This window comes from Hyperolius riggenbachi, chromosome 3 (assembly GCF_040937935.1).
Source record: "Hyperolius riggenbachi isolate aHypRig1 chromosome 3, aHypRig1.pri, whole genome shotgun sequence".
In the NCBI taxonomy this organism is placed as follows: Eukaryota; Metazoa; Chordata; class Amphibia; order Anura; family Hyperoliidae; genus Hyperolius; species Hyperolius riggenbachi.
In genome coordinates, this window is record NC_090648.1 from 318379931 (window position 1) to 318494287 (window position 114357).

The 114357-nt window shown below is 44.6% G+C and overlaps 3 protein-coding genes across 6 annotated transcripts; 1 reads left to right on the forward strand and 2 right to left on the reverse strand.

Annotated features, from left to right (window-relative positions):
* Positions 1 to 2496: 2496 nt before the first annotated feature.
* Positions 2497 to 37966, reverse strand: AMDHD1 (amidohydrolase domain containing 1). Of its 2 annotated transcripts, none has more exons than XM_068276780.1 (9): positions 37948 to 37966; positions 29728 to 29834; positions 22548 to 22612; positions 19623 to 19900; positions 17398 to 17623; positions 11524 to 11648; positions 6636 to 6729; positions 4221 to 4381; positions 2497 to 3164 (listed from the first exon to the last, which is right to left on the reverse strand). In XM_068276780.1, exons 2-9 carry the CDS (start codon positions 29762 to 29764, stop codon positions 3059 to 3061), a joined length of 1092 nt encoding a protein of 363 aa, XP_068132881.1. In that variant the 5' UTR covers positions 29765 to 29834; positions 37948 to 37966; the 3' UTR covers positions 2497 to 3058. The 2 variants fall into 2 exon arrangements, with proteins under 2 accessions (XP_068132881.1, XP_068132880.1); XM_068276779.1 differs by lacking the exon at positions 37948 to 37966 and adding an exon at positions 33726 to 34075.
* Positions 37967 to 38032: 66 nt separating this feature from the next.
* CCDC38 (coiled-coil domain containing 38) lies at positions 38033 to 94282 on the forward strand. Of its 3 annotated transcripts, none has more exons than XM_068276781.1 (15): positions 38033 to 38116; positions 39721 to 39785; positions 45374 to 45468; positions 52184 to 52331; positions 53289 to 53356; positions 55572 to 55735; positions 55821 to 55901; positions 57624 to 57796; positions 61430 to 61538; positions 61789 to 61840; positions 62989 to 63140; positions 85320 to 85455; positions 89402 to 89604; positions 92038 to 92131; positions 94128 to 94282. In XM_068276781.1, exons 2-15 carry the CDS (start codon positions 39728 to 39730, stop codon positions 94239 to 94241), a joined length of 1647 nt encoding a protein of 548 aa, XP_068132882.1. In that variant the 5' UTR covers positions 38033 to 38116; positions 39721 to 39727; the 3' UTR covers positions 94242 to 94282. The 3 variants fall into 3 exon arrangements, with proteins under 3 accessions (XP_068132882.1, XP_068132883.1, XP_068132885.1); XM_068276782.1 differs by having other exon boundaries at positions 39721 to 39776; XM_068276784.1 differs by lacking the exon at positions 38033 to 38116 and having other exon boundaries at positions 39721 to 39799.
* Positions 94283 to 95667: 1385 nt separating this feature from the next.
* Positions 95668 to 113434, reverse strand: SNRPF (small nuclear ribonucleoprotein polypeptide F). The gene is made up of 4 exons (XM_068272761.1): positions 113317 to 113434; positions 107177 to 107302; positions 104740 to 104804; positions 95668 to 95830 (listed from the first exon to the last, which is right to left on the reverse strand). The coding sequence occupies exons 1-4, from the start codon at positions 113317 to 113319 to the stop codon at positions 95764 to 95766; spliced, it is 261 nt and encodes an 86-aa protein (XP_068128862.1). The 5' UTR covers positions 113320 to 113434; the 3' UTR covers positions 95668 to 95763.
* Between the last annotated feature and the right edge of the window lie 923 nt (positions 113435 to 114357).

Genomic DNA, 114357 nt, shown 5'->3' on the forward strand with positions numbered 1-114357 from the left:
GACTTGTAGTCACTGCCATGTATCCCCTTTCCTTATTTCTGTTTCAAATACAATAGGGGAATCATAGCTGAGTGAGTCGTGCGCCCCCTCCTACACTGAGGACACAACATCAAGCTGAAGTACTAAGTCTTGAAAATAGATGTATAAAAGTGAAAGCCAAAGTAGTGCCAGTAGTGGTAGAATCACTTGGAGCTATCTATAAACAATGTAGAGAATATCTGGCACTGTTCCTTCATATCAAAATAACCGCTTTATTATACATTATGCTGTGTATTTTCAACATCACACATAAAAGTAATCATCTTAAGCAGGAGACATACCAGATGATGTGACCAGCTGTGGGGGCAATGTGGCAGTGAAGGTCCACCTAACAATTGTTTCACTGTAGCGCGTCTTCAGAGGCTATGTGGTCTTGTAATAAACATGGAGGAAGCAGCTGCGGGCAGTCTGGCGTCCTCCGCAGCTGCCTCCATTCCCCTGCCCAGCGTGTCACCCGTGCCTCTGGCGTCTAGCACGCCGAGAACGGGTTTGTCAGCCGTACATAGAGTTGCATTGTCGCGCGTGCACAGACAGGACCTTTATGCAGGGGGGAGGTGCGTCAGCTGACCAGCCAGTCGGCTGACGTCAGAGGAGACGTTCGCCGCTCCTCATTGGCTTTGAGGAGTGGGCGTGACTATTGGGTCTCCTCTGCTTCTTAAGCCTCTCGGCTTCACTCGCAACTTGTCTGCTGTTGCGAATACTTCGTGTTAGCGTTCAGACCTTAGATAGTTCCGGTGTGCTTTCATCTGGGAGGAAACCGGGGATTTCACACTAGATAGGAATTATTGTTATTATTGTATTACTTTCTTATTGATATTCTGTGCATGACTCTAGCTCGCCTCTGACCTATCTCTCGCTCACTGTTTCTGTACCTTTGCCCATCTGATACTGCTGCCGACTCTGCCTGATTAACCTTTATCCTCTTGCCTTCTGATTTTGTACTGTTATCGCCTGTCTGTTGCCAACCTTGCCTGTCTGACCTTGCCTCCCCACCAGAGAGTCCTGATCTCTGGTGAGGGCCTCAGTACTGATAGTACCCACCAGCTCCTCTGGTGAGGTGTTGCTAAATCTATTTAGTACTACTGTTGCACCAAGCAACCCACGGTATTTTGCTACCATTCCTGTTCTTGCTATACTTGCATTATTGGTGATTCTGCAGATCACCATATAATCAGCAAACAGGAGTCTGGTTATTACGTGATCTGCAGTATCACCAATAATCCAGACACTATACCTAACACTGATCATTACAGGTCTCTTTTGAAGCAACACTTGGAGCTATTCTCACAGCTTAGAAGCCCCCAACAAATCCTAGGAATCCAGAGTACCCTGTTCAAAAGACTGCAGTGCTAGAACCAGATAATATACTGCATAAATACCCATAGGAATTCTTCACAGTGCTCAGCTCAGTCCAGTCTCCATTGTAGTTCACTGTGAACCTACCCAAGTTATGTGTGTGGTCAGCTGCATAGCATACGCATTATTCAACTGACCCACCACTGCCCATAAGGTCCCAGGCCTCTCTAAGAGGATGATATACCACTAAATTCAGCATCCAATCTACTTAAAGGAGGAGGGATCAATAGAACAGTGTAGTTTCCATTTACATCTTGATTACTGTGATATGTTAGTGGTAGTAGAGTATTGTACTATGACTAATATTGAAATCAGTGATCAAACTTAAAGCGGACCCAAACCAAACATTTTTTAAATTAAAAATATTTAGTTGCACCACTCTAACACATACAAAGATAAACACTCATTCAAACCTATGAGCATTTCAGTGCCTGCTTTTCAGCCTTTTCTTTTAATAACTAGGGTTATACTGGGGGCAGCCATTAGCAATTCCTCCATTGCTGGACACCACCTACTCCACCAGTTTGCCAGATTTTGTCCGGCAATTTGAAAGGAAGGGAGGGGTTCCTCCAATAAATGTAAAATATTTTATATTTGTCATCATGCAACTGAAAAAAGGCTGCTATTTATTATTATAATTTATAAAAACTTGTATTTTTAATTTGGGTCCACTTTAACACTTAAATTCGGTCCTAGCTCTGCTCACTCATTTCCTGACATTCTAATATTGGATAGGGATGGTAAAAAAAAAAAAAAATAGTTCCAAGTTCTGTATGCTTAATTATGCTACTTGAAAATAGACCAAATTCCACCTTAGCGTGAATTAACTGATCAATTTTCAAACCGCATAAAATTTCACACAAAAGTTTGCAAAATCCTGCATCAATTGACCATGCCTAATATTGGTATATGCTTAGATGAAGTGCGATATTGCCAGCTCTTAGGTAGCTGTATGAAACTGGAGCTTTGGTTCACCACGATACTAATTACACAAGGTGTGAGCCTATACAGATCCTGGGTCTTAAGTATAATAATAAATAATAATAATTGCCCAGTTAATAGTTACAATACACAACCAGAAAAAAAAAAGCCAAGGACAACTTATTTGCATCTAGTGCATTTTTTTTTATTGAGACCATCTTAATTCATCATACTGATAGCAATGCAATTGGAATGTCTCTAACACCTGTGCTGTAATGTGCAGTCAGCTATTAACCTTTAGAGTACCAGACCAGAAGTGTTGAGTGGAACAGCAGTCTTCATTTTCTGCACAGACAGACCATTCAGAAGCATAGGAAAAAAAAAAAAAGTTTACCACACAAGTTTAACAGTAATACAGGCTTTGTTCCAACGGTGACAAGCTTCCTCTACAGAAGCATCAACAGATCTGCTGCTGAGAGACCCGATGGGTGGGCATATGAAGCAGCAAATGTTACTTAGAAGGTGGGCTGACAATCTCTATGCTCAGTGCTTGTTTTGTTTTATAATCCTCAAATAGGAGTCTGAATGATAGATCCATTCACCCATACATTTCAGTGTCCCTAGGATTGGAATAAGTCTCTCTGCAAGAACTTCTCCAGCAGTTACACAGTGATTTCCATTGACAGACGGCTATTTCCTGAACATTTTCTCCAAATGGGAACAGGGTTTCCAAACAGAGGTTCTATAGACAGAGGACTCCCTCATTCTTGTAGACAACTTTGCCTTTGATGATCACAGATTCAATTACTTCCTGATGGCCCCCAAACCGATAGATCAAATGTTCCCATCTGGGAGGAGGAAAAAACAAAACAAAAAACAAAACAAAAAAAAAAAAAAAGTTACACACACACATACAGTACATACTAAACTAGCTGACAAAATTTTTTTTTTAAAAAAAGTTACCCACCCCCCCCCCCCAACCTCATTACTCCCTTTATGATTGTAACTTGTCAAGTAAGGAATCGCTGAATCATGCCCTAATAGCTATCAAACAAACAAAGCTGTTCTAGCCCATGATATCAAGCAAAGTGCTTCTTCCTTGTGTGCTGCTTGTGCACTAGAGCTTAGAATTGGCAAATCAAAAATGGCAGAAAGTGCATTTGATAGACTGTATGCAGCTTAGCATTAAGCCAAATTTCTTGCATAATTGTAGCCAAATGTTATCAGTCTGTCTCTCAACATAATCAGAAAACCCACTTTTGAAAAATACCATATCCAATCTTTACTGATACAAAAGTTTTTCTAAAATAATGTGATATACTGTAACTAGTTGCAGGCCTACAGTATCTCACTATTTTTGACTGTACTTTGTGGATTTTTTCATTGTGGCTCCTATTTAATATTGGTCAACTTTTTACCGGAAGGAATTTTTGTATTGAAATAAAAACAATTTGCATCAAAGATTAGATATAGTTCAAATGTTGGTTTTCTGATTATGGTGCAAGACTGATATCCTTTGGTTCCAATGATGAGTTCAGAAGGTGTAGAGGGACACCATTAATTGATATTCCCAATTTTTGCAATTCTTGTAATTCCTTGCATGTCACTGACCATTTCAGTGGTCCAGTTACCACTTATGCAATGTGATGGCCGAATGTTGTGGGCAACAAAAACCAGTTCCCACTATGGGATTCCAAATATAGATTTTTTTTTATTTTTTTTTTTACAGAGAACACTTTTATATTATTCATGTGTCCACAAGGCACCCATAAAGCTTGATGTTGGTGCAGTGGCTGTAGTTATGCAAATAGTTAAAATTTCCCTTTTTTCCTGTCCCAGGAAGATCCGGTGAGAAAATATTTAGGAGGGTGTTTAATGGTAGTTGAATTCAGTTCAATACTCACCGTGGTGCATGAAGGATTATGACATCCCCTTGTTTCCCAACCTCTAGTGAGCCATGGGTGTGCGATTTTCCCAGCGAGTATGCAGCATTAATTGTAGCAGCAGCAAGGGCTTCATTTAGAGACATTTTCATATTGACACAGGCCAGGTGCATAACAATAGGCTGAAAGAAATGTGCTCATCACTTTTATACTACAGCAATGCTAGTTAGTAATAACAGCAGAATAATACACATTCTATTGAAGGCTTCTTGTCACTGACCCAGGAGACTAGACAGGAGCAGCCTCTGTGATCACAGCGGAGCCCAGAGCTGTAGGGGGTGGAGGGGGCGGCACTGACCCTTGATGTTTGTCTTCCTCCAGTTTGCCCTCAGCTGACAGCTAAACCATAAATCAGTAGTGATCTGCTGCTTATGTGGACAACGGGTTTAGCTTTTCCTCATCCTAGCAGGGCAGTTGCACCTGCAGGAAATGTGATAAGACAGCTTGATTTGCACAAGTCACATAGTACATCATGCAGCCATGTACTGTACCTGGACTTTTGCTAAACTGAGTCCTCATCAACAATTTAAATATTGGTAATCCATTTCTTTATTGGATAATGCAAGAAACCATTCCAAATTAGTTTTAGTTTTGGTAATTTTTCTCTGGAAATAGCTTCTTAAAATTGACTTATGCTTTGTAAAGTTTCCTGCAATTGTAAGTATTTTTCACAGTAAAAAAAGACATTCAATAAGACATTACTTAAGAGGAACGGTCGCGAAAATCTTAAAATTTAAAAAAAAAAAAAAAAACACATACAAATAAGAAGTACATTTCTCCCTGAGCAAAAATGAGCCACAAATTACTTTTCTCCTATGTTACTGTCACTTACAGTAGGTAGTAATCTGACATTACCGACAGGTTTTGGGCTAGTCCATCTATTCATGGGGAATTCTCAGCATGGCCTTTATTCTTTATAAAGACAATCTCTTACATTTTTAATAAAAAGATGCTGACCAGCCCCCCTGCACACTATTTTGGCAGTTGGACGGAGCAACTGCCATTCACCAAGTGCTTTTAAAAATAAGGAAAACCCTGAGAACTCCTTATGAGAAGACGGGCTAGTCCAAAATCTGTTGGTAATATCAGATTTCTACTACCTACTGTAAGTGACAGCAACATGGGAGACGTGTCATTTTTGGCTCATTTTACTCTGGGAGAAATGTGCTTTTTATTTTTAAGTGTCTCTTCAAATTTTACGATTTTTGCGACAGTTCCTCTTTAGTATGGGAGCTGAATAAAATGTAAAGAGCAGAAGCCTGCATGAATGTTCAATCGTCAAACCTAATTAAGATAATATTTTAGGAAAACGTTTAGGATTATGTCTATAAATTGTACATCCCGAAATGACGTAGTAATCAGATGTGATCATAAGGGAAACAGTTTTGGTACCCAACACTGTATAAATGCAACCCTGTGCTGTTGCTTATTGATGCATCTGTACAGCACTAGGTTACCCAAACTATGCGCGCTAGCAATCACATCCAATCACTACAGATGCACAGGCTGGCAATATTGGTCAACTACATGCACAAATAGTAAAGTTGAAATATGGTATATAGGGAATCGCTAATTTGGACAAGCCAAAAATATATTTTAGAGGCGTTTTATAACTGTGGCAATTGTAATTTGAAAAATAGGGATATACATGCGTTCTGCATAAATGCCAATTTTTTTCCTGTGAAGAATGACTATAAAATCAAATAATTATTGGAAAAATAAAGATTTCCCACAGAAATCCTTTATTATACCTCCCGATTCCCCGATTCCGCCCCCCCAAAAAACAAAAAAAACAAACCCCCACTATTCCGTATATCTCTCTCACTTCGATGGCATAAGCAATATAAAAAGTTATTGCTGTATGACTAGCGACACAGCTGAAATGCCAAATTGTCAGGAACCTTAAGAGGTAAAAACCTCGGAACCTGAAGTGGTTAAAGGTTAACCAATAAACTTAATCAGCAAACTGCAGTAAAGGGTCCCATACACTGGTCAATTTCAGCCATCAATCGATCGTATGGAATCGATAAGAAATTGATCGATTTGCGGCCGATTTGAATTGATTTGATCTAGCTGACAGGATGGAAAATCTAGGTCGGTCTGCTGCTGACTGCAGATCGATGGCCCATCGAGTTGCATTGGATCTAATGGTCCAATAATGCATTTAGATCGATTTCCAATAGATTTCATTCTGAAATCTATTGGAAATTCTGTTCCTAGTATGTGGCACACATCAGATAGATTCCTGTCAGATTAGACTTGAAAGGCATCTGACAGAAATCTGATGGTCGAATCTGCTGCAAATCTATAGGTGTATGGCCACCTTACAAAGAAAAATAGTTACTCTACACGCTGGCAGTTTTACAAATCACTTACCATGGAAACGCAGTGTGCATTGGGATTGAAATCACTACCTAATGATACAATGACTCCAGCTTTCAGCAGGTCTCTGGCTCGCGGCTGTTTCAGCCTTTCGGAGGAAAGAAAAAAAATATTGGTCTTCATGAATAAAGCAAGAATGATATGGATTGTCATCATTCATTATACTGTCAATTTAAATATTTCTAATACAGCCAACCTGTTATATTTTACTACACAAAAAGGTATGGGGGGGGGGAGGAAAACAAAAAGAAAACAGCATTAGTGGTAATAGTCTCCTCCTGCCTATCAGCCATCTCCTCCTGGATGTCCGCTAGGTTCCTGAAACTAAATCTAGACAAAACGGAATTTATGATCTTCCCACCCCGGCCATCCATGAACCTCCCAGATGTGCAGGTCACTGTTAACCACACTACCATTCGCCCTACCTCTCAAGCCCGCTGTCTGGGTGTCACCCTGGACTCCGCACTCTCCTTCACTTCCCACATCCAAAACCTCACAAAGTCCTGCAACTTTCACCTTCGTAACATCTGTAAGATTCGCCCTTTCCTGATCTCTGCCACCACCAAACTCCTCATCCATGCCCTCATAATTTCCCACCTCGACTACTGCAATGCCCTTCTGTCTGGTCTCCCTATGACCCGAATAGCCCCACTGCAGTCCATCATGAATGCGGCAGCCATAATTATCCACTGCTCCCATCGCTCCACCAGGGCAGATCCCCTCCTTGAATCCCTCCACTGGCTTCCTATCCAGTCCAGAATCAGAGTCAAGATACTGTGTCTGACCTACAAATCTGTCCACAAAACCTGTAAAGCCTACATTTCTGATCTTACTCAGAGGTACACACCTAGCACCTCACTCCGCTCTTCCAATTAACTTCGCCTAACCGCCCCCCATATTACTCAGTCCCATGCACGCCTCCAGGACTTCTCAAGAGCTGCTCCAACACTTTGGAACTCCCTACCTCCACCCATTAGGGCAGCCCCAGTGTTGCCAACCGCCCGTAAATTTACGGGCAGCCCGTATTTTTTTATACAAATTAAGCTGCCCGTGAATTCCGTAAGGAATTCAGCAGCGTCCGTAAAAGGGCGGTCAATGTTTCAGGAGGACAGCGGCGCAGTGGAGGAAGAGCTGTTGGCAGCGGTGGAGAAGGGGGGCAATCTCCCCCCCCCCCTTCTCTCACCTTAGTGCTCTCCCTCCCTCGCTGACTGTCCCCCTCCAAGTGCGGACTCCGGAGTGGCGCTTGGCAGCGGGCGGGACTTACCTTCCGTCTCGCTCCTGCGCCGGAAGTTCTGCTGCTCTGGTCTGGACCAGACCAGAGTAGCGGCAGATCATCCCGTGCCAGCGACGAGAGAAGACGCAGGTAAGTTCCGCTCACTGCCGCCTGCCACTGCGCACATATAACCCTGGCTACATCTACTGGGCACATATAACCCTGGCTACATATAACCCTGGCTACATCTACTGGGCACATATAACCCTGGCTACATCTACTGGGCACATATCCAGTAGACCCTGGCTACATATACTGGGCACATATACCCCTGTCTACATATACTGGGGACATATACCTCTGGCTACATATACTGGGCACATATATCTGCTGGCTACATATACTGAGGACACTGGCTGTTTGCCATTATGTGCATTTACTGGTGAAATGCTGTCTCTCATGTGCATTTACTGGTGCAAAGCTGTCTCTCATTACGTGCATTTACTAGTGAAAAGCTGTTTCTCATTACGTGCATTTACTGGTGAAAGGCGGTCTCTCATTACGTGCATTTACTGGTGAAAGGCGGTCTCTTATGTGCATTTACTGGTGAAACGCTGTCTCTCATTATGTGTATTTACTTGCCATGCCCACTTTAGTCGCCGCAAATTTCCTCGAACATGTTGCCCCCTACCCATTTGACTGCCCCCTCATATGTGCCAGTCTAGAACCGGCCCTGTACCCCTGCCTACATATACTGGGCACATATACCCCTGGCTACCTGTTCTGGGGACATCTCTCCCCCTGGCTACCTGTTCTGGGGACATCTATACCCTTGGCCACCTATTCTGGGGACACCTATAGACCTGGGGCTACCTATTTTTGGGGAACCACTGCTGTCAGATTAAATGTATTTTGGGGAACTGCTGTCAGATTATGTGTATGTTGGGGGAATCACTGCTGCCAGATTACATCTATTTTTTGGGAACCACTGCCATATTATCTGTATTTTGGAAGAACCTTTGCCAGATTACGTGGATTTTTGGTAAAATGCTATAAGATTACATGTATTTTGGGGGAAGGGGGGGGAAACACTATGGCAGAGCTCAAACTTCCCTGGCAGACCTATCAAAGCAATATTAAAATCATGTATATTTGGCTCCACCCATGACCACGCCCACATTCTGTTGCGTGGCCACGCCCATTTTTTCGGCGCAGCGCAGGGGGTTTTGTCAGTAAAAAAAATATCTTTTGTCAGTAAATTTTTAGGTATTTGTCAGTAAAAACGTGAAAGGTTGGCAACACTGGGCAACCCCCTCCTTCAATATCTTCAAGAAAGCCCTCAAAACTCACCTTTCACTCTGGCCTACTACCCCTCACAAGTGCTCTAAACCCACAGCTGAACTCTGGTCCCCTACCTTTCGTGTCCTTACCTCTCCCTCTAGATTGTAAGCCTTTGGGCAGGGTCCTCCTTTTGTGTCCTACCTGATCATGCACCTCCATTACTGTGAACCCATGCTATGCATCTGAGTGAACCTAACTTGCCTAATCTCCATGCTCCCATCCAGTGACTGACTAAGCATTACCTTGTACTCCTACTGTGCTGCATGATCTGGTCTTTCTTGTATTCATGTATTGTCATTTTGCTGTTTGTCACCCCTAAATATTGTCTGTAACCTAAACTAATGTCCAGCACTGCGTAATTTGTTGGCGCTTTATAAATACAATAAATAATAATAATAATAATAATAATAGACCCTACAATGGCACAGCACATCCTTTACACACACACTTCATTACACAAGAGCGTGGTGGTAGCGCTGCAGTATAATGAGTTGTGTAACTGTGCGTTACCGCTAAACCTATGTGTTAACAGGTACAGCAAAGCATACTTCTCATACCTGCATGCTTCACTGTATGGGATGCAACTCGTCCGTAATGTGTGGTACTACTTTTAGGGCTCGTTTCCACTATTGCGGTGCGGAATCGCCTGGATGCGGATGCGATTCCCCATGCGTTTTTTGCCGCGAATTCGCATAGGTGAGGGTATATGCGATTTTAACCATGTCACTGCCTGTGTGAATTTACATTGGTACCTATGCGAATTCGATTGCGAATTCGCAGCAAAAACGCATGGGGAAACCGCATGCGATTTCCCTATTAAATACATTGCATGCGATTCACATGCATTCCACTCGCAGGCGAATTCTGCGGCTCTTTTGTGCATTTTTTCAGAGCTGAAAAAAACCACACCTCAACAACGCTACAGTGGAAACAGGCCCATCCACTTGCATTACATGTGCGAATCCGCATGCGTTGGACGCAGATGAATGTCAGTTAAATCATGTGTGTATGATGATCTGCAGATATCATAGACTATCATTGCAATTTGCAGGAACGGATCTTTGGCAGGAACAGATCTTTTGCAGATACTGATCTTTTGTGTCTGTACAGCATCTGTGTGTGCAGCATCTTGCAAAGGTTTTTTTTCTGATGGGGAGTTCAGCTCCATAGAATAGACTGTGTAGAGTATGGCTCTCATACTACATGGAAGGGGGTAAAATTGGTCTGTGATCTTTCAGTTTCCAAAGACTATAGTCTGATGTGTGTATGCACCTTAAAGGTGGCCATACACTGGTCGATTTGCCATCAGATTCGACCAACAGACAGATCCCTATCTGATCGAATCTGATCAGAGAGGGATCGTATGGCTACCTTTACTGCAAACAGATTGTGAACCGATTTCAGCCTGAAACCGTTCACAATCTGTTGTGGTGGTGGTGCTGCTGCCGCAGCTCCCCCCCCCCCGCCGCATACATTACCTGCTCCGCCGGCGCGACTCCCGGGTCTCTCTCCGCTCTTCTTCTCCGTCTCCGCTCTGGTCTCCGGCTCCAGCATGCTTCACTTCTTCCTACCCGGCAGGAAGTTTAAACAGTAGAGCGCCCTCTACTGTTTAAACTTCCTGCCGGGCAGGAATAAGTGAAGGCATGCCGGAGACCAGAGCGGAGAAGAAGACCGGAGAAGAAGACCGGAGAAGAAGACCGGAGAAGAAGAGCGGAGATGAGCGGGGGCAGTCGCGCCAGCGGAGCAGGTAATGTATGCGGCTCTATTGCATCGGTCGTCGGGCACTCGAACGCCGCTAGCGATGCGCTCTTTACCCGCGGGCGATCGACGGTTATTTTCCACACGGCGCGATCGGACGAAATGGATCGAAATTCGGCGTGTAGCGCGAACGATTGGCAGCAGATTCGATCCCAGTGATCGAATCTGCTGTCGAAACGGCTGTAAATCGGGCCAGTGTATGGCCAGCTTAAGTCTTAGTCGTGGAGAGGGCTGTTATCTGACTTATTATCTCAACTGTAAGTGAACGGTTTACTTTTTATCTGCCAGAGGAGAGGTCATTACTTCACAGACTGCTCTGAAAGAATAATTTTGAATGCTGAGTGTTGTGTAATCTGCACATATTATAGAATGATGCAATGTTAGAAAAAACACTATATACCTGAAAATAAAAATATGAGAATATTTTCTTTGCTGCTAATCTTCTAGTAATTATGCATAGTACACAACCAATTCACTATATCATATTTTTTTTTCGCTTCAGTGTCTCTTTAATAACACAGATATAAAATGCAGGTTAAATAGGACAAAGCAACTTGGAATCAACTTTACCTCAGAATATAAGCAGTAGTTGGCAACAAAACGGCAGAACACTTGGCTGAAGCTATTGCAGAGATGCCTTCATCACTAATTTCTTCCAGGTGACTGATAGCTTGTGCTCCCATTTCTGCAGCCAGCTTAAATATACAAAAAACAAAACAAAACAAAAAACAAACAAAAAAAAAAACCACACACTATAAAAAGGAGAAAGATCATCATCATTTTCAGCCTTCTACAAAGTTGGAGCACAGAGACAATTCTGTATTAACTCACACTTTGCTACAAAATGTGCAGGATGCACCTGAATATTACAAGTCGACTATGGCGAGAATTAAAATATGCATCATCTAAAACAAGTCATGAACATTAGCAATAGAAAAGATCCACAGGATAAAGAGGTTTGTATAGGGTTACTTACAGTGAAAAACCTGCTTGTTAGAATAAATACATTTAGAGGAACAGTCTCTGTTAAGTGCAAAACCACGGAACAGCACATAAAAAAGGAAGGATACAACTGAAAAATATATATAAAGCCATCTCCAATTAGGCCATTATGGGTCTGGTCTAGAGATGGGCCGAACGGTTCGCCGGCGACCGGTTCCAGGCGAACTTTGGTGGTTCGTGTTCGCCTGGACCAGGCGAACTTTTGCGGAAGTTCGATTCGCCCCATAATGCACTATGAGGGTCAACTTTGACCCTCTGCATCACAGTCAGCAGGCACATTGTAGCCATTCAGGCTACACTAAGCCCTGGAGCCCCCCCCACCCCCTTATATAAGGCAGGCTCCGGCGGCCATTAGCCTCGCTCGTGTGCCTGCTAGAGACAGACTAGGGACAGCTGCTGCAGACTTGTTCTTCTAGGGACAAATTAGTTAGGTTCTTGGCTGCTTAGCTTGCTCCTGGCTGATTATTATTACTTTTATAGCACCCCTCAACAGCTCTTTTCAGAGCTCATCCTGTACTTTTTTTTGTGTGTGTGTCAAACTGACACTTTTGTTGCATGCACAGCCTTGCTAATTCATAGTGAGTGTGCCACTGCCAGCAGCCCAGCACATTCAGTGACTGTGTGTGTGACAGGGAGCTGCACATTGTACTACCCAGTACTGCATATACCCATTACCTGTTGTGTTTACTTAACCCACCTCATCACTGCATATACCTAGCTTTGTGTTGAGTGAACCCAGCTCACTGCATCTAACTACCTGTACTGTTCAGTGAACCCACCTCACAGCATCTAACTACCTGTTGTGTTGAGTGAACCCACCTAACTGCATCTAAGTACCTTTACTGTTCAGTGAACCCAGCTCACTGCATATACCTAGCATCTCCCTGAGATGGACAAAATGGACAAACCAGGTAGAGGAAGAGGTAGAGGCAGACCCAGAGGAAGGCCACCAGGCACCGGCAGGTCTGTGCGAGGTGGTGTTGCTGTGATTTCGTGCGGACCTGGCCCAAAATACAGTGCTCAGAAGAAGGCATGTGCCATCACTTCCCAAGATCAGGACGTGCTTGACTATTCAACACAGAACTCATCTCCCGCAGCCACCAGCGCTACAACAAGCACCACATCCGCTGCATTTGACACTTCGCAGGAGTTATTTGGTGGTGGTGGTGAAATCACTGATTCCCAGCCACTACTGCAACAACAAGAAGAAGGTGCAGGTACACCACCTCATACGTCTGAGTTAGGTGGCGATAGTATGGACGTTACGTGAGGAGGGGGGGGGGGGAATGATGAACCACCTGAAGTTGGTGCAGTTGAGGAGGTGTCTGAGGAAAGCGAAGCTGGGCAGGAGGATTATGACGACGATTATACGGATGCCACGTATGTTCCCAGTAGACGACGACGACCAGGGGGACAGTTCAGAGGGGAAGTCAGAGAGGAGTAGGAGTAGGAGGAGACGACTCCATGATAGAAGCAGAGGGAGCTCGTCCTCAGAAACAGCTGGGGGAAGTGTCCGGCGCCATGTATCACCAGCTATGGACAGCCAGCCAACATGCCCTTCAACGTCAGCTGCTGACGCCACCGTAGCGCCATCACCCCAGGGGGGCTCAGCGGTTTGGCAATTTTTTAACAGGTGTGTCTCAGATCGGAGCAAAGCCATATGTTCTCTCGGCCAGCAAAAATTGAGCCATGGAAAGGCCAACTCTCACGTAGGGACAATTGCCTTATGAAGGCACCTGGAGAGAAGGCACAAACAGCTATGGCAAGAACACCTGAGAAAAAGCAGCACCCAAAAGACAAGCCACCCTCCTTCTCCTCTTCTTCCTTCAGGTGCATCGTCTTCATCCGCTTTTTCCCTTGCACCTTCACAGCCACCCAGCTGTCCGTAAAGGAAGTATTTGAGCGTAAGAAGCAAATGTCTGCCAATCACCCTCTTGCACGGCGTCTGACAGCTGGCGTGGCGGAACTATTAGCTCTCCAGCTATTACCATACAAGCTGGTGAAGTCAGAGGCTTTCCGTAAATTTGTGGCCATTGGGACACCGCAGTGGAAGATACCAGGCCGCACTTATTTTTCACGAAAGGCCATACCCAAACTGTACCGTGCAGTTGAGAGGCAAGTGGTGTCATCTATTGCGAAGAGCATTGGGTCAAGGGTCCACCTGACCACGGATGCCTGGTCTGCCAAGCACGGGCAGGGCTGCTACATTACGTACACAGCTCATTGGGTCAACCTGGTGACCGATGGCAGCAAGCAGGGAGTACGTGGCTGCGCAGCGGACCGACTTGTCACACCTCCATGGCTTGCAGGCAGGCCTCCAGCTACCTCCTCTCCGCCTGCTACCACCTCTTCGCTGTCGTCGTCCTCCAACTTGGCTGGTGCCGTGATCTCCTCTCCAGCTACACAGCCCCCGCACCCCAGGGCCTATGCTGCATGCCAGGTACGACGGTGTCACACAGTGTTAGACATGTCTTGCCTGAAAGCGGAGAGTCACACTGGACCAGCTCTCCTGGCTGCTCTTAAGGTGGAGCAATGGCTGACCCCGCACAAGCTTGAGATCGGCAACGTGGTGTGTGAAAGCTGACACACGTACCCTGTATGGTACATGTGCTGAATCTGGTCGTGCAAAGATGTGTGTCCAAGTACCCAGGCTTAGAGGACGTCCTGAAGCAGGCCAGGAAGTTGTGTGGGCATTTCAGGCGCTCTTACAAGGCCATGGCACGCTTTGCGGACATTCAGCGTAGAAACAACTTGCCGGTGAGACGCCTGATTTGCAATAGCCCGACTCACTGGAATTCCACCCTGCTGATGTTCTCTCGCCTGCTAGACCAGGAGAAAGCTGTCACCCAGTACCTGTATCATTACAGTACAAGGACACAATCTGGGAGGATGGGGATGTTGTGGCCCAATAACTGGACACTGATGCGAAATGCATGCAGGGTCAAGGAGCCCTTTGAGGAGGTGACCAAACTGGTGAGTCGCGCTGAGGGCACCATCAGCGACTTGATCCCCTACGCCTACTTCCTGGAGTGTGCCGTGCGTAGAGTGGTGCGTAGAGTGGTGGATACAGCTGTAGAGGAGCGTGAACGATAACAGTTACGGCAGCAGGAGTCGTGGGAGCGATTTACATCCGAACCCGATGTTTCCACAACACCTGCGGCAGCACAGAGGGGGGAGGAGGAGGAGGAGGAGTCGTGTGGTGAAGGAGAGGAGTCAGACTGATGATGGTGATGATGAGGAAGGTGTTTCTGTGGAGGAGGAAGAGGCGGCAGAAGAAGAACAAATGCGGCAGCCGTCACAGGGGGCTTCTGCTGCTCCACGTTCCCGTGGTATTGTTCGTGGCTGGGGGGAGGAAGAGGAGTTGCGTCCCTTCACTGAGGAAGAGCAAGAGGAGATGGAAAGTACGTCTGCATCCAGCTTTGTGCAGATGGCCTCTTTCATGTTGTCCAGCCTGTTGAGGGACCCCCGTATCAAAAAACTCAAGGCGAATGACCTGTACTGGGTGGCCACGCTACTAGACCCTCGGTACAGGCACAAAGTGGCGGACCTGTTACCAACTCAACAGAAGGCGGAAAGGATGCAGCACTTGCAGAACAAGCTGTCGATGATGCTTTACAATGCGTTTAAGAGTTATGTGGCTGCACAACGCAATCAAGGTACCACTGGCAGTAACCCTCCTCCTCCCAAGTCCACGCAGGTAAGGACAGGACACTCAGGGTGATGTCGGACATGCGGACATTCTTTAGTCCAACTCCTCGCCATAGTCCTTCCGGATCCACCCTCCACCAACGCCTGGACCGGCAGGTAGCCGACTACCTGGCCTTGAGTGTGGATGTAGACACTGCGAGCAGTGACGATGAACCCTTGGACTACTGGTTGCGCAGGCTTGACCTGTGGCCAGAGCTGTCCCAATTTGCCATACAACTTCTCTCTTGCCCTGCCGCAAGCGTCCTGTCAGAAAGGACCTTCAGTGCAGCTGGAGGCATTGTCACTGAGAAGAGAAGTCGCCTAAGTCACGACAGTGTTCAGTACCTGACCTTTATTAAAATGAATGAGGAATGGATCACGGAGGGCTACTGCACGACCGAAGACTAAGTCAGTCCCCACACACAGCATCTCTGCCTGCAGGCCACTTGCCTTCTCCGCCACCACCAACAGGGTCCAGGACTCTAGGCGGATTCCTGAATTTTTAAGGCGGCTGCTACACTAATTTTTTTGGTGCGTGTACATGCCTGCCTAATTTTTCTGGCTGCACTGCGGGCGGCTGCAACAAAAAAACAAAAAGGCATGTACATGTGCCCATCCCCCTTCGTGATCATTACCTTGCCGTGGTGAAGGGGCTTGCGTATCACAATGAAGCAATGACCGCCGGCTATTTGAGTGTCTCGGGTGGGGGTGGCACACAAAAGATAATAAAGTCCTTGCTTCATTGTGATCAGACCAAATTTGATCAGCTGAACAGTCACTGTTGTTCTATCATTGAGCTACCACAGCCCGGCGACCATATGGGCTTGAAAACCGCCATGGCCTACACTCTGCTTGCTTAATTTAATTAAATATAGCCGGCGGCAATGTAATAGATGAAGCCACCGGCTTTCGCACTGCCTCTCTCCTCTCCCCGATACCCCCCCCCCCCCCCCAGCCTCCCATACAATAAGTAGCAGCCGGCGGGGACACGCGTGTCCCGAGAGTCGTTCGTCGCGGCAGGGGAATCCTGCCGTTCCTGCAGAGCGGATGCTGGCAGAAGCAATGTCTGCAGCCTCCCCGCTCTGCTGCGACGAAAGACTCTCCGGCTGCTATGTATATTGTATGGGAGGCGGGGAGGAGAGGAGAGGAGAGGAGAGGAGAGGAGAGAGAGAGAGAGAGAGAGGGGGGGGGAAGAGAGGCAGTGCGAAAGCCGGCGGCTTCATCTATTACATTGCCGCCGGCTATATTTAATTAAATTAAGCAAGTTGTAATAAATTTGGCCGCAGCGAGACGGCGCAAACATTTCTAACATTGACCACTGCGCTGCGGCCACTTCGCACATTGGCCGGCCAGAACCCGAAGTGGCCACACTTCGGTTTCTGGCCGTAACATATGCACAAAACAGATGTTTCAAGCAACATACAAGAGCACATGTAGCTGTAGTGTGTGTAGTTTTTTTTTGTTTTGTTTTTGTTTTACATACATACATTGTTTTACATACATAGTTTTTGTTTTACATACATTGAAGCCAAATATGCAAAGTATCCATTGCAAGCTGCCGATTACGGACAGCCGCTGAGATGCAAATAAATTCTGGGTTGATGCAGGATTATGCAAACTGTATAAGCAAATGTGTGCAGCTTGAAAATGGACCAATCTCATTCCGCCAAGGTGGAATTTAATTGATATATTTTTAAGCTGTAGCAGTAAAGAGTTCTTCTGACAAACATAAGGTTAAGAGTGGTAGACACAAACCTCTGCAGCATGCATGGGGTTGAGCTCATCCCCATGAAAATTCAGTTGTAGTCCTATAGCTTTCCCAGCCTGAAGAATCCTTTTGGTGCACTCAAGGTCAAAGACTCCTTTTTCACAGAAGACATCAATGTTATCCACATGAATTTCTTCATTTATAGCCATTTGCTTCAAAGCAGGAAGATGATTATCAATTATATCTGTGGCTGCTGTTTCTGCACTTTTGCCTCTACCAAGAGAGCAATATATGAAGTAAAAAAATAAAAATAAAATCATATTTTACAGTAGTCTCAGAACGAATCAGTAGCTAGAGGTACCTCACACACCCTGTATACAGTGGTTCTTCCATTCTTTTGCTGTTCCAGCTGTACCCACCATCACTCTGGCAGCGGACACTGATGGCTGTGTACAAGCCAGTGCCCAAACAAAAACATAGTATATTTTCGCAGCTGTGACAAGTTAGGTGCTGTGTACTAGGCAATTTGGCTCAGTTCATTCTACGGCACTAGGTTATGTGGTTCATGAGAGGCATTGTAAGTTGCAAGGAGGAAAAAAAGCCACCTATGTTAAATCAGCCCAAATAGACATAGAAGGCCAATTGTATGAATACTCTTTACCCCAAACTATAGCTCAAGAAGGCCAAGTTTTTATGCCGCTTCCCACAAACCCACACAAAAAATGAATGCTTTTCTCCTGGTGGACTCAAGGCGCATCAGAGCTGCATTTAGGGTGTGGTCCACAAGTGTTCAGGACCAGGGAGAGTTGCCCATAGACTCCTTACCGTTTTACACACTGGCTTGAGTCAGGATTCGAACCCTGGTAAAAGGTTCAAGTCCTACATCAATGGCAACAGCCTTCATATATGCTTAGTTTCTGTTACCAAGGTTTGCTTACTTGTGAAGAAAAAAAAAAATAAAATAAAAATAAAAAAGTACGTTGAAATGAATACACTATAACTAGGAGTAATAAAGAAGGATAAACGAGATGCACATATTACAGAGTTGACGTAGGATTCCGCAAGTCTTATATTAACATGGAATAATTTGCATTGTGTTTTCCATCAACAACCTACTTTATAACCATGTTCAGGCAGTCTAAGGCCCCATTCACACTTGAAAGGGCAAAACGCCGGCAATTTTTGCAGGAGTGATTTTTCTGCTATTTCACTCGAAAAAAATCACTGGTGCAGGCTATTTGTGCCGATTAGCGCAAATCGCCCAAGTAAGAATGGGCGCATAGGGTTTTATTACACTAGCGCTTTCAAAAGCGCTAGCGTTTGAGCGTTTTGCCGAAAACGCCAGGAAAAATGCTCTAGTGTGAATGGGGCCTTAGGGCCCTTTTACGCGAGTAGTTGATAGGCAGTGAAAAGCCTGTCGACCTCTCACAACTGCTTGCTGCTGGCTGGTAAATGCTCGCTGCTGGCTGGTAACTGCTCACTGAGCACGTAGTTCAACTGCCCATGTGAAAGGGCCCTTAAGGTGGCCACATACCATACAATTTTTTAAGTATCTGTTCAATTCAAGAATAGCAATCAATTTTTTTGATCGATTGTAACAATTCAGAAATCTGACCAATAAAATAATTGAAAGCTCAGAAAAAAAAATGATTGGAACTGTACAAGTAATTGACCATCCATCACATACCATACAATTCTTGATAAAGTTGGTCTGAAATTTCCAACATGTCCAATCTCCAAAAAAACAAACAAACAAACAAAAAAAAACACCCAGGATATTCGATTGGATTTATCAATTTAAAACAAAGAAAAGCTCTCGATTTTTCAGGACAAACGATCAAAATTATTGAATTAGTGAAAAATTGGATCTTTTAATTGTATGGTGTGTGGTCTCCTTTGGGTGACCACTAATGATACAATCTTTTTCATCCAATTTTACCAAATCCAGGATAAACAGAGAATATATTGAATGGATCATTTAGGCAGTTCCCTTATATTACATAGAAATTGTAAGATTAGATGAAAAAGATTGGATCATTAGTAGCCACCCTCATGTTATGCATGTGTGAATACACGCTTAGCACCATCATTTGCCTGTTATGTAATGTTCTCTGCCTACTTGACTCACATGACTGGCTACAGGAAAAGAATTACAAATTCTCTTGAAAATAAACATTACACCCTTCAGTAGAGAATAGCTTTAGCTATATTTTCATTCAGATGGAAAACATCTGATAAATGAAACATTTGTTGAGACAACTGAAACACTTACTTTGGCACTGAATGGGCACCACAGTATGTGGGAGAGATGCCAATATCTAGTTCCTTCTGAGCTCGCCTAATGACTTTCAGCATCTTCAGTTCAGTCTCCAGCTTTAAGCCATATCCAGTCTTGCACTCCACTAATGTCGTCCCCGTCCTTAGCATACTTTGCAGGCGCTGCTTAAAGCTACAGTACAGCTTTTCTTCAGAGGCAGCTTCCGTGTGGTCCACTGTAAAATGTATGCCTCCTCCAGCTGCATGAATGTCCATATACGTGGCACCTGCTAGCTAAAAGCATGTGGACAAGCAGTGGGGAAAATGTCATAATATAAGCTATTGGGAAGAACTGAGCAACATGGTATAATTGGTGGCTTATCAATAGGGGATGCGTAGGAAACCCCAGGGAATGGGGATGCTCATTCGGATTTCTCACAATTGAAATTTGCGAATTTCTGATCAGAACTCGGAAATCACATTTCTATGGAAATACTGCAATTTGGTAATTTTAGCCCAATCACAGAACTCAGAAGCACTGGACCAATCAGAGAATGCAGAGTCAACACAGAAGTATTTGGCCAATCAGAGAATGCAAAAGAATTACCCAACACTAGTCGGAAATCCGAACTTGGAAATCGGAAACAGATCAGAAATCTGCAGAATTGGTAATGGGAATTGGCGGAAATTGGAATTTCTGCGAAAACAAAAATCAGCATTTCCAACCCTCCCTAGCAGGGACCCAGAACCAGAGGGGTTCTCCTTCAATTATTGTATTAGACATTCATTAATGCTATGCTGGTGATCATTTCTATGTGCTTTGAACAGTGGTAACCAAACGGTTTCCCTCTCCCTGCAGCTGTCTAACAGCTTCTGGTGCTCTATATCAATTGTTGTTATGTATAGAGTGCTTGAGGCCACCCAATGTAAAACTAGTACTGGGTCCCACAAACTTAACTATGCTACTGGCTATGTGATAAATTCTTTTTGGGGTGAATGGAGCTCTATCAAAACCTTTTAGCCTGATGAAAGAGTTGAGCTCTGTGAAACACGTCACTGTTCATTTAGAATAAATACTTTTCATTACACTATATGGCAGCCACCGTTAATCCAGGGCCGGCACTACCATAGAGGCAATGGGGGCAATCGCCCCAGGGCCCCAGAGCCTGTAGGGGCCCCCAAGGTTTCTCCTCCCTTAACCACCTTAGCGGTATGGACGAGCTCAGCTCGTCCATTACCGCCGGTGGCTGCCGCTCAGGCCCTGCTGGGCCGATTTGCTCGCTGTAAAAAGCAGCACACGCAGCCGGCACTTTGCCAGCCGCGTGTGCTGCCTGATCGCCGCCGCAGCGCGGCGATCCGCCGCGTGCAGCGGCGAAAGAGGGTCCCCCCAGCCGCCCGAGCCCTGCGCAGCCGGAACAAACAGTTCCGGCCGGCGCTGAGGGCTGGATCGGAGGCGGCTGACGTCAGGACGTCGGACGACGTCCATGACGTCACTCCGCTCGTCGCCATGGCGACGAGCAAAACGAAACAAGGAAGGCCGCTCATTGCGGCCTTCCTTGTTACTGCGGATCGCCGGAGGCGATCAGAAATATGGGTTAGGAGCGCCCTCTAGTGGGCTTTCATGCAGCCAACTTTCAGTTGGCTGCATGAAATCTTTTTTTTTATTAAAAAAAACCCTCCCGCAGCTGCCCTGGCGATCTTAATAGAACGCCAGGGTGGTTAAAGAGAATCTGTCCTCAAATTCTTACAATAAAAAGCATAACATGCTATTCCTTATGTTCTCCTGGGCCCCTCTGTGCTGATTCTGCCACTCCCTGCTGTAATTCTGGCTTGTAATTGCCATTTTTATGCAGTGTTTACAAACAAAAAACATGGCTTCTACCCAGAGTGAGAACAGCTCACTGTGTGACTCATGCAGAGCTTGGAAAGGGTGTGTATAGCTTCTGCTAATGACAAGCAGTGCTGCACATTCCACACATTCCAGCCTGAGCCCAACAGAGGAAAGAAGATAAGATTTATTACAGAGACAGTGCAACTAGAAAATGATGCAGTAAGACAGGGCACATTAGAACAGGTATAGGAACTTAGAGGATAGAAGAAATAAGGCTCAAAATGTTTTTACAGAGTCTCTTTAACTGTTGCTCCCTGGGGTCTCTAAAGAGTCTGTGGCAGAGTAGGGTCTCACCTGTGCTGGTGGGCAGATGATGGGACGCAACACTGCCAAAGGGCCCAGGAGGGAACTTTGGCTGCTACAATGAGCCCCTAATACCACTTTTTGGTCGGGGGTGTCTGTTGGAGGGCCTCTGGGTTAATTTTGCCCTGGGGCCCCACTATTACTAGAACCGGCCCTGCGTTTATCCTTTCTATCATGCACCTGCTTGTCAGTTCACAAACCTCTCCAGCTGCCTGCTTGTGTAAGACACGTAGAGAAGAATGGAGTTTCTCCCAGCCATTACCCCTCACACAAACTGAGCCAGCTCCTGGCATTAAGTGCTCCAGCAGCCTGTGGCTTACAAGTGTAAAGCACATAGAGCAGCGTGGAGCCTTCTGTCTGCACATCCAAGACACCTCAGTGCAGACACTCCTACACATGAATGTGGCCACTTATACGGTAGGTACCATTTGTGAGGAGTGGAATACATCTGATCCAGGACTGAAGTTTATTGGGCCGAGGAGCATGTGTGCCAGTACATCTTGTAGAGGAAGATCACTGGAAATACCTGGTCCCCGGTTCTAAATGGAACAAAAGCTCTTCAGCCAACCAACCCATATGGGCTAATCGGTAAGAATCTCAGGTGAGATTATTCCACGGTTGGCTAACCAGTTTTCTCAAATTGTCTATTAAGTGCGCTCTCCCCCTCCCATTTCTCCTTGTCCTTTACAGATATCCAGCCTAAGTAGCAAACTCAGTTTTTTCCATATAGGCACATGACAAACTTACTTTCATAGCAAATTCATGAACTCTGTCACCAGCCCACACTGGATGAGTGTGGGCATCCACCAAGCCTAAAAAGCAAGTTAAAAAAAAATATTTATTTTTTTTACACCATAGCAATTCTGTTTTTCAGGATGCACAACACAAAGTGTCAACATATCCTGATAGAGTGATTGAACACGATTGTTAAACATAGCATAGACTTGTATTGTAGCCATCTACAAACTTGTTGGTGTGAGCTGGTGCTAAAGATGCCCACTAAAGACAGAATCTTTACTGCACAATTTTACCACTGCTTTGTAATAGGAGGGCCTCCCTAAAGCAAGGATGTTGAACTCCAGTCTTTGAGGGCCATATCCATGCTGGTGTTTAGGATGGACTGAGACATGGAGATATGTGTTTAGGTTCATACATCCATCCAATTTTTATCTGCAGATGACTGGTCAATTTTACCACTTCCATGTAGTATGAGAGCTTACCTACACTTTGGGCTCTATTCACAAAGCATTAGGTAATGCTCAAAACAGCTGATTTTACTGATCACCTTCCCAAGTCACAATTCACTAAACCTGTTACCGCACATAAAATCAGAGTTCCCAACTAGTGAGGTAACTTACCGTAGGAAACATCAAGAAATGTCAATTCACAAAGATTTCCACATCTTATTTACTGGCCAAAAGTGTTCAGTATTTTTCACCAGCTGCTCTCCCCATGTGGTCTCTATGCGGTAACTTGACAGACATCCTCTGGGAAGAGCCAGGCAGCCAATGGGGAGAGCCAGGCAGCCTGCTTCTCCCTGGGATTGGATGCAATAGGAATGCCAATGGGTCTTTCAGTGTATGAAAGCAGAGACAAGCAACAACTCCGCAGGCAACCCTGCATCCCTTTAGATGTGCATATTTGTATTCTAGCATACAGAAGAGCGCCCCCAGTGGCTGCAGCACATCTAAAGGGATGACAGTATGCACAGTCTAGAAAACTTCCGACATACACGCCTTCTAGCAAGGCAGCAGGCAGGGAAGTAAGTGAAACTTACCGACCAGGGCTTAGTGAATTGAGGCAGTTTGTTCGGTAAATTACCGAACTTCTGCCTCATGGGAGAAAACTTTAGTGAATTTGGAAAAAAGTGTGAAATACCGCATGAGGTATTTTACCTCCCCAAAAAAAAAAACCATTTACTGAACTGCTTATTGTGAATAGAGCCCAATCTGTTCATAGCATTCAAAATTGTTGGCCCTCATACTACATGGCGGTGGTAAAATTGGCCAGTCATCTGCAGATTAAAATTGGATGCATGTACTTTGACTTGCTGAACCACACCCTTCCTGATTCAGTCCCATCAATTTGAGTTGTACAAAAATATGTGAGGCTGCTGTAAGACCCTAAAGGCTCATACACACATCAGACTTTAGTCTTTGGAAAATGAAAGATCAAAGACCTTCACAGTCTTTTCTATGGAGCTGAACTCCCCATCAGAAAAAAAATCTTTGCAAGATGCTGCACACACAGATGCTGTACAGACACAAAAGATCAGTATCTGCAAAAGATCTGTTCCTGCAAATTGCATTAATAGTCTATGAGATCTGCAGATCATTGTACACACCTTATTTAACAGACATTCATCTGCAGATCAGACAATCATCTGCAGATCTGAAAATCCATCCTGGTGGATCTGATCTGCAGATGAATGTCTGTTAAACAAGGTGTGTATGAGGATCTGCAGATATAGACTATGAATGCATTTTGCAGGAACGGATCTTTTGCAGGAACAGATCTTTTGCAGATACTGATCTTTTGAATGTCTACAGCATCTTTGTGTGCAGCATCTTGCAAAGATTTGTCTGATGGGGAGTTCAGTTCCATAGAATAGACTGTGTAGGTTAGGGATGGTCGGAAAATTCCGCGGAATTATTAATTCCGTGATTCCGGCCGGAATTAGCCAATTCCGATTCCGGTGGTCGGAACGGAATTCCTATACCTCTTAAACGGAATTCCGCGGAAATTTTATAATTCTTACCCTCTAGACCATGAACCACACTACATGCTAAAGCTGGCCTAGCATAAACCATACTACCATTATGATCAATTCAATAGAAAAAGTAGCATGATTAAGGATTTGTACTTTTTGAAAAGCATGCTTATATACCATTACCATAGCATATCTATTGAATTGATCATAATGGTAGTATGGTACATGCTACGCCAGCTTTAGCATGTAGAGGTGGGACAAGGTCCTTCAGCACCCAAGGCTGAGACAGCAAAGTGCGCCCCCCCATCCTTTCCACCCCAGCCGTCACACACTGATTGCTATTACACAAAGAGGTGCCCCAGGGCCCCCAACACCCTAATCTCTACTTATCTGGCTTGCAGTCACTGCCATGTATCACCTTTTCTTATTTCTTTCTGCTTCAAACACAATTGGGAATGACAGCTGAATGAATTGTGCACCCCCTCCCAGAGGCGTAGCTAGGGCTTTCAGCGCCCGGGGAAGCAGTAAAGTGTTGTACCGTGTTAGCCATGAGTAAAAGCAAGAAGTTTTGAATCAGGATGATACCATTTATTGGCTAACTTAGAGATGGATAAACAGTGAGCTTTCGACTTATAAAAAGCCTTCGTCGGACTGGTTCCTGACCAGAACTGAAAAACACAGCTTATATACACTGACATACAGAGGAGAAACATTCTTTAGCAAACATAAATGTAATTAGATGCCTTAACTGTTACTGAGGAGGCTTTCCCAGGCATCCTATCTAAATTGATAAGATCAATAGAATCCTCAACATGACATAAAGCAGACTCTGGTGATGAAGAGTTTCAGTTCTGGTCAGGAACCAGTCCACCGAAGGCTTTTTATAAGTCGAAAGCTCACTGTTTATCCATCTCTAAGTTAGCCAATAAATGGTATCATCCTGATTCAAAACTTCTTGCTTTTAGCGCCCGGGGACAAAGACAGTTTATGCGCCCCCCCCCCCCCTCACCCATGGTGGCAAACAGCAAAAAGGGGTGTGGCCCCGCATCCGAATGTGAGCGTGGTCATCGGTGCTGCTTTGCAAATACAAAATAATATGGTAGAAAATTACACTATGACTATGGTAGGATTAGAGTGTGAGCTCCTCTGAGGACAGTCTGTGACATGACTATGTACTCTGTAAAGTGCTGCAGAAGACGTCAGTGCTATATAAATACATAATAATATGGTAGGACATTAGACTATGACTATGGTGGGATTAGATTGTGAGCTCCTCTGAGGACAGTCAGTGACATGACTATGTACTCTGTAAAGTGCTGCAGAAGACGTCAGTGCTATAGATACAGAGAGATGACAGAGAACATTTATATCACGCTTTTGTCCTGTCGGACTCAAAGCGTCAGAGCTGCAGCCACTGGGACGCGTTCTATAGGTCTCCTACTTAACAGGTGCAGGCTTACTGAACAGGAGGAGCGAAGATTTATTTGAACCCAGGTCTCCTATGTTAGAGGCAGAGTCCCAAGTACTGTATCCAGCCACTTGACAGGGCTTTTCCCCTTCCCTATCGCCCCCCCCCCCCCCCCCAAAAAAAAAAATACTGTGATAATGGCTTGCTGAATGTGCAATAAAATGCTAAAAGCTTTAAGCCTGAAGAGTCAGTCAAAGAAAGGGAATGTATGTACAGTATGTGTATATGATATACATACATTCTGTGATTCCTTCCCTGACCCCTGTCCCCGACCCTGCAGGCTTCTTCAAGCATTTAGCAATTTATCACACAAGTACAGTATTTTATGGACCATGAGACCCTCCCAGCTACAGTAATTCCCCCCCCCCCCTCAATAACAGAACAACAGTAACCCTCCCAGCTACAGTAATCCCCCCCATAACAGTAACCCCCCCAGCTACAGTAATTCCCCCCCCCCATAACAGTAACCCTCCCAGCTACAGTAATCCCCCCCCCCCATAACAGTAACCCTCCCAGCTACAGTAACCCCCCATAACAGTAACCCTCCCAGCTACAGTAACCCCCCATAACAGTAACCCTCCCAGCTACAGTAACCCCCCATAACAGTAACCCTCCCAGCTACAGTAACCCCCCCCCCCCATAACAGTAACCCTCCCAGCTACAGTAACCCCCCATAACAGTAACCCTCCCAGCTACAGTAACCCCCCATAACAGTAACCCTCCCAGCTACAGTACCCCCCCCCCATAACAGTAACCCTCCCAGCTACAGTACCCCCCCCCCCATAACAGTAACCCTCCCAGCTACAGTAACCCCCCCCCCCCCCACAACAGTAACCCTCCCAGCTACAGTAATCATCCCCCCCCCCATAACCCTCCCAATAACAGTAATTTGCCCCCCCCCCCCCCCCAATAACAGTAATCCCCTCCAATAACAGTAACCCTCCCAATAACAGTAATCCCCTGCCCCCACCACCAGTAACACACCTGCTCCACCATAAACACAGAGTAATATACAGTGCAAATATCCTAACTCCTTACCAGCAGTGAAGGAGTTAATGAAGAAAGCCTGGGCTGAAGTAAGAGGTGAATCTCTGCGGAGTCATGAGGAGGAAACAGAACACCAGAGCAGCACGGCTTCCACAAAGGAATGCCTGGCATGTGTACAGAGAGAGTCCCTGTCCTGTTCTGGCTGCAGTGGCATTCCTATTCAAGCCACCCGCGCTAGGCAGCATGTGACAGCAGCATCACCATGATTGCTACTGGGGAAGAGAGAAGAGGCAGCATAGAGGCGGAAGAGGAAAGAGAGAGACTCTTGGGGAGAGATGGGAGTCGGCTCTCCACCAATCAGGCACCTGTATGCTCGTGCTAGTCCGATCTTCAGCACTCCAGCCCCAGCGTGATCCATTCCAGCCAGACCTCCAGCACTGACTCAAACTTCCTGGGGCTCCAGTGACCTCATCCTGCATCCTGCGTGCACAGACAGCACTAATGACGTGCGCTGGCACCGCACGCAGACTCTCAGGCAGAGAGAAGATTTAAAAAAACAAAACAATGCGGCAGGGCGCCCTTAGGGAGGCAGCGCCCGGGGGCACATGTCGTACCCCGCCCCCACCAAGCTACGCCCCTGCCCCCTCCTACACTGCGCCCTGAGGCTGGAGCCTCTCCAGCCTCTGCCTCGGCCCGGCCCTGAGTGTGGTTCATGGTCTAGGGGGTAAGACAGATACCTACTACCATGTAGTGTGGTTCATGGTCTAGAGGGTAAGACAGATACCTACTACACACTGCATCCTGGGTTCAAATCCCAGCTATGGTATATAAGCATGCTTTTTAAAAAGTACAAATCCTTAATCATGCTACTTTTTCTATTGAATTGATCATAATGGTAGTATGGTTTATGCTAGGCCAGCTTTAGCATGTAGTGTGGTTCATGGTCTAGAGGGCAAGACAGATACCTACTACACACTGCGTCCTGGGTTCAAATCCCAGCTATGGTATATAAGCTGTTTTGAAAATCTGCAATTCCCTACATGATGATAGATGATGGTTGATGGTTGATGGTTGATGGTGAGAGGAGGAGGGAGAAGGAGTGCGGAATTGTCCCGGAAACGGAACATACTACATGGAAGGGGGTAAAACTGGTCTGTGATCTTTCATTTTCCAAAGACTATGGTCTGATGTGTGTATGAGCCTTTAGAGGGTCTTGCAAGGTATGGCCCTTATTTTAGCCAAACTGACCAGTGTTTCAGTCAAAGATTGTATGCAGAGTTCTCCCTCTATACAGATTCTAGAAGGCCAGAGTGGAATATAAGAGGGAACATTACAGGGAACAGTAAAGGTCGGAATGCAGCATTATCTATGTGATGTGCAGACTGGCTGTCTAAGCCTGGGATGGCCATGGCCAAACAAGGACTAGTGTTTCTAAACACGGGCTTCTAGGTATTTAGTGTACAGGGCATAGGTTTCGCGCTTGCGCATTAGACTGATGTCAATCATAGAGTTCTGGATGTCAATCACAGAGTTCTATGAGCTAATAGCAAGGGTTTAATAGGGGTGACACCAGGAACCCGCCCATATCCCACCTTCGGGGGCGTGTGGTTAGTTAACGTTTGTGGACCTGGAGGTTTTTCCATATATGAGGTTGATCCTTGTATGTCTGCTCTAGCGTGCTCATATTAATCTCAGCTTTGCTCAATATCCATATTATTACATGCTGATGTTTACTTTGCTTCATGTGTTTTGAGCTAATGTAATGCCATTTTCAATATAAGTTTGTAACCAAGATTGCACCGAGTATCCCGGCTGGATACAATTAAAACTCTTAATTTGCTCTGGCATTCGAAGTCTGTGGAAATCTGTTAACGGCTGTATACTTTCCGAAGGTGATAAGGACAAGCGCTGATGCTGACAGGTAGTCACACACAGACTAAATATTAGATTCTTACAGCTGCCATTTTTCTTTTTTAGGCCTCTTTTCCACAAACTGTTTACAGGCAGTGAAATGCCTCGCAAACTCACAACTGCTTGCTGCTGCCTGGTAACGGCTTGCTGCTGCCTGGCAAGTGGCAACTGCTTGCTGAGCATACAGCTCAACAGTTTGTTGAAAAGAGGTTTTAGGCAATGCATATTACCTTGCTGCCCTGCTGACCCTCTGCCTCTAGCACCCGCAGACAGTACAAATATGGAGATAAGAAGCTGACAAAGTTTGACCAACACGGCCAGCATACTTGTGAGGACAGCCAATCAACTGTCATTGTTTAAAATAAAATAGAGATGGCACCCTCAATATTCTGCTCCCTACAAGGGCACTCTGAAGCCTGGTGTACACTTTAAATTATGATTGGCCAATCACTGACCAATTTTACGATCTTCATGTGAAATGTCCCTGTTATACGGTGACTGGGCAGTAGTGATTGTCAAGTGCATGCAAATTTATGCAGCTTGAAAATGAACCAATCAAATTTTACCTCAGCAGGCTTTGATGGGTTCATTTTCAAGCTGCATAAAATTTGCATCAACTCGAAGTTATTTGCATCTTCTTGACCATCACTAGTGGGCAGTAATCCTCCTGCTAACCACAATTGCCGCTGCCCTTCTTTTGTCTGTAAATCAGGATCGGACAGACAACAGAAGACAGCAATACTCTTGATATAATCAACACTTCCAGTTGCATGTGGTATTTTAGCCTGGCGAAGTTGTACCTCATCTGTGACTGAGGTTAAATTTTACTAACACTTCCTATAAATACCTACCTGGAAGAACACATTTTCCAGTACAGTCAATTTTCATCTTAAACTCTGCTTTAGAAAACTGATTTTGTATTGCCTCTTTGGGTCCCACAGCTTTTATGAAGCCATCACTGGAAAAAAAAAAAACAGAATAAGCAGGGAAAGTAAGGGAATAGTCATCAGACATGCACACATGTAGTAGATTTGCCTCAATGGAAAGTATAGAAAAAAAAAAAACTGCAATCGCTCACAAAATCGCTCTAGTCAGCGATTGTGTTCGCGTTTTTAAGAATACATTGTATTTATTCTTTTCCGGGTCAAAGAGTTCAGTTACTGACTTGCGTCGGGGAGTGAATTTAAAAACCGTACTGGAAAAGCTCTTTTTCCAAAAACAACGCACAGTGGAGGGCTGGGAGGGAAAAAAAAGCAAAACAGCACAAAATTGCAAAACACTTGCGATTACCATTTTAGATGTGAACAAAGCCAAAGAAGAAGTTTGTTGTTTCTCAAGTAGAGATGGAATAGAAAACCTGACTTTAGGTAATTTCCTTACTCATATAGGCCCCATTCACAGTGGTGCACTACGGTGTAAGGCTCCTCTAACACCGCTTACCGCACTGCAATGCGTCACCTATGCAATGTTTACAGGGCAACGGGTGCGTAGTGGTATAACTGGTTGCAGTATGCAGTACATTGCCAGTAAACAAGTGTTTTAACAGTAGAAGTGAAGCATACTTTTCATTGATTGTATGCTTCACTGCAGTGGCATACCTAGGGAATTTGACACATTTGAGTGCAGATAATTTACAGACAACCCCCCTCCCGAGTACATTTGAAATCGGCGCCGGTAGACTTGGGCGCAGGATACAGCCGGTATATAGCTGATCCTGCTTCTGCACAAGTCCGGGCCGATTTAATTACTATTCCCCCTGCCGGCCTTGGATAGTGGGGGAATGAAATAATTCGGCTTCCAGCGATTGTTGGAGGCCAAATTATTATGTTTTTAAGCAACCTCGACTCCGTCTTCTGACGGAGCCGACGTTACTCACTGAGCGCTGCAATAGGAGTGATTCCTATTGAAGTCTATGGAGGCGCCGGCAGCGCCCAAATCTAGCAGCGCTGAAAAGCACTGCTCCGCCCCTCCCTCCCCATACATTTTTTGTGATGGGAGGGTTAACGAGTTGGGGCGCTGCGCATGTTGCTGCAAATTTTGCGGGAAAATTTTGGGCAAAAGGAGTCATCAGGATGTGGACAGAGCTAACCGTTATGAAACTCTGTACAGTGCTGCAGAAGATGTCATTCCTATATAAATACACAATAATAATATGGTAGGGCATTCGATTTTCTCTATGGTAGGATTAGATTTTGAGGACAGTTTGTGACATAATTATGTACTCTGTAGAGAGTTAGGCTACACATATTTGCTTTATAACTTCACTGGGGGGGGGGGGGGGGGGGCATTATTGATTAATTATTATGATCAGGATAAATAATCAATAGACCAGGGCACTCTGGTATCACAGCAGCCAGTGCATATAGTTAATGACCGCTAACTTCTGTGCAGAGTGAAACACTGATCTCATCCTTCCAGCTCTCCTTGCTAGTGTCCCAGCTGCAGCACAGCAATTCATCGTCTCTACTCACCCTGCTGCTCTGCACATTCACTCACTACAGGCTGTGTGTAGAGGACGAGACACATTGAGTGCGAGACAGGAAGGGGGTGCAATATCTAGTGCAGGAGGTAGTACAGTCCGGAGCAGTGCTTTTCAGCGCTGCTAGATTTGGGCGCAGCCGGCGCCTCCATAGACTTCAATAGGAATCACTCCTATTGCAGCGCTCAGTGAGTAACGTCGGCTCCGTCAGAAGACGGAGCCGAGGTTGCTTAAAAACATAATAATTTGGCCTCCAGCAATCGCTGGAAGCCGAATTATTTCATTTCCCCACTATCCATGGCGGCCTGGAGGGGGAATAGTAATTAAATCGGCCCGGACTTGTGCAGAAGCAGGATCAGCCATATACCGCTGTATCCTGCGCCCAAGTCTACCGGCGCCAATTTCAAATGTACTCGTACAGTCCTGTGCACTGCCTGCAACAATTTGCCCGAAATATGAAAAAAAAAAATAAATAAGTCCCAGACGGAGGAACACAGTGGCTAAGCAATGCAGCGGCACCCCTAGAAATGGCTACACCTGGGGCTGGGAGCGCCTGCAGCCTTACGGTAGGTACGCCACTGCTTCACTGCCTAAGGGCTGGAACCCACAAGAGCGGTTTTGTGAGCATTTCTGGAGCGATTCAAAACGCTAGCGTTTTGCCAAAACGCTCAGCTAATGTTAATGGATGGGGCAACTTCCACTGGAGCGATTTTGCTTCCTGAAATCGCAAACGCAGGACATGCAGCATTTTGGGAGCGTTAGCGCTTCAATGTAAAGTATATAATCACTGGCGTAATTGCTCATCAAAACCTGCACGGAGCGATTTTGCTAGCGTTTTAAAGTTACTGCACACTGTAAACAAAATTAAAATTAATTGAAAGGACCAATCAGACTTTAAAACGCTAATCGCTACACAACCGCTGGCAAATTGATACACTTTAAAAACGCTCTCTAAAATGCTCATGAAATCACTTACAAACTGCTCATACAAAACGCTAGCGATTGTGATTAGCGATTGCGTTTTGTAGTGGGTTCCAGGCCTAATGCAATGTGGCTCTAACATGCGGTACTATTTTGTTCTGTTGTGTTCCTGTATAATAAAGCATCTACTTAAAACAGTTTGCATCTCAAGCTACTACACCAACATATCATCTGATGATAGTTCACATTACCACTACAAGCACTGTAGGAATGTACTCATGCAAACAAGGATATAACTATAGCCACAGCAAATTAGAGTGCAATAGGGCTTTACAGCGAAAACCGTAATCCATCAAGAACCACAACTTGCAACTATGTTTAACTACAAGCCATGTGTTCTAATACATTTACTCCTGGTACACACACTTTCAATTATGATTGGCCAATTTTACCACCTGCATGTAGTACTTAAGCAATCTGCCCATAGTATTCAATATCTGTTGACCCTCAATGAATTGGTCATCAATTGGCCAACCACAATTAAAAGTGTGTACTTAGCTTTAGAATAGAACTTCTCTTAAGCCTCATCTACACGGGTAGATGAGGCTCCGATCCGGTGGCTCGATTAGCCGCCGGATCGCCTCTTCCGCGTCCCCGCTCGCGTGCCGGATTCGATTCCCTGCTCGTCCCCGCCGGCGCCGCTTACCTTCCGCTCGATTCCCTGCCATTGTCCCCTCACAGGGAGCGAGCAGGGAATCGGCGGTGGGGAGATTTGTCCTGTCGGATCTTATCAATCGAGCCACATCAGCGGCACAATTGATAAGCCACATCGCCGCCTCATCTACGCGTGTAGATGAGGCTTTACGCCTCCTCTCTGAAAATGGTGCACAATGAGAGGGAAGGGGGGTGTTGTCCAATTACCCTCAGTGCTAGACTAGTCTACTTTAGGGGACCCAGCAGTTCATCTCATGGAGAACAGTCCGCCAATAACAGCACAAAGTGTTACGATTGGCTGACCAGTGTGGGTGTAGTTTACTACAACCTATCTGAAAACTTGCAGTTCAAGAGGGTGCTGTTCACACAATCACAGTAGTAGAATGTCCCTATGAAGTTTTGATCTGGGTCCCCTAAACTAGACTAGCACCAAACCCTCACTACTTCTCAACCATCCCTTTTTATGGAACCAAAGGTCCAAAACCCTGCCCTTTTCCACCTTTCTTTTCCCCATTTTAGGTTTTTAATACAAGTGTATTTTTATAGGAAGCATTTTTCTTGTATCCTCTATTGCCAATAGCGATCATTAAACATATCAGGAAATAATTATTTACAACTTTCGTAACTGGATGTGTGATGGGATCATTAGAAGTCACCCCCTTTCTCTCCATGAATGTACGATAACGATACAACTTTTATCCTAGCCACATAGGAAAATAAAACACACAGACTTACTTTCCAATCACCAGGCTGGCTTTCTCCAGTATGGCCAAGTGCTGCATTCCCTCCTGGAGCAGGAATTGCTCCTCTTTCCTGCAGATAAGAACCATTTGCTCTGCATTTTCCAGTAAAAGTCTATACTTGCAAGGCATTGTACCAGTCACAGGACTAGACACTGTGTGCAGCTAGGACTGCAGACTAGATGTTCTGTCCACACTGAACTCAGCACAGACTGTGCTTGTATTGCACAAAGGCTACAGAGATCAGAGAAAAAGCAAGGGGCAGGTGTGATGTGTTACCTCCCATATACTAGTATGATTAGGCCTAGAAGATTTTAATTGCCTGTTCAAGACCCCATGGCCTCTGTATTTTGTGCTTACTTTAATATTGGGACATTATATTTTATGTTGCAGGTGTCTAAGTAGGTGATTTGCAGCACTATGTAAAGGTGTGCTTTATTTTTCTGGTACATTGCAAAAATTTGTATGGTGCGCCACCTACTGCAAGAATATTGTCCTCTGTTATTCACCATGCAAAGCCACACCAAAGTCATACTTGCTACAAGGAAGTAGTGATCCAAACCACTATTATAAACCATTAGGCCTGGAACCCACTACAAAATGCTATCGCTAATCGCAATCGTTTTGTATGAGCAGTTTGTAAGCGATTTCATGAGCGTTTTAAGGAGATTTTAGAAAGTGTAAACAATTTGCCCACGGTTGTGTAGCGATTAGCGTTTTAAAGTCTGATTGGTCCTTTCATTTATTTTTAATTTTGTTACAGTGTACATTAACTTTAAAACGCTAGCAAAATCGCTCCGTGCAAGTTTTGATGAGCGATTACGCCAGTGATTATATACTTTACATTGAAACGCTAACAAAATGCTGCATGTCCTGCACTTGCGATTTTGGGAACCGCAAACGCTCCAGTGGAAGTTGGCACATCCGTTAACATTAGCTGAGCGTTTTTGGAAATCGTTTTCAAACGCTCCCTAAATGCTCTGAAAAGCGCTCTTGTGGGTTCCAGCCCTTACAGTAGTTAGTGCAAATGGTGAATGCAATGCAAAAAATTCAGGCTTGCATGCAGATTTCATGCAAATTGTAGGCAGCCTGAAATCGGGCCAATCAGAATAGAAAATAAGTTAATCTGATTTGTCCAATTTTAAGCTGCCTAAAATCTGCACGTAAATGGAATTATTTGTATCCCATAGACAATTTTAAGTAATAATATTCTGGAAGTGGTAAATGAGGTGAGCTTAATTTCTTTGCTATACAGGATCATTAATGAGATGATATTGATACTGAATTTATGCAAATGTTATGCGAATTGTGCTCACATTTTAATGGTTTGCATTTTAAGATGCATAAATTAGCATAAAATGGACTTCGGGTAGAAACACACTAGGCAGAATCACATATGCATTTTCCACTATGTGCTATGGAAAATGTATATGCCATTCTGCCTAGTTTGATCTTCTGCGCTGGATTTGTACTCTTTACCGCCCAAGACCACTGTCAGCAGCTGCCCCCCTTCAGTATAGATATCCATATACTATCCCCCCTCCAGTATAGGTAGCCAATTTGACCCTACCTCCAGTATGGGTAGCCAGATGACCCTTTCCCTGAACCTCCAGATTGATGCCCCTCCCTTCCCTCCAGTATAGGTGTCCTGTTGACCCCTTCCCTCTAGTATAAGAAGCCAAATGACCCTCTTCCCCCGCCTCCATAAAGCTAGCCTGATGATGCCTCGCCCTCTAGTATAGGTAGCCAGGTGACCCTTCCTCCTAGTAAAGCCTGCTGCTCACCCGCCCCTGATCCTGTGGTGCCCTAGGCCATGGCCTCTGGGCCTTGGCTTAAATCCGGCCCTGGTGTTTCTACCCTTCATCTCAGAAGTATTTGTATCTCATTTACCATCCCTATTCACCAAACCACTGAGGTAGGGACCATAATTAGGGGAATTGCATGCTTCTTCCACATTAGCCTCTATTCACAATGAGTTGCCGCATGCGGTAACTAAGTGTCGAAAAATTACTGACCATGTCCACATTCACAATGTTTTCTGCCTGAAATTACCGTTTGTGGAAAAAGTGCGGTAAAAAATCGACAGGGCGGTAGAATTTATTATTTTAGATGTAAATTCTTGCAAAAATGTATAATGAAAAAAGCGAATTGTTTCATCCTTAATTACCGTTTTTTTTAATCACCTGTAAGAACCTGGCGCTATTTTTTTCACTTTACATCCAATTACATGTAGTCTAGAGCTTTTTGAACTATGTTTTCTGAATTTTTCCACAGAAAACAATATTTGGTACTTATCCGTTAGCCGGGCGCATCCTCTAGGTGGCGACAAAACTCCACCAGAGTTACAGCTTTCCCTACTATCCATGTCGGCCTGGAGGGGGAATAGTAATTAGCGCCACCTGCCGGATGCGCCCGGCTAACGGATAAGTACCCAATATTTTCTGCACTTATTCCGCACTTTTAACGACCGTTTACCAACTTCTTAAACTATTACCACCTTGTTACTGCACTTTTTTACCGGCCTTTACTCGCACTTGGGAAAAAAATGTGAATGTGGGGAAAAAACGGTAAATTACCATTGTCGATAATTTTACGTTAAAAAATGTATTTACCGCACATTTATTGTGAATGGAGGCCAATGTGAAATTGCATGCGTAATGTATCTCGATGCCCTGATATCTGAAAGCATCTGCGATTCCGCAATGCATGTTGTCTGCATTTGAAAAATTAAGTACATGCATTACTTTACCGCATTCCGCATATGATTTCCATTGTCAATCATTACCCAAATCACAGATCTTTGTGGAAATCCAGGCAGGCCCATACAATATGCATTTGCGTTTTTAAGTGTGATTTCACATTGCATGAAATTGCCCTGCGAGTCCACCAAGTGTGACTCCATGCCTCAAGGGTCCCTGCTGCCTCATGGTTTATTACAGTTGTGTACACTGTAGCGCAGGAGACACAATGTGAAAATTGTGCAGATTTTTCTGGCTCCTTGAATACCAAAATCAAACCACAGACTTGTGCATCAAACAGGAAATCACTTAGTTCAATTTATACTGCATGTTTCATGGTTTTAACAATCATTTTCCCACAGAGGATTTCTCGTTTTTAAATGGGTGTTTACACATAACTCCCAACTTTTTGAGATAAGAAAGAGGGACACTTAAGCCACACCCCTGCCACACCCCTAATTACGCCGCCAGCACACCCCTAGTCATGAATACTATAAAGATTTCATAAGAAAAATATATTGTTTTATAATTCAAACTACACTGGTCATTTTATCGTGGCTCATTTTCCTTCATATTACTGTCTGAAAATAAGAAATATATCAATTTAGGATGAGAATAAAGTTTAGAGTGAATCAAACACATTTTTCAGTAGATACATATTTTTACACAGATCGGTACAGGAGTCCTGAAAGAGAGACAAATAAGGAGGAAACAGGGACAGGGGAATTGGGTTCCCAAAGAGGGACTGTCCCTTCAAAAGAGGGACAGTTGGTAGCTATGATCTACAGCACGTGTTGCCCACAGTCAGCTGACAGCACATGACTATGGGCAATAGGCATCACATGCAAGGTACCTTATTATGATGCATGCAACATATTTTTTCCCACATGTGGTTAATATGGGCTGTCACATCTGATGGAATTCTGCATGTCGGAAAACCATATGTGCATCCTCTGTGTGTGGGGGTTTACCTACATAATCTGATCATAGTATTCAATATCTGCTTACGCTTATACTACATAGAGGTGATAAAACTAGTCAGTGATTGGCCAATCATACCTTAAAGTGTGTACCAGGCTTTAGGGTGCATACACACATCCAATTTGGACTCACCAATTGTTGGCCAATTTTTCCACTTGCGTGTAACATGAGGGCCAACAGATTCTAAATACTATGAATAATTTGTTTAGGTGAGCTGTCACACCACATCTAGATGGTAAAATTGGGCAATCATTGGCCAATCAAAATTGAATGTGTGTACCAGTCTTTAAGCTGAGGCTCTGTATTAACTGTGTGTACAGACCACTGTAATTTTTAACAAGAAAAGTGACTGTAAAAAAAATTTGATTGGCCAATCACCATCCCCAACCAATTTTACCACCTCCATGTAGTATGAAGGTCAACAGATATGAAATACTATGAGCAGATTGTGTAGGTAAATTGATCATTGATTAGTCAATCATAAATGAAAGTGAGTACCGAAATTAAGAACCTGCATTGGTTGCAATAGTGCAATGCAGATCTGTGTATTTTTTATTACTGTTATATAACAACCACAGATGACCGGTAAGCAGGTTGTCATAGCAATGGGCTGACAGTTGGGTTTAAGATGTTGAAGCTGCCATAAGGCTACCGAGATCTGAGAGTAGTAAGTATATGGGCACAACGCAATTTAGATGGGCCTATTTAGTAGCTTAGTCTTTAGAGCAGCCGTGTAGGAAGAGCAGCATGTTCATGCAAAGCAGTTACTACATTATGGCTCAGGAATTGGAGTGAATGGTTTGCTCTAGCAGTGGGGACTGTGCCCATTTCCATGTAGAGTATGTTGTGGAGCCAAGCTGGGAAGCAAGAAATCTGTAGTGCTACACTGGGGTCAGCGCAGACTTCCAGGTACAAGGGGGGTGTATGCACTAAACTGCGGTAATCAAGGTCGTGCCGCCCAATGAGTAGAGCAGAATGCAAAATATTAAATGCAATGGATTACACTCTGCTCATTGTGTGTAAGACCAAACACACATAATTCTGTTTAAAGGGAATCTAAGGCCTCTTTCACAGTGGGACTTTAAAGTCGCACGGTTTTAAAAAATTGTTACGCAGACTAACGCACAGCAATACAAAGTCTGTGCGACATTCACAGTGCACACGTTGCGTTGTGTGCAGGGATGCTGTCACGAGTAGATTCGAGTGGCCTAAGCACTCGAACTCGTGATTCAAATGCACAGCAATGCAAAAGCAATAAGTAATGCAGGTGTGGAGCGGGACATAAGGGGTTATTTACCCATAAGGCTGCGTGTTCCCTGCGCTCCAAATAGGATCCACATGCGTCCTATTCTTTGCGTTACAAGCCTCGCTGCAGGCACTGCGGGCACTTCCTCCTTCAAGCCGGAAGAAGTGCCTGCAGCGAGGCTTGTAATGCGATGAATAGGACACGTATGGATCCTATTTGGAGCGCAGGGAGCACGCAGCCTTATGGGTAAATAACCCCTTATGTCCCGCTCCTCACCTGCATTAATTATTGCTCATTTGAATCACGAGTTCGAGTGCTTAGGCCACTCGAATCTACTCGTGACAGCATCCCTGGTTGTGTGTAACGTGTAGCAAGATTTAGAAAGTGCTGCGTGCGTTTAGCAATACATTTGCTGCGTTATGTGTGTTGCACATGCTCAGTAATGTTTTTTTTCAAATGTAACGCATGCGCCGTTTTAGTTCCATCAGTATGCGACGAAAACGGCGCACCAAGAGACACATAACGCAGTTCAAAATAACGTCCAATTTTATAATCTACATGCGCTGCGTTAGGGGCACGTTGTGCGACTTAAACGTCTCATCACCGCAACGTCCCACTGTGAAGGAGGCCTAAAGTGAAAATACACGTATGAGATAATGAATTGTATGTGTAGCACAGCTAAGAAATAGAGCATTAGCAGCAAAGAAACAAGTCATATATTGTTTCCAGTGCAGAAAGTGATAAGAAACTTCTGTTGTTATCTATGCAAAAAAACTTCTTTGAGCTCTCTGACCCAACTTGGGTTGGCTACAATGTTGTTTTCTGGAGCACTTATACATCAAAGAAACAGTGACAGACAGCTTCAGATAAGGTTTTTACTGCAGGAAAGTTTAAAGGGTCATTGCAAACCACACTCTGTATTTTAAAGTAGAAAACAGAACAAACTGCAAATATGACAATATGATGCAATACTGTAATGCAATGCTATTTAATTTATGCTGTTTTTTGTTTTTTGTGTATTGCAGATTAAAGATGTCTAACTATACACTTCAAGAGTCTGGCACTTCTACTAAACACAAGAGTATGTTGGGTACGTACTTTACCGTAAGTAAAAAAATATGTATACGCTTGTGTTGCAGTTATGTTTAGAGGCATGAGCCAACTTTGTTACATTTGTGGATGTCCAGCTGTCTGTTAATGGTGTGGCGGCGCCATTAGGGGCAATGCCAAGGGACTGTTTAAAGTTGTGGTAAGTCATTGTTTGTAGTGACTATTACAGTTTGGCCTCATCTTATAGTAATGACAAAGTTAAAGACCGCATTAAAGCTGGACACCTGATTCCCAGTAGGGGCCATTGAGTTACATGTTGTGCCAAGGCACAGAGCAGTCTTTAATTAAGTTTCTTATACTCAGTATGGACAAAACAGAATTCTAATCTCTCCATCTTCTGAATCAGAGTTCCTTCTGGACATAACTACTAACACTGACAAAACGGCAATAAATCAGGTACACCAAGCTTATTGCTTTGGGGTGGCATTTGATTCAGGACTCTCATTTATGCCTCACATTAATACGTTCAGTACAAGAACTAAAGTAGGCCAGGACCTCACTTTCAGTCAAGCATAGCTCCCAACTGTCCCTCATTTGGATGGACAGTCCCTCTTTGGGACCCCAATTCCTCTGTCCCTCTTTCTTCCTAATGCGTCCCTCTTTCGGGACTTATGTACATATTTGTGTTAATATATGTGTTTTATCTACTGAAAAATGTGTTTAATTGACACTAAACTTTATTCCTTTTAAATTGATATATTTCTTATTTTCAAATGTTAATATAAAGACAAATGAACCACAATAGAAAGGACCAGTGTGGTTTAAATTACAAAAATAACCATTTTCTGTGTGACTAGGGGCGTGTCGGGGCGTAGTTAGAGGTGTGGTAGGGGTGTGGCTTATGTGTCCCTCTTTCTTATCTCAAAAAGTTAGGAGGTTTGGGTCAAAGCATACTTTATGAAAAGATGCAGCATCTCCATGTTGTCAGTAGTGGTACTGGACCAATAATCTAGATGCTGGGATCCATAGTAAGCTTTTGTATGAGCAAGTGCTTTCTGATCATAGATTCCTGCAAACTCTTCCATGTATAAAGTGGGCAATGAAATAGTCCTGAATGACCAATTTAGTCCATTGCAGAAGCCACCTCAGCAATCCTGAACTAAATATAAAGTTATGAACATTTAAAGTTTTCAGTTCTCTTTTGTTATTAGTAGTATGCTTACCCAGTTAAAACTAATTTAATTCTTTTTATTCTTCAAAAAAGCCATGGCTGCATTTGACTTGCTGTCCGACTGCTTCAATTGCATACAGATAACACTGCTCTATTAACTCTTTCACTGTAAATAAATCCTTGCAATTAGAACAGATGTCACATTGGTTCGTAACCAACTCTTGTCAATCCCCAGAATTGCTTGGTTTCTCCCCTGCTGACCAGACCCATCATTTGCTGTTTTCACTCCTGGCAGATACACTGCTTACCACAGAACCCTCAAAAACCATTTTAAATCAAGCTGCTAGGGTCTGGAAAGCCTCCCTTAAAGTGATTCCCCCTGGCCTCCTGGGAATTCCACACCCCTCTTTGGCATAATCCTTGTTTATCAGAACTTAATAAACTTGAATACCTCCTTATAGTTGGATAAAGGCGTGTTGTATCTAGGTCAAATTTTGCAAAATGCTCACTTAGCCTCGTATGACTCCCTACAAACGCAGTTTTCCCTGTCTTTAATGCATAGATTTATGTACGGCCAATTACGGCATGCCCTACATGCTCATTTTCCAAATGGCCTTCCACACACTGGTGTATCATTGATTCTTGAAGCCATTAAAGGTGGTCTGACTCCTCCTCAGATTGACTCAATTTACCCTCTTCTCCTTGAGCATCACTCCGCACCCGCCCTTGATAAATCTTTCATCTCTCCCATCTGCTGCTTTATGTGGAACAATGGGGGGGGGGGGGGGGGGGTAGTTGGAGTTGGGCAGACTCAGCTCTGTGCATGGAGGGAAAGAATAGCTGGTGACCCCCAGCTCCTCCTTGATTACCTCATGGGGATGGGAAATGAAGAGGGGGAGGAGTCTGAACAGCATTTGCCTCATTAAGGCAGCATTTGCCATTAGCACAGGAACACAGCTTTGGAAACCCAACCAGCCATGTAATACTTGGAAATGCCACATGGTTTATATACAATACACAGAGCTTTGAGAATTGCAAAATATATGTTCCACGCAATGTGCATTAAAGGACACCTGCAGTAAGAGTGATATGGAGGCTGCCATATTTATTAAGCAATACCAGTTGTTTGGTTATCCTGCTGATCCTCTGCCTCTAATACTTTTAGCCATAGACTCTGAACTAACATGCGAATAAGATGTTTCTGGTGAAACTCAGACAAGATTAGCTCATGCTTGTTACAGGTATTTAGACGCTTTTTTTTTTTTTTCTTTCTTTTTGGTACAAATTTCTTTTATTGAGGATAAGTGATTCAGACCCTTTTGATGCAGGACTCTACACTGATGAATTCTAGGGTACCTCTGCATTGTGTAGGTGACTATGCAAGTGAATGTATTCTTTTGTACCAAGACCCTGGCTTTTAACTTTGCTTTATGCTGGATACACACGGTGCGTTCCTGCACTCGATGCGCCCGTCGATTCGCGTCTACTCGATTACTTCCGACATGTCCGATTTGCGTTTCGATGGATCGTTAGGTCGATTTGGCATACTTTACATGTAAATCGACCTATCTTCGAAATGCGTGCAGAAATGCTCGAAAATAATCGAGTCGACGCGTATCGACAGGCGCATTGAGTGCGGGAACGCACCGTGTGTATCCAGCATTAGGGATAGCAGTGATTCCTAGATGATTGATTTCTGTGAATGCATTTGTATGAACATTTGCATGTGAGTGTGTGAAGGGCTAACTGACTTTGCTATTGATGCAGGACTGCCAGGCAAATGGTATTGTGTAAAGGACACCCGGAGCGAAAATAAACTAATGAAATAAACAATTGTATCTATCTTCCTTCTCCTAAAATGACTTTTTAAGATATTCCACAGTTTTATTTTATGTTTTAAATCTTCTTTTTAAGTTTTAACGGTTTTATTGTTTTTGCTCAATGACACATTCATTGAAGTATGCCAGAGCTAAAAAATCTATGAACTATTGACCCTTTTTATCTCTTTCGTGCTCTCAGAAGCCATTTTCTGCTAGTAAGGCCACGTTCACATTATGAAACATGGATGTCCGTGCGATCGGAACGCAACACCATCCGCGTTTCTATGCGTTGCGTGGCTGATCCCATTCACTGAAGTGAATGGGTCAGCCACGTGTTTCTGCAAAAAATGCGTGCAGCATGCCTTCCCGGATCGCACTGGTCCGTAAGGCATGCAGTGTGAACATCAGGCAGTGCAGTCTATGCACTGTCTGATGTGGTGCGTGTCTGCCTCCTGCACGCGCTCCCAAAACGCGGATGGGAACGCGTGCAGTGTGAACGGGGCCTAAAGTGTTTTATAGTTGGAATTTCTTATCAGTGAGGGTCACACTGTAGTCACTTCCTGTCAGTCAGGACTGAGTCAGCCACTTACATACCTGATATTTAACTCTTTCAGGCAGAGAAAGAAAAAAAGGAACCCAGCATAGTAATTAGTGTGCTTGGCACAATACATACCCATGTCTATCTCATCATGTCATACGTCACTTCTGGTATCCTTTAAAACAGTGTTTCTCAAACCTGTCCCCCTGACTCCCCAACGGTGCATGTTTTGCAGGCAACCTCACAGTGGTTTGCAAAAGTATTCGGCCCTCTTGAAGTTTTCCACATTTTGTCATATTACTGCCACAAACATGAATCAATTTTATTGGAATGCCACGTGAAAGACCAATACAAAGTGGTGTACACGTGACAAGTGGAACGAAAATCATACATGATTCCAAACATTTTTTACAAATAAATAACTGCAAAGTGGGGTGTGCATAATTATTCAGCCCCCTTTGGTCTGAGTGCAGTCAGTCAGTTGCCTATAGACATTGCCTGATGAGTGCTAATGACTAAATAGAGTGCACCTGTGTGTAATCTAATGTCAGTACAAATACAGCTGCTCTGTGACGGCCTCAGAGAATATTGGGAGCAAAAAAAACATGAAGTCCAAAGAATACACCAGACAGGTCAGGGATAAAGTTATTGAGAAATTTAAAGCAGGCTTAGGCTACAAAAAGATTTCCAAAGCCTTGAACATCCCACGGAGCATTGTTCAAGCGATCATTCAGAAATGGAAGGAGTATGGCACAACTGTAAACCTTCCAAGACAAGGCCGTCCACCTAAACTCACAGGCCGAACAAGGAGAGCGCTGATCAGAAATGCAGTCATGAGGCCCATGGTGACTCTGGACGAGCTGCAGAGATCTACAGCTCAGGTGGGGGAATCTGTCCATAGGACAACTATTAGTCGTGCACTGCACAAAGTTGGCCTTTATGGAAGAGTGGCAAGAAGAAAGCCATTGTTAACAGAAAAGCATAAGAAGTCCCGTTTGCAGTTTGCCACAAGCCATGTGGGGGACACAGCAAAAATGTGGAAGAAGGTGCTCTGGTCAGATGAGACCAAAATGGAATTTTTTGGCCAAAATGCAAAACGCTATGTGCGGCGTAAAACTAACACAGCACATCACTCTGAAAACACCATCCCCACTGTCAAATATGGTGGTGGCAGCATTATGCTCTGGGGGTGCTTCTCTTCAGCAGGGACATGGAAGCTGGTCAGAGTTGATGGGAAGATGGATGGAGCCAAATACAGGGCAATCTTGGAAAAAAATCTCTTGGAGTCTGCAAAAGACTTGAGACTGGGGCGGAGGTTCACCTTCCAGCAGGACAACAACCCTAAACATAAAGCCAGGGCAACAATGGAATGGTTTAAAACAAAACATAACCATGTGTTAGAATGGCCCAGTCAAAGTCCAGATCGAAATCCAATCGAGAATCTGTGGCAAGATCTGAAAACTTCTATTCACAAACGCTGTCCATCTAATCTGACTGAGCTGGAGCTGTTTTGCAAAGAAGAATGGGCAAGGATTTCAGTCTCTAGATGTGCAAAGCTGGTAGAGACATACCCTAAAAGACTGGCAGCTGTAATTGCAGCAAAAAGTGGTTCTACAAAGTATTGACTCAGGGGGCTGAATAATTATGCACACCCCACTTTGCCATTATTTTTTTTTTAAATGTTTGGAATCATGTATGATTTTCGTTCCACTTCTCACGTGTACACCACTTTGTATTGGTCTTTCACGTGGAATTTCAATAAAATTGATTCATGTTTGTGGCTGTAATATGATAAAATGTGGAAAACTTCAAGGGGGCCGAATACTTTTGCAAACCACTGTATGCACAAGTGGAGTAATTAGTGTCTCAGCTACATGGAATCCACCTAGATGAGACACTAATTACCCCACCTGTGCATAGGTTAGGTTGCCTGCAAAGCATGCGCTATTGGGGAGTCACGAGGACAGGTTTGAGAAACACTGGATTAAAGGAAAATAAATGTGGAAGCCTCTGTATACCTCTCGTTTTAGGTTCCCTTTACAAACAGGAGCACGGACACAGGCTAGTACATTGTCTTACTGCTGTAACTATTTTTGCAGGCGATATTAAGAAGACTTGCCAAAATCCATTTATGTGTCCCACGGATGATATATTAACTTATAAGGAGCTGAAAAAGCAAGAAGAAGAAGAAGAGGTGGGTTTACTTCTTGTTCTGTCTGAATCTTAATTATTATTATTATTGATTTATAAAGCGCCAACATATTCCGTGGCGCTGTACAAAGTAAGAAACAAACATGGGGTACATAATACAGACAATGGTGTACACCAATACACAAAATACATAATTAGTGACAAAATACAAAGAATGATACAAAATACAAAATATAGAATTGGTAATGACAGTGATAAAATTAACATGATGAATAAAATGTACAATGGTTACCAAGACACAAAAAGGGGAGAGAGCCCTGCCCTTGCGAGCTTACAATCTAAAGATTGACTGCTGTTTCTGACAGTGACACTAGACTATTGTCAATGTCTTCATTGTAGCTCTGATATTGGGTCTCATGTAAAAATTACATTTAATACTGTTGTATATGTGAAAGGAATGAGTTCTATATTATCCTGCATTACTTCTTCAGTCTTACAGAGAATCCCCCACAAAACAAAACACAGCGCCTGTTAAAGGGCTCTTTTACACGAATGGCTGACAGCTGCTCCTGTTTCTGTGCAGGGCGCTTGCAATGACCACTGCCAGCCCTTGCAACGACCATCCAAGCCAGCCCTGGACGTAACATGCAGAAAGTAACCGCACTGCGAGTTAACTGGTAACACGCATGTGGTATGAATGCTCCCATTCGGTTGCATTGTTTTGCAATTGAAGGGCACTTGACCCCAGCAATCAGTGGCTAAAAGGTTTAACCCGCCTTTAGCCGTTCAGCTGTTCGTCTGAAAAGTCCTAAAAATGTTTACTTTTTTTTGTGGCTAGAGAATACACTTATTAGAACATCGGACTGACTTTTATTGCAGTTTTGCTCAGCTTGCAAAGTATTCCACTCACCTCCTGCCGTACCAACAGCCATCGGAAATTGAAGAGAATTTTCACTACTGTATATAAAAAGTTGGTTTATAAATAATAGCAATTACTCTGTCTGAGATATACTATTGGTTTACTTATACACCAATGCGGGTAAAATTTTAGCGGTAATCCTGAGTCTGGCTCGGGCCGGAAATCCGCAGCTCAGAGCGGTAATCCCGAGCTGGATCCTTGGAAGGTGTGTAATGTGTAGTGGTGCCGCCGATCTATCGAACGGTAAGATTTTTAGGATCTAAAAGCTTGTGAAAAAATTGCACCGCTTTCAGACACTAAAATCTGGAAATAATCATAACGCCAGGGAGGTTAAAATGTCAATGTTTTGAAATGTAATGAATGAACATGCATTATTGATTCTACTCTCTTCCTAATAATCTGGTATGTTATCCTAGTATGTACATGAAGAGATTTGCAGCATGATCAGATAAAGTTGTGTGTGTCTTTACAGGACCAACCCTACTTAGAACATGCCTGTGTTCCCCTTATCTTATTCCTGTTAAAATTGTTACCAGTAATAATAAAGGGCCACAAAGAACAGTTTCTGGGCTGCTGTATAATTTTCACTGTTAACTAATAAGAGGACACAAAAAATGTTTTTTTGTTGTACAAGCAGTGCTGACAGCAGGGAAAAGATAAAGTCAGTGAGTCATCATTATCCATGTGAGCTGAATAAAAGGTCAGGCTGTCAAACACAAGCCCAGGGTTGGTTTAGAGTTTTTGCTGCCTGAGGCAAACTTGTGCGGATCTGCCCCCCTCCCCTCCCTATTTTGAATGATCACACAGCACCCGACAAATTGCACTGCATGTTATAGCTGCAGTGCGAACAAAAAAAAAAAAAAGTGGCCAGATATAGGTGCCCAGTTATAGGTACTCCCCAGTATAGGTAGCCAAGAGTAGGTTCTACCAGTATAGGTAGCCAGGTATAGTTACTCACAGTATAGGTTAGCCAGGTAGATGCCCCAGTATAGGTAGCCAGGCATAGATAGCCAAGTATAGTTGCCCCAGTATAGGTAGCCAGTGTAGTTGCCCCCAGTATAGGCAGTCAGTATAGTTGACCCCAGTATAGGTTAGACAGGTAGGTGCCCCCAGTAGGCAGCCAGTATAGCTGGCCCCAGTATAGGTAGCCAGTATAGTTGCCCACAGTATAGGTTAGCCAGGTAGGTGCCCCCGGGAGTTAGCCAGTCAGCTCAACACAATAACACACTGACTGGCTGGCTGCAGGTCTGTGACAAACAAACTGCTCACCCTTAGCCAGTCGGCCATCCTTCATTCCTCCTCAGTCAGGACAGCAGTGCCACCTCCACCCTACTGTTGTACAAGTCAAATGAAATACTGCTGCTCTCCTGCCTCCCCCTTCTTCACTCACTGTCATACTCCTCACACAGCACAACAAGCTGCTTTTCCCCAATGATGACCTCTTCACCTTGCTCGCTTTCCCCTCTTTCTCTGACTGCGTGAGCCCTCTCAGGAGATTAAGAAGGAACCCAATAGACTTCTGCACGAGTCACATGACTCAAATGAAAATTAAAAACCTCTAGATTGTATTTGGTGTATAAAAAGCAGGTGGATAGTAAAAAAAATAAAGACTCTAGAGAGGAGGTTACCATTATGGGTGTATTCACACACATTTGCCAACATTTGTATATACTCTCTCATGCGTTTCGGTGCATATTAAGACACCCTCTTTCATCCAATGTGAGAACTCCCCCCCCTCTCCCCCCCCCCCACACACACATTCCTAGTTTACATAAATGTCATTGGTGTCAGTGGAACATTGCACTCCCCAGAGTCTTCAGCACCACCTCTGTAATGTGTGAAACTTACAGGTGTCCTGGTCCCTTGCTGCACACTCAGGTGGCTTGTTCTTCTGCTTTGGAAATAACATCACAGCTCAGGGTTCTAAGGTGCCAAATCTCCTGTGTTCCTTTTGTCATGACTAACCAGGTGTGTATGTGTGAAGGATGGACAGGTGACAGAAAGGGGGCAGGGTCCCTGGGAGATTTACACATTGTGGGAATGATGCTGGAGGCTGTGGGTGTTGGTGGGGGTAGTGCCAAAGGTCATATCTTCTACTGACACCACTGTAGTCTTCCACTGACACAAAAAATTGTTGTCCTTGTTTGTCCGGCAAAATGTTATCTTCTAGCAGGACCTGCCCTGATTGAGATGTTTTCACATCTTATCAATAAAACAGTATTGTAGCCCCCAACAAGAAAAACTGTACCCAAACAAACTCACAATAAATTGTCCAATGATATCTGAAGCTTATATTATTTGTATTATCTATTAATTTGCTAGCAAGGTGATATTGAATATGTTCTTGTGAGAAAAGGCCCTAACTCCACTTCAAAGCAGTTGCATTATACAATATGCAGCAACTGGAGGCTGAGTCACAATGATTTCTCTCTATAGCTCACTGTGCAGAAAGTCCATACAGTCCACTTCGTGTTGGATACGTTTACTGTCTCCATCCATAGTTAAAGTTTTCAAATACATCTCATTAAAGAGAGGACAAAAGTACCAGAGACGGGGAAACGCATTGCATATGATTTGATACGTATTTATTAGCTAATTTGTGAGGTAAATGCGCCTGTGAACCAACAAAATGACTTGATAAGACTGACAAGACATTATCCTTTATGTGCCCTGACCTTAAAATGCATGTTTTGCCTGGAGCTACAACTAAAGCGATGGTCTAAAGTAGAGTGACCAGATTTTTGTGGGTGCAACCTGGGACAGGGAGAGGGGGCGCAGGGAGGGGGGGGGGGGCTAAGCGCATATCGCGCCGCGTCGAAAAGTGGGGAGGACTGAGGAGCGCACAGCGATGAAGACCGGGGGGGGGGGGCTGCGGCGCGCCGCGGCGAAAAATGGGCATGGCCATGACATTGCATGGGCGGAGCTAACGTAATGATGTAACAGCGAGGCATAAGAAAGCAGTGTTTACGCCATGATGTGGACAAACGAGACTTTGCATCATGGGTGTGCAGAAACTGTGTGATGCTAATAGTATGCCGTAACCACAAAGCAGCAAACATAGCCGTCTATGACCATTAAATAATAAATGCAGTAACAGTTACCCCGGACACCAGAAAATAAACGCAATGGGCAACATGTCAGCACAAAATAAACGCAATGCGGGCAACATGTCTGTATAAAATAAATGCAATGCGGGCAACATGTCAGTACAAAATAAACGCAATGCGGGCAAACATGTCAGTACAAAATAAACGCAATGCGGGCAACATGTCAGTACAAAATAAACGCAATGCGGGCAAACATTTCACCAGAAAATTACTGCAATGCGGGCAAACATTTCACCAGAAAATTAACGCAATGCGGGCAAACATTTCACCAGAAAATTAACGCAATGCGGGCAAACATTTCACCAGAAAATAAACGCAATGCGGGCAAACATTTCACCAGAAAATAAACGCAATGCGGGCAAACATTTCCCCAGAAAAGAAACGCAATGCGAGCAAACATTTCCCCAGAAAAGAAATGCAATGCGGGCAAACATTTCCCCAGAAAAGAAATGCAATGCGGGCAAACATTTCACTAGAAAGTAAACGCAATGCGGGCAAACATTTCACCAGAAAAGAAACGCAATGCGGGCAAACATTTCCCCAGAAAAGAAACGCAATGCGGGCAAACATTTTCCCAGAAAAGAAACGCAATGCGGGCAAACATTTGACTAGAAAGTAAACGCAATGCGGGCAAAACATTTCACCAGAAAAGAAACGCAATGCGGGCAAACATTTCACCAGAAAAGAAACGCAATGCGGGCAAACATTTCACCAGAAAAGGAACGCAATGCGGGCAAACATTTCACCAGAAAAGAAACGTAATGGGAGAAAATTTCACCTGGAAAAGAAAGCATTTACTTACCTGGCAGAAGTCTCCGGCCTCTGGCGCGCTGCTCCCGGGACCACCTTCCTCCTGCTCGTCTCCCGTGCTGACTGGGCTACGGCAAGATGGCGCCCGAAGTCCTGTACTGGAGACACAAATAGTTTCATCAGAAAACATCAGAAAATAAACGCAATGCGGGCAAAAATTTCACCAGAAAAGAAACGCAATGTGGGCAAACATTTCACCAGAAAAGAAACGCAATGCGGGCAAACATTTCCCCAGAAAAGAAATGCAATGCGGGCAAACATTTCCCCAGAAAAAAAACGCAATGCGGGCAAACATTTCACCAGAAAATAAACGCAATGTGGGCAAACATTTCACCAGAAAATAAACGCAATGCGGGCAAACATTTCACCAGAAAAAAACCGCAATGCGGGCAAACATTTCACCACAAAAGAAACGCAATGCGGGCAAACATTTTCCCAGAAAAGAAACGCTAAGCGGGCAAAAATTTCACCAGAAAAGAAACGCAATGCGGGCAAACATTTCCCCAGAAAAGAAACGCAATGTGGGCAAACATTTCCCCAGAAAAGAAATGCAATGCGGGCAAACATTTCCCCAGAAAAGAAATGCAATGCGGGCAAACATTTCACTAGAAAGTAAACGCAATGCGGGCAAACATTTCACCAGAAAAGAAACGCAATGCGGGCAAACATTTCCCCAGAAAAGAAATGCAATGCGGGCAAACATTTCCCCAGAAAAGAAACGCAATGCGGGCAAACATTTCACTAGAAAGTAAACGCAATGCGGGCAAACATTTCACCAGAAAAGAAACGCAATGCGGGCAAACATTTCACCAGAAAAGAAACGCAATGCGGGCAAACATTTCACCAGAAAAGAAACGCAATGCGGGCAAACATCCTCCTGCTCGTCTCCTACGCTGACTGGGCTACGGCAAGATGGCGCCCAAGCACTGTACTGGAGACACAAATAGTCTCCAGTACAGGGCTTCGGCAGCCATCTTGCCGTAACCCTGCTCGCCTGCCGGTGTCGGAACAGATACCGGAAGAAGGAGGCTGGAGCGGGGCTGCGGGCAATGAACTGGCACGGTGTCTATAGACGCCGCTGCCAGTTCATGAGGATACAGTGGCCAGAGTCCCGAGGCCGGGACGTCCCGCTGCTGAAAGCGGGACGTTTCCCAGGACCTCATGCAGCCTGGGACAGCGGACCCCGAATCCGGGACGCGTCCCGGGCAATCCGGGACGTCTGGTCACTCTATCTAAAGAGATGGTCTAGATCAGGGGTCTCAAACTCGCGGGCCATTTGCGGCCCTCGATACAATATTTTGTGGCCCGCGCCGGCAAAAGCTTCCTTATAGTTCGCTTCAGTGCTCCCAAGTAATCCGCCGCATCCCCGCCGCTAAACGAGGGCTGCAGAGCCCCCAAATCGCCCGGGGGGCAATCCGCTGGCATTTCCTGGAAGGGGCAGAGCTTTCAGCTTCAGCTCTGCCCCTCCTGACGTCAATTGCGGCGCATCGCCACCTCTGCCCTCCCCTCTCACTCTTCCTTCACAGAGAGGGGCGGGGAGAGGCGGCGATGCTCGTTTTGCGGCGGGGACACGGCAGATTACCTGTAATGGGAGCACTGAAGCGAACTATAAGGTAAAATAGGCAAAATAGTTCGCTTCAGTGTGAATTTGATTTTGAAATAAAAATCAATGCGGGGGGGAGGGGGGGGAGTGGAGGGGGGTGCGGGAGCTGCTGATTGACTTCTTTTGTGAAATCCCTTATGCGGCCCAGCCTCATCCTGACTTTGCCTCCTGCGGCCCCCAGGTAAATTGAGTTTGAGACCCCTGGTCTAGATTCTAGAAAGTATTCTGCTAGTGGATGCTGTAAACAGTATCAGTTACTTATCATGTATTGCTTTGGATGTTTACCATTTATTTTTAATGTCATCACAATGCAACTTAGGAGAAAGAATGTGGAAGGAAACTGAAAGTTTGGCAAAGGACAACCGCTGCCTATACAGCAAGAAAATGTGATCTGGATAATGATTCAAAGGAGAAATATACCGAAAGTGAAGTATATTACGCTAACAAGTTGCCATCAATACCAAAGGGTAAGATCTCCATTCACTTCTGTTTACATGCCTCATAACTATATTTTACAATGAAAGGACAGAAAAGGGGAGTTGGAATAACTTGTGTGCTGTATTGTACGGCCCTGCAACGAGCCATTAAAGAGACACTGAAGCGAAAAAAAAATATGATATAGTGAATTGGTTGTGTACTATGAATAATTACTAGAAGATTAGCAGCAAAGAAAATATTCTCATATTTTTATTTTCAGGTATATAGTGTTTTTTCTAACATTGCATCATTCTATAATATGTGCAGATTACACAACATTCAGCATTCAAAATGAGTCTTTCAGAGCAGTCTGTGCACTAATGACCTCTCCTCTAGCAGAGGAAAAGAAAACAGTTGAGATAATAAAAGTCAGATAACAGCCCTCTCCATGACTAAACTTAGTTGGAGAGTTAATGGCTTGTTTGCATAGAGATAACAACTGGAGTTTCTTAACTCTTCCTGTACTGGAAACAATTAGACTGATGTATCTGATCTTAATGTTTTATTTCTTAGCTGTACTACACATACAAATCATAATATCATAATTTTTTTTTCGCTTCAGTGTCTCAGCTTGTCAAGTGACAGGCAGCCTATTGGGCCAATCAGAGTGCGGGGATCACGTCTTCTATAGCGATTGGACCCGCAGGGGCTCAGGGCGGGAGGAGACGAGTGCTCCCTATATACTGTAAGGGGGATTAAGGTAGTAGCATTCGCTATGCTGCACTACCCGCTCCTGTGTATACGCGCACTATGCAGCTAATAGCGTGCGTAGCATGCACCGCATTACATTTAAAGCATGCTCTGGAAATAGTGCGAGTAACAGGAGGTTACTCGAACTATTTCCTTTAGTGAATCAACCCCCATGAGGGACAACTAATGGTAGATACAGCATACTTTGTGTTATGCCACATCCTTCATTTTTAATAAAATGTTCAATGTTTGTTTAGGTTACAGCACTGATCGCACGTGTGTAACAGATTACATAGCTGAAAAGAGGAAAATTTCATTACAGCAGGTATGTTGCCTTATTAATATCACTTATTAAAAAGTCTGTTTACCTTAAACCCACTTCATACCCATCAAGAAAGAAAGACATTCTGGATAACATGGAAAGGAAATATGATCTTATTTACTCGCTTCATATCCCAAGAGGAAGTACAGTATAATGTGAGACTGTATACTATTTGATTGATCAATGTATGATTGTATACTGTGTGTATTTATATACGGTAGTGTATAGCCGACTCACCTGGCAGCACTTAGTCCCTGGGTCAAATCTGGCTTGGAGGAGTTTTTATGTTCTCCCCATGCTTGCATAAGTTGCCTAATAGCACTTGGTTTCCACCACATCCCCAAAACATACAGTATAGAGAAGTGAACTGGGTTCCCCCAAAACGGGCCTTAGACTATGATGGACATATGACTACGGTGGGGATTAGTTTTCGAGCCCTTCTGTGGGACAATTAGTGGCATGTCTATATACTGTGTTAAGCACTGCTGAGGATTTGGGCACTGACGTAGGCCATAATGTGAATTAAGGTTATAGTGGTGCTCACTGTGTAATCTGAAAGTATCTAAAAGGATTGCATGTTAAAGTAGACAAGTAGTATATTCATTGTGTCAAACACCAAATGTCCATTCAATCACCAACGACTGTTTTGGGGCCGTAGGGGGTCCCCTTTGCCAAAGCATAAACAGAGTGGTACCCATTCTGAGTGTACTCGGTTTATGCCTTGACAAAGGGGGCCCACCGTGGCCCCAAAATGGATGTAGGTGATCAAATGGACATCTGATGTTTGAGACAATAAAATTACTTTTGGTCTATTTGAGCGTGCAGAACTTTTGGATACTTTAGAAATGCTATTTCAGTCCAGCACCTTGACATTGTACATGGTGTGCAACCTTATAACTAATTTGTGGTTCACTGTGTAATTTGGGCGTCGGCAATAGCCAGGGCCTGAATTACAAATATTATGGTGTTCATGCTGAAATCTACTGTAAATCGGTGTGCAGTGTGTGGGCTGGCAATAGATCCCTCTCTGATCAGAATTGAATGGTGTGTGTGGTGACAAATCGAACAATGTATGCCCCTCTTAAAATGTTTAAAGAGGAACTCCAGTGAAAAGAATGTAATAAAAAAAGTGCTTCTTTTTTACAATAATTATGTATAAATGATTTAGTCAGTGTTTGCCCATTGTAAAATATTTTAAATCCCTGATTTACATTCTGACATTTATCACATGGTGACATTTTTACTGCTGGCAGGTGATGCAGCTGCAGCTTGCTTTTATGGCAGTTGGAAACAGGTGTAAACAGCTATTTCCCACAATGTAACAAGGTTCACAGACAGGAAACTGCCAGGAGTACCATGGTCCTCAGAGTTTCTTGTGGGAGGGGTTTCACCATAATATCAGCCATACAGAGCCCCCGATGATCCCTTTGTGAAAAGGAATAGATTTCTCATGTAAAAGGGGCTGTCAGCTACTGATTGGGATGAAGTTCAATTCTTGGTCACGGTTTCTCTTTAAGCTCTTATCAGAAGCAAGATGGCAGGCAAAAAAATGGTATCAGGAGGTTTGCGATGTATAATGGCAGTGGAATTATCCTGTGGTAGGCATGTCTGTTACTTCAAGATGCACATTGTTTTTCAGTGTTGGGTACAGAATAAAAGCTAATACTTGTTTGTTATTAACAGCATATTTGCTTATGATTTACTTTACTTTAAAGAGGAACTCCAGTGAAAATAATTTAATAAAAAAAAGTGCTTCATTTTTACAATAATTATGTATAAATGATTTAGTCAGTGTTTGCTCATTGTAAAATCTTTCCTCTCCCAGATTCACATTCTGACATTTATTACATGGTGACATTGTTACTGTGGGCAAGTTATGTAGCTGTTTCTAGCTGTTCTGGCTGTTACAGACAGCTTTAAACAGCCATTTCCTGTCTGTGAACATTGTTACATTGTGGCAGTTTGCCCAGAGTACTGCGGTATTCAGAGCCTCTTGTGGGAGGGGTTTCAGCACAAAATTAGTCACACAGCGCCCCCTGATGGTCTGTTTGTGAAAATCATTGTATTTCTCATGTAAAAGGGGGTATCAGCTACTGATTGGGATAAAGTTCAATTCTTGGTTGGAGTTTCTCTTTAAGCATTTAATCAAAAACTGTATAATTATGCTATTTGCATAACTAGGAGAGCTGCAGCTTAGATATTTTCATTATCATTTTAGTATTCTGGAAGAGTAAAGCAAGATGTAATAAATCAAATGTCAGAAACGTTATCCAGAGAGGCGAGAAAAATCGTAGATGCCAAGAGGACACTGGAGGAGGACACCATGTCATTTCAGGAGTTTTTGAAGGAATCCGAAAAAAATGCAGCGGAGGCAACAAAAATGTAAAAATACCAGCCATTATTTTACTATTCAAATGACACCTTCACGTGAAAATATTGTATACTGTAATCCTGGTATATTCTTCAGGGCAGACCAGGAAATGAAAGTCAGGCAGGGCAAAGAAACAGAAGTGAAGAAAGTCTGTGCCCAGATTAAGGCTCTTAAGCGGTGAGAAACATGTACTTGAACATTGCACAAAAGCGTTATTCAAATGTAAATTATGAAATGTAAAAATTTGCACTGCCTTCAGCATTATTATTGGTATGTGAAGCACAGCGTTCACATAGCATTTTTATTCTTGCGTTTCAGTAAATGGATAGGCTGCCTGTCACTAGGTACACATGGCTGCAATGATGTTCCACTTGGCAACATCAACCTTATCAATGGCTGCTTCTTACGAGGAATGGAGTTTGGGGGAGCAGGAAAAGGAAGTAGTATTGTAGTGTGAAGGATCTGCCTAAGGGTACATACAGATGATATATAGTAAAACATTTTCCTTAATAGGATAGTAGAACACTCCATATGTTATCAAGAATAATATAGATCTTAAGATTCCGCAACAATATTTTGAAGTTCCGAAAGTAGTTTAAATCTTTATGCACAAAAATACAAGGTGTTTTCTTTTTCAAATTAGTTCAAGATATCCAATCGTTCAATCTTCATGAATATCACAGATAAGATCTTAAATCACATAAATACATGGAATCCTCATGTGGCTGACACACTGTATACGGTAGTTTAGCTTCAAGTAATGAACATATATTTCTAGGCAACGACAATAGTTCATTTGGGGCAAGGTATGCCATTCATCAGACCTTTTGTATTAAAATTATTCTAAAAACAGAGAAAACATAACCAGAAATCCAGGATTAAAATACAATATCAGGATCATATGAAATGACTAAAACTCAAAGGGGGAAAAAAGAATTGAACCATTGTCATTGCGTTACCTGCAGGGTAACACAATGACAATGCAGGGCAATGGGGCCTAACACACTTACTGTGTCGCGTTGCGCTGGAAGTGCCCAATCAGCCGCCCCAAAGGCAACAGCGTATTACGGATGGACTACCGCGGTGACACAATGACAGCGGAAGTAATGAAAGTCAATGGGCGACACAGACATTATTAATATTTTGGTGGTGGCACACGTGCGGAATGATGGAAATACCACGGAGAAACCCTATCGGCGTACTGTGCCACAGGGTTATATGAATGATGTTTTGTGCGATGCGATGGGGGCGGAATATCGTACCGCAAATGCAATGGCCAGGTGTAAAACCGGCCCCAAACTGAAGCCTTCCCTGTAAAGCCTATAAAAACGCAATCATTTTGTAAGTGTTTGAAAATACTGGTAATAATTTAAAACCAAGTTAATTTTTCTTCAATTGTTTCTAAAAATTAAAACAACTAAAAATCACTTTCTATTAAGCATAACAGTTTTGTGCTGTGTGCCGCGTAGTGCCTGGTGTCAGCACGGCTATAACTGCAATGCTATAGTCATGGCCGCATATCGGTAATTCGGGTGACGGCAATAGCAGGACCCTGAATTACGTGTCCCCCTCCCGAGTTATTATGACTTGGAGGGGAAATAGTATTTCATACCGCCGTTAAATGCCAATATGTCAGTGCCTTTACCAACAAAGACAGCGTATGTCAGACAACTGGCTACAGACGGGCTCTACAGTTTTTTCAGGTGAGAACATTTGAGGGAGCCAACAAAATTAATATACATACATTACAAATGTTATTCCTATCCAATGCCCAATCCAATGGCATTTCATGGATTGCTTAGAGCCCCCGTACTAGATCATCCAGTATTAGTGCTGTTGGCCATGTTTGCTAGAGGTTTCTGATTCCATGTTTACATAAGCATCTGAACTTTTTGCCAGGGACCTACTAAAGGAAGAAAACACACTGCAAGAGTACAAGGTCTACGCAGATGTCCTCCACATGGTATCTCCGCCTGAATGGAAGGAGGTCCAAGAACAGAGGAGAAGCCGAGAAGCTGCCAAGAGAAGAGAAGACAGAAGACAAATACCACCCCTTCCTGAAATTTCAAAAAGTATTTCCACTTATTAAGTGGCCCCTTCATTTACTTTGAATAGTACAGTTAAAATATTGTGCTAAATTACTGCCATGTCAATATAACTTTGTATTTACAAATAACTGTTGTGTATTGATACAAAAATCTGATAATCCCGCAGTAAACAATTCCAAGTATGTAACGTAAAGTAATACCCCACCATGTCTGGCTAGCTTACTCAGTGTGAAACATTAGAGTTGTCAGGATCTCTTCTGTATCATGTCCTGTTGGTTGCAGTAGAACTGCAACCAGGCAGTTCTGATTTCTCTGCATGCATTTGGTTATTTGGTTTTGATTGCATTTGCAATGAGTGTCATTGCCATCTGCAATTGCTCTGCAGTTCAGAGCAGCTCAGGATGCTGTCATGGCTTACTGCACTTGAACTGCAGCCAGACAGCTCTGAATTCCCTACATGCATGTTGCTGCATAATACTGCATGCATTTGTAATGAGAGTCCATTCCATCTGCAGTCAGCCTGTAGTCTTCAATCAGACTAGCACAGGATTGAGTGATTACCATTCAGCTTTGTGGGCATTTGCATGCCTGCTCTCATTGGGGGATGTTCATAGAAAAGTGTCCTCCTCCTCTCACACCTTGCCTGTCATAGCATTTAGCTTTGTCTTAGCTGCTTGCTGTGGTCCATGTTTGAATCGTGAATTACTTTGTCTTGCCTTGCCTTGTTTAGCCTTGCTTGTGGACATCATTGCCCTTTCTGTCCTTCTGGCCTGGACACAGCCATCACTGTGGTGTGATTGGCTAGTGCTCCAGCTAGTTCTGATCCTGTGGACATGACTATAGTTGTGGTTGCTATTAGTTACGCTCCTTCCGGTTTGTCTTGTTTGTGCCTGTGTGGATATTTGCTATTGCTGGAGCAGCGATTAGATTGGCAAACATTCCTTCTGTCTGTCCTTGTCTACTCAGTGTGGCGGACATCAGATGTTCAGCACTGCGGTCGCGCTGAGCAACCATTGCGTCTCATTTTATTGTGGCGATTATCGGTAGCTCAGAGCAGCGGTTGCTCTGAGTAATCTTGCTTTCTAGTCTATAGCTCCTGTAGTCACACATGTAATGATGAATGACAGCGCTCCTCTTCTATAATTCTTTATATCTGGAAAATGTAAACATACTGCACATAGTGCATTACTGCAATATAGGCACTATAGGCAAGTGACCACACTCCCCAGGTGAAAGGTGATGCATACTTGATTTTGAAACAGTGTGTAACCACAACCGGCTCTCCCACAATAATAACCACTCACCAGATCATCTCCACCTCATATCCAGGTGGGTCTAGCATATGTTGGCAACCAATGACCAGGCAACAGCCGCTTCCGTCACAAGTAGTAAAGGTATTTAATCCAGATTCCATGTAAAAACACAAACAATAAAAACGCTCATAGCGCAACAGGGGCGTAACTAGGCCTCACCGGGCCCCCCTGCAGAATTTCATTGCGGGCCCCCCCCTCCCTGGGCCGTTTTGTGGGGGCTGGAGGGGTGGCAGCATGAGGGGAAAGCCTTGGCCACAGTCGGCGGGGAGAGAGGAAGTTCCCCCCCCCTCTCCCTCACCTCGGGGCTCTCCCCTCTGCGCTCCCTTCCAGCTAGTTACAGTTTGGGCAGTGGGCAGCGGGCAGCGGCGGCAAGATACATACCTTCTTCCTTGCGTTCCACCACATACTCCTCGCTCTAGCGGCTGACGTCACTTCCGGAAGTGACATCACTTTCGTAAGTGACGTCAGCCGCTAGAGCGAGGAGTATGCGGTGGAACGCAAGAAAGAAGGTATGAATCTTGCCACCGCTGCCCGCTGCCCAAACTGTAACTAGCTGGAGGGGAGCGCAGAGGGGAGAGCCCCGAGGTGAGGGAGAGGGGGGAACTTCCTCTCTCCCCGCCGACTGAGGCCAAGGCTTTCCTCTCATGCTGCCACCCCTCCAGCCCCCACAAAACGGCCCCGAGCGGGCCCCAGGGTTGGGACCGGGCCCCCCGTGGGAGCAGGGGCTGTAGGGCCTATTGTTACGCCCATGTAGTGCAACTTCATATGATAAAACTGTATTCAGCCTGCTCCATCCAGCGCACTTACATAATCCCAGTAGATATGGCGCCTATCGGGCTAGTAAGCCCAGCGGTATTCACCCCCTCTGGTGGCGTCGGCGTCCCGTTCCTCCACCGCGGCGTATCCGCTACTCCACTCAATAGTCCCGGCTGGCGAGAACTTCCGCAACCTGGTGACGTCAGACGCACCTGGCTCCGCCCTATGCATTTCGTCCGTGCGGACTCATCAGGGGCATAGCTGGACCCCAATTATCTGTGTATGGCTGCAGTTACCTGAGTGCAGGTGTGTGGCTGGCAACAATAGCAGAAATGACAATTTACTAATTTTTAAGGAGCCCTGATGTTCCTCAGGTGCCAGCTGCAAACCCAGGCCAACTAATGGCAATTTAAAGGGAACCTAAAGTGAGCAGCATATGGTGGATGCCATATTTATTTCCTTTTAAACAATATCAGTTGCCTGGCAGTCCTGCTGTTCTCTTTAGCTGCATTAGTGTCTGTGTCACATCCCTAAAAAAAAGCATGCAGCTAATCCAGTCAGACTTCAGTCAGAGCACCTGATCTGCATGCTTGTTCAGGGTCCATGGGTACAAGTATTAGAGGCAGAGGAGCAGCAGGAAAGCCAGGCAACTGGCATTATTCAAAAGCAAATAAACATGGCAGCCTCCATATCCATCTCACTTCAGGTGTTCTTTAAAACATTCAAATTTCTCAGGCCCTAATTAAATAAACTGATTATAAGTAGCGAGAAAGCTTAGGCACTAGTTGCTTGCAGGGAGGCAATCACAGCTGATGATGCTTTCAACAGGACACATGCAAATTGAAAATAGTACCAGTATATATAAAAGAGAAGATGAGGCACTGTGCCTTTAAATACCTCTATGCATCAGCTAGGCACCAATAAAGAGGTTCAGCAGCGGAGCTTAAGTGACATCACCTGACTAGCGAAATGGCCGTCAAGCCATGTGACTTAACCCCTGCTGCTAAACCTCTGTATTGATGCCCAGCTGACGAATAAATATGTTTAAAGGCACAGTGCCTCATCTTCTCTTCTACATATACTGATTAAGTAAGGTAAAACACTTCTCCCATAAGAAAGTTCAACAATGATTTTCAGCTTGAAGATGCCTTAGTAAAAAAAAGCCATTTCCTTAATGACCCTTTTTGGAACCAGTAGTGCAGCAATAAGGATGTAGAGGTTGTGACCACACTGGGGACCAGAGAGGCCCACCAGACACCCTTCTTCACCCTTTTGGATAGCTCTTCATTGGTGCTATGCAGGTAATGCTTTGCTTATACCTGTTTGACATTGTGGCTGTCCTTGGCATGTTTTGGTGCTCCATATCAATTATACAGTGCAACAGTAGGGCAAATGTAAAAACTTGCAGTGGAGCCCATAGATCCTTGGCTACGCTGCTGCTTGGAATACTTCTTTAAGAATTTACAGACTGACAGATATGGTTATCAAATGACCAGAACATTATATGTTTATTAGGTATTGGCATATTACTTATTTTATTTCTTTCTGAACCTTGGAGGAATCTTAAGAGATATATATTTTTCTGCAGAGGAAGGCCGTAGGCTAAGTAATGCTTTACAACGATTGCAAGTTATGAGCCCGCCAAGGTCCTTTTACCGATATGGTTCCTCTGCTTCTGGAAGCAGATCACCAGCCAGGTACAGTATGTCAGCAATGTCACACACAAAAGGTTCATTAGGTAAAATTTCTCTGCACACAGGTTTGGCCAGGAGGTTGGAAGATTTCTTCATCTGATCATTGTCCAGTGTGGGTAGCGATCATTAGTTATATTTACATAGATGAAACTATAATAAGCAAACTCTGTAAATAATGACAATATTGCATGGAACTTGATTTGAACTGTACATCATTTAATATATTCTGACTCTATTTCTCATGTGATTTCAGAAGTCTCACAGAACATTCTGGTTCTGAAACAGAAGATTTAGACAATGAAGAGGTGTGTATCTATTGTTATTATGGGTAGGTTTTGGCCCCAATTTCATCGGTACTGGATATAATAGGAGTGTAATATATAGCACAATAGAATGTCATGTTAAGCATGTAGTAAGAACACAGAGCAAATACGCACAAGAAATATAGTCTTGGTAAAACATACTTACTGTATATCAGTATTGACCCATCACAAACCACATGCAACCAGTACCACAGACAAACATAAAAACCCCTTATTAAGGACACTAGTTATCAAAGCACTGCAGCAATTTGCATTAGGCTCATTCATTGAGTGGCAACGTTTTCTCCTTTGAATTGGTCACTTCTCTAACCAATGTCACTCAGTTAACAAACAGACATTTCAGCATCCTACCTCTATTTGGAGCATACTTGTAGTTCTTAAAGGACCACTGTTGCGAAAATCTTAACATTTTAAATATATGTAAACATATACAGATAAGAAGTACATTTCTTACAGAGTAAAATGACCCGTAAATTACTTTTCTCCTATGTTGCTGTCACTTACAGTAAGTAGTAGAAATTTGACAGAATCGACAGGTTTTGGGCTAGCCCATCTAATCATGGGGGATTCTCAAAGTTTTCTTTATATTCAAAAGCACCTAGTGAATGGCAGTTGTTCCGTCCAACTGCCAAAAAAGTGTTCAACAAGCACGGAGGCTGACCAGCATCTTTGTATGAATCTTATTTCAGGGAGTGTCTTTATAAATAATAAAGGCTATGATGAGAATCCCCTACCGAGAAATGGACTAGACCAAGACCTGTCAGTTCTGTCAGATTTCTACTACCTACTGTAAGTGACAGCAACATGGGAGAAAAGTAATTTATAAGAGAGGGGGGTCAGTAAAAAGTTAGGCACTGGGGGGAGATTTAGAGTTAGGCATCAGCAGGGAGTTGGCTAAGATTAGGCATAGGTATAGGGAGGGCTCTTGAGAATAAAAATAGGTTTAGTTGTAGTAAAATATCGGTACAATTTACCAAACATTTTACTATCACAATTGTCAATCTAAAAATGTTGAATATAGGTAAACATACAGTAATTCTACTTGCCAAAATTGGATGCCCAAATTTCGCAGCGCTTCTTTTTCATGCACATAGTTCCCGTTTCATTTGGATGCTTTATTTATTATACAGGAGCCAGAACTATATTTCACTGATCCTCAACAACTAATTCAAATCCTGAAAGAACTGGAAGATGACAACTTCCATTTACTTGAAAACCTTCAAGAAGAGGAAGAGAGTTTGCATGAACTCAGACAGAGAAGCGAGATGTTTAAACAAAAGAAGTGAGCATCTTTATTTTATTGATAGTACATTTACATTTAAGCAGTATGACAAAAAGTCAGCTTTATATGGCGGTAATTATTGAGTACTAGCCGCATAAGGGGGTAGCGGGCAGGAAGGGGGTATTGGGCACAGCAGCGGGGAGGGGGGTCGGACCCCCCCTCCCTCACCTGGGTCCCCCATGTGCGCTCCCCCTCCAGCTTAAGTTCGCGGCGGGGAAAGGGGTCGAACCCCCCTCCTTCACCTGAGTCTCCCATGTGCGCTCCCCCACCAGCTTCATTTCATGGCAGGGAGGGGGGTCGGACCCCCCCCTCCCTCACCTGTGTCCCCCATCTTCTGAAGTTGATGCAAACAAAAAGTTCATGTACGCTCTACCCCCTAATAACTCATTCCAATCGGTGCAGGATCTCAGCGAGCCAAGCCAAAGTACATGTGTAGAAGAAAGGATGATCCGCAAACCAGATTTGGCTGATGTAAAAAATGTCTGTTCTTTATTGAGAAATCCACAAAATAACGTGCAATAAAATCACAGAATCAACTGACGCATATCGGGCTTACCATCTGCCCTTAGTCATAGTTAAAATTGAACCTGTTAAGGGGACGGCTATATATAGGTGGGAGGAGGAAAAACTCCACCCCAAACCCTCAATAGCCGAATCCTTAAAGAAACACTACATACAATAGGAAATATATAAATCGTTATTCAAAATAGACGAAAAGGTACAAAATATATAAGACCAACAAGAAGTATATAAAAGTAGTAATGTTAAAAAATTCACCACTGGAAAAAGAAATGAAAAAATCCAACTGTTCACAGTGCCAACAGTTAAAAAGGGGGGGGGAGGGGAGGGGGGGAAGAAGGCAAAGAGGAAAAGAGATTGGCATAATCATACATAAATTTGAATGAAGCTATGACAGGGGAAATAAAGCAACTAGTAAATGTATTAATGCACATAAATTAGGTTTAAATCCCACTGTGTGTTAAGGCCACTAGGAGTGCGAGTACCCAATCTGTGGATCCAGTAGGCCTCACGTCTAAGTAATAACTTATAAGTATCACCCCCTCTAATAGGTGAGGTTACACGTTCTACCCCCTGGAAGATGAACAAAGACAAATTACCATCATGTACATGTTCAAAATGTTTTGAGACTGTCGATTTACGAAAAGTTTTCCAGTTGGTACCACAGTAGTGTTCCGCTACACGATCTCTTAATTTACGAGTTGTACACCCCACGTATTGGATTTGGCAGGATGTACAGGAAATAACATAAATGGTATGTTTGGTATTACAGTTAACCACTTCCCGATCGCCGTATTGACAATTGGCGGCCGGGAAGTGGACCCCGCAAGGACCGCCGTATTGACAAATGGCGGAGGTCCTTGTAGGGGCATGGGCGGAGCGATTGCGTCATCCGTGACGCGATCCTCTGCCGCCGCCTGGCTCCGCTCACCCGCCGCAACATCCCGCCGGCCATACGGAAGCGCCAACGGGATGTTAACCCGACGATCGCCGCATACAAAGTGTATAATACACTTTGTAATGTTTACAAAGTGTATTATACAGGCTGCCTCCTGCCCTGGTGGTCCCAGTGTCCGAGGGACCACCAGGGCAGGCTGCAGCCACCCTAGTCTGCACCCAAGCACACCGATTCCCCCCCCCCCTGCCCCCTGATCACCCACAGCACCCCTCAGACCCCACCCCTGCCCACCCCCCAGACCCTTGTTTACACCCAATCACCCCCCTAATAACCCATCAATCACTCCCTGTCACTATCTGTCAACGCTATTTTTTTTTATTCCCTAAACTGCCCCCTGCTCCCTCCTGATCACCCCACCCCTCAGATTCTCCCCAGACCCCCCCCCTGTGTACTATATGCATCTATCCCCCCTGATCACCTGTCAATCACCTGTCAATCACCCATCAATCACCCCCTGTCACTGCCACCCATCAATCAGCCCCTAACCTGCCCCTTGCGGGCAATCTGATCACCCACCCACACCAATAGATCGCCCGCAGATCCGACGTCAGATCACCTCCCAAGTGCAGTGTTTACATCTGTTCTCTACCCTAAACACTCACTAATTACCCATCAATCACCCATCAATCACCCCTATCACCACCTGTCACTGTTACCCATCAGATCAGACCCTAATTTGCCCCTTGCGGGCACCCAATCACCCGCCTACACGCTCAGATTGCCCTCAGACCCCCCCCTTATCAATTCGCCAGTGCATTACTTACATCTGTTCTTCCCTGTAATAACCCACTGATCACCTGTCAATCACCCATCAATCACCCCCTGTCACTGCCACCCATCAATCACCCCCTGTCACTGCCACCCATCAATCAGCCCCTAACCTGCCCCTTGCGGGCAATCTGATCACCCACCCACACCAGTAGATCGCCCGCAGATCCGACATCAGATCACCTCCCAAGTGCAGTGTTTACATCTGTTCTCTACCCTAAACACCCACTAATCACCCATCAATCACCCCCTATCACCACCTGTCACTGTTACCCATCAGATCAGACCCTAATCTGCCCCTTGCGGGCACCCAATCACCCGCCTACACGCTCAGATTGCCCTCAGACCCCCCCTTATCAATTCGCCAGTGCATTACTTACATCTGTTCTTCCCTGTAATAACGCACTAATCACCTGTCAATCACCCATTAATCACCCTCTGTCATTGCCACCCATCAATCACCCCCTGTCATTGCCACCCATCAATCAGCCCCTAACCTGCCCCTTGCGGGCAATCTGATCACCCACCCACACCAATAGATCGCCCGCAGATCCGACATCAGATCACCTCCCAAGTGCAGTGTTTACATCTATTCTCTCCTCTAAACACCCAATAATTACCCATCAATCACCCCCTGTCACTGCTATCCATCAGATTAGACCCCTATCTGCCCCTAGGGCACTCAATCACCCGCCCACACCCTCAGAACGCCCTTAGACCCCAGCCCTGATTACCTTGCCAGTGCATTGCTTGCATCTATTCCCCCCTCTAATCACACCTTGAGACACCCATCAATCACCTCCTGTCACCCCCTAGCACACCTACCTATCAGATCAGGCCCTAATTTGCCCCGTGTGGGCTCCTGATCACTCGGCCAAACCCTCAGATCCCCCTCAGACCCCCTTCCGATCACCTCCCCAGTGCATTGATTGCATCTATTTTCCCCTCTAACCACCCCCTGAGACACCCATCAATCACCTCCTGTCACCCCCCTAGCACTCCTATCCATCAGATCAGGCCCAATACAACCTGTCATCTAAAAGGGCACCCTGCTTATGACCGGTTCCACAAAATTCGCCCCCTCATACACCACCTGTCATCAAACTTTGCAGATGCTTATACCCCTGAACAGTCATTTTGAGACATTTGGTTTCCAGACTACTCACGGTTTTGGGCCCATAAAATGCCAGGGCGGTATAGAAACCCCACAAGTGACCCCATTTTAGAAAAAAGACACCCCAATGTATTCTGTTAGGTGTATGATGAGTTCATAGAAGATTTTATTTTTTGTCAAAAGTTAGCGGAAATTGATTTTTATTGTTTTTTTTTTCACAAAGTGTCATTTTTCACTAACTTGTGACAAAAAATAAAATCTTCTATGAACTCGTCATACACCTAACGGAATACCTTGGGGTGTCTTCGTTCTAAAATGGGGTCACTTGTGGGGTTCCTATACTGCCCTGGCATTTTAGGGGCCCTAAACCGTGAGGAGTAGTCCAGAAAACTGACCTGTGAATAGGACGTTGGGCCCCTTAGCGCACCTAGGCTGCAAAAAAGTGTCACACATGTGGTATCGCCGTACTCAGGAGAAGTAGTATAATGTGTTTTGGGGTGTATTTTTACACATACCCATGCTGGGTGGGAGAAATATCTCTGTAAATGGACAATTGTGTGTAAAAAAAATCAAACAATTGTCATTTGCAGAGATATTTCTCCCACCCAGCATGGGTATGTGTAAAAATACACCCCAAAACACATTATACTACTTCTCCTGAGTACGGCGGTACCACATGTGTGGCACTTTTTTGCACCCCAAGTGCGCTAAGGGGCCCAAAGTCCAATGAGTACCTTTAGGATCTCACAGGTCATTTTGCGACATTTGGTTTCAAGACTACTCCTCACGGTTTAGGGGTGTCTTCTTTCTAAAATGGGGTCATTTGTGGGGTTCCTATACTGTCCTGGCATTTTAGGGGCCCTAAACCGTGAGGAGTAGTCTTGAAACGAAATTTCTCAAAATGACCTGTGAAATCCTAAAGGTACTCATTGGACTTTGGGCCCCTTAGCGCAGTTAGGGTGCAAAAAAAGTGCCACACATGTGGTATCGCCGTACTCAGGAGAAGTAGTAGTATGTGTTTTGGGGTGTATTTTTACACATACCCATGCTGAGTGGGAGAAAGACCTCTGTAAATGGACAATTGTGTGTAAAAAAAATTAAAAAATTGTCATTTACAGAGATATTTCTCCCACCCAGCATCGGTATGTGTAAAAATACACCCCAAAACACATTATACTACTTGTACTGAGTACGGCAATACCACATGTGTGGCACTTTTTTGCAGCCTAACTGCGCTAAGGGGCCCAACGTCCAATGAGCACCTTTAGGCTTTACAGGGGTGCTTATAAATTAGCACCCCCCAAAATGCGAGGACAGTAAACACACCCTACAAATGACCCCATTTTGGAAAGTAGACACTTCAAGGTATTCAGAGAGGGGCATGGTGAGTCCGTGGCAGATTTCATTTTTTTTTGTCGCAAGTTAGAAGAAATGGAAACTTTTTTTTTGTCACAAAGTGTCATTTTCTGCTTACTTGTGACAAAAAATAATATCTTCTATGAACTCACTATGCCTCTCAGTGAATACTTTGGGATGTCTTCTTTCCAAAATGGGGTCATTTGGGGGGTATTTATACTATCCTGGAATTCTTGCCCCTCATGAAACATGACAGGAGGTCAGAAAAGTCATAGATGCTTGAAAATGGGAAAATTCACTTTTTGCACCATAGTTTGTAAACGCTATAACTTTTACCCAAACCAATAAATATACACTGAATGGGTTTTTTTTAATCAAAAACATGTTTGTCCACATTTTTCGCGCTGCATGTATACAGAAATTTTACTTTATTTGAAAAATGTCAGCACAGAAAGTTAAAAAAATCATTTTTTTGCCAAAATTCATGTCTTTTTTAATGAATATAATAAAAAGTAAAAATCGCAGCAGCAATCAAATAGCACCAAAAGAAAGCTTTATTAGTGACAAGAAAAGGAGCCAAAATTCATTTAGGTGGTAGGTTGTATGAGCGAGCAATAAACCGTGAAAGCTGCAGTGGTCTGAATGGAAAAAAAGTCCCTGGTCCTTAAGGGGGGTAAAGCCCACGGTCCTCAAGTGGTTAACATACTGTTTAATGGGGAAATGTTTATTAGATGAGAAGGAAAAGATCGAGTTGCCACATTTGTGGCAATGACAATAGTTGAAAGTTGAGAAGCCACAGGGGTAGGAACCAGTAGTAGCAAGCCAAGTGGGGGTACGGATCGAAGGCAGAGACCGGAAAAGACTGGGAGAAAGGATCGATCCCAGGGTACGTGCCCTTCTGGCTGAGAAACAGCACCCCCTTTCTAGGATATCCTTAAGTTTATGATCTGAATGCAGCACTGGAAGATACTTTTTAACGATGTTAATGATTTTAGTATACTCCAGGCTATACTCGGTGACAAAAGAACGGACATTTTTTACATCAGCCAAATCTGGTTTGCGGATCATCCTTTCTTCTAGCTGAAGTTGAGCAGCAGCCGCCGCTATTAGTAAGAGGCAGCGGGCGGGGATGACTCACCTCTTCCGCGTTCCAGCGTGCGTTCCACTGTTGTCACTTCCTGCAATGCCGACCACTGTATTGTAAGTGGACTGCATTGCAGGAAGTGACGACAGTGGAATGCACGCTAGAACGCGGAAGCGGTGAGTCATCTTCGCCCGCTGCCTCTTACTAATAGCGGCGGCTGCTGCTGCTCAACTTGAGCTAGAGGGGGAGCGCAGATAGGGGACCCAGGTGAGGGAGCGTGGGTCCGACCCCCTTCCCTGCCGCTGTGTCCAAAACCCCCTTCCTGCCCGCTACCCCCTCCAGCTCGGTGGCAAGTGTAGGACCGCCCCTGGGAGCAGGGCGCTACTTCTTCTTCTTGCTTGAAGGTTGAGGCACGTAGCCTGATAGATAGATAGATAGATAGATAGATAGATAGATAGATAGATAGATAGATAGATGCAGTTGTCATTTTGGGAACACATAGGCCCATATGCAATTCACGTTTTTACCTGAGTTTTCTCCTAGGTGATATTTTCACAAGTTGTAAATAAAATTAAAAACAATGGTGCATGAGCCAGCCTGGGGCCCCGGGAACTCTCACTGCCCGGGGCCCCAGAACCAGCATCTAACACCATATGTGAGCGCAGCCAAACCCTTGGAGCTGCTACCCCCAAGGCCTGTCTCCTACTGCTCTAAAACTTACCAAACACACAAATGGAGAAACTCACTCCCAAACAGTTCTCTGCTGCTTTATAAAGCCTGCAGGCTGCTTATAAGCCTGGCTGACTTGCTGACTTGCTCAGCTTCTGTTTGATTAATCACTGCAAGCTAGGTGTAATATATGTGTGCACTTCTCATTGGCTTATAAGCAGCCTGCAGGCTTTATAAAGCAGCAGAGAACTGTTTGGGAGTGAGTTTCTCCATTTGTGTGTTTGGTAAGTTGTAAATAAAATGCATTTTAAATCAGCAGCAAGCAAAAAAATACTCAAAATTATTTTGATAGTAGTTTTACGCCCACTTTTTGGTACTTTTCTGCTTGCAAAATGCTGAAAATCAGAAAATTGTAAATAATGTAAAATCCTGTATCTTCATGTTTTTATATTAGAGAATGAAGGAGAAAAAAGGAAGTCCAATATTAGAGAGAAGTCCCATTTAGGAAATCTATTTTTAATAGGGGGTCTCAATTTCATTAAAGTTGAAAGAAATTGCTTAATTAACAGATTTGCAGACCATTGTACTCCAATAAGGAATTACTGCCAAGACTGTTTCTTTGAAAAGACTCACCTTCCGAAGAAACTTTGGAATCAGAGGAACCAGAGGAAATGCATACCCTGTGTCAAAGTTCCATTCCTGGATCAGAGCATCCGAGGCCAAAGCAGTTTGAGTCGAAAACCTTGAATAAAAAACTGGAACCTTTTTGTTCATTTCCGATGCGAATAGGTTGATATCTGGAATGCCCCATGCTTCTGTTATCAGTGTAAACTCACTTGGATGAAGAGACCATTTGTTGTTGTCTAAACAAATTCTCAAGTCTGTCTGCTAACTGATTTTGATGTCCAGGGAGATAAACTGCAGAAATATTCATTACATACTTAATTGCTAACATCATAATTGGACGAGTCGCCTCCAACCAGAGGCGTAACTAGAAATCACTGGACCCCCCTGCGAATATTGGATGCCCCCCTCCCCCCCCATAGGTGCCAAATACTTGTAATGTGGCAGTGTTTCACTGTAAATTAATCATAAAGTGGGCAGCATTTCACCAGAAAATCCTAATGTGGGCAGCATTCACCAGAAAATTGTAACGTGGGCAGCATTCACCAGGAAATCGTAACGTAGGCAGCATTCACCAAAAAATCGTAACGTGGGCAGCAGTCACCAGATATTCGTAACGTGGGCAGCAGTCACCAGATATTCGTAACGTGGGCAGCATTCACCAGAAAATCGTAATGTGGGCAGCATTCACCAGAAAATCGAACAGTGAGCAGCGTTCACCAGAATATCGTAATGTGGGCAACAATCACCAAAAAATCATAATGTGTGCAGCAGTCACCAGAAAAAAAAATGCACCTGTAAAAAAAAACAAATAAAAAAACAAAAAACAATTCACTTACCTGGCAGAAGTCTTCTCTCCCAGCCTCTGGTGCGCAGATCCCCCGACGATCCTCCTGCAGCACATTTGCCGCGCTGACAGGCAGAGTGCAGGGCTATGGCAAGATGGTGCCCAAAGCCGTGTACTGGAGACACAAATAGTCTCCAGTGCAGGGCTTCGGCAGCCATCTTTCCATAGCCCTGCTCTGCCTCCCGGGAGACTGCAGTTTGCGGGGAATGAACTGGCGCAGCGTCTATTAGATTTAAGCAACTCCACTTTGTTGTCTAATCAGAGAAGAACAGAATGACCCTTGATGAGTGGAAGAAAGACACACAACGCTCGGTGAGCAGTCCTGAGTTCCAGAATATTGGAGACCAGATCCAGTCTCTGGCAATACCAATCTCCTTGAGCTGCCCAGTTTTGGAATGTTGCTCCCCATCCCATCCGGCTGGCATTTGAAATGATTACTTTCCACTGAGCCTGAAGTAGAGAATGACAATTTAGAAGATTCCTCTCTTGTTGCCACCAGACCAGACTGGCCTTCATTTGATCTGAAATTAAAATCATTTTGTTGAGATTGTGATTTCTCCATTGACTCAAGATGATATCATTTATTGGCTAACTTAGAGATGAGTAAACAGTGAGCTTTCGGCTTATAAAAAGCCTTCGTCGGACTGGTTCCTGACCAAAACTGAAAAACACAGCTTATATACACTGACATACAGAGGAGAAACATTCTTTAGCAAACATAAATGTAATTAGATGCCTTAACTGTTCCTGAGGAGGCTTTCCCAGGCATCCTGGCTAAATTGATAAATTAGCCAGAATTATCAATTTAGCCAGGATGCCTGTGAAAGCTTCCTGAGTAACAGTTAAGGCATCTAATTACATTTATGTTTGCTAAAGAATGTTTCTCCTCTGTATGTCAGTGTATATAAGCTCTGTTTTTCAGTTTTGGTCAGGAACCAGTCCGACGAATGCTTTTTATTAGTCGAAAGCTCACTGTTTACTCATCTCTAAGTTAGCCAATAAATGGTATCATCTTGATTCAAAACTCCGTTGCTTTTACTGATGGCTAACATGGTACAACACTCTTCTGCTTCCATTGACTCAGGAATCCTATTTGGAATGGGCAGAGATTCTAGTGCGCCCACTTCACCATGGGGATAGTTGACGCCATTACCCCACAATCAACATACATTGTCTTGCTGGGAGAAAAGTCTCGCTCTGATTTACTCTCATCCTGTAGATTAATGGCTGTATTTTGTTTACCTGTGGTGCAATGATATTTTTTGTTGTACAAAACTGAGCCCCTAGAAAAACTGCTGCGTTGGACTTCGTTGGCTTTTCTTTTCGTTCAACATCCATTTAGCCAGGATGCCTGTGAAAGCTTCCTGAGTAACAGTTAAGGCATCTAATTACATTTATGTTTGCTAAAGAATGTTTCTCCTCTGTATGTCAGTGTATATAAGCTCTGTTTTTCTGTTTTGGTCAGGAACCAGTCCGACGAATGCTTTTTATTAGTCGAAAGCTCACTGTTTACTCATCTCTAAGTTAGCCAATAAATGGTATCATCTTGATTCAAAACTCCGTTGCTTTTACTGATGGCTAACATGGTACAACACTCTACTGCTTCCATTGACTCAGGAATCCTATTTGGAATTGGCAGAGATTCTAGTGCGCCCACTTCACCATGGGGATAGTTGACGCCATCAACCCCACAATCAACATACATTGTCTTGCTGGGAGAAAAGTCTCGCTCTGATTTACTCTCATCCTGTAGATTAATGGCTGTATTTTGTTTACCTGTGGTGCAATGATATTTTTTGTTGTACAAAACTGAGCCCCTAGAAAAACTGCTGCGTTGGACTTCGTTGGCTTTTCTTTTCGTTCAACATCCATCCAAACTTTACTAGGGTTGAGATTGTCAGATACCGATGTTCTATCAGAGTGGATCAATTTTGTGCCATAATGAGAATATCATCCAGATAGTGTATGATTCCCACTCCCATTTCTCTTAAGTGAGCAAAAATCACTAAAAGCACTTTTGAAAAAGTCCTTGGTGAGGTAGCCAGCCCAAAAGGCAGACATGTGAACTGCAGGTGGAGGTCTGCCACGACAAAACATAAAAAGCTCTGAAATTAAGGGTGTATAGGCACATGAAAATAAGCGTCTTTTAGATCGATTGAGCAAAGCCAAGCCCCTGGTTAAATTATCAGTGATACTGAGTGAATTTTGGCATCTCAATAAAATGTTTTAAAGGACATCAGAGGTGAAAATAAACTGATGAGAAAAACAATTGTATTCATCCTCCTTATCCTAAAAATGACTTTCTTTTTAGACATCCCACAATTTTATTTTATATTTAAATCTAGTTTTTACGTTTTTACTTTTTCATTGTCTCTGCTCAATGACACCTTCACTGAAGTATGCCAGATCTCAAATCTATGAATTATTGACCATTTTTTTTTATCTCTTTCCTGCTCTCAGAAGCCAATTACTGACAGGAAAGTGTTTTATGACTGTAATTACACATCAGTGAGAGCAGGGGCGTAACTAGAAATCACTGGGCCCCCCTGCGAATATTTGGATGGGGCCCCCCCCATAGGTGCCAAACAATCGTAATGGGGCAGCGTTTCACTGTAAATTAATTGTAAAGTGGGCAGCATTTTACCAGACAATCGTAATGTGGGCCAGAAAATCGTAATGTGGGCGGAGTTCACCAGAAAATCGTAATGTGGGCCTTTAGAAAATCATAATGTGGGCAGGGTTCACCAGAAAATCGTAATGTGGGCAGAGTTCACCAGAAAATCGTAATGTGGGCACCAGTCACCAGAAAATCGTAACGTGAGCAGCAGTCACCAGAAAATTGTAACGTGGACAGCATTCACCAGACAATCGTAATGTGGGCAGCCTTCACCAGAATATCGTAATGTGGGACAGAAAATCGTAATGTGGGCAGAGTTCACCAGAAAATCGTAATGTGGGCAGCGTTCACCAGAAAATTGTAACATGGACAGCATTCGCCAGACAATCGTAACGTGGGCAGTTTTCAACAGAAAATCGTAATGTGGGCCAGAAAATCGTAATGTGGGCAGCAGTCAGTCACCAGAATATCATATTGTGGGCAGCACACACCAGAAAATCCTAATGTGGGCAGCAGTCACCAGAAAATCCTTATGTGGGCAGCAGTCACCAGAAAATCGCAATGTGGGCAGCAGTCACCAGAAAATCGCAATGTGGGCAGCAGTCACCAGAAAATCGCAATGTGGGCAGCAGTCACCAGAAAATCCTAATGTGGGCAGCATACACCAGAAAATCGTAATGTGGGCAGCAGACACCAGAAAATCGCAATGTGGGCAGCAGACACCTGAAAATCGCAATGTGGGCAGCAGACACCTGAAAATCGTAATGTGGGCAGCAGACACCTGAAAATCGCAATGTGGGCAGCAGACACTTGAAAATCGTAATGTGGGCAGCAGACACCTGAAAATCGTAATGTGGGCAGCATACACCTGAAAATCGTAATGTGGGCAGCAGACACCTGAAAATCGTAATGTGGGCAGCAGACACCTGAAAATCGCAATGTGGGCAGCAGACACCTGAAAATCGCAATGTGGGCAGCAGTGACCAGAAAATCGCAATGTGGGCAGCAGTGACCAGAAAATCGTAATGTGGGCAGCAGACACCTGAAAATCGTAATGTGGGCAGCAGTGACCAGAAAATCGTAATGTGGGCAGCAGACACCTGAAAATCGTAATGTGGGCAGCAGACACCTGAAAATCGCAATGTGGGCAGCAGACACCAGAAAATCGTAATGTGGGCAGCAGACACCAGAAAATCGCAATGTGGGCAGCAGACACCAGAAAATCATAATGTGGACAGCAGACACCTGAAAATCGTAATGTGGGCAGCAGGCACCGGAAAATCGTAATGTGGGCAGCAGACACCAGAAAATCGTAATGTGGGCAGCAGACACCTGAAAATCGCAATGTGGGCAGCAGTGACCAGAAAATCGCAATGAGGGCAGCAGTGACCAGAAAATCATAATGTGGGCAGCAGACACCAGAAAATCGTAATGTGGGCAGCAGACACCTGAAAATCGTAATGTGGGCAGCAGACACCTGAAAATCGTAATGTGGGCAGCAGACACCAGAATATCGTAATGTGGGACAGAAAATCGTAATGTGGGCAGAGTTCACCAGAAAATCGTAATGTGGGCAGCGTTCACCAGAAAATTGTAACATGGACAGCATTCACCAGACAATCGTAACGTGGGCAGTTTTCAACAGAAAATCGTAATGTGGGCCAGAAAATCGTAATGTGGGCAGCAGTCAGTCACCAGAATATCATAATGTGGGCAGCACACACCAGAAAATCCTAATGTGGGCAGCAGTCACCAGAAAATCCTTATGTGGGCAGCAGTCACCAGAAAATCGCAATGTGGGCAGCAGTCACCAGAAAATCGCAATGTGGGCAGCAGTCCCAAAAAAACGCAATGTGGGCAGCAGTCACCAGAAAATCCTAATGTGGGCAGCATACACCAGAAAATCGTAATGTGGGCAGCAGACACCAGAAAATCGCAATGTGGGCAGCAGACACCTGAAAATCGCAATGTGGGCAGCAGACACCTGAAAATCGTAATGTGGGCAGCAGACACCTGAAAATCGCAATGTGGGCAGCAGACACCTGAAAATCGCAATGTGGGCAGCAGACACCTGAAAATCGTAATGTGGGCAGCAGACACCTGAAAATCGTAATGTGGGCAGCATACACCTGAAAATCGTAATGTGGGCAGCATACACCTGAAAATCGTAATGTGGGCAGCAGACACCTGAAAATCGCAATGTGGGCAGCAGTGACCAGAAAATCGCAATGTGGGCAGCAGTGACCAGAAAATCGTAATGTGGGCAGCAGTGACCAGAAAATCGTAATGTGGGCAGCAGACACCTGAAAATCGTAATGTGGGCAGCAGACACCTGAAAATCGCAATGTGGGCAGCAGACACCAGAAAATCGTAATGTGGGCAGCAGACACCAGAAAATCGCAATGTGGGCAGCAGACACCAGAAAATCATAATGTGGGCAGCAGACACCTAAAAAATCGTAATGTGGGCAGCAGGCACCTGAAAATCGTAATGTGGGCAGCAGGCACCTGAAAATCGTAATGTGGGCAGCAGACACCAGAAAATCGCAATGTGGGCAGCAGTGACCAGAAAATCGCAATGAGGGCAGCAGTGACCAGAAAATCATAATGTGGGCAGCAGACACCAGAAAATCGTAATGTGGGCAGCAGACACCTGAAAATCGTAATGTGGGCAGCAGACACCTGAAAATCGTAATGTGGGCAGCAGACACCAGAAAATCGCAATGTGGGCAGCAGTGACCAGAAAATCGCAATGAGGGCAGCAGTGACCAGAAAATCATAATGTGGGCAGCAGACACCAGAAAATCGTAATGCGGGCAGCAGACACCAGAAAATCGTAATGCGGGCAGCAGACACCTGAAAATCGTAATGTGGGCAGCAGACACCAGAAAATCGTAATGTGGGCAGCAGTGACCAGAAAATCGTAATGTGGGCAGCAGACACCTGAAAATCGTAATGTGTGCAGCAGACACCTGAAAATCACAATGTAGGCAGCAGACACTAGAAAAAAAAAATGCACCTGTGAAAAAAAACCAATTCACTTATCTGACAGAAGTCTTCTCCTCTCCCGGCATCTGGCTCGCAGCTCCCCGAGTCCTCCTGCAGCACATCTCCCTCGCTGACAGGCAGAGTGCAGGGCTACGGCAAGATGGCTGCCGAAGCCCTGTACTAGAGACACAAATAGTCTCCAGTGTAGGGCTTCTTCGGCGGCCATCTTGCCGTAGCCCTGCTCTGCCTGCCGGAGACAATGCAGGCTGCTGGAGCGGGGCTGGGGGAATGAACTGGCGCAGCGTCTATTAGACGCTGCGGCCAGTTGAGCACCTTGCTGGGGGGTCCAGAGCAGCGCTCCCCCCACGCACAGTGATCGGGCCCCCGAGCAGCCCCGGGCCCCCCTGCGGCTGAGGGAGTCGCATCCCCGGTAGGTACGCCGGTGAGTGAGAGTTAAGGTGCGTACACACGCCGGACTGGAGGCAACGACGGGTCCGTCGTTACCTCCCGCTGGGTGGGCGTGCCAACGACAGTCCGGCGTGTGTACGCACTGTCGCCGGACTGATACGGCTGTTTCTGAGCGATCCGCCTGGCGGATTGCTCAGAAACAGCCGTATCAGTCCGCCGACAGTGCGTACACACGCCGGACTGTTGTTGGCACGCCCACCCAGCGGGAGGTAACGACGGACCCGTCGCCTCCAGTCCGGCGTGTGTACGCACCTTTATGCTATAGTCTGACCCACTCCCGACCCGGACAGAAACTGCCACTTGCCTACTTGACAGTGGCTTGCAAAAGTATTCGGCCCCCTTGAAATTTTCCACATTTTGTCACATTACTGCCACAAACATGAATCAATTTTACTGAAATTCCATGTGAAAGACCAATACAAAGTGGTGTACACGTGAGAAGTGGAACGAAAATCATACATGATTCGAAACATGTTTTACAAATCAATAACTGCAAAGTGGGGTGTGCGTAATTATTCAGCCTCCTTTGGTCGAAGTGCAGTCAGTTGCCCATAGACATTGCCTGATGAGTGCTAATGACTAAATAGAGTGCACCTGAGTGTAATCTAATGTCAGTACAAATACAGCTGCTCTGTGATGGCCTCAGAGGTTGTCTAAGAGAATACTGGGAGCAACAACACCGTGAAGTTCAAAGAACACACCAGAGAGGTCAGGGATTAAATTATTGAGAAATTTAAAGCAGGCTTAGGCTACAAAAAGATTTCCAAAGCCTTGAACATCCCACGGAGCACTGTTCAAGCGATCATTCAGAAATGGAAGGAGTATGACACAACTGTAAACCTACCAAGACAAGGCCGTCCACCTAAACTCACAGGCCAAACAAGGAGAGCTCTGATCAGAAATGCAGTCAAGAGGCCCATGGTGACTCTGGACGAGCTGCAGAGATCTACAGCACAGGTGGGGGTATCTGTCCATAGGACAACGATTAGTTGTGCACTGCGCAAAGTTGGCCTTTATGGAAGAGTGGCAAGAAGAAAGCCATTGTTAACAGAAAAGCATAAGAAGTCCTATTTGCAGTTTGCCACAAGCCATGTGGGGGACACAGCAAACATGTGGAAGAAGGTGCTCTAGTCAGATGAGACCAAAATGCAAAACGCTAGGTGTGGCGGAAAACTAACACTGCACAGCACTCTGAAATCACCATCCCCACTGTCACATATGGTGGGGGCAGCATTGTGCTTTGGGGGTGCTTCTCTTCAGCAGCGACAAGGAAGCTGGTCAGATTTGATGGGAAGATGGATGGAGCCAAATACAGGGCAATCTTGGAAGAAAACCTCTTGGAGTCTGCAAAAGACTTGAGACTGGGGCGGAGGTTCACCTTCCAGCAGGACAAGGACCCTAAACATAAAGCCAGGGCAACAATGGAATGGTGTAAAACAAAACATATCCATGTGTTAGTATGGCCCAGTCAAAGTCCAGATCTAAATCCAATCGAGAATCTGTGGTAAGATCTGAAAACTGCTGTTCACAAACGCTGTCCATCTAATATGACGGAGCTGTTTTGCAAAGAAGAATGGGCAAGGATTTCAGTCTCTAGATGTGAAAAGCTGGTAGAGACATACCGTAAAAGACTGGCAGCTGTAATTGCAGCAAAAGGTGGTTCTACAAAGTATTGACTCAGGGGGCTGAATAATTACACACACCCCACTCTGCAGTTATTAATTTGCATGCCCGTTTTTAGGGCCGTGCGGGGCGTGCCGCCGCCCGGGCGCTGTTGGGAGGGGGGGCGCTATAATGGAGGGGGGAGCCGGAGCCGCAGGGAGGGCAGCCCGACCTCTCCCTCCCTCTCCCGGGCCGCCCTCCGTGCTCCCCCCTCAGATGCAGAGCGAGCAGCCGGGAAGCGCTGTTTACAACTCACCTCCCTGGCTCCAAGCGCTGCTCTCTCGCCGCTGGTCTGTCTCCTCTCTCTGCATAGATGCGGATACACACGCTGCCACGCTGCTTCCTGTGTAGCAGGAAGCAGCGTGTGTATCCGCATCTATGCAGAGAGAGGAGACAGACCAGCGGCAAGAGAGCAGCGTTTGGAGCCAGGGAGGTGAGTTGTAAACAGCGCTTCCCGGCTGCTCGCTCTGCATCTGAGGGGGGAGCACGGAGGGCGGCCCGGGAGAGGGGAGGGAGGGAGAGGTCGGGCTGCCCTCCCCGTGGCTCCGGCTCCCCCCTCTATTATAGGGGACAGCTAGCTATCTAACCTATCCTGGGGGCACCTACCTTATCTAACCTACGGGGGGGGGCAGCTACCTATCTAACCTACACTGGGGGGCAGCTACCTATCTAACCTACACTGGGGGGCCCCTACCTAATCTAACCTATACTGGGGGGCACCTACCTAATCTAACCTATACTGGGGGGCACCTACCTAATCTAACCTATACTGGGGGGCACCTACCTAATCTAACCTATACTGGGGGGCACCTACCTAATCTAACATACACTGGGGGGCACCTACCTAATCTAACCTACACTGGGGGGCACCTACCTAATCTAACCTACACTGGGGGGCAGCTAGGACCTAATCTAACCTACACTGGGGGGCAGCTACCTAATCTAACCTACACTGGGGGGCAGCTACCTATCTAACCTACACTGGGGGGCAGCTACCTAATCTAACCTATACTGGGGGGCAGCTACCTAATCTAACCTATACTGGGGGCACTTATCTAACCTGTATTGGGGGCACCTACCTAGCTAGCCTATACAGGTGGCCACTATACTGGCTACCTATATTGCAGGCACCTACCTAAATAACCTATACTGGGGGCACCTACCTATCTAACCTATGCTGGGGGCAACTATTCTGGCTACCTATATTAGAGGCACCCACCTAGCTAACCTGTACTGGGGCACCTACCTATCTAACTTATACCGGGGGCGCCTGCCTATCTAACCTATACTGGGGGCAACTATACTGGCTACCTATACTGGAGGCACCTACCTGGCTAATCTATAGCGGGGGCAACTATACTGGCTCACCTATGCCTGGCTACCTACTGGGGGGACCTATACTAAGTTCAACTAGACCTGGCTAACCTATACTGCGGGCACCCATACCTTGCTCGGGGGGGGGCGCAATTTTTACACCCTCGCCCTGGGTGCATTTTAGCCTAGAAACTGCACTGTTAAATTGTAAAAATGTTTGGAATCCTGTATGATTTTCTTTCCCCTTCTCACGTGTACACCACTTTGTATTGGTCTTTCACATGGAATTCCAATAAAATTGATTCATGTTTGTGGCAGTAATGTGACAAAATGTGGAAAACTTCAAGGGGGCCGAATACTTTTGCAAACCACTGTACATACGCATGTCTATCTCATCGTGTCACGTGTCACCTCGGTTGTCCTTTAACATTTTTAGGTCCAAAACTGGTTTCCTATCTCCTGTTTTTTTTCCTTATCAGAAATATTGGTGAATAAAAACCTGAGTTCTTCTGATGATTTGGAACTTTTATTGCTGCTGATTGCTCCATGAGAGTCTCTATATAATTTTGTAGAATCAACTTTTTCTGAATTGACTCTTGTCTGACAATAGTCTTGGCAGAGAAGGAGATTTTTTGAATTTTTATTGGTTACCTTGTGATATCATTTTTATCACCCAAGCATCCTGAAAATGTTCTTCCCAAACGGCGGCAAAGTTCTTTAGCCAAGCTCCTACCATTCCCGCTTGGGGAAAAAAAATGTCAAAAAGATGTTTGATCCTCCTTAGGAGTGAAAGAATTTTTAGGCTTGTTGACTTTAGAAAAAGTTGTCTGAGAACCCTTCCAATTTGTATTAAATTGCCTGCCCGGTCTGTAGGATCTTGCCTCTCTGAACCTTTCTGCAGAACAAATTTCTGTCTTCCAAACTTTCTATCCTTGGGTAGTAAGCCCGACTTCCCCCCCCCCCCCCAGTCACTCTTCCCTTTGAAAGGAATTTTTGACCAGACCTGCTTTGACGCTTTGTCTGCTGCCCAAGGTTTAAGTCACAGTGACCTTTTTGCTAGAACAGAGAACAACATTGATCTACATGAGAAACGCACCACATCAATGGATGCCTCCCCAATAAAATCAGTTGCTAATTTCAAATTTTCTAAACTTGAAATAATTGATTCTTTGTCCACATCTTCACACATAGCTTTCTCTACATTATCAATCCATATCCTAGTTGCTTTTTCCACCACTGCAAGTGCAACTGCTGGTCTCACAGCTTCTCCTGATGACAAATATAATTTCTTAAGATCTAGATCAATTTGTCTGTCCAATACATCTCTGAACGATATTGAATCTTCCATCGGAAGGGTCATATTTCTAACAACATTCATTAGAGAAGCATATACAATTGGGTAAGAGGTTAGTACTTTACCATCTGCTTCATCAAAAGGATATAATTTAAGTAATATATTCTTGAATGATGTTTTTTTTTTAACTGATTTTGACCATTTAAATAAAATTAATTCTTTAATTTCTTCTAGGAAAGGAAAAGAAAGTGTTTTTTTATCCAATCTCTTATAATAATGTTTTTAATTTGGCTTTGATGACTCCTGTTTGTCTTCCCATCCTAAAGCCTCACTTACTTGCGCTAAAAAGGAGGAACTTTAGCAAAGGCAAATTCTGTATCTAAATCTTCAGAAGAGTCTGAATCTCCTGTGTCTGCTTGCTCCGGAGGTGATCTGTCAGTCTTTAGAGCTACCGATTATGTGTTAATTTCTGACATAGCGTCTCTGACCACTTGTTTAATATTTTTCCCTGGAATTCTGGGTCTACCACAAACCCAGCATTGATTTTCTTTATTCCTTTTTGAATATGATCTATAGGGAGAATGATGCTTGCGTGAAGGACTCAGTGAACATGATATTCTCTTATTATTGTGAGATTTAGATCTGTTGTGTGTGGAAGATGGCCCTCTGAACTCTTGTCTAGAAGTTCCCTCTCCAGCTGACTCCTGCCTTGCAGAAGGAGGAAGTCTTTTCCCCTCTTCTACATGTTTATGGAGGCTAAAAATGAAATAATTCTATAGTTAAAATGGATCCCCGGCTAGGATCCTGCCTCTTTAAAACATCACTTACTCTCTCCTTACCTTACATTATGCTGATTACGCTCCTTTTTTTTTTTTTTTAGAGTAACGCCCCATTATTTAAATGGCACCTGAATCAAACTAGAGATGTGTGCTAATAAGTCTAAAGTCATGACAATATGTACACCATATAAGCCAAATACTGAAGTATACAATCGGCTCAGTGACCAGCAATACATCTCAACAATGTTTACAGTACCTTAGCCTGCTGTATTAGAATGGATCACATCTCAGATGCAGCACACAGAACCATGCCACGCCAGCTCAGCAGCATCAACAGAATGAGGAAGGACGCTTACATACAGCGTCATTACTACACTTCCTATATGCCTCTCATAAACTGGTCCAACATATTATGGCTCAAGCAAAAAGGCACTTGGCATCACAATGGAAATCCACCGTTTTATCCCCAGACTTGGGGCTTGATTCACAAAGCGGTGCAAACTGTTTAGCACGGGTGTGCTAAACAGTTAGCACGTAAAGTGCTTTTCGCGGACTTTTTGCGCGCGCAAAGTGCCGCGATCGCGTGAATCGCGGCACTTTGCGCGCGCAAAAGTCCGCGAAAAGCACTTCACCTGCTAACTGTTTAGGGCACCCGTGCTAAACAGTTTGCACCGCTTTGTGAATCAAGCCCTTGGTGTTTAGCAAACTGAATGATACTATGTTATCAGAACATATTTTGGCTAAGATTAGAGATTCACGAGATCACTGTTTTAAGATATGGTCACCATGGATAGATAGAGTGGCAGAACAATGCGGGTCTATCATATACTTTGCATACATTTTGAGGCCTCAGGTGTTGTGGTTTTATTATCCTGAACTTTACTTGACTATTATATGTCATTGTGATCTTTGTCATGTGTGCGTTTGGATGTAGTTATATTATGACTTGACCCACCAAAAAAGGTATACCTTTAGCTAAGATACCTTTACCCCTATCCCTTCCTGTTCCATCCCCTTCTTCCCTTCTTTAACCACTGGATGTGTCTATTGGCATGTTGTGGGTTACCCACTCATGGACTATCCTTTTATCCACCTTCACATTCCTACTTTACCACAATTCTTCCCTCCCCTTCCTTTTTTCTTATTATTAAAAAGTCATTTTTCAAGTATGCTAGTTTAACAATGTGATTTCTAGTTAAGATAATTTATATATTTAGCTGTTCACTTGTACTTTTCTTATTCTGTGTTTTTATCTTGCATACCCCCTGCCTGGGGATTTTAATGTTTTTTCACTTGTTAAACATTTTTGATTTATATCAAACACCCTTGAAACGAAAAGGGCATAACAAGGTGTGAAAATATGACCTAGGAGAAAACTTGGGAGAAAAAGTGAATTGCATAGGGGCCAATATAGCCACACACTCATAGTAGAGGCACCTGGATATCAGAGAAATGTGTAGTGAGTCATGGCTGCTTCCCTTCTGAAAATTCTGCTTGCCAGGCAATTATTCTACACCTCTCCCAATAATACACAGATCCAGGGCAAGTACGTGATCAGATCAGCTAAACTCTTACTCCACTGGCTGCATGCTTGTTTCAGGAGTGTGACTTAATTCTGCTTAAACATAAAGACCAGCATTTACCCAGGTCTACAAACAGAAGTTTTGCAGACCCATTATAGGTTTTCTTTCAAATTGATGGTTTCCATGATAATAGTTCCTTCCATGTTCTGTTCATAAGACATAAGTGGATACTTTACACTGTGGTTTGAGGAAGGTACCCCAAAAGTAATAAAATAATTTAAAAACAATATAAAAAAAAAGGAAAGGATTGTTTACCTTAATTATTTATTACGACCAGTATGATAGTTAAAAAAAACTAATTTTTTATGTACACTTTGGACAACATGTTTCATGGGCAATTCTCACTGTCTTATATCCTCAGGTCACTTTGAGTGTCTCTGGGTAGCAAATAGCTTGACATGCTCCATGCCGTCTATTTGCTACTCAAAGATACTTGAATTGACATGAAGCGGGAAATGCCTGTGAAAGGCGTCGTCCATAGTCTATCCAGTGGGGTTAAAGAAGATACTTATCCAGTCTCCAGTCTCCCTCTTCTTTTTATCCAGGTCTGTTGTCCTTGTTCTCAGCAGTGAAATCTGTTCCAAGCTTCTACTTTCACTAGTCTGTATGTCCTTAAAGCGGATCTGAGATGAAAAACTGAATATAACAATTGACTTGTCTATATATCTTATCTAAAGTTTAGATAGTTTACACAGCAAATCTATCTTCAAACCGCTTCAACAGTATATTAATATTTTTTCCTGTGATACAATGGGAGCAGACATGTTTTCTGCTTGTCACTATTACACAATTACACACACAGGCAAGCTTATCTGTATCTAGGCATGCTAATCTGCATATTCTGTGAAAACTCCACTCTTATCTCCTCCATTACACAGGCAACTGATCTGTATCTGCACTGCAGCTCTCAGATTGTGAAAACTCTGCCTCTGAAATCTATAGCTAGTAACACCTTTTTCACCTGCCCAGACTGAAATCCCACAATGACTTGCAAGCGCCAAGGCACTCTGGAGAAGCTGTGAGTGTGGCTTATTTAGTTTATAGGGAATTAGAGTATTAAAACAAAACAAAACAAGTATTTGGCTTGAGGAATGCCCTATAAACTATATGTAAGGAACACAATTATGCAAGGAGTAAAAGTTCATCTCGGATCCACTTTAAACTGTCTGGATAGCAGCAGGACTGAGGGGGGATAACAGATGTGGAAGAGCAAACGAGGAGCTACAGGGGGACTGGAGGGAGCATTTCTAAAGAGATATCGCAGTTTCTCCCTTTAGGTTACCTTTTATTTTCTTGCCTGGAGTTCTGTGAGGGCCTAAATTGATGATTTATATGCCTCCATGCACATTCCTGAAATTAAATATTATGGTTCTTGATTTTTGGACACATAGAAATGATAACATATATATAACCTTCTCTTATAAAATAATAAAGAATATACTTTGCAGTACTTGTTCAGTAAAGGGCATTTAAGCCCACTACTAAAGCCCACTACAAAACCTTTGTGTTGATTTCGTCTAATTGTATATCTTACAGGGAAAAGGAATTAAAAAGTGTCATACAAAACAAGGAAAATCTCTCTATAGTATTGGCTAAAGAAACAGAAATAACTGAAAAACGTGAGATGAAAATAAAGCTGTTTTCATTTGGAGAGCTTAATGCAAGCGAACAGGTTTGTTATTACTACCACATGTTCTGGGAACTGTGTACACATATGGCCTGTTTATACATGTGTGTAATTTGAGAATGATAGAGTATACTATGCATGCAAAGACAGTGTGCCCCGTGCAAAACCTTCATGTTATGTAAATGTATTTGCATATGAATCAGGTTAACCTTATGACCTCTACAGGACGAAAAGAAGAGTAATCACTCACTTCTCAGCTAAACACTGGGCAGCTGTAAAGCCTGTTACACACCATGCAATTTTCACTTCAGACCCCTCTTCTGATTGAGAAGATCATGGGACCTGGTAAAGAAAAAACATACAGCCTACTTATTGCCAGCAACCGATCCAAAGCTCAAAATCAAACTGTCTCTCAACTGGAAGCAGATCAAACATGCTGAAAAATATTGATCAAAATACTATCATTCCATGTGAATGTCCTTTCGATTCATTTTCGATCAATATCCAATCGGAAAAATGATTGGAAATCTGAAAAAAATTGCATACTTGTGTACACTAGCTTTTTTCTACATCTGATCAATGTCAAATCTGAATATCGATCTGATCAGTCACTTAAAAATACACTGAAGCAAAAAAATTGATTTGTATGTGTAGTACATCTAATAAATAAAACATTAGGAGCAGAGACATGAGTCTAATATTGTTTCCAGTACAGGAAAAGTTAAGAAACTCCATTGGTTATCTATGTAAAAGAGCCATTGAGCTCCACGACTTTCAAAGTCGCAAAGAGCTCTGTCTCCTGAAGCTTATCTCCTCCAGTGTCAGTCACTGTATTTTTTTTTCACTGCAGAGGACAGTTCAAAAGGTCACTAGCCTGTTCTGTAAAATAATTTAGAATGCTGAGTAGTGTGTAAACTGCAAATATTAGAGAATGATGCAATGTTATAAAAAAAAAAACTATAAATAAAAATTAAAATGAGAATATTTTCTTCTTTTTTTCACTCCAGTGTCTCTTTATATAGGATCTGAAGTGAAAAATGCATGATGTGTACCAGGCTTTAAACACTGTTTAAACCAGATATGCATTTAAAAAGAGATTAAATCAATATTTAATATAGCTACTATAAACAAATCTACATGTACAACTATGTAAAGAAGCTAGCTTTTTGTCACGTGATCTGCACGACACTGGCAATGTTTCTGACCTCAGCAGAGTCCAGTTAGGCCCTCATCTTTAACCACTTGAGGACCCACCCTTTACCCCCCCTTAAGGACCAGCGCTGTTTGTTTGGATCTGTGCTGGGTGGGCTCTGCAGCCCCCAGCACAGATCCGCGGCCACACAGAGCGATCAGATCGCCCCCCTTTTTTCCCCACTAGGGGGATGATGTGCAGGGGGGGTCTGATCGCTCCTACCTGCAGGCATGTTGCGGGGGGGGGCACCTCAAAGCCCCCCCCGCGGCGACATTCTCCCCCCTCCCTCTCCTACCTGCTCCCCCCGGAGATCTGGGCTGCACAGGACGCTATCCGTCCTGTGCAGCCAGTGACAGGCTGTCTTCTGTCACATGGCGGCGATCCCCGGCCGCTGATTGGCCGGGGATCGCCGATCTGCCTTACGGCGCTGCTGCGCAGCAGCGCCGTACAAATGTAAACAAAGCGGATTATTTCCGCTTGTGTTTACATCTAGCCTGCGAGCCGCCATCGGCGGCCCGCAGGCTATTCACGGAGCCCCCCGCCGTGATTTGACAAGAAGCAGCCGCTCGCGCGAGCGGCTGCTTCTTGATTAATTAAGCTGCAGCTGGCGACGCAGTACTGCGTCGCTGGTCCTGCAGCTGCCACTTTGCCGACGCACGGTATAAGCGTGCGGTCGGCAAGTGGTTAAAGGACAACTGAAGTGAAACAAATATGGAGGCTGCAATATTTATTTCCTTTTAAACAATACCAGTTGCCTGGCTACCACGCTGAATTATTAGGCTGCAGTAGTGTCTAAATAACACCAGAAACAAGTATGCAGCTAATCTTGGCGGATCTGACAATGTCAGAACCACCTGACCTGCATATGCTTGTTCAGGGTCTAGGGCTAAAAGTATTAGAGGTAGTGCATCAGCACTAGCCAGGCAACTGGTATTGCTTCAAAGGAAATTAATATGGCTGCCTCCATATCCCTCTTGCTTCAGTTCTCCTTTAGGCTGGTTTCACACCAGGACGTTGCGTTTTAGGGGACGTTATGGTCGCATAACGTGCCCCTAACGCAACGCCTGGTGCTCCCTGCTTTGGACGTCAGAGTGAGCCGCGTTGTGCAGCTCACTCTGGCGTCCGTGATGCCGTGATGCGTAGTCTTGTGCGCATGCAGCATCACATGGTCCCGCCGGCCAATCGCTGCACAGAGCGGCCGCTCCAGGAAGTAAACACTGCACGTCACTGAGTGCAGTGAATATTAATTAGCCATGTGCCTGGCCGCTCTCTGCTCCTCCCCAACGTTACTGAGCATGTGCAAGCAGTCTAACGCGGCTCTGCCGCTTAGAAAGTACTGCATGCAGTACGTTGTCTGGTGGCGCAGCGTTACTATGTAACGCAACATGGGCACTGTGAACAGCCCATTGATTTTTCATTGCTGTGCGGTGGGGTGCGTTACAGGCTGCTCTAACGTGCGCCTGTAACGTCCCACTGTGAAACCAGCCTTAATGTTTACACTAAACACCAACAGTGGTGTTGGGAGTCTCCAGTGGAATACAAGCCACCTCTCAAGATGACTATGTGCATTGGTTGCCATGACTACCAGTGTGGGAGTGGATGTTAGAGAGAAAGCCAGGAGGGCATTATAGAGTAATTAGAAGCTATCACCACCAGCTACAGTGATCAGCACATCTCACAGCAGAGGATTTTTCACTATTGTGGGTTTGAGGCTTCCTGAGCATGCTGCTGTCCTTGCTTGGCAAACAGGACAAACCTTATAGGAGAACTGAGTATTATTGCCGCATAAACTGAGGAATGCAAATCCAGGGGACAGGTTCCCAGTCCACAAGAGATCTAAGGTTTCGTAAAATTCCAGAATGCATAAAATAAGAATTAAAAGCACGAGATGATAGATGGCTACTTCCTCCGAATATAATATATATCATTTGTGAGACCACATCAGGAATATGGTATACAGTTTTGGTCAACACGTCAAAGGAAGGACATCATATTTTTAGAACAGGTACAAAAATAGGCAAATAAATGAGGAGGGATGCATGGGTTAATAAAATAGTAGTTACCACTGATCTAATTTTATGTTTGTGGCTGGTACGTTTCATATTTCATGGTGATGTGTCCATCTGTTTATCGAGTGAGCCTCAGGCCAGAGTACAGTTAAAAACTGGCCCCACTTTTTCCTCCTTAGCTGCTCCAGCTGGCCAATGGTCATCATCTCTAGTCATATGATATTTGTGAACAGATAAGAGGGTGAGGGTCTAATGATAGTTGGCCAATTGGAGCAGCTTAGTGAGGGAGGATGGGACAAGCACAATTTAAGACTTATAGTGTCACTCCATAAACAATTGGACACAGTTACATGACCCAATACCCACTGGGACAAATTCCTCGCATAAGTGTATAATTATCTCTTCCAAACTAAATAAGCCCATTTTTATTGCCTATTATATTTTAACATGCATTTGACTAATCAAGCACTTTTTTGCACACAAATTACATAATTACAAGACAATCTGATAATGTGTCCTGCAACTTGCAATGTTGCCAGTTAGCTCCAGTAAAGTGTAATTATGCTTTCAAATGACATCAGACCAGTTTTTGTTGTTGTTGTTTTATATTTGTTTGTTTTTTTTGCTGTGTTAAATGTGTTAGAGCAAAAAAATTAATTTTGAGATCCATACCACAGAACTGGCAAGAGCAAGTTCACCTACTTTATGTAAGCACAGACCTAATTTCACAACGTTATAGTATAGCTGTATTTTGGTTCTGACTTATTTTCATTTTTTAATCTAATTTCAGGATAAAATGTTGTCTAAACTGACTAAACTGATTGCAAATGTTTACATTTCCTGCATTGGTGAGATCCAAGCAACAATTGACCCAATACACATGCTAGCAAGTATTGAAAACAGTATTACAGAAGTGGAGGAAAATCTGGACTCAGCTCCAAGGGAATACGTAGAAGCTGTAAGAAAAGAAAAGAACAAGGAAATGAGAAAGAGGTAAATACAATTACGGACAATAATGGGAAACTAAAGGTGCCCATACATCCAGCAATGAGCAGACCGACTAAGAGACCGGTTTCTCTCTGAGAGATCTGTTGATTGGCCATACACTGTAGGACAATTTCAGCAGGAAATCTTTCAAGAATCAGCGGTGTGAGGTTGCATCCACTGCTTGCCCGCCACTACCGCTGTCTCCCAAATGTTAGCGTCTGCCCTGATGCTCGTGCATTGTAATCATACCTGCACCAGCTTCCGTGGCTGTCCAGCTGCTTCTGGTCTCCTCCACCAGGAGGGATCTTCAGATCTGCAGATGTTTGTCAGATATGTAGATGAATGTCTGTTAAACAAGGTGTGTATGAGGATCTGCAGATCTCATAGACTATGAATGCATTTTGCAGGAACGGATCTTTTGCAGGAACAGATCTTTTGCAGATACTGAACTTTTGACTGTGTACAGCATCTTTGTGTGCAGCATCCTGCAAAGATTTCTATCTGATGGGGAGATCAGCTCAATAGAATAGACTGTGTAGAGTATAGGCCCATACACACGTCGGATTTGCGCGAACGACGGGTCGTTTGAACGTTCCGTCGTTCGCACGTTTCCGCATGAAATCCGGCGTGTGTACAGACTATCGTTCGGGAGATAAGACTGGTTACCAACGATCCGCCCGGCGGATCGTTGGTAACCAGTCTTATCTCCCGAACGATAGTCTGTACACACGCCGGATTTCATGCGGAAACGTGCGAACGACGGAACGTTCAAACGACCCGTCGTTCGCGCAAATCCGACGTGTGTATGGGCCTTAAGGTTCTCATACTACATGAAGGGTGGTAAGATTGGTCTGTGATCTTGCCTTTTCCAAAGACTTTTATCTCAAGAGTGTATGTAGCATCAGTGTGAATGGGGACAGTGCACTTGTGAGCTAGGGTGAAAGAAACATGGTTGAGACAATTTGATATCCCAAGTTGGGACATGACTAATGGCCCAGTAGGCCTGTATCAAAAAAACATTTTCTGTATTATGTAAAGTATACTGGAAAAGACAACTGTCTGGATTTGCAAATACATGCTTTTAGTAGTCTGACAGCGCATACAAAACATATGTATTCTATTTAAAAAAAGGGTACAACCAGTGGGATATCTACCTATTCATAATTATGTAGTCTCACCCATAAGGAATATAGGTACATTGAATAATTACACGGGGAGCCTCAAATATCAAAAATTATCAAATCACATTTATTTAAATACACAGACGCACATAATTCCAATTCCCACCCTTTAAAAACAAAGTAGCTGTGCTGAGATATGGAGCATAGGGCTATCTAAGGAATGCACTCCTATTAGTCTATTACCGGTATTTAATCTTCGGGCCCTTAGTATATATTTTTTTTCTCCTATATCCAGCATGAGTTAGGTGACCAATAGATGTTTCATTTCCTTGTGCTCAATTGATGTATCAATACAAGCCTTTATATTTTTCCAAACACGCTTCTCATTACATGCGGGGCATTCAACCCTCCGCATAACCGATCATTCAGTAACCAGTAACTTGTCCGGGACTCACGTGACCAAGATAGGTAATACTGCTTGTTGCATCCGCATAATGGCTCTGTAACCTTGGGCGGGTACTGTCGGTGCTGTGATAGCTATTAACCGGGTTCCCTGCGCGCCGCGTCCGGTGCCAGCATCACCAGTGGAGTGAATGTCCGTAAACGTGCTTCTCCTGGTATGATCGGGGATTGAGCGGAGGCCAGTCAGGAACTATGGTCACATGACTCAGCTCACCCGTAACCCGGGTTTCATCAGACGTGACGTCACGGTCTCTTCCCTTCCTCTTATAGCGGGAGTCCGTGGCTGCTGGATTTTACAAAGAATGTTAAAATTTCCTTGGAACCGTAATACAGAGAACAGGCTCCCTCCAGTGGCAGATTAGAGGAATACTTTTAAGTTCATATCGCTATTAAGTCCGTTAGGTTGCATAGAGTTACACTTATATATCCAATAGGATTCTTTCTTCAAAAGTTCATCATCATAGTCACCTCTACGTGGACTTATATTCAAGTTATAGATGCCCATGGCTCGTAAGTACTTTGGATCAGAATTATTATTATTAGTTATGCAAACATAGCTCCCCCAGCACCTATGCCTCATGTTCTTATTCTTACATTTCATGTTTTTTAAATAACGGTAGTCTTTTTCAGAATTGCTGGATCACTTTTGGTGTCCTCAGGAATCTTTGGAAATACCTTACTGGATGAGACCCCTCATCTTTAACTATCACAATTTGAAAAAACAAATAACTGGAGTACAGCAACATTATTATTCCTATGTTTAGTATTTGTGATAAAGGTCATACTGTTGGCACCAGTGTTTGTGTTGTGATATATATTAAACAGTTAATAAATTGTACAATACTACATTTTTCAGACTCCATGAAGAGAAACGAAAGGACCAAGAACGAAATCAAGCAGTGCGTGTAAACCGCACTATTCAAAGAGCCATCACTGATCGTCCAAAGCTTGTAAGTTAGCAGCAGTGTTAAAGGAACAATACCAGTTAAATGGCTATCCTGATCTTTCATGCATCAGTAGTTTCTTAATCACTCACCTGAAACAAACATATGGCAAATCTTGTCAGACTTCAGTCAGAGAACCTGCATGCTCAAAGTCTACGGCTAAAAGGATTATGCTGGATACACACCATGCGTTTCCGCGTTCGATGCGGCCGTCGATACGCGTCGAAAAATCTCGGAAATAATCGAATCGATGCGTATCGACGGACGCATTCGACGCGGAAATTCATGGTGTGTATCCAGCATTAGACATTAGTATACAGTAAGTATGAGACAGAGGATCAGAGGTACAGCCAAGAAATTTGCATTCATTATGGGGATACATATGCAGCCTCCATATCCCTCTCACTTTAGGCATCTTTTAACTTTTTGGGTTCATTCACATGAAAGGATTGCCTGCACAGCTACAAAGCAGTTATTTCCCCAAACAGCTATCTTAGCCATGTAACCAAATGAGAGCATGCTCAAACTGTTAGGCCTCGTTCACATTGCGTTCCGATCGCGTTAGCGGCGGACGTTTTTTTAAGCAATTTTTTCCCCTTTCCCGTTGATTTCTGTTGGTTGGACTTTTTGTAGGCGTTTTTGCAGAGCAATTCAGTTTTTCACTTCTTGACGTCAATGAGCAAGTGACTATTTTGTGAGCGGTTTTCCTATACCTTCCAATGTAGCAAAATCACCCCGAAAATGGTCATTGGAGCGCTTCTCTGAGCGGAAAGCGGACGGATCACCCTAATTTGAACTTGCGCATAGGATAGCATGGTGTAAGCGCTTTCACTGCGATTTTTAAAAATTGCAGGCGCTTACAAAAATCCAAGAACGACTCCAGTGTGAACTAAGGCCTCTTTTCCAGACAGTTGAACTGTGTACTTAGCATGCAATTACCAGGCAGCAGTGAGCAGTTATTGGGCAGCAGCAAGCAGTTGTGAGAGTTTGGGAGGCATTGCAATGAAATGTCCCTTAACCAGCCGGGCGGTATGGACGAGCTCAGCTCGTCCATCACCGCCGGAGGCTGCCGCTCAGGCCCTGCTGGGCCGATTTTAGTGAAATAAAAAGCAGCACACGCAGCCGGCACTTTGCCAGCCGCGTGTGCTGCCTGATCGCCGCCGCTCTGCGGCGATCCGCCGCGAGCAGCGGCGAAAGAGGGTCCCCCCAGCCGCCTGAGCCCAACGTAGCCGGAGCAAAAAGTTCCGGCCAGCGCTAAGGGCTGGATCGGAGGCGGCTGACGTCAGGACGTCGGCTGACGTCCATGACGTCACGCCGCTCGTCGCTATGGCGACGATGTAAGCAAAACAAGGAAGGCCGCTCATTGCGGCCTTCCTTGTTTATTCTGGGCGCCGGAGGCGATCGGAAGAACGCCTCCGGAGCGCCCTCTAGTGGGCTTTCATGCAGCCAACTTTCAGTTGGCTGCATGAAATAGTTTTTTTTTTTATTTAAAAAAAAACCCTCCCGCAGCCGCCCTGGCGATCTTAATAGAACGCCAGGGTGGTTAAAGGATACCAGAACCGAAAACAATGATAGCAGCAGTGTGTGGGGGGTTAAAAGTACATACCATCCGCTCCTCCTGCCCTCCCTCAGTCTGCCACCGTTAGTGTAATATACATGCCGGTGTCCCGGCGACTTGCTTGACCTTTCACCTGGACATACTGCGCCCTGTGTGTGCAGTATGTCCTTCCCTCTTCACTTCTGGCCGTCGCATAGCGAGCGGTTCAGAAGCCCGCGGATCCCGCTGTCTCCTCTGGGCTGCATGTGATCTCCACTACACCAAGCGTCACATAATTAGCATGTGACGCTTGGTGTAGTGGAGCGCACACGCAGCCCAGATGGGGGAGTTGACTTCATAATTGTTAAATGTCTGAACTTCCAATGAACTACGATACAGCTGAAACATACTATGTAACTCTCACACTGCAGATTATACACAAGTAAAAGTATTTGTTTTCCACAGGGTGGAAGAAAGCTTATGAAGAGATCAGAGCCGCCATCCACAAGAAAGAAGATAGCAAGTGCTAAGAAAGAGGTTTTAGCTAAAAAGGAGGAGCGCAGTTATTTCTTAACTTAAAAGTGAATTGCATTAAAGCTAAATAAACCTCCCCATCTTTATTTTATGTTTGTAAAGCTGTCAGTTTACTCCAGCTTCCCCCTAAAATGCCTGGTGGGGCCTAACCTTACCTGCCCCTGCTTATTCCCTAAAGCATAGCATGTGGCCTCTATGCTTAAATTGCTGTTAAAAGCCACTAATTGCAGCTATTAACATTGCCACCTATGCCAGTGCCGTTTAACATGGTGCTTTTTACCTGCTCGTGGTTTGGTTTTTAAAAAACACATGAACTAGCGCAAATAAAATCCTAGTTTTTGCACTGGTTCAGGTATGAAATTAATGAATTCACCTACCTTGCAATAGTGAGCTCTATGCTGGGCTCTGTTCTGTCTCCCTCTCACAGTGTCCTCTCCTCCAGTGCTCAGTCGTGTATAAGCAGAGGAAGGGGGCGAAACTTTGAAATAATTGTCGGGCAGATTGATGTGCAGGGAGACAGCAGGTGGAAAAATAATCATCTGCTCCCCTCTCTGCAATGAAGGGGAGGAAATGAAGCTGATGCTGGCAGTCATGGCTGGGCCCATATGAATGCATATACAGAAAAAAAAAAAAAAAAAAAAAACAGCACTGGCAGCCAGGACTAGTGAGCCCCCTTGTGACTATATGGGCCCCATAGCGGTCGCTATGCTGATTCCTACCCCACTGTATTCATAGTATATGGTGAACCATGCTATAAATGTAATGTTATACTTTACTGTATGGGGCTTTAAATGTTAATTTCCTGCAACAGAAAAGTAAGATCCTTCTGTTCACAAAACATTACCATGTGAACTCCTGAAAATATTTTTTCCTGTAATTCTGGATAGAACAGGGAAAGGTTGGGACCTTTGGCTTTTTTGCTGTAGTTATTGACTTCCTAAAACCGATGTCACAGCAAATATCTCCTATCAGGGTGTGGCAATTCAACTGTGGCAGGTATTCTAAACCTTCCTCTTTCTTGCCTGATGCTGCACTTTTTTTCTTTTAGCAAACTTCATGCATTTATAAATATGTTTAAGTTTTTCTGGAGTTCCACTGAAAGTGAACATAGAATATGATGTAGGCATGAGTTGTGCCACTGGAATTCCGAATTCTGAGTAAAACAGGGCCGCAGCTCATAGCCCTGACTCACACGGAAGCGCACAGGGGCAGCAAAATCCACGACCAAGTTGGTGGTGAATTTTGCAGGGGGGGATTTGGGGGGTGAAGGACCCTCTTTATGCCGCGGGATAGCGGCGTTTTAGCAGTGGCAAATATGCCCCTGCTGAATATAAGGAAAAAAGCCATTTTTATTATAGCTTCAGACTTTCTTTAACTCAATCTGGATGGCAGAGCTCTGTGAAGCTCATGACTAGTAGACAGGTTGGGTTTTTTTGGGGAGATGGCACACAAAGCGAAGACCAAACATGAATATAAACAAAAACACCTTTATTAACAGAAAATACAAATTGTTCCAACAAATAAAGAAAGAGGCGTCACAATAAATTTACAAAAAATAACCTAAGTCTCATTCTCTCATCTCGCCATCTTCTTCCTCTTCTTCTACTCCACGAATATATAAGACATTGTTACACCTATAACCAAAGAGAACATATTGTTACAATAACTTCAACACATTTACATTTACAGCATTCAAGTTTATATAACATTGCTTATTTGTTCATTCTAAAACAATTCTATTGTCAATGCGTTTTCATTTAAGGTCTGCATGTAGGGCATACTGGAAGATATGGCATGTTGCACAAATAAGATCATTAGGATCACATTATTTTACCCTAGGAAATCACTCAAGTCAAAATGGAAGCAAAGTCCATCCCCCTTTAACCACTTCCCGACCGCCCACTACACAGGGGCGGCGGGGAAGTGGAGCCCTGCAGGACGGCCTCACCCACAGAGGCGGCGGTCCATTTAAGGGCATGGGCGGAGCGATCGCGTCATCCGTGACGCGATCCTCCGCCGGCGCCTGTCACCGCTCGCTCGCCGCAACATCCCGCCGGCTATACGGAAGCGCCGGCGGGATGTTAACCCCGCGATCGCCGCATACAAAGTGTATAATACACTTTGTAATGTTTACAAAGTGTATTATACAGGCTGCCTCCTGCCCTGGTGGTCCCAGTGTCCGAGGGACCACCAGGGCAGGCTGCAGCCACCCTAGTCTGCACCCAAGCACACTGATTTCTCCCTCCCCTGCCCCAGATCGCCCACAGCACCCATCAGACCCCCCCCCTGCCCACCCCCCAGACCCCTGTTTGCACCCAATCACCCCCCTAATCACCCATCAATCACTCCCTGTCACTATCTGTCAACGCTATTTTTTTTTATCCCCCCCCCTGCTCCCTGCCCCCTCCTGATCACCCCCCACCCCTCAGATTCTCCCCAGACCCCCCCCCCCTGTTTACTGTATGCATCTATCCCCCTGATCACCCGTCAATCACCCGTCAATCACCCCCTGTCACTGCCACCCATCAATCAGCCCCTAACCTGCCCCTTGCGGGCAATCTGATCACCCCCCCACACCAATAGATCGCCCACAGATCCGACATCAGATCACCTCCCAAATCCATTGTTTACATCTATTCTCTCCTCTAAACACCCACTAATTACCCATCAATCACCCATCAATCACCCCCTATCACCACCTGTCACTGTTACCTATCAGATCAGACCCTAATCTGCCCCTTGCGGGCACCCAATCACCTGCCTACACGCTCAGATTGCCCTCAGACCCCCCCTTATCAATTCGCCAGTGCATTAATTACATCTGTTCTTCCCTGTAATAACCCACTGATCACCTGTCAATCACCTGCCAATCACCTATCACCCATCAATCACCCCCTGTCACTGCCACCCATCAATCAGCCCCTAACCTGCCCCTTGCGGGCAATCTGATCACCCACCCACACCATTAGATCGCCCGCAAACCCGCCGTCAGATTACCTCCCAAATGTATCGTTTACATCTGTTATCTTCTCTAAACACCCACTAATTACCCATCAATCACCCATCAATCACCCCCTATCACCACCTGTCACTTTTACCTATCAGATCAGACCCTAATCTGCCCCTTGCGGGCACCCAATCACCCGCCCACACGCTCAGATTGCCCTCTGACCCCCCCCCCCTTATCAATTCGCCAGTGCATTAATTACATCTGTCCTTCCCTGTAATAACCCACTGATCACCTGTCAATCACCTGCCAATCACCTATCACCCATCAATCACCCCCTGTCACTGCCACCCAACAATCAGCCCCTAACCTGCCCCTTGCGGGCAAACTGATCACCCACCCACACCAATAGATCGCCCGCAGATCCGACATCAGATCACCACCCAAGCGCAGTGTTTCCATCTATTCTCTCCTCTAAACACCCACTAATTACCCATCAATCACCCCCTATCACCACCTGTCACTGTTACCCATCAGATCAGACCCTAATCTGCCCCTTGCGGGCACCCAATCGCCCGCCTACAATCTCAGATTGCCCTCAGACCCCCCCTTATCAATTCGCCAGTGCAATATTTACATCTGTTCTCCCCTGTAATAACCCACTGATTACCTGTCAATCACCTATCAATCACCCATCAATCACCCCCTGTCACTGACACCCATCAATCACCCGCTGTCACTGACACCCATCAATCAGCCCCTAACCTGCCCCTTGTGGGCAAACTGATCACCCACCCACACCAATAGATCGCCCGCAGATCCGACAACAGATCACCACCCAAGCGCAGTGTTTCCATCTATTCTCTACCCTAAACACCCACTAATTACCCATCAATCACCCCCTGTCACTGCTACCTATCAGATTAGACCCCTATCTGCCCCTAGGGCACTCAATCACCCGCCCACACCCTCAGAATGCCCTCAGACCCCAGCCCTGATCACCTCGCCAGTGCATTGCTTGCATCTATTCTCCCCTCTAATCACACCTTGAGACACCCATCAATCACCTCCTGTCACCCCCTAGCACACCTACCCATCAGATCAGGCCCCAATTTGCCCCGTGTGGGCTCCTGATCACTCGGCCAAACCCTCAGACCCCCTTCCGATCACCTCCCCAGTGCATTGATTGCATCTATTTTCCCCTCTAACCACCCCCTGAGACACCCATCAATCACCTCCTGTCACCCCCCTAGCACTCCTATCCATCAGATCAGGCCCAATACAACCTGTCATCTAAAAGGCCACCCTGCTTATGACCGGTTCCACAAAATTCACCCCCTCATAGACCACCTGTCATCAAAATTTGCAGATGCTTATACCCCTGAACAGTCATTTTGAGACATTTGGTTTCCAGACTACTCACGGTTTTGGGCCTGTAAAATGCCAGGGCGGTATAGGAACCCCACAAGTGACCCCATTTTAGAAAAAAAAGACACCCCAAGGTATTATGTTAGGTGTATGACGAGTTCATAGAAGATTTTATTTTTTGTCAAAAGTTAGCGGAAAATAATTTTTATTGGTTTTTTTTCACAAAGTGTCATTTTTCACTAACTTGTGACAAAAAATAAAATCTTCTATGAACTTGCCATACACCTAACGGAATACCTTGGGGTGTCTTCTTTCTAAAATGGGGTCACTTGTGGGGTTCCTATACTGCCCTGGCATTTTAGGGGCCCTAAACCGCGAGGAGTAGTCTAGAAAACAAATGCTTCAAAATGACCTGTGAATAGGACGTTGGGCCCCTTAGCGCACCTAGGCTGCAAAAAAGTGTCACACATGTGGTACCGCCGTACTCAGGAAAAGTAGTATAATGTGTTTTGGGGTGTATTTTTACACATACCCATGCTGGGTGGGAGAAATTTCTATGTAAATGGACAATTGTGTGTAAAAAAATCAAACAATTGTCATTTACAGAGATATTTCTCCCACTTAGCATGGGTATGTGTAAAAATACACCCCAAAACGCATTATACTACTTCTCCTGAGTACAGCGGTACCACATGTGTGGCACTTTTTTACACCCTAAGTACGCTAAGGGGCCCAAAGTCCAATGAGTACCTTTAGGATTTCACAGGTCATTTTGCGACATTTGGTTTCAAGACTACTCCTCACGGTTTAGGGCCCCTAAAATGCCAGGGCAGTATAGGAACCCCACAAATGACCCCATTCTAGAAAGAAGACACCCAAAGGTATTCCGTACGGAGTATGGTGAGTTCATAGAATTTTGGCATTTTAGGGGCCCTAAACCGTGAGGAGTAGTCTTGAAACAAAAATGACCTGTGAAATCCTAAAGGTACTCATTGGACTTTATGCCCCTTAGTGCAGTTAGGGTGCAAAAAAGTGCCACACATGTGGTATCGCTGTACTCGGGAGAAGTAGTACAATGTGTTTTGAGGTGTATTTTTACACATACCCATGCTGGGTGGGAGAAATACCTCTGTAAATGACAATCTTTTGATTTTTTTTACAATTTTTTACAAATTTCTCCCACCCAGCATGGGTATGTGTAAAAATACACCCCAAAACACATTATACTACTTCTCCTGAGTACGGCGATACCACATGTGTGGCACTTTTTTGCACCCTAACTGCGCTAAAGGGCCCAAAGTCCAATGAGTACCTTTAGGATTTCACAGGTCATTTTGAGAAATTTCGTTTCAAGACTACTCCTCACGGTTTAGGGCCCCTAAAATGCCAGGGCAGTATAGGAACCCCACAAATGACCCCATTTTAGAAAGAAGACACCCCAAGGTATTCCGTTAGGAGTATGGTGAGTTCATAGAAGTTTTTATTTTTTGTCAAAAGTTAGCGGAAATTGATTTTAATTGTGTTTTTTCACAAAGTGTCATTTTCCGCTAACTTGTGACAAAAAATAAAATCTTCTATGAACTCGCCATACTACTAACGGAATACCTTGGGGTGTCTTCTTTCTAAAATGGGGTCATTTGTGGGGTTCCTATACTGCCCTGGCATTTTAGGGGCCCTAAACCGTGAGGAGTAGTCTTGAAACGAAATTTCTCAAAATGACCTGTGAAATCCTAAAGGTACTCATTGGACTTTGGGCCCTTTAGCGCAGTTAGGGTGCAAAAAAGTGCCACACATGTGGTATCGCCGTACTCAGGAGAAGTAGTATAATGTGTTTTGGGGTGTATTTTTACACATACCCATGCTGGGTGGGAGAAATTTCTATGTAAATGGACAATTGTGTGTAAAAAAATCAAACAATTGTCATTTACAGAGATATTTCTCCCACTTAGCATGGGTATGTGTAAAAATACACCCCAAAACACATTATACTACTTCTCCTGAGTATGGCAATACCACATGTGTGGCACTTTTTTGCAGCCTAACTGCGCTAAGGGGTCCAAAGTCCAATGAGCACCTTTAGGCTTTACAGGGGTGCTTACAATTTAGCACCCCCCAAAATGTCAGGACAGTAAACACGCCCCACAAATGATCCCATTTTGGAAAGTAGACCCTTCAAGGTATTCAGAGAGGGGCATGGTGAGTCCGTGGCAGATTTCATTTTTTTTTGTCGCAAGTTAGAAGAAATGGAAACTTTTTTTTTTTTTTTTTTTCTCACAAAGTGTCATTTTCCGCTTACTTGTGACAAAAAATAATATCTTCTATGAACTCACTATGCCTCTCAGTGAATACTTTGGGATGTCTTCTTTCCAAAATGGGGTCATTTGGGGGGTATTTATACTATCCTGGAATTCTAGCCCCTCATGAAACATGACAGGGGGTCAGAAAAGTCAGAAATGCTTGAAAATGGGAAAATTCACTTTTTGCACCATAGTTTGTAAACGCTATAACTTTTACCCAAACCAATAAATATACACTGAATGGGTTTTTTTTTATCAAAAACATGTTTGTCCACATTTTTCGCGCTGCATGTATACAGAAATTTTACTTTATTTGAAAAATGTCAGCACAGAAAGTTAAAAAAATCATTTTTTTGCCAAAATTCATGTCTTTTTTGATGAATATAATAAAAAGTAAAAATCGCAGGAGCAATCAAATAGCCCCAAAAGAAAGCTGTATTAGTGACAAGAAAAGGAGCCAAAATTCATTTAGGTGGTAGGTTGTATGAGCGAGCAATAAACCGTGAAAGCTGCAGTGGTCTGAATGGAAAAAAAGTGGCCGGTCCTTAAGGGGTAGAAAGCCCTAGGTCCTCAAGTGGTTAAAGGGAACCAGAGACGAAGCACACTCATGTATTTTACCATATCAGTGGGAACATTAGAGAAAACACCTACCCTGCTCTGTTTCATTCTTCACTGTTCAGATTGCTTCTCATTAGCCCTGATAAAATCCCCGACTGAGCATTCAGTCTGGCTTTGTTCAGGGATCTTTATAGCAGAGTCTGTCTTCTGTGCTGTCTTTTCAAGCCCAAGCCTGCCCCCTTGTGGCTCTACTCAGGAATCATAGCGGAGTCATTATAGCAAAGCCAGACTGAATGCTCAGTCGGGGATTTTATCTGGACGGATAAAAAGCAATCTGAACAGTAAATAATGAAACAGAGAGCAGGGTACGCGTTTTCTCTAATGTTCCCACTGATATATATGGAAAAATACATGAGGATGCTTCGCCTCTGGTTCTCTTTAACCTCCCTTGCGGTATGATTATTTTGGATTTTAGGGTCTAAAATTGGTGCCATTTTTTTCTGCACGCTTTCAGATCCTAAAACCAGGAAGGCAGGGAAAAAAAAAATAAAAAAATCACATACTGCAGAAAGATCTGCAGCAGCCCAGCACTTAAAGGGACACTTAAGTCAAACAAAATGAGTTTTACTCACCTGGGGCTTCCAATAGCCCCCCCCCTGCAGCTGTCCGGTGCTCTCGCCATCTCACTCCGATCCTCCTGGCCCCGCCGGCAGCCACTTCCTGTTTTGGTGACAGGAGCTGACAGGCTGGGGACGTGAGTGATTCTTCGCGTTCCTGGCCACAATAGCGCCATCTATGCTGCTATAGCATATATCATATACCATATAGTAGCATAGAGGGTGCTAATGTGTCTGGGAACGCGAAGAATCACTCGTGTCCCCAGCCTGTCAGCTTCTGTCAACCGAAACAGGAAGTGGCTTCCGGCGTGGCCAGGAGGATCGAAGGGAGACGGCGAGGGTACCGGACAGCTGCAGGGGGCTATTGGAAGCCCTAGGTGAGTAAAACTCATTTTTTTTGTTTGACTTAAGTGTCCCTTTAAAGCTGAATATAACCCTGCATTTCAACTTTGCTCTAAAACATTATTTACAGTATATTATATGCAACCAGCATTTTTTTTTTTTTTTTACTAGACGAGCATTGGAAGGGTTACACAGGGCTTTAAAGTTCCTGGAGATTTCTGCAGACGCATCCGAAGCTGAAATAGCTACATTTATGTAAACAAAATGTATCTAAGTGTTGAATGTGACTCATCTCTCTGACTGAGAAGGAGCTTGGAGGACAGCCAAAGAGCGTGTAACATTTATCGATACATATAACTAGATAGAATGTAACAATCTGAACTTCTGCATATCTCTCCACGGAACTTTAAACCTCTGTGTTTAACCCTTCCAATGCTGGTCTAGTAAAAAAAAATGATTTTTGCATATAATATGCTGTAAATAATATTTTAGAGCAAAGTTGAAATGCAGGGTTATATTCCGCTTTAACTCACCTCCCTGGGACCCAGCGCTGCAATCCTCCTCTGTCCTCCAGGTGGCGTTGTTACTCTGTAGTGAGATTGCCTTCTGTCATCACAAACGGCAATCTCAGAGGGATGCAGAGCCTCTGAGAACAGGAAGGAGAATGGCTGATGGCGTCTGGATCCCAGAGGAGGCAAGTTGAAACGCCCGCTGCGTGCTATACTCTGCACAGACCTAGCAGCTACCACGGGTCAGGCTCAGGGTTACCGCTCCGAGCTGCGTTTTTCCGCCCTGAGCCTTACTCTGTGTTACCATCAGGGAGGTTAAGCAACTTGATCAATACAGTTAGGGCCCTTTTCCACTGGCTGTGATCTACTTCAAAAAGCGTATAGCAGCCGGTTTTCTAATTGTGAGAGCACCGTGATCTACAAGTAAATAGTTTTCCTCGGAACGCAATTGTCAGCTTGCATGATTCTTATCACGCTCCGTTCCCAACAGCTACACGGTACAATTGCAGCAAGCAGAAAAGACAGCATGCGCAAATACAGTTTGCCATCGGGTTTGGAGTGAAAAGGAGCCCTCAATAACTAACCTCTTTAAAGGGAACCAGAGACGAAGCACCCTTGTGTATTTTACCATATATATCAGTAAGAACATTAGAGAAAACACTTACCATGCTCTCTGTTTCATCCTCACTGCTAAAAGTGTCTGTTATCAGCTGTGATGAGAATCCCGGACTGAGCATTCAGTCTGGCTTTGCAGGGAATTATAGCTGAGTCATTATAGCAGAGCCACAAGGGGGCAGGCTTGGGCTTGAAAAGACACCAGAGAAGACAGACTCAGCTATAATCTTTCCGTAGCAAAGCTAGACTGAGTGCTCAGTCGGGGATTCTTATCAGAGGTGATAACAGTCAGATTAAACAGAGAACAATGAAACAAAGAGCAGATTAGGTGTTTACTGTCATGTTCCCACTGATTTATAAGGTAAAATACAAGAGGGTGCTTCATCTCTGGTTCTCTAATTATCAATCCAGGTCCCAATTTGACAAATTCTATGAAGTATGGAAGTCTATGGAGTCTGGGTAGAACCATCGGATGTAGTCACCCCCCCCCCCCCCCCCCCCCCCCCACTTAGATATTAATGCCATGTTGCAGGACCTTTGACATACCATTCTGTTAGTTTTAGATCAGCAGTGCTTTATTGCATTTTGCTAACTTAAACCCGGACAATGTTTGTAATGGAGCTGCTAACTGCATTTTTCAACTTATGTAATGACTCTGGATTGCTAGGGGGATTGTCTGTGTTCATTTTGTTTTCTTGTTCTTGAAAAAAAATCTATTTAACCATCTTAGCGGTATGGACGAGCTCAGCTCGTCCATCACCGCCGATGGCTGCCGCTCAGGCCCTGCTGGGCCGATTTTGTTCAAATAAAGAGCAGCACACGCAGTCGGCACTTTGCCAGCCGCATGTGCTGCCCGATCGCCGCCGCTCTGCGGCGATTCGCCGCGAGCAGCGGCGAAAGAGGGTCCCCCCAGCCGCCTGAGCCCAGCGTAGCCGGAACAAAAAGTTCCGGCCAGCGCTAAGGGCTGGATCGGAGGCGGCTGACGTCAGGACGTCGGCTGACGTCCATGACGTCACTCCGCTCGTCGCTATGGCGACGATCTAAACAAAACAAGGAAGGCCGCTCATTGCGGCCTTCCTTGTTTATTCTGGGCGCCGGAGGCGATCGGAAGAACGCCTCCGGAGCGCCCTCTAGTGGGCTTTCATGCAGCCAACTTTCAGTTGGCTGCATGAAATAGTTTTTTTTTAATTTAAAAAAAACCCTCCCGCAGCCGCCCTGGCGATCTTAATAGAACGCCAGGGTGGTTAAAAAAAACAACAAAACAGTACACTTGAGGCTACATGCACTTACCTGATTAGAACTTCTCCCAGATGTCCTGACAACGCACCATCAATATATTCTTCTGTATTTGCCAGCTACAACATTAAAAACAAGGCTACATTACACATACAGTTCAGTAAATGTGCAAATTATACACTACAAACTCTTCAGAGCTAGTTACCCCTCAGCACTGAGCCTGAGCTCTTTTAGAAGTCAGACTAGCTCCTGACTTGCTGTTATAAGGTAGCTACTGAGAAAGTTGGAGTCTGCCTAGCAGACTCCAGGGAGGCCCAATAAAACCTAAGGCTATATCCAAACGCAAGGCCAAGACAATGGTTTCATGAGAAAAAAAAACGAGAGTACAGATGTCCAACAACAAAAGGCAAATCACTAAATTACCACTATTGGTTAGTGCCTCACACTTCTCAGTTTTTAATCATGCATCTTCTCTACATAGAGCAGAGCTAAGCAACGTGTCTCTACAGAAACTAACCCAGGATGATCAACATTTGTTCTAGGTGACAGTAATTGGGTATCTGTAAAACCTTAAAGAGAACCTGAGGTGGGTTTGAAGAATATTATCTGCATACAGAGGCTGGATCTGCCTATACAGCCCAGCCTCTGTTGCTATCCCAAACTCCCCTAAGGTCCCCCTGCACTCTGCAATCCCTCATAAATCACAGCCACGCTGCTGACAAACAGCTTGTCAGAGCTGGCTGTGTATCTCTATAGTGTCAGTCTGCTGCTCTCCCCGCCTCCTGCAGAACTCCAGTCCCCGCCTGCATCCCTTGCCTCCCTGCTGATTGGAGGGAAGGGACGGGGCAGGGACTGGAGCTATGCAGGAGGCGGGGGAGCAGCTGAGACTGACACTACAGATGTAAACACAGCCTCACAGCACGGCTGTGATTTATGGGGGATTGCAGAGTGCAGGGGGACCTTAGGGGGGGGGGGGGGGTTTGGGATAGCAACAGAGGCTGGGCTGTACAGGCAGATTCAGCCTCTGTATGCAGATAACATTCTTTAACCTCCTTGGCGGTCTGATTCTTTCCAGATTTTAGGGTCTAAAAGCGGTGCAATTTTTTTCCACTCTTTCAGACCCTAAAACCTGAAAAAAATCATTCTGGCAGGGAGATCTGCAGCAAAAAAAAACAAAAAAAAAAAGTACCTTCCTGGGCTCCTGTGCTGCAGTTTTCTCTTTGCCCACAAGATGGCGCTAATATACATATAAACGAACTTCTCTATATTTCTCTAATATAGAGAAGTTCGTTTTCAATATTAGCCCCGCCCCCGATGACGTCACGCTGCCACCACCGCTCTGCTGCTGCCACCACGGCTGCGCTGCTCCAACTGGCTGCCGGGTCCCCGGAAGAATAGCGGGGACATGGGGGATCCCGGCGGCCAGGGAAAGACCCCACACTGCCGGGGAGAGAGGCTGGAGTCCCGCTGCGCAGCGAGATCGCGCGCGGGACTCCAAAACTACAGGTAAAGCTCTGCAATGCCTACCCCGACCTGAGCTCGGGATCACCGCTAACAGCTTATTTTTTCTACCCCGAGCTCAGGTCGGGAAAACCGTCAAGGAGGTTAAACACACCTCGGGTTCTCTTTAAGGCTATGTACATCCAGTAGTTCTCCTGAAATAATCATAGTTCATCTTTCAGCATTCTGTAGTAGAAGTACTATAGTTTAAATTGTAAAAAATAAAAACCTGACAAAAATATACATAAGCAGCCAAACCAAAGCACTGGTGTTCAGTCCATATGCACTAAATATAATATAGCTTGTTTCTTTGCATGCTTTGGGGAAACTTCATGCAATTTGAGACTACCAGAGGTTTCCATTGCTGCACGGTGGATTATATAGAAAGCAAACGACTGGAATGGCCAGATGACCGCTTTTATGCATTGTACGCATTACATGACAGTCTAATCTGTCTCCTTATCTGGTGAGTGAGCACCGTGTGGGGTGAGATGTTAACTATATACCCTTTGTGAAGCTAGCCAAAACAAGTGCAACTGTGAACGAGAATACGTTTTTTGGACTCCATTAGCACCACTGTGTCTATACTATATAATAAATACTATAGCCAAAATAGTACAAAAATGATATTTTGTTTTAATAAGCGAATCAATGCTTTTGTTCCGCTGGTTGATACATTCAGCATTATCAGAGATGTTAGTTACATCCTGCTACTCTTGGTCACAGACAGGTGTGGGGTGTACACTTTATCCCAGTGCCTCCCACCAGAGACTTACAGCTTTCTGTAGACTGGCTGCAAACCGTTTCAAAAAGCGTATCGTAGCCCATTTTCCAATTGCGAGAGCACCGCGATCTACATGCAAATCGCAGTGCTCATTTCCCCATTAGTGCGCGCCAGTTTGCAGTGCAGCTCTACTTTGCAAGCTATATAAGATCTAGTAGTACATGTATTCCTGCAGTTTCTATCATGACATGCTGGAAAATACATTACCTGCATATTCATATAGCCATCAACTGAGACCAGGTACCCCTTGTATTCCATCCCCCACTTTAGCTTCACCATTACTGGCTTACCAGTAAGACCATTGAGGAATGGTTTTGGGTTTAGTGGCAAACTCTGTGAAAGCAAAATAAAAAAAAAAATTTGATTAACGGTTCAATGTCACCAAATTGGTTTAGTCTAACAAGCAAGAAAGCAGTCATAAAAATACATAGCTACAGGCTAGCAACTTATGCTGCGTACACACTTGCGATAACGATCGTTCGTAAACACCAATTAACGATCGCTCGTCCGACAATTGCATAAAGTTCTTTCCGTCGCGATCAGAAGCGATCGTTAAGGAGAGCGAGGAAAGTGCAATCATTGCACGAGCGAATTTTCCAACAAGTTGGATCCTATCGCGCGATCATCGCTGTTAAAGGTGTGTACAGCAATCGTGCGAGAACGATCGTTACAGAATGTAGTGCGCAACCGCGCATATAGCTGGAACCTACGTATTTCCAGTGTATTGTGTTTGGTAACGATCGTTCTGTGAGAATTTTGAAAAAAAAAAAAAAAAAATATCTTGATGTTAATCCAAATGTTTTGTAAAACATTAATTACATCAACCATTCTTCACTGATCGTTCGTTTCTGCAATAACAATCGCTGCGCCACATTCTCAGTTGCCTAATTTGCATTTACTGCTCTGCTCGGCCAACTATCGTTCGTCGCAGAACTATCGTTCCTAACGAGCGATAGTTATCGCAGGTGTGTACATACCATTACTGTCACAATGGAGCGGGGAGGAGGGATGATGGCGCAGCACATGACAGAACAGGAGGGATAAGAAGGAGAATGGACTTGACCTGTACTAGGCTGATATAACCTGGCTCTATCAGTTACACATCAAGGAGGACCAGGGCCGCTCTACACGTGCTAGATTTTTGGCAGATGGCCTCAACTAAGATCCATCTAGCACGGTTCTGGCTGCCTATGTCTGTGGCCTCCTTTTTCCTTCTTTCAAATGAAAGTTCAGGCTCACTTTAAGTATCAGAAAAAGGAGCTGTAAAGTGAAATGTCTGTCATAGCTTTCTACCATAAGCTGAAAAAATGTTTGTCAGTCCACTTAGAATACAGAGGCATGTAATCCTGGACAACAGGACAATGGGCTCAATTCACTAAGCTTATCTCCTGTCTTTAATAACTCTTCTAGAGTTGTTACCATGGTGATAAGGCATGTAGTATTCAGGAAACATTTTACCTCAGGCAAACCTAAAGTTAACTCTTCTGTCTTTAAGTTAACTCTTTAATCCTTAAAGAGAACCCGAGGTGTGTTTAAAGAATGCTATCTGCATACAGAGGCTGGATCTGCCTATACAGCCCAGCCTTTGTTGCTATCCCAAACCCCACTAAGTTCCCCCTGCACTCTGCAATCCCTCATAAATCACAGCCGTGCTGTAAGGGTTGTGTTTACATCTGTAGTGTCAGTCTCAGCTACTCCCCCACCTCCTGCATAGCTCCGGTCCCTGCCCCGTCCTTTCCCTCCAATCAGCAGGGAGGGAAGGGATGCAGGCGGGGACTGGAGTTCTGCAGGAGGCGGGGAGAGCAGCAGACTGACACTATAGAGATAAACACAGCCAGCTCTGACAAGCTGTTTGTCAGCAGCGTGGCTGTGATTTATGAGGGATTGCTGAGTGCAGGGGGACCTTAGGGGGGTTTGGGATAGCAACAGAGGCTGGGCTGTATAGGCAGATCCAGCCTCTGTATGCAGATAATATTCTTCAAACCCACCTCGGGTTCTCTTTAAAAAAGCTCCAAAGTTAAAGACAGGCTGTTCATTAACCGTGTGAAAATAACTACAGAAGAGGTAACGTAAGGAATGAAGAGATAAGATAACTCTCTTACTGTGTGAGGTAAGTTTTCTCTTGCCTTATCTCCAGCATGATCTTAGTGAATTGAGGCCATTGTCAGCTAAGTGATTAGCTCACTTAAAGGAAAACTGTAGGGGGGGCAGGGGAAAATGAGTTCACTTACCCGGGGCTTCTAATGGTCCCCTAATGCTGGGCATACACGGTGAGATAATGCGCTGGAATCGAGCCAGCGGCTCGATGCCGGAGCGTCCCCGCTCATCCAAATGGATCAATTCCCGCGGGCGCTTATCAGCCGCTCGTTTTTTTTCTATTGTCCGTCCGCGGGGATCAAGCGCAGAATCGATCCGCCGCGGTGATTGGACACGTCTGATATTATCAACCGAGCCATCACCGGCTCGATTGATAACAAGTATCTCACCGTGTATGCCCAGCATAAGACATCCTGTGCCCGCACAGCCACTCACTGATGCTCCGGCCCCACCTCCGGTTCACTTCTGGAATTTCAGACTTTAAAGTGAAAACCACTGCACCTGCATTGCAGTGTCCTCACTCCCGCTGATGTCACCAGGAGCGTACTGCGCAGGCCCAGTATGGTCTGTGCCTGCGCAGTACGCTCCTGGTGACATCAGCAGGAGTGAGGACACAGCAACGCCACAGGATGTCTGCGGGAGACCATTAGAAGCCTCGGGTAAGTTCAACTTTTTTTCCCCCGACCCCCCTACAGTATTCCTTTAAAATACATAGTTGATGTCCTCACATAAATTCCAATTTTAATTTTTTTCAGAGACATACATAGAAACAGCTTAACCTATGTGCAGGTAAAAATCCAATTGCTATCAGGGCATTTGATGCTCTGCCAATTCTAGACACAGGGATGGCAAAAAAAAAAAAAAAAAAAAAAAAAAAAATGAACTGACAATGCACACAAGTATATGCATTTGATGAACATCCATATCAGCCCCCGTTTCTATGGGCGTGCAATACGTGCAATCGCCCGGGGCGCTGGATTGTTGCAGCAGGAGCTGGGCGCAGAGGTAGTGGGAGCGGGTATAATAATAATAACTCGCCTTCGTTCAGCCGATCCCACGCTGCTTCAATGTACTTCCTTTCCCGGCATCTGTCTCATTAACAGCGCCCCCTGTGATGATGTTCCGCATGTCAAACCAGGGGGCGCTGTTACTGAGACAGATGCCAGGAAAGGAAGTACATTGAAGCAGCGTGAGATCGGCTATTCTGCAGAAGAAAGGTGAGTTATTACTATTATGCCCGCTCCCACCACCACTGCAGCACCTACCTACCTACTCTATACTGCAGCACCTACCTACCTACTCTATACTGCAGCACCTACCTACCTACTCTATACTGCAGCACCTACCTACCTAACCTATACTGCAGCACCTACCTACCTAACCTATACTGCAGCACCTACCTACCTAACCTATACTGCAGCACCTACCTACCTAACCTATACTGCAGCACCTACCTACCTAACCTATACTGCAGCACCTACCTACCTACCCTATACTGCTGCACCTACCTACCTACCCTATACTGCTGCACCTACCTACCTAACCTATACTGCAGCACCTACCTACCTAACCTATACTGCAGCACCTACCTACCTAACCTATACTGCTGCACCTACCTACCTAACCTATACTGCAGCACCTACCTACCTAACCTATACTGCAGCACCTACCTACCTAACCTATACTGCAGCACCTACCTACCTAACCTATACTGCAGCACCTACCTACCTAACCTATACTGCAGCACCTACCTACCTAACCTATACTGCAGCACCTACCTACCTAACCTATACTGCAGCACCTACCTACCTAACCTATACTGCAGCACCTACCTACCCTATACTGCAGCACCTACCTATCTACTCTATACTGCAGGCACCTACCTACCTAATCTATACTGCAGCACCTACCTACCTAATCTATACTGCAGCACCTACCTACCTAATCTATACTTCAGCACCTACCTACCTAATCTATACTGCAGCACCTACCTACCTAATCTATACTGCAGCACCTACCTACCTAATCTATACTGCAGTCACTTACCTACCTAACCTATACAGCAGGCACCTACTTATCTAAGCTATACTGCAATCACTTACCTACCTAACCTATACTGCAATCACTTACCTACCTAACCTATACTGCAGTCACCTACCTAACCTATACTGGCACCTACCTATCTAAGCTGTACTGCAGTCACCTACCTATCTAACCTATACTGGCACCTACCTATCTAACCTATACAGCAGTCACTTACCTACCTAAAGTATACTGCAGTCACCTACCTAAACTATACTGCAGTCACCTACCTAAACTATACTGCAGTCACCTACCTAAACTATACTGCAGTCACCTACCTAAACTATACTGCAGTCACCTACCTATCTAACCTATACTGCAGTCACTTACCTACCTAACCTATGCAGCAGACACCTACCTATCTAACCTATACTGGGGGCATCTACCTATCTAACCTATACTGCAGGCACCTAGCTAATTAACACATACTGGTGGCACCTACATAGCTAACCTATACTATGGGCACCTATACCTGATTTTTACACCCTCGCCCTGGGTGAAATTTAGCCTAGAAACTGCCCTGATCCATATCATCAGCATGAACATACCGTTTAGGTATCTTTGCCTCGGGTCAGGTATACTTTTTACATCTTGTAAACATTCAAGACTGTTGTCAGCCAAGAACCTATTGTGTGTACAGCTGTCCCCGAGGTTAATTATGCACTATGCTGGACCTTTCAGTGACAGTCCAGAGCTGAGTCCATTGTGTCCCTCCTTACCCTGACTGTGGAAGCTCCCAGAGCCATCAGACACAGAACAAGTCACAAGGCAACAGCTGAACAACACATTTGCATAGTAATGGGCACTAGTCTAGTTTAGGGGAACCAGCAGGAAACCTCATAGGGAAACTCTACCAATGTGATTGGATGGACAGCACCCACTCGAATGGCTAGGTTTCAGATACGTTGTAGTAAACTATGTCCACACTATTGAGCCAATCACAACTCTTCCTGCTGCAGAGGAGGCTGAACTGTCCAGTGAGATTTTGTGCTGGGTCCCCTAAACTAGACTAACGCCTAACAATGGGATCATACAGTGTCACTTGCAGGATCGAGTTGGACCCTGGTGGGCAAAACAAACAAAAGGGAAATTGTGCAAGTGTATGCTAGTGATTAAATTAAAATTTGACTAAGCATTTTCACTTGCTTTGCACTGAGCAGAGACACCCCTGTACTAAACAAGCACTGACATGACAAACTAGTACAGAAACGTACCGTGTATCGACCAGCTGATCCGGCCAGCTGACAATATTCAGCTGGCCCGATCATGCCGCTCGACCCACACCCGCTCGATTCCCGCCGGCGGACAATGGCAGGGAATCGAGCGGTGATAAGGAAGCGCCGGCGAGGACGAGCGGCAATCGATCTGCGCGGACGAGCGGGGATGCGCCGGCATCGAGCCGCTGGCTCGATCTGGCACATAAAACGAGCCATGTATGCCCGGCATAAGGGAACTCACTAAGAAGCATGTGATCAGGTCATAGATAAGTAGGTCCCTGATTTGCTAATACTCATGTGTTATGCTGGGAATACACAATGAGATTTCTCAGTCGATTTACTGTCCAATCTTACTTCCAATCAATTTGATTACTTTCCACTCATGTCTATGAGAAACTGTTCAGTAAAACGATGATCGAAAATAAGATCGAACAGGTCAGAAATTATCTATCGAACCATCTATCTGACACAAAATCTAATGGTGTATTCCCAGCATTAAAGCAGGGTGTGATCACAGCAAAAATCAGCTGATCAAACAAATCACATGCTTCTTCATGAGTTCTCCTGGACCTGACCATCATGACTAATCAGGCAGATACATACCTGTCAACTCCATTCATTCATCAGCTGACAAGTAATCAAAGGGCAATAGGATCCCTTACCTATAGCAGAGATTAAAACTCATCCCTATCAAATTAAATAATCCATGAACTGCACAAGACATGATCATTCTTATTACTACTAACAGTATACATAAGTATACAATGGTATATAGGGGAGTGGGAGTAACCTCAGCAGCTGCATGTAGCTCCACAGATGGAGTATAGGACGTACTGTACACTACAGAGACACAGGCCGGGTGAGCTGCAGCATGCTCAGCTGTCCAGTGCCCGGCCTCTCCCCCGTGTGACTGCAGTGACACCCGGCACCACCTCCCTTTAGCGTCCTTACCATAATGACGACAACCACAGCGCGGATCCGCCGAGCACTCAAAAGAGAAGATACCTCCGCAGACTGCACGTTACACAAACGCCGGAGGTAGCAGGAAGCGCTGCGAAAGGGAGAGCATCGAGTGGGGAAGCGAGCCTACAAGTTTAGGCTGTAAAAGCGGGAAACTTCCCCCCCTACCGAGCGGAGGTATTACATGCACATGAGCCCTAGTGTCCTCAGTTGGCGCCATCTGCTGCCTTTTCTGTACATTGCAAAGTTACTTAGAGAATTTCAGTAGTACAGTACTGTAATGTTGTTTTTCTCTGCTTGCAAAAGAGCTTTCCAGGTCTTTGGTCCGTCTGTTGAAGTTATTCGACCTACTAAGTCGAATAGCTGTTTGGCACTCATCATACCAGAGAAGTTCCGAAGATAAGTGCATCTGTACTGCACACACACAAATCCAGATTAACACATGCTCAGTATGGATGTGCTTGTCTTTGGGACTACTCTGGGACACGAGTAGTTCTGAAGGATGCCTGAGGAGCAGGGCCGGGCCGCCCGAGGCAGATGTGAGAGAGGCTCCAGCCTCAGGGCACAGTGTAGGAGGGGGCGCACAACTCTCTAATCATTTATTCCCCTATTGTGTTTGAAGCAGATAGAAATAAAAAAAGGGGATACATGGCAGTGACCTAGAGTTTAAGGTGTTGGAGGCCCTGGGGCGCCTCTTAGTCTAATAGCAATCAGTGTGTGACGCTGGGGTTGGAGGGGAGCACTTTGGTGTCTTAGCCTTGGGGGCTGGATGACCTTGTCCCGACTAAGCTGAGGAGTGCTGAAGACTGAGCAGGGTGAATAACTTTAACCTTGGATGGCACAGGAACAACTTTAGGTAAAAATCAAGTATCAAACCTGCAGTGAGTTTCCTCCTTTTTGCTTTAAAGTGTGACACAGGCATGTTCCCTGCTCTATGCCATGCGTCTGTGTTCCATTTGCGCCGATCTCAGCCCCCCTGCACCACGCTGTCATCATCTGAAATTGACAACAAGCTGCTTGTCGGCAATCTAC

Bases quoted from the DNA above. Each gene is read 5' to 3' on its own strand.
- AMDHD1 (XM_068276779.1), bottom strand. From the start codon at position 33,862: ATGCCTTGCAAGTATAGACTTTTACTGGAAAATGCAGAGCAAATGGTT. The intron at 19,901-22,547 runs GTAAGTTTGTCA...ACATGCTTTTAG, and splicing joins TTCATGAATTTGCTATGAAA to CTAGCAGGTGCCACGTATAT. The intron at 3,165-4,220 runs GTGAGTATTGAA...TCCTCCTCCCAG, and splicing joins ATAATCCTTCATGCACCACG to ATGGGAACATTTGATCTATC.
- CCDC38 (XM_068276781.1), top strand. From the start codon at position 39,728: ATGTCTAACTATACACTTCAAGAGTCTGGCACTTCTACTAAACACAAG. The intron at 39,786-45,373 runs GTACGTACTTTA...CTATTTTTGCAG, and splicing joins TAAACACAAGAGTATGTTGG to GCGATATTAAGAAGACTTGC. The intron at 63,141-85,319 runs GTGAGCATCTTT...TATATCTTACAG, and splicing joins GAGATGTTTAAACAAAAGAA to GGAAAAGGAATTAAAAAGTG.
- SNRPF (XM_068272761.1), bottom strand. The intron at 104,805-107,176 runs GTAATGTATTTT...TTAATGTTGTAG, and splicing joins ATGGCTATATGAATATGCAG to CTGGCAAATACAGAAGAATA. The intron at 95,831-104,739 runs GTAAGTGCATGT...CTTTGGTTATAG, and splicing joins CTGGGAGAAGTTCTAATCAG to GTGTAACAATGTCTTATATA.